Source organism: Kryptolebias marmoratus, linkage group LG21 (genome assembly GCF_001649575.2).
Source record: "Kryptolebias marmoratus isolate JLee-2015 linkage group LG21, ASM164957v2, whole genome shotgun sequence".
Classification (NCBI taxonomy): Eukaryota; Metazoa; Chordata; class Actinopteri; order Cyprinodontiformes; family Rivulidae; genus Kryptolebias; species Kryptolebias marmoratus.
Window position 1 is genome coordinate 12,588,919 of NC_051450.1, and position 140,197 is coordinate 12,729,115.

The following is a 140,197-nucleotide window of genomic DNA, read 5'->3' on the forward strand; positions in this document are numbered from 1 at the left end:
GCCAGTGAAAGCAGACTTTCTCAAATACAAACTGTTGAGCTCATCATTCTGCATTCATTTACAACTTGCATTTGAATGGGTTTCCTTCCGGCTTGTGTTTTGCTGTTGAGGACAGGACAAAGGTGCAATACCGTACACAAGCTAGTTTTTTTCAATTTTTTTAATGATTGTTTTACACATGAAAGTCAAAAATACAAATATGTGATGAAACAAATGTAAAAAAAAAAAAAAGCACAAACACTTATAAAACAGTATTTACATCTTTATACAGTTTATACAGTGATACCAGGGGAATCGATATGCCTGTGACTGTTAGGATGTGGATGAAAATAGTCTTAAGTCCAGAAAGATTTGTGCTTGCAGAGATGTAAATGGTATTGTAGCAATTAATGAGGAGGAAAATGTAAAGCAGGATTACTAGTCTCGGGTCACAGCTGTAGTATTGATGGAAAATGAGCATCTATATGGAGAGGGCAGGGGTTGTGTCAGTATCTGACATGACTGAGGGACGTTTGGGAACTGACAGAACTTTACTGAATCCTCCTTTGCTCAGACCACCAGTGCAAATCTTAACCATCTTCAGGAGGTCCTGTCTGAACCGCACCCCAATAAAAACATACAGGAATGGGTTAAGGCAGGCGTGGGTAAAGGCCAGGCTCTTGGCAACTTGTCCGGCTATGTCAAAGCGAATTGCAGTGGCGCAGTCGGTGATAGTGGTATTTGCTGCCTCTATGGCCTCCACGATCAGCAGGGCGTTGTGAGGCAGTTGGGAGAGGACGAACACAAACACTACAACAAAGATGACCCTCAGGGCCTTGTGCTTTTCAAAGTTCTTGGCCTGCAGTAGAGTGCGGATGATGACTGAGTAACAGAAGAACATGATCAACAGAGGGAGGCAGAAGCCCATAGTAATCTGCAGGGACAGCACCAGGATCTTTGTCCGATTGAACGCGTTATACCAGTAGACCAGAGTGCAGAAGGATTGTTGCGCGCCTTCCTCCACCTTGATCTGGGCGAAGATAAACTCGGGGAGGGCCAGTAAAGTGGAGACACACCAGACGCCAATGCAAACCAGCTTGCTGTAGAACAGCGTCTTTTTCTTTAGGTTCTGAGCCTTCGTGACCTGTACGATGGCAATGTAGCGGTCCACGCTAATGCAGGTGAGAAGGAGCATGCTGCTGAAGAAGTTGATCTTGTAAACTGCAGACACAATTTTGCACACGCTGAGCCCAAAGTCCCAGCCCTTGGTGGCATCCGCAGCCCAGAAGGGCAGCGTGCACAGGAAGAGGAGGTCAGCCACAGCCAGGTTCAGCAGGTACACGTCGGTCATTGTTTTGAGGCGGTTGCGCACTGCGGTGTAAATCCAAACCACCAGCAGGTTACCCACAGAACCGAGGACGAAGATGATCCAGAAGAGAGGCTGTTCGTACTCGCCACGAAACTGCCGGACCCAGCTTTTGTCACACATGCCTGATTCTTCAGTCGAACTATAATCCACATAGTCCTGCAATCAGAACACATCATTGGATTATTTAAAAAGCATAAAGATGACGTGTACAACTGGCTTTTCGACAAAAGCTTTAATTTTATTGATTGATTTATTTTGCTTTTTTCCTGAACCGACTCATCAACTGCAGAACCTTTCGCAGTCGAACCCACTTGTGGTGGGAACGGAGTGAAATGACATCAAACACTGTCTGTGACGTACAAGCTAACCAGAGTTCGCTGTCAGGTGCAGCTGTTGTGTCTGTACAGAAGAAACCACACAACTGCACGGTTTCCTGCTGCTATCCAAGCCCGAAGGGGGTGAGTGATCCTGAGGGGCTCCAGAAAGGGGGCCCGCTGCAGAACTCAGTACCCCGGCAGCAGAAAGTTTTAGATGTAGGGCAGAGATAAGCGGCGGGTCTTGTTTTTTTTGAAAACAATGGAAAATTTGATGCCGACGCAGCTGTTACTCTGACTGCAGCATTTAAGTATCCAACAAACATCTGCTGTCAAATGCATGTCATGTTTGAAAAGAAACATGTATTTTCTGCGCATATATAGATCGTATCCTGAGAATAACTGTTTTTATTTATACAATAAAATTAGTTCACAAATACAGAAAATTTTACTTTCCCCTTTAGGTGAGCATGTGTTGTCAGAATTAACTTATACCACCTTTTCTCTTGTGTTTTTTTTTTGTATACCAACAACAAAAAAATGCTGTTTTCCCCCTCATTATTATTGCCATCATAAACAAATATTAAAGTAATACTTACAGTTGATGTAGAATAGATCTCTTCATCAAACATATAGGTAGTTGTCTCGTCCATTTTATCTACAAAGAGCCAGAGAATACCAAAATAAGACAACAAATAAATGATAAACATGGTAAAAACAAAGCCCTGAGCGTAGCTTGGAGCTATTTTGGAAGAAACGCAGAATATCATTTACCTGTTTTTGTGCAGGAATGTGAGAATGGGGAACTTCACAGTGGGAGTATTACTTCTTTGTCTGAGTGGAACAGCTGTCAACTTTGCTCATCTTCACTGGCTTATATAGCTTCCTTTTAACCACGAAAGATCACGTGCCGACTTTTATCACGTCGTATGTGTCTCAGCCTGCGGAGAGCAACAACACATGGCCACTGGACACCGCTGAAGTCATTTTTCAAGTTTAAAACGACAGCGCAGCGTGTACCAACTGGACCTCTTTTATCATTTTGAAAACCGCCAGACAAGGTCTAAGCATTAAGAGACTTTTAGACGTCACCCAATGATTCATGGCCATGAGGCTGAAAGTAAAGCAGGTTTTATCAAGCCTCCTCAGATCTGGCACATTTTGCACACACAGGTGAACCACTTAATACCACGTACTGACTTTTGAAACTGAAAATGTGATTAAAGACTTGAAACAGAAGCGAAAGCGTTGTGAGCCCACTTTGCTTCTCATCATTTATAGTACTATATAACGTTTAAGTGGCGTGAGCTAGCAACCTCTGACTAAAACTAAGCATTTGTCAAATTTATTTGTAGTTTCCCTTTTGCCATGTCGAAAAATGCATTTGACACATTTTGGAAAAACATCCCTTCATCTTAAAACAAAATGTCACTTCATAAATGAATGTTTTAATTTTAAGATGAATAGAAAACAAACATTAGCCAATTCTAGGCTGAGTATTCCTTGAAGGACTGCATATCACCCGCTGCCTTTCATGCATAGTGTTAAACTGAGACCATCTTATGATAAAAATGGATGGTTATAGCCATTATAGCCATTTAGGTCAAACCTTGTAAATGAACGATCTCATGCAATATTGCAAGATCTCTTGAGATCTGTTAGAGCTCAAAGTATGTGTTGTGAATGATTTTCAGCTACTGCCACACACAAATTCAGCTAAATATCTATAAAACTGACTCAGTTATAGCCAGTTTTGTGTTTGCTCATATTGATTGGCTGCAGCAACTATGTTGAATTGGGTTGGCTCCAAAAGTTAATCAGTCGTAGATGTAAAACCACTGAGTACTTTCTGAGCGTATCATTAAAAACGATTCAGTGGTTCATGAGATATTTTATTAACAGACAAACAGGGTTGAGACCAACTGTTAATACCAAAGTTTTAGGCAAAAATGTTGTCCAAAAGTATAGTGCTTAGAGTATGTGTCATGAATTAGACTCAGCTGCTGCCACACCAATTTTTAGCTTAATATCTGTACATTTGACTAAGTTTCAGCCATTTCTGTTTTTTCTTTTAAGATCAGTTGGCTTGAACTGGGTTGATTCCAAAATCTAATTGGTTGTAGATGTACATCCAGTGATTACTTCCTGAAAGTCATTGAAGTTTGTTCAGTGGTTCATGGGATAGTTTGCTAACAGGCAAGATTGACTCCAACGGTCAATGGCAAAGATTTAAGTACAAGTACCCAAAGTACAAGTTGGGGATCAGTCTCAGCTACTACCAAGATTTGACTAAGACTTCTACTGAGAATATGATGTGGTAGTAGCTAACAGTCATCCCTAACACATACTTCAAGAGCTAACAGAACATACACCATCTTGGTTTAAGACTTTGACATGCAAAGCGTTGGGAAATATGCGTTCCTTAAAGGAATGCTACTTTCTTATATACATAGTTTTAATTTTGAAGTTAACTGATGGCTCTTTTTAACTATGATAAAACTAGTTTGCACACCTATTATTGATCTGTTCGGAGCAATGATTTATTCAGTACATAAATAAAAAATCGTTATCTACTCAAAGCAAATTATTCAGAACTGGTGGGAGGATGTTCACTAGAGTACCAGTGAGTTTAAGAAGGCCAAACACTGATGTAACTCATGGGAAGACAATGATAAGGCACGTTTCCTCTGAATTTGTTCAGTTACACCTATTGTCTTCATGATTCAAGCTGATTCATCACTGTCAAATATCACAGACTGACATTTTCCTGTGTCATTTGAGGCCAAGAGGAAAAAAAATCCCATCAGCACAAGTCTGTTTGAGCAAAGGGAAGTTGACGATTACTTGGTGATATCAAGACTGAAGGGAAACAATTACCAGGAATACATCATGGCTGACGACAGCAAAATGAAAGCAAGGCAAAAAAGAAAGTCCCTGTGGTGAAATATGTCCTCATCATCGGGAAAGCAGTAGGGTTTGAGATTTTTCACATGAAAATCTTCTGAAATCAGTTATTTGGTTATGTTAAACTCCGAGCTGTTTGGGCTCTTGTTGAGGACCTAAGTAAGGTTGAGTGGGTTTGTTTTCTCGCAGTTTCACTTCCCACCTTCAACTTTTTCAGCCTCATAGTGTGTCACAAGCACTCTGCTCAAGAGGATGAGCGAGTGGTAACCTTACCTCTTCAGATTTCTACCAAATTTTGGTTGCGTTTCTCGGTTTTGATCACAGGCCCAGGGAAACGGCTGTGTCATGATCAGATCGCTGTTTACCTTCTGGGAAAAAAACGTGAACACTGACAGGTTTCACTCAACCTGTCTACCAACTGCCAAAGTGCAGTCACACGAGCGCGTTCTTCTGATCTGTGGCAACAAACACAGACACCGTGAAAAGGAGAGTAACGCGCTTGAGTTGATGTGAGAGTTTCACATGTAGAAAAATAATTCAGCGTCACATCCGATCCAGTCTTAAAATGTACTGAACAGTTGATTTATAAACAGATTGCGGAAAACGCTACAGCAAATCAACTGTAAGAAACACAAAAAAATGACTATACCTCAGCCAGTTTTACACAGACTGAGCTCAAATTTGATGTAGCTGAGCAGCATCCGAACACATACGCCGAGCACTACACTTTGCGAAGTATTTTTGCTTTAAACTTTGACATTTACTACTAGAATCAGCTGATTGTAGGTGGGTTGCTCTCTGAAAGTTTCATTCAAATTTGCCCAGTGGTTCATGAGATATTTTGCTAAAACAACAGACAAAACCCACAGAGACACAGACAAAATCATTATCACCCTTTTGCCTTTGGCAGTGGGCAATGAATATCCTCCAATGGAACATCTGCAAAGAGCTTCTCTTTTTATATATATAAATAAGGGAATTACCCAAGTATCATAATGAAAAGCAAAAGCAACAAAAGCAGAAAGTACCAAAAAAGTTCACAAACACAAATAGCAGAGTCAGACGCTGTCTGAGCATCATAGCATAGAGTAGATTTCATCAAACATTTGTGATAATACAGACGCTGACAGCCTGCTGCTGACGAGACCCAGGGACACACCGCTGAGAGCTGTGACCTTTTAGGAAGACCTCTGTAAGACAGAGTGGGCTGAAAAGCGTTCACACTTTCACCGTTTGCCCCAAACCTTTTCTACTTTAGCGTTTGGTAACGTGACGCAGTCAGGTGGGCACACACGGGTCTTCTGCTCTCCAGATTCCTGACTGTGTTTTTCAGCTGTTACCACAGTGAGGCTTAGGGAAATGCCTGCGTCGTGATCAGATCGCCGTTGATAGTTCATGTGAATTTTGTAGTTCTCTGTTTCCAGAAAAGTTTGAGCAGCAAATTCACAAATCGTCCAGACATAAAAGATTATCTCAAACCTTATTTATCACCAAAGGCATAAGGAAAATAATGTTTTTGCCCCGGTTTGTGTCTGCTCAAACACACACAAACTGTTAGCAAAATATCTCTTAAAGCACTGGATGGATTTCATAGAAACTCGCAGACAGTAATGATACCACGTGCAGCTGAGTAACTTCCGGAGCGACCCAAAACCTAAGCAAACTTAGCGGACACAAAAAAAGGTTGTAGTTATGAAACAGCGGGGTTTTTGGAATGCAGTCTGTGAACGTTACAAACAAAATGGCGCTTCAAAAGTGGCTTTGAGAGCGTAGAAATTCGCCGAATGACAACTCCTCTCTCTGAAAGCTGCAGTTGCAAAAACTTCGATACCGGGGAAACTCTTAGAAATAACAAAACGCCAAGAGGCCATAGATTAGTCACCAGCATGAGGTTTGACCAAACAGCATGTTCTGTGCCACAACAAAAGATCTAATCACATTTGGAGCTTTGGTTTCTTGCAGTGAAGTGATAATAGTTTCATTTATGTCTCATGCCTACTCTTAGCTTTATCAGAGATGGTCACGATATCCCAGGATGTCCCTAACTTAGGAGATGGAGGCTCTAGCCCCTTTATAAGCTCGTACTTTTATGTTTTTGGATCAAATTGTAGTCATGTACCACAAAGAAAGGCCTCATAAGATTAACCATCACATCACTTGGGGCAGCTGTGGATCAGTGGTTAGAGTGGTCATCCTCCAATGAGATAGTTGGGGGTTTGATTCCACCAATATGCCACATGTCGAAGTCTTCCATGGCAAGACACCGAACCCCTGATTGGCTCCGATGTGCCCCATAAGTGTATGAATGCAATCTAAAGCACTGATTAGACTCTATAGAATGATTTATTCAGATTAGCTTTGTCGAGATGTAGCAGAGTGCTGTGTGGATGTGTGTGGATGGGTAAGTGAGGCCACAGATTGTGTTGGAAAGGGCTTTGAATGGCCTGATTGGCTAGAAAGGTGAGATATAAGAACAGCCCACTTACCATTTTACCATCACCTTACAGCCTGGTCGCTCTGCTTATTCAGAGAAAACTACTTCAAGATAAAATGAACAGGAAAACCAGCACAATAAGGGTTAATTCTGAGTCATACTGTCAGCGCTGTGGCAGCTGTAAAACAAAGAGTTTGAGATAAATTTCTACAAATGCTCTTAATGGATTTCAGTGACGTTTATAGTACTGGTGCTTTCAGGATGAGTTATGGTTAATCTGATTACAGCTTGAAGCGTTAGGGCTGATCTTTTGAAGTAGGTTTTTGTATGAAAAGGTTACGAACAGTTATTATCTTACCTGTTGCAGATAGCTCTTTGGAGAGTCTCAGTTTGGAGAAGTGGAGCAGGATTCTGACCGGACTGAGAAACCGATCGCTCATCTGAGCGGCAAAACGCCAAAGTGGATTGCTGCCATCCACTTTGGTTTGTGCGAACGTGCCAATGCTTTCTTATAAACCTTTGGGTTTCTGTCAGTTAGTCGCTTGTTTACAGGTGCAAAAAGAGGCCGAAGCAGCTAGCTGTAGCCCTTCTGGTGCAGGCTGGGACACTTTCAGCAAGAAAATCATAACATTTCTACTGAATAACGACCTATTTTGAAAATGATGACGATGTAGAGGTTTGTGTTATGGCATTTGCATGAACTGCTATGAAGTCTTTGAGACTGGAGTGGCTTTAAAGGGATAGTCTGGCCATTTTTGCCAATCTGACAATCTGTATCCATTGCTAGTACCTTATCAGTTGTGACATCAGCCATAGAGCACATAAAGAAATGTGCCTGATCACAGCTGGTAAAGCATTAACCATTGATAACTATTTGACAGAATATTACTTCAAAAATGACCAGACTATCCCTTGAAGACAGCAGTAATCCATTTAGGTCTTGGCCTCAATCCTGGTACCTTGCCTGGTACTTTTTCTTATTCCACTAAAATTAGTTTTCATTGTTTAGAGGAGGGAGAAACATCACATCGGACGATAGCTTTCATTGCGAAACGCTGCTGAAACTCACACCTTCCAACATCTGCTTTGTGATTCTGAAGAAAAAAAAGCCAAACAACAGAGAAGCTCTTTGTCTTGCGAGTGAAACTGAGAAAACCCCTTTGATGCCAACTCGGCGAGCAGAAAGCGGCTCTGGATTGAGTGCGCTGCACACTCACATGTATTAACTGTTGCCCCATGTAGTGGGAAAGTACTGTTACTGTCGCAGCCTTCAGCAGAGCGAGAGATCTGGTACTGAGAGAAGGTTGTCACCACTTCCTGTACCTGCTCGCTGTGATTTATTTCATGCACTGTGAGATAAACTGCGAAGGTGCTGCATCCTATCTGAAATTCTCATCAGTTTCTCCCCCACTTTCAGCTGCATACGTGCATGCAGATACTAATTTAGATGCACAAAAACACAAAATGTTTACGTCCTAATCTTTATTTTAGTGCAGGGATGAACCTGCAAGGAACTAAGCCAGCGTAATTATCCGTGTCAAGCAGTGTGACTGTTTTTTTTTTGGGTATTTTTGCTGATTTACACCCTTTTGGTTCTCAAGTAAATCATGCGTGCAAACTCCTCCTTGATGCAAAACTATCACACGTTTATGTCAGGACATTGTGGCTTTATGAGTTTCACTGAAAACAACACGGGGTTGACAGTTGACGGCCTAGTGACCACTTTGCGTCTTATCCTGTCTCAGTCTCAGTCCACGTGACACGTTAGCAAAGATGTTTTCTCGAGGAGCAGGCGAAGTGTTAAAACTGCACGGCGTGGAGGATTTTTTTAGGCCATTGTAGGGTTTTGTAACTCAGAGCTTACCTCATCTGGTTTCCTGATCATTCATCAGTTCAGGAGCAGGGGGGAGGCTTGTCTGCTGTGTTTTTTGCCATTTGATTTCAGATTCAGCATTAGATTACGTAGCAACGACGGATATGGCAACGCCTCTGCTTCAAATAGGAAAGCAAAAGTTTGATATCTTATAGGAAGAGCGAAGCACAAAATTATTTTGGGCTAAAAGTGCTTTTTATAAAGCACCACAGCAGCAAACAGTTAACTCACCTGCCATCTTTCATGGCAGCATTTAACACGAAGCTCATCTTGTGTTGAGAAATGACAGAATTCTAACTATTTTGGTCAAAGTTGTGCACACGCTCATGCAATAACTCACATGATCTGTTACCTCTTGCAGTATGTGCTGCGAATGACTGTCAGCTACTGCCACACAAGATTTTAGCTCAATATCTGCTAAACTGGCTGAGTTATAGCCATTTTTGTGTTTCCTAAGGTGAATTGGCTCTGGCAGCCATCTTGCATTGGGTTGACTCTTAAAGGTAATCAGTTGCAGAGGTACTTTCAGGGATTACTTTCTGAGAGTTTCCTTCAAATCTGTCCACTGGTTCATGAGATATTTCGCTAACAGACAGGCACAGTTGACTCTAACAGTTTGTGGCAAAGTTTTGAAAACTGATCTCATGCTATCAGTCCGTGCTTGAAGTATGTGTTGGGGATAACTCTCAGCTACTGCTACACAAAGTTCAAGCTTAATATTTGTAAACCTGTCTGAGCTAAAGGGATTTTAATCTTTGCAAAGGTGGCTTAGCTGTGGCGGCTATCTTACATAGAGTTGAGTCGAAAACTTAATCAGTTGTAGATGTTAATCCAGTCGTTAAATTCTGAAAGTTTCATTGAATTCCATCCAGTGGTTCATGAGCTAGTTTGCTAACAAATGCACACAGATGAAGGCAAAAACATTATCACCCTTTCGCCTTCGACAGGAAGCGTTAAAAATCCAAACAGCCTTTAGAGGAATTATTCAGATAGATTTCACGTTTCATAGTTTAAACATTTAAATAGTTGTGATGCATTCAATTGATTTATTTATCATCTGTATATTATAGCAGTATGGCGCCCCCTTGTTGAATCCAGTCCAGTTCTTTAAAATCCTACAATCAATATAGTTCAGCTTTACTGTTTTAACATTAGGCTGATTTCCCTCTAAACCAAATGTCTAAAAATAAAAGGCTTTTGTTGTCTATTAGAAATACGCTAATTCTTTTGTAAAAATGTCAAATACTCATAACAAAAACCAGCAGCACATAAACTTAGTCAACTTTTATTAGGCCGTATTTTGCACACTTGAGACAAACGCACATCTAGCGTCACAGCAGATGTGTCACACTCTACAAGAGCCACTTCGTCATGAAAGTCATGTAAATACAGCGATACAAAAAATACACAAAGTTTCCACACAAAAAAATACTCTATGCCCTTTAAATCTAGACGCAGGCGCGAAAAGAAGGAAAAAAAAAAAAAATTTGCTTTAAGTTCCGACTTCCACGCAGTATTATATTATTGGGAATAATCAGGAGTGAAATGCTATTTTAAATGGCAAAACAGACCGAAGGGCGACCTGAAGCATCAAGAAGCGTCGCTTTTCACTAAACGAACTAAAAGATTCGCTCGGGACTCGGCCCTCGCCTATTAAAAATGGATTTCAAGGTGCTGCTGAAATTAAGACAAGGAAATATCAGTAATTTATTAACCGGACTGTTAGGTGTTTCCCCATTCGACAAAGATGAGAGCAAAGCTTCCGACAGAGCTTCTTTCTGTCCATTTCAGCAAAAAGGACAAGGCCCCTTCGAGCAGGAAATTGCATAGAGCACTGAGGGGAGAGTTGTAGCTACTGTAAGTTCAGACAGGAAGAAAACAAAAAAAGGGGGGGAATTCAGTCGTGTGTGCAGCCAACCTACCAGCCCCTGCTCTTTCCTAAAGCCAATACGTACAGAAAATGGCAGATAAAGTAAAAATAATTCCTTGTAGAAAGACCGTTTATCGCCTTTCTTGTCTGAAAACACTGGAACTGACGGTTTCTTGTCCACACCGCGGTCGCAAATTTTGGTCCTGTCTTCCCGGCTGAAGTGTGTAGAACTCATTCGTCAGGCTCATACCTGAAACAGGAAAACAGGACAATTATTTTATTTTTTTTACTTTACTCCTCTGATCCGGCTTGTAACCGAGCTTTTCAAGCTGCGCTCTGGCAGTTTGCTTCGAGCGAACGGCGAATACTCGCTTTTGCAGTCGTTTCCTAATTTCTTTGATCTGCTCGTTCTTCTTGGTTAGGATCTCCTTCATGTTGCGGTACGCGGCCGTTTGCTGAAACTTCTTGTCCAGCTCCTGTGCACAAACCAATGAGGAGTCAGCTGAGCGGTCGACCCTAGTAATATATTGTTTGAGACTAGGCAGAGATGACGTAAATACGGTGATGCTTGACAAGCGACGGACAAAAAAAAAAAAACTGAAACAGCGGTTCAGGGGCAGTTTGTTTTGAGGGAAAGAAGAGCCTTTTTTTTTGACACGGACTTTGGACTTTCTAGGGCATTTTGCAAACACAAAACCACCAAAGGTAAAAGGGGGAAACCCATGAATACTGTGTGACCTCTTGAAAAATAGTCAGCTGCGTGATCTTATGACACGAGGGACAGTTTCTGCCAGCTTCCTCCATATCGCTGGCAGAAAGAGGAAGGCTGTTGTTAGAATAAACACCACTGCAGTGGCACGCTCCCCGCTGCGTCACACCAACTGTACCTGAGCTTCTTCACTTGACAAATTGGCGCTTGTTAGTGTAAAATACCAAAAAAAAAAACACTTGCATACCTTCTCTGCTAAGGCCAGCTGCTCCTGCACTCTTAGAAGCTCGTGTTTGGCGGAGATGAGGTTCTCCTGCAGGTCCTTCTGCGACGCGGCGTTGGCGCTGAGAGACCTCTCGTAGTCCTCCTTCAGGGCTGCTACCGTGTTCTCCAGACTGCTGATCTCCTGGGTTGGAGCAGCGAGCTTGAAGGCAGAAGGAGGAACCCAGTTAAGGTTCGGGAGGCCTGAAAGGCTGATCGTTGCTAAAACGAGCTGAAGGCACAGACTCTACGAGCTGTGTTTCCAACAGCAACAGACAAAAGTAAATCAGGTGGATACATACCATTTAGCTCAAAGTTAGCAGATTAAAGCAAATGGCAGCAAGAGTTTAGATGAAAATGAAACAAAAAAAAAAAAAGGAATATAAATAAAACGAAAAACATTTGTGAACTGTAACAAACGGATTGTTTTTGTTGCCAACAAGACTTGGAGCAGTACCTGCTGTTCGCCTTGCAACTTCTGGAGGTCTTTCAGGGCTCTCTCTACCTTCGTTTTCCCTTCTAAAGCACTCATGGCCTGTGGACATTCATAAAAAAATTTTTTTTTAAAACTACCGTTGTTACCAGTTTCAAGAAAATAAATAAATGTGGCTTCTTTAAAATTTCACTTCTATACCTGGGATTCTAAAGTCCGAAGTCTGGCTTTGAGTTTGTCGTTTTCCTCCTGTAGTCTTGCTATTTCCTAAAATAAATTAAAATGACAATAACTGTGTTTAAAAGGTTTTAATAATGGCAGGAGAACTGCGATTACCGCATGTAGCGTTACCTTATTGAGAAGTTCCGACACCCCGCCTTCATTCAGCGGCGCCAACTTGGGTTTGCTTGGTTCTTGGTTTATCTGGAAATGAAACGAACGAAAGACTCAAACGCACGGGAATACGGCACGTTTCTGTTGTCCATGTGCGTGTAAATAACCTAACTAACGGGAGCAGCGTAGAAGGTAGGGACTGCAGGCCCTACGTGTGGGGAAGAGCACGTTTATGCGCACCTTATTGGTGGTTTTAAAGTCAGTCTTCTCAAATTCAGCCACTTGCTCTAAAAGCTCCCTATAAATGTGCAAGAAGAAAACAAATATTAGAGGAAATCATTTCAAAAGCTCATCAAAGGCAGAGAAAAATGCTTAAAACAAGGTCTTGTGTGTAAAATGATCACGATGCGTATTTTGTGACACCATAGCAGGTAAATCTGTTGTGTAACCTCAGTGCTCATATTTATCGTTGCCAGCATTACAATCTACTATTTAGCGGTTGCAAATGTTTGGCAAAGAACAGTGAACACCCTGTTTTCCGTGATGGCAGTTTAGCTCTTTTGCTATAAGACACATGGTTGTGGTGAGCTGTAGTGTTCTCTACAAAGCTCATATGTGGTTTTTTAAAAAGCAGCTGAAGACACGTAGATCGTGACAAGGGGCGTATTCCTGGCTTTAGAAAGCTATTCAGTCACGTACAGCTGTAGCCTGTAGGGGAGAAAAAAAAGGGTTTATAGGTTGTTTATCCACCCACCATGTGCATAATAAAAGCAAAGTATCATCTTCAGAATGCGGGGTTTTCAAGGTGAGAGGTTGCAGAGGTCAGAAGTTAGACAGAGTTCAGAACTGAGGGCAGAGAGTGCATTCAGATTTGTGCGCTGGAGAGGTTTACGCCGATCAAACAAGCCAACAGCCTGAAATCATGTTCTGAACAAAAGGGTGTGTGACCTTTTGCTCGTGTCATGTGTGGAAATAAAGCAAAGGCAAAGTATTCCTCACACCTCTGACAGGTTAAAGTGTAAGTCTAACATTTTGTACTCCTTTTTTTCCCATTTAGCCCCTTTTTTAGCTCTAAGGTATCAATACATTAAAGCCAGAAACTCTCATCTTTGCAGAAATGTCAAAAGTGCAACATTTTCAATGGTTCAGATGTGATTTATCTTTGTTGATGGTATCACACGGACACATCCACATTGCTCAAGAATTTGCTTAGAAATCTGAAAGAAAGAAAAGATTATAGCTTCTCAGGTACTCTCTGAATACTTGTTAATGAAAATCAAAAATGTCTTACTTGTTGTAAGTCTATAAATGCTTAGTGAATTTTAGAATGTTGAATTGTTTAATTAGAACATTGCATGTAAGAACATCTTAAAGCGACACAAGAATAAAAGCTGAGAAATGTCACATATATTTTTTCCCACCAGTCTTTGATTGTCAGTGAAACTCGGGCATGTTTGAAAAGCGTGATCAGTCTAAATGTTTTGCTGTGTGTCACTCAGATAAGGAGTGCAGTGGAAATGTGGGGTAACAGACAAGTATGTAATAAAGGATGGAAATTCTTTTTTTCACTAGGCCTCAAAAAATAAAATTAGAAAGCTTGTCGGGTTCCCTTTTCTTTGTTGGTTGTTTTGTGTTTTAAATGACTGAACCATAAAAGGTGGCATTTGTGGTCTTCAGACTAACTGAATGTCAGTTTTAAAACACAGACTAACGGAAATATGTAACGGAATAAACATGTGTAATGGAAAGCAGATAAAGTAAATGTAGATCAGTGACCTTTTTACCTGGCAGATGACATGTTGTAAATCTGAATCTAAACCATGCTAAGAGGAAGTGAGATACAGAAAGGTACAAAGTGAAGATTTTCCCCCTCATGAACATGTTTACATTTCGAGGACTTTATGTTTCATGCAGTGGCATGAACCAGCCATCACCTTTTTCTAAATAAAATGCACAACTAGAACAAGGAAGGTTAAAAAAAAAAAGATTTCACTATTAATTTTTTAATAGATAAATGATGATAATAAAAATAAAGGTAGCAGTATTAATAGTAAAACAACTTATATTTTTTGATTTATAGGATTTCACATTAAGCCCTGTTTTTATTGCCTTTCCTTGGATAAGAATATGACTCTGTCTGTTAAACTGCTTCAAGATGTTTGTGGATTTTTCACTCGGCAATCCTCGGGACACCTTGATCCCCTTCCCCTTTTTCTGAAGCCCACCTGTTCTCCAGCTCCGAGATGTCACTCTGGAGCCGAAGGTAAAACTTCTCCGCCTGGGAGAAAAGCTGCCTGAGCAGCAGCACGTTGGTGTGGGCCGTGTTGATGAGCTCCATCTCCACCTCCCCACGCACCACCATCTGCAGCCCATCCAGCATCTCCTTCACTTCGTCCACAGTGAATGTGTCCTCCACCAGCCTTCAGAGAGGAAGACACCAACAAGCACAGATGTTATTACATGAAAACCACTGCACTGCTTTGTTCATTAAAACTCCTTTTAATAGATGATGAGGTTAAAATCAAAGTAAGGTGCACAACAACAGAATTTACCTGCTATCTTTGAGCTCCTCAAAGCATGAGTCAATAGTCTTGAGCCTTAGGACCCTCTTTGAACGGGCAAATCGCATGTAATTGATAATTTCATTCTGATGATGTTCATTAAACCCAAAGTCAGCCTGCATGGAGACAAAAAGAAAGAACCTCGATGCGAAATGTGTGCCAGAAGAGACAGAGTTGATGTAACAGCAGCCACATTTAGCTTATTAGCTAACTTGAAGAGGATTTTCTCTTGTGTTGCGAGGCCTCTTCACGTGAGCTAGCACAGCTAAAGACTCTTGCTAACATTAGCTCTCCTCCCAGCTGAAGCACCACGTTTCAAAAACAGCCTTTCAAACTTCGAAAACCAAACAGGTGTCAAACACCGCAATCCACAGCAGCTGCTTACCATGATGGCTGAGTATCTTGTAGTCCGAGTTGATCCAAAAGGATGACTCTGACTCTAATTCAGGTAACGCAGGGAGCAAACTAAAAACTAGAACCAATGTGCTGGACTCGAAATCCAGTAAACTTCCTTATGTGTGCATTTAACTCGATAAAGAGGCTAAATTCGCGTTATACCATAGCCGCGAGATTATCTTAAGGAACTGCTAGCCTAGCTATCCAGCTAGTGTTTGCCTCGAGAATGCCTAGGCAACAGAATATAGCGTCATCACCTTGGTTACGGGAGGTGCGTTCAATGGCGCTATGTACAAAATGGAGCAAGATGTAATATGAACGATATATTGCTTGAGTGGAAAAGAAGTTGTATATGAAAGATGCTACGCTTTTATCATAACTAAATTTTTAATACCTAAGTACTGAAATTTTGTCTTTCCTCTATACTTTCGGATATTTTTTTGTCATCGGCTAGACTACGTCAAGCTAAACATATAAAAACATACATTTGTCCGTTTGTCTTTAAATGTGTCGTGACTGCCTCTATATCCTCCTGACTACCAGGAAAAGAAATATTGTCCAATTACCATTTTTTTTTAAATTCCACAACCTTTGTAAGGTAATTAGAATACTGAAAACATTTTTTTTGAAAAAAAAGTTTTTGTTTTTGAAATATAATGTGTCCTCTACAGTGGACATTGGAACGCCATACATTTGAAACTAAACCTCGATGCCAACCAGTTTGTCCCAAAGAAAATATCCAAACATCAACATCAGAATGAATTTCACATTGACAAAACTGTCCATCATCGCAGTTCTTTTGCTTTCCTGTGCTTAATTGCTATGATACTTCCAAAAGCAATTCCCCTTCTTGGAAACACAAAGGAACACTTTGCACTTTGTGCACATCACATGTTTTGCCCGTGCAGCCAGATCTGCAACACCTTGATGCATGTGTTTTGTCCACCATCTCTGGAAGATGGATGTCACTGTAGTGTCTCAGAGCTGCATTTGGCTGTGGTTTCCACTTTTGACATGGAGGAGTGTAGTCATCTTCGCTGTCACTTCCAAATCCTGATTGGGCCCAAGTAATCAACTCCTCAACAAGGAGCAGTTTGAAGTTAAGCAACTTCAGTGGTTTCTTCCCCAGAAACTGGCAGTCACTCGTATACTGAAGCCACGAGTTGGTGATTGCCAGGTCAAAAAAGTGGAAAACTGCACCACTGTCCATTTCCGAGTGCGAGAAGCCATCCTGTAGAAATTTAACATTCAGTCAACCAAGTCCACGCCACCCATGTTGGTGTTGTACTCAGCAATTGCCAGTGGCCTTGACAACTGGACAAACCTTTTGTCTTTCTTGGACCATCTTCTGCATGTGTACTGAGGTTCAATGCCATAGGCAGAGGATGCCATAACAACTGGCTTGTTGTCCAACCACTTTATGACAGCAACTTCAGGATGGTTGTCAGACCTTCGTCTGACAACCATCTCTGATTCACCTCTGCCTTTCTTTTTGAAGGTCTTATCCCCTATGATCACTCCTTTGGAACCCTGTTACTCATGAGCGTTCCAGTTCCTGTCAACCCTTTTGTCATCAGGGTGTCAAGGAGGTTGATTGTTGTAAAGAACCTGTCAAAGAACAGGTGGGTTCCTTGAGGAACAGACTCTGCCAAATGAAGAACAGATTGTTCTCCAATGCCATTTCCTCCTGTAACTTGGAAGGTAGTCTTGCCTTGGTAGACTACAAAGTCTAAGACCAGACCAGTTGGTGCAGCCAAGACAAACACCTTCAATCCAGTTGGGCTGAGATGTGGACTGTCTTGCTTCATCTGACTCTGCATCTGCTTGCCCTGCCTGAATTTCATCCTCAGAGCTCTATGAATCAACGTCCTCTGCTTGTGCCTGAAACATTGCATCTTCACCTTCTTCATCAGACACATAAATATCTGAGTCTCTATCAATAATTCGCAGTAAAATTCTCTCTGCTTCTGAGAACGACTTTCCTTCTTGTGATTTAAAAAACTCAACAGAAAAAATGGAACAAAACTGAGGAAATAACTACAAATGTCCACTACAGAAGACAATTTTTTAACAATTAAATACTATGATAAAATACAGTTCAAATACTTCATAGAAGGTTTTAATATGTTGCTAAGAGACTTATATAGAATATGCCAACAACATTTTAAACCAAAATTTGCACAACAAAAAGTATTATGCACTTACTTTTTCTCTTCCCATAAAATGTGCTTGTACTGATGAACGCCATTTTTCTGAATGAGGAAAAGGAAGGTACAAAAGCCCCATCCCTTCGCATTTGGTATCATTGAAAAGCCCTAAATGTCCTCTGTAGATACCAAAAGGAGTTAATTCAGTAGTATGCAGTGGGTGGGAGATATTCAAGTTTACAAATGTCCTCTACAGAGGACAAATTTGAACTACTGGTAGTCAGGAGGATATTTATATATTTTTTACTTATTACATAGTAATATTGTAATATTTGAGCTTGTCTATTATTACTGACAGTTGTTTTAAGATATATTTTTGAATCCAAGAAATGTTTTTCACAACATTGTGTGTTGGCTTAAAGATGATTGATTGTGCAGTAATGGTTTTTTGACTCTTTTTCTTGTGTGTACACAAAATTCTCTTTTTTTTAAAACTCTCTACACATATTATCTACCATAATTATGAAATTATCTTTATATTTTATTCTTTATTCCGTTATGATCCTATACAGCATTGTTGCATTGAATAATTTACCCAAATGCCCATTAATGCTTCCTGATCATATTTTTTTTCTTTTTCATTTCCCCCTCTCTCACTCTTTTTAGCACTGCACTTAGTTTCCTCTTTTTAATTCACATTTTTCACAGTATCCTTACTGGGCCTGCTGCAATGAGAAGTACAGACCACTAGATGGCGGTACAATACTTGGCAAAAATGAGAAAGTAAGCAGCACAATAGGCCTTGACAATGACAAATTTGTCACATTTGAGTACCTCTGTTACATACAGTTTGCATGTTTTAAAGCTTTCTTATTTTTAACTATTATGTATTTTGTAACGACATGCAATTCCAAAGGCAGCCTGTTTGTATAGGAATATATGCTTTTATTTAGAAATCAGCAACACAAACAACCAAAAGCTTTGTGTTTACTAAAAGTATGATTTGATTTAATGCCTGCTAAAACGCATTTGACATCATGTGAGTCAAATGAAATTTTGATAAAGATTCTGTGAGACAGTCTTCTCATCCTGACTGAAAGCTGAAGCCCTTCCCTCTCCATCTTGTTAAAGGAGCTTCTAATAAGGAAAAAAGAAGGAAACATTTCTTTTCCTCATGTCTCTTTCTCTCTCTTGCTGTAATCGAATTAGACTAACAGGCAGCGCATGGTCTGCCACCCAATCAGATGCCTCATAACGTGACCAATCTGAGCCGTTTCACTTAGGTTTGGTGTACAACATCAGTCAGTAACAGAGGTCAAGATGTTTCACCTTTACCTTCAGTCACGGTGAGTCACTTATAATTTGAAAAAAAAAGAACTGAACACCAGTCATTTAAAGCCATATCTGAAGAGCTGCGATTCAGATTTACTGTTGTTATTTTTTGATTCATGCTGGTGTGTCAGTACTCCTCAGCAGGTCGTGTCTGATTGTTACCTTTATGTCGCAGCAACAGTTGAATGAAGAACATTTTTGTGAAACTCTAAAAAAAATTATAAAAGAAAGTTAGTCAGTGCAAGATTTTTGTAGAAAACCTAGTTTTAACACGGTAAATTTAGCATACGATGAAGGCTATAACCTCAAAGGCAAGTAAAACAATAAACTCTTGTTTAAAAGTAGACAAGCTATAAAGAAGAACTAGCTTGATGTGTGTTGATTTGAAATAATTACGTTATTTAAAAGTTACTGTAGAATGGTCTCCAAAATCAACAATATGTAACAGTCAGCTGTGAACCTTGAGCAGCAGTGTTTAAATGGAGGATTTTCTGTCTTATTTATTGATGACTTTGTATAACTTTCCTTCAACTTGTCACTCCACGTTTTTATAGTTTAAAGCAAAGTTATATATTCTTTGTGAACCTAATGTGCTGCACTAATAGGAGAGTGTCCATAGATGGCAGAAAAGTTGTAATTCATGCAGCTTTATTTTATTCCCTGACCTAAACTTATAAAAATGGCTATATCAGCATTCGTTGTAAAAACTCATTTTCTAAAGAGAAATTGCAGATACATAACGGATTACAAAACTAAAGGGAAAATGCAAAGTTTATTAATACTTAAGTTTCGATTTTGTGGCATCAACAAGCATAATTTTAATGACGTGACTGCCATGATTAGGTTATTGTGAGTGATGTTTTGTGTATTTTCAGCTCTTTGATAAGTAGTGAACGCACTTGTTGGTGATTTTATATGGTAGCTATTTATTTTTTTTCCATTTATTTATGACAGCTTTACAGAATCATAAATAAATGTCCGTTGCGACCGAGCTGAATCAATGTACCGGCTCTTTTAATTGCATTCAGTTCTTTTTCTACTTCTTTGCTTTTTTGATTCAGTGTTAGCATTAACAGCACCTAGCTTAGCCACGGCTAAGTGTGTGTGTCACGTTAAAAACGAGATTTTTAATAAATATGAGGTAAATTTGTTATGTTTTTGAAAAACATGAACTTTTTTTATGATTACTCTGGACAGTACTAGTATCACACATACGCATGTATTCTCAAATACTAATTAAATACCAATACTTGACCTAATTATAAACGCTAAAAGTAGCAGCTGCTGAGTGAGGGGCAGTTAGGGAGCCGGAAGAGCTGCCTGTTGTTGGTGAACTGAGCCGAAAGAGCCGGATCCCGGAAAAAGAATAGGAATTTCCACCACCGCTACCGAACTGTTCTGAGGTCGGCTTTCATAGCAACCATCCATTCAAACGCGGGAAGGAACCTTACAGACTACTGATCCCGGGTCAGGCCTCTAGATAATTCCGCTTCCATTCAAACCAATCAGCTGATAGCCGCATGACAGGCAGGCCTCGCAGTTGCTCAGTAGAGCGCCTTTTGGTAACAGGAACATGGCAGCGTCCTGAGTCTTGTTGGTGGGGGGGATACGGCGGAACTGAAGCACTGGCTGAACTCAGTGAACGCTGGGGGGGCTGAGGGACGGCTACAATTAACACCTACAAGCGAATTAACAGGTAAATGCATCGGTAGCGCGTGCCACTTTTCTTCTTGTTCTTCGCGTTTTTGCCCAATTTAACCCCGGCGCTGAGACCTATTTGATGTGCTAGTTAGCCGCTAATTTGTGGCTAACCCAATATTGGCCTGTCACAACCCCTTTAAAAACGCATCTAACAAACAAACACTGATAACAGAGGCATTTGGAGTATTGTTCTTAGTCTAGTTAGGTGGCGCATTTGTGTCGACACCGCGAAAGAGAGCAGCTGTGTTTGTTTTTAGCCTGACAGTGAACCGCGGAGGCCTGCAGCAATGAAACAGAACTGGGCTAGCTTCTTTATTGCCAGGTAACGTTAATGCTGTTTGGCGTGGATTTACTTGACAGCCTGATGGGGCCGGTGCACGGACACAAACGGGCTTAAGAATCACAACCAGGCCCTTGAACGCGTCTTTTTTGTCGCTTCGCAATTTGCTTTTTTTTTTTTTTTTTTTTTTTTTTTTGTGAATGGCGCTTTGCTAGCATGAAATCTTGACTGATGAAGTGGGCTAAGTTCCTGGTCTTCAAGTTAACGTGTTAGAGGGCTGATTGCTTCATATAACTGTCAAACACAAGGGAGAGGTTCCTGTATGTTTTTGGATTATAAATAATGAATATATGCATTCATGTTTTACTTTGTCTTGCCTCTTTGAATTGAGAAATACCAATATTTGTTTGATTCTGACAGTCCAAATCCACTCATCCAGGTGTGTTGTTTTTTGTGGACCAGTGGTTTTGGTTAGTTTAAGTTGGGAGTTCAGTTATCATAGGTTTAAATGGGATTTTACTGGACAGATTAAAAAAAAAAGTCAGGGCCATATAATGTTGAAGTAGCACATGACAGTTTGACCATTGCCCTCACACTGATGCTGAGGTAGTTTTCCAATTATCCTTTGGTGATCCAACCATTTTCTACACAGCTGGGAGAATACAAACCTGAGAAGGGTTTCAGACAAAATTCAGTTCAGGAAGTTTGACGCTTTAATCCCCGTTTTAGGTGTTTCATACAGTCCAGTTTGCAGGACATGCATCAGAACTATGTGATCTGAGTCGCTGCTTTTGTCTGTTGTTCAGGAATTGTTGTTTTTTCTTTTCTTTTTATAGAAAACCGTCAAGGAAAGCTCAAGTGATTTGCAGTTTACTTTGTATCCAGGGAAGGAAAAACTGGGAAGGGCAATCACATGACCCAGTCTTGGCATCTGTTTTGACCTTTTTGTTACACTCATCGCGGTAATGTCATTAAAACAAAAAAAAGAAAAGAAAGTGCTCAACTGCTGTCACATTGAGCAAACTGTGGGGTGTTGATTATTGTGCACGCTGTGACCCCTCTGCTTTACACCTAAGCATGCATGCAGTTCCGTGAATCAATATTCAAACAAGATTCTGGATAATTGCTCCTATCAGAAGCTCTTGAAATGCCTGACACTTGTCTCTTTAGGGAATGAAAAAGTGTGGAGGGGGAAATATGGGCATATCGCTGTTTGCTGCCTCATTTGCACACTAGAACTGGACAGGAAGGAAAACTGGAGTTGGATTTTTCCAGGATCCTGGCTGAGTGCTGACACAGGTTCCCCTTGTCACAGTTCAGCTGCCAGGACACAAATTACTGCATGTAGAAGAGGATAGGCAGTTTTGTTTTTCTCCTTTTGCTTTACTAACATCGGATTTCCTTAAAGGCTTAATTTTTGGCCACAATTTTCACAATTTAACCGCTAAATTGTAATCTTGCGTTGTGTTGCGTCTCACTTAAAGTTGACACCTAGACTAACATCTTCTTACCAAACGCTGATCATACTGCTGGCTCTCTTATCACTGACTTCTTAGCTTTATCTAGTTCACTGTTGTGCTGTTTTGTATTTGATTGTCTTCAGTAAATTGTATCACAGTAGTGCACCGGTACGACTCGTCGAAGAAGCATCTGCAAGCATCCACTCCAGAAGGAAAAAGCGAGGTCAGAAAAAAGGCACAGCAGTGACAAACTGCAAGTCGTTCTGCTGTCTGAACTGATGCTACAGCTTGTGTCTGTGGAATCGGCGAGCTGTGGAGTGATGTCCTCCTCTCTGCTGCTGGATAATAGCTGTTTACGGTGTCACGTAGCTGGGGGATCGGTGGGAAACACTTTCTCTGGGCTGGAACGTTTTGAATGACTGTTTCTCCACCGTATGTTGGAACATATATGGTCAAATAAAAAGATCTGCTCGTAAAAATCTGGTTGACTTCTTTTGGTGTAACAAATAAAAATAAAATAAAAAAGACCCACCCTTAATGAAGTCTTTACCTAAAATCTGTAATGTTCTGTTCTCTATGTTAAACTCCTTTTTAATTATAAGTCTGACTCTGTGTTTTAGGTCTTGGGAAAAGATGAGTCTAATCAAAGACAACAAAGACGTGGCCTGTTTCTACACCACCAAGCACTCCTGGAGGGGAAAGTAAGACCCCAACTTTTTATTATTTTTATTATTATTATTATCATTGAACTCCACAAGTGAACTGTCAAAGTTTGTAGAGTTTATACTTTTGTTTGTTTGTTTTACACCTTCTAAATCTCATTTTGCTCTATAAAAATGAACCACGACTCCTTACTTACTTATCTGGCTGAGGAGATTTGGGGAAAATCCTGAAAGCACTGACTCAGTGCTTCCATTGTGTTCCCGTCTTTATCGCAGCTGAGGATAAGAGGTCCTCAAACTGCTGTCTGCGGTTATGTGTCGCTGCACTTTTTAGTGAAATGAGACTCAAAGGACAGAGGGCAGAACCTGCTCCTTTGAAAAGGGACATCTATGTATTGATCGCCGTTTGTTGCCCAGAAAATAAGTAATACATGTTCGCTTTACAGATATAGCTCCTATTTATTGCTTGTTGAATTCTAGTAAAATTACTCATTGTTTACATTAGTGTTAGTCAATGAAAAATAAATTGTATATACTATATTTCTTCTTAATTAAGATAACTGACTGTGTTCTGCTTTCACAAGCTGCCCAGTGTGATACAACACCATGTTATGCTGTCTGAATTACATCAATGGACAGAATATAAACCAAACTATGTGCTGTGGATACTTTGAAGGCCCTTGATGCTAATTGGACAAACAGGCTTCAGTTTGATCAGCGAGCCAGTCGGGTCAGATTACCAATACCTGCTTTCTAAATGTCTTTGCCCCATTAAAGTCTCCCGTTGACTGGAGTAACTTAAGCAGGGCTGCAGCGCATTAGCGATCATCACTGATTCATCCCGCTAATGCTTCCTGCCATGTTGGGCGGCGTTGACGTCTGAAGTATGTCCGAGCAGCGCAGTTTAAGGCCCTCGTGGTGGTTGGTTTGAATCGGATGACACGACCATATGACCGTCCACCAGATGGATGGAGGCAACGAAGCACGCGGCTTGGTTGAACTGGTGTTTCTGCTGACAGTCGAAGAGGTTTCAGTGATGGAGGTTAAATGAAAAGATACGAAGTTGAGAGGAAGCGCAGAAGAAGACGAGTACGTGGGCAAGCACGGACAAGCCAGAGAGAAATGAAAATGAAACTTTGGTGCTTGTGGAGTGTAGTTTTCATGTTCAGCAGAGATGTGCAGCTACAGTCACTGCCATTAGTGTGTAAATGCTGGCAGCGCTGACAGAGGTTGGGTGGAGCAGACGTACAGTGGATGAATAGGTCAAACACAATGCAGTGGATCTGTCAATAGAAAAATAAATAATTGAGATATTTCCTTTTCATCTCACTTCATTACACCCTTACGTTTTTCAGGCTGCACCTGTGTGTCAGAGTCTAAAACAGACCGTAAATATTGAAATAAGATTTTAGCCATTTTACTGCAAACACTGTAGTTGCTAAAAAAGCTTCAACTTCTGGTTTTAGGATTTACAGAAATGGTGTGTATTTAAGCTGATTTTGAGACAAGAATTATGTTCCTTCGTAGTTTTTCTTTTTTGTTTTTTTTTTAGTTTGTAAATGCCTGAAATAAATGTTAGAGTTGTTTTGGTGTCATAATCACATTTGTGCACATTTCTAGATATTTGAAAGATCCTATTACAACCTCTGTGGTCATGATCAGGGTTTTTTCTTTTAGGTCTTATGGGTGTTATAGAGAATATTCGGCCTTTCCCATCGACTTTAGCACTCCTTTGAAAGTCTTCATACCTCTGTGTTACTGACACGACAAATTGAATCAATAAATTATCAGGAAAATATAGAAGATATGCTTTATCTGTTGCTGCCACCTGGGGTAAAATGGTCTTTGTGCAGTTTTAGTCTTTTCTTTGGTTCTCTGTTTTATCTCTTATTACGCTGTTATGATGTTTAGCTTGTCTAACCTAATCTTGTGTTGCACTCATGCAGCTCAGAGTGAGAAATGGGGAATAAATTTCTGAAAAAAGGAGATGGTTAGGAGGATTCCAGTATAGGAAGTTGCCCAATATGATACATTATGAAATCTTTGAAGGGAAGACAAGCTTTAAAGACATGCTGCATAGTTTAACCCTACATATATATCATTGCTACTTATATATCTGTAAAAATTGGTCCATTCTGTACATTAGTTTGACTTTAAATTTATGTAAGTAGTGTATTTTAATATGATACCTCACGCAGTTTCCTTTAATACTGATGCACCTTTGTTGTTTTTTGGTACCTTGTGTGTAAAGAAGCACACAGATTAAATAGGATGGTCTAAGTTGATGCGTCACTCAGAATCCTCAGAGCTGAAACGGAGGTTGTTACAGGGATGAATTGGTTTTGGAGCAAAGCAGAGCCAGAAACATGGATTTGCCGCTATAATCTATGAAGGCTATTTCCACTCAGTCGACTCTGTCACACATCTGTCTCGCTGTGGGAAAGAGAACAATACTATCTATGTTTTTTGTGCCAATCTGGTGCGACGATTGTGTTCAAAAGGACTACAGGTGGCTCAGGTTTCTGCGGGCTGATTTTCATATCTTGGACAGAATGTAAATGGGATTTGCTGCAGCGGTGTCACTTCAGGATTCAAGACAGTCTTGTGAAAAATCTGCAAGTTAACTTCTCAAACTTTAGGCAAACTGAAAGATGTAGAGGGACACTTGGTGTTTTGTTTTTTTTAATCCAAATTGTGGTTATTTTATTCCAATTTTTATTATTTGTTCATTTTTTATCTCCATCTGATAGTTGCATGAAATTCAGGCTCACATTTCGAGACGCAGCCTTTCAAACTCACTGGTTGTGGACATTTTGATTGTATCTTTGTACTAAAATAGAATGAATCTAATTCGGCCCACGGTGAATGAATAATTAACTAGCTTGGTGCTGACAGTGAGTTCGACTCAGACTTTTGTAACCAAGGTCAAGACATAAAGGAAGAGGCATGGTCCCAAAATATCTGAATGGTGTGGAATCAGAGTTGGGAAGCTGCATTTGAAAATGCCAATGTATTGATGTGGTAAATATGTATGTGTTTTAGTTTTTTTTTTTATAAGTAACTGTTTAAAGCTGCTTTTTCTTCTGGTTGCAATACCATGCTGGACTGTTGCTTTGGTGTTTAAACACTGAACTGGAATACACAAACTATGACGTCGCTTTTGGTTAAATATAAAAAGCGTGTGTCTGAAACTCTGAAGTTTCTGCAACTAAAATAGCTGAAACTTCGGCTTGCACATGAGGGCTGTGATTTTATTCTGATAGCTGTTAAAACATCCTATAAGTGCAGCTTAATAGGCCACTCCATCATATTAGTCAACCTGTACTTTCTGCCACCATTTTAACGGTGACGGTGTCTGGAAAAAAAGAAATGACGTTTGCTGTATTCACAGAAAACAATGGATGCTGACTGAGCTTGAACTTATTGTTCCACTTTAACCTTGCCTTAGGCCACTGCCTGTCCTGGCCGCTTGTGTTGTCATGCACTTCACACACAACTACAAGTGCATTATGCAGAAGCAACCTCCCAATTTTATTTTCTCCCACTCTGCCTCTTAGTAGCATAACAGCTGCTGAAGTGGTAACTTTACCAGGCCTCTCGTTGTCCACGCTTAATGAGAGGATGTACAAAAAGGAAAGTAGCCAAGTCGGCATGTTTTGTGTGCAGGCTAACAGCACAGATGCACACATATTACCTTACTCTTCTTAGAGTTATACTTATTACAATCTAAAAACAAGACCAAATATAGTTTCTGGTGTAAAATCTGTTATACGCTGGACAAAAATTGCTGACCAAAGCTGTTGCCAAACTACACGAACATGCCTGTTTGCTCATACAGTTACACAGATATTCACACAGTCAACCATACAGACACACACAGTTTTCACACTTCCTTCCTATCGTGTGTGAAAGCTCCACTTTCGTAACTTTTTTATTGAATTTCTGTTTGCTGCTTTAGTTGTCTGAGTGACTCATTTCAGAACTGCTAAGGCAGCCGACATCAACAGCAACCAAAAAAAAAAAAGATTCAGGGAGTAGCAGATATAAACAAGAAGTGGCAAAAGCAAACATTAAAGCTTTGTGCTGTTCAGTTTGCTCCGGTGTGTGTGATCGATAAGTGTTGACAGAGGCTGTTAGTGAGACCTTGTCGTCATTTTGTGCTTTATCTCGATCTCTGACTCACAAAAATCTGTGGAAACTGACAACTCAATTCTGAACATAGTGACTAAATCCTGGTCAGCTCACTTGTCTTTGATTAAAAGCTTTTTTTTTTTTTTTTTTTTTAACAAGTATATTTTAGTAACCTAAAGGACATGTTAAAGCAATAAAACATCTGTCACTGTGTTCTGTATTCACTGCTAATGTTGTGTGACTGCCTGGGCTGTTTGGAGGTGGTGTTTCTGACTCATCCTGTCTTTCGTGTTGCAGATACAAGCGAGTCTTCTCGGTGGGGACGAATGGCATTACCACTTACAACCCTACCACACTAGAAGTAACAAATCAGGTTGGTACATATACAGCGTTCCTTAAATGAGCAGGAGATTCTTTTTTGTCTGAGCAAAACGAACAATGGCACCATGTTTATTTCTGTGAAATGACTGCATGATGTGCTTAAAAGCACATCTATACACTAAGAGCTTGTTTCGCAGACAAGGCCTAAGGCTAGTTCAATACTACAATGCCGTTTAAGCTGGTTTAAATGGTAACTTAACTCTAAGTTCTTTGCACAGCCTTATCTTAAAGTAGTCATAGATGTAGTCTGTTCTGTATTAAACAAAGCCAAATCCCAAAAAGGTGGATCAGAGCTACTCTGCAAGTAAATTGAAGCATAAAATAATCCTTCAAAGAGGCAGAAATATCTTCTGCTTAGTATTGTTTGTGAAAGAGCACAGCCAGTTTTGGAGTATTTAGAATATCTAAATGAAGACCAATGTACACTACGGAGGTCAGCCAGAAGAGCACTTGTGGGTAGGAGTAATCCATTGAACCTTTTGGGTGAAATAACACTCCAAGACCACTTTCGTATATACAAAGAAAATGCACTGGAAAAAAATGACTTTGCTTGAGCCTAGACTTTCCTCTCTGAATCAAAAAGGAAGGCCCATTCCCAGTCCTCTCGAGATCTGATCGCTTTGAAAATCTGGAATCTGGGATCTTTCATCGTGACGCTGGTGATCTGTGTGCGGCCAGTGAAGCAACCGTGTGGAAAAGTCCACAGAGTCTGCAGTGCCATTTGAGACCTGAGAAGCCTGTACATCAGATTCCCTGACGCTGCTGAGCAAGCCAACTACAAAGTGCGGTTTTCTGAATATGGGCGCTTCCCAGGAGTGATTGGCTGTATAGATGGATGTCACGTTGACATCAAGTGTCCATCGACTCCTGATGCTGAGGACTACAGGAACCATAAGAACTGGTTTTCCATCAACGTTCAGGGTGTATGCACACTCAACTTGGAGTTTTCAAACATTGTTGCCTGTTGGAAAGGTTCAACTCATGATTCAAGGATCTTCTTTAATTCCTCATTGTGTCCTCAGTTTGACAGAGGACAGCATTGTGGACTACTTCTTGGTGACATTGGATGTGGTCAAAGTACGTATTTATTCACGCCATACCTACATCCCACAACAACTGAGCAACAAAGATGCGACAGAGCTTGTATTTGCACAAGAAGGAAGGATGAGCGTATGTTTGGAGTATGGCGTTTCGAGCCAAGAAGATGCTGCAAAGTGTTAATTGCTACAGTTGTGCTGCACAACTACCTGAAGCAGCATGATTACCTGGATCCTCCGATGGACGATCAGGATGATGCAGATGTCCCCGAGGCGGTGGCAGGAAATAACCAACGAGGACTTGGCACACAGAGCTGCTTTCACATCGCAGCACTTCAGTGAGATAAAGATGTGTTTACCCATGCAGTATATTAATTAGAGCTTATTTTTGCTTTAATATTGTTTGTTGTGTAGAAAATGTAAATGTTTGCAGCAAAATTAAACCAGTAACTCATTTAAGGCTGATCTAAAATATAGATGGTGGTGGCAATACTCACACTCTTCCCAAATAAGATAACATTTTTATTTTCACAATTGATTTAATCACATTGTTCAGCATAGTTGTCTCATGCATCTTACTCTGAGCGGTGCTCTATTACAATTTTATATCCAGTTCGACCTATTAAATTCACATTTTTAATGTCATGCTCTTCTTTCAGATATTTCATTTTCTGCTGATGAAATCGTAGCGCTTGTTTTTCATGCATAGACATCCTTTTTGGTCTCTGCTGGGAGGTAGTGGCAGCGTCTTCTCTCTGGCATGCCGCACCAGATGCGGAGGGTGCACGGGCACTGCGCGCTCGCTCTTCCATCAGGAGAAGTGTAGTTTCCTCTGGGTAAAGCAAACTCATGTAGTCTTTAGACTGAAATAAAAATAAAGACTGACACGAACAGCAGAATATTTGTACCCAACACGCCTGTGTTGTCTTTTCTTTGGTGGTGATTCACCTCCAAAATTAGACCGACAGGCTGAGGCTACTGAGGCTTGACTCAGGTGTTCTCACTGGACTTCCTCCAGGACTAAATAGCCTCAGACTAACTAAAATAAATTTAAGCCAGATTCATACAAGCCACTTAAAGTTTAGGCCTACTCCTGGCTTAATCTAAGTCTTGTCTGCAAAACTGGCCCTATATAATTTATTATATTTGATAAGGCATCATAACCACCTTTTATAAAGATGTACTGGTTGTTCACGACTCAATAAATATGCATTTAGTGATTTTTAAAGTGCAAATATAAAGGACTTAAAGCGCTGCCAAAACATTTTCTTCACCTATATGTTCATATGCTTTGTTTGCTGTGATTTTTCCAGTGGCCTTATGGAGACATCTGTGGTATCGGTCCTGTAGGAAAAGGTCAAGGTACAGAATTCAGCCTCACATTCCGCAAAGGCAGCGGCAAGAAGTCGGAAACGCTCAAGTTCTCCACAGAGCACCGGACAGAGCTGCTCACAGAAGCACTGGTCAGTTACCTTCAACATTCACCGTTACTAAATAATCCTAATTCACATTATTCTTAAATAATTTCAAAGCTTACTCATCTTACTGATTGTAGCAATGTGACAAAAAATAAAGTTTGAGCAAACTGGATAAAATTGGCACCATTGGATAGAGCTTGAAAATACCTTTATTTTAAAACCAAGATCCTCCTGATAGGACAAAAACTACAGGAGGTAAAACCTTTATGGAGCTCTTAGGATTCAGCTCGCCATAGAAAACCATCTGCTCACCTATAAAATCACTTGAAAGTTTCATTAAATGTAAAAAAAAAAAACAACTTACTGAGTGAATAAAGGAACTTTTTACTTCCCTTATGTAAATTTGTCTGTGGTTTTTAGTGGAATTTATCGCTGATCTGACTCTTTCATAGCAGGTTAATTCTCCTGTACGCGCTGACTGTGTAACAGTATGTCTTCAGAGTTTGTTGTAGTGTTTAAAAAAAAAAAAAAAAAAATGTCCCTGTGTAGAAATGCAGTGATTGTAACTTCAATATCCTTTGGTTTACTGTAGGTGTGAAACACAAATATGAGTAAGCAGATAATTTTCTGTTCTGAGGAAAATAGTAGAGTTTGTTTTTTTTTTTAAAAAAACCCATAAGAATGGAGATTTCTTCATAGAATTACTTGTAGTTTTATCTTGATTTGTTTATGGCTGTTATTCCAAGAGCTGACAGGTCTGTTGTGTTTGCATTTTTGTGTTTACAGAGATTCAGAACAGAGTTTTCAGAGGGGAAGATAACTGGCAGGGTAAGTTTTTATATTTATAAGAGAAGAAGCATCCAAATGAAGGCTACCTTTTTGAGTAAACAGCCTTTGTAGGACTTGCGTATGTCTTGAACGTCTAAAAGCGTGTGTTGTTACACATTTCACAGCGTTACAACTGCTACAAGCATCACTGGAGTGACACACGGAAACCTGTGAGTTTAGAGGTGACGCCCGGTGGCATCGACCAGATCGACCCCCACACAAACCGAGTGGTGTGCTCCTACGACTATCGAAATATCGAGGGCTTTGTCGAGGTTTCCGATTACCAGGGAGGGTTTTGCATCGTTTACGGTGGCTTCAGCAGGCTAGTACGTATTCAAAACATTCTCAGTTACATGTTCATCAGATCCATTCTATGTGTTGGCTTTGCAAAATGAAAGTCTTTTATTCTGCCCATTCTTTGTAGCATCTGTTTGCCTCCGAGCATCGAGAGGAAATCATCCGCAGCGCCATAGAACATGCTGGAAACTTCATCGGCATCATGCTACGTTTGAGGAAGGAGGCTCTGAGCTTTGAGGGTTTCGTGACGGACAGGTTGGGGAAATACAGCTCAGACGAGAGCATCACTTCTCTGGCCGAGTTCGTGGTGCAGAAGATCACGAGTCGACACCCGGTCAGAACATGCTCTGTTTATTTGTTGTTGTTTTTTTGGTGCTCTATGGTCACCAAAGTAGGGTCTGAATATAAATCTGCATGCCTTACCAGTTTGGTTTTCGCTTGGAAAATGTGCAACAATTTTTAGTGTGCTTAGTTTATTTTGTTGCAGTCAAAAGACAAGAACAGGTTTTATTTTATTGATCTAAATGGTTAACATTTAAATCATATGCCTGTGATTGACAGGAACAAAGGGGAAACTCTGCAAAGATTAATGCAAAATTGTTTCTGTGCACTTGGCTGGGACTTCCCATGTTGTTTCATTTATAAAAATCTGTTAAACTAAACTTTTGATCTGTTTGTCAGTACTGACACCCCGTTTGGTAGTTTAATTTTTGCACATTAATACAGTCTCTGATAAATTATTTTTTAAAGGGATTTTAGGCTCACATTATGTCCACTTTTACATAATTTAAATGTGTGTACTCCAGGAGAAAGAAAAGCTTTTTCTTCTATGATGTTGCACAGTGCTGTTTATTATAAGTAAATTGTTTAAGATACTTGTCAATATCTCATGCCTGTGTAAGGTTTACATTTATGACTGAATTGTGCTTATGCATTTTCAGCATGACAGATTAAATTTAGCCATATACATACTTCATGTTCAGTAGTTTTTGTGATATATTATGTTATTATGATCTTGGTGCGATCTGATCTCTTCCAGGAACCGGTGAAGCGTATCCTTGCCCTCACAGAAACGTGTCTGGTGGAGAGAGACCCAGCTTCATACAACATAGTCACAATCAAACCCTTTGGCGAGGTGAGCCATAACTCAAACATCTTAAAGTCACGATAAAGTTAGTCACTCTTGTTTGGTCTAATTGTAAATTAAGAAAGAGATAAAGGTTAATTGAACTCATTGTGTAAACTGTGTCACTGCAGGTTAGCATGATCGTGTAAGACGTGTAAATTGATACATCCTACTATGTGTTTTTGTTGCTACTGTCCTCTGTCTCATGTTTCCTCAGGTATTTGCACTTATCTGTGATGTAGACAACCCTCAGGTGTTTACAGTGGAATTCATCAGAGGCCAGATCAGGAAGTACTCCTCTACTGAAAGGTACACAAGTATAAATCTTTTTTTTTTGTTTGCTTAAGGTCTACACCCCTGATGGTTTTTTTTGGTATTTTGGCCACAACTTAATTGCCCTTTTTGTTTACAATTTCCCACATTTACAGAATGACTTTGCTAACATAGATGTGCTTTTGCTTAATCTTTAAATCTGTTGTTGACACATCCGTAACACAAATCGCCAGCAGTCATCCAACTCATTTTCTCTCTGTTTCTGTCTGCAGAGACTCCCTGTTAGCCAGCCTCCTCGATGGAGTCCGTGCATCAGGCAACAGGGATGTATGCGTCAAGATGGCCCCTACGCGGAGAGGGCAGAGATGGGGTTTGCTGAGCATGCCTGTTGATGAGGAGGTGGAGAGCTGGCATCTCAGGTTTCTGGCTGCACCTCCTAGTGAGTCAAAACCCTTCAGTTTCAGATTTGCAACTGGATTTTATCTCCATTTGGACGTGAACTATTAGACTGGTTGCCATTGTTTATGGGCATGCACTTCTTCTATGCAAAAGTCCTGAGCGAGCGTTCATTTCTTTGTACTTTAAATGGAAAATAGGAAATAGATTCAGCCGTTTGTTAAGAATATTTTGTGACATAATCAGAAATAAGTTTTCTAAGGTTTCTTGAAGGACAATCTAAAGCTCTTCTTTGGATGATTCCTGCCTTTTATCATCTGTCAAACTAATTGCTCTAATAAAGTAACAAGGTTTGGTCTCTGTAGAAGTAAATTATGGTGTTCCATTAGGTATGCTTTTCTTGTACTAAAACTGAGGTTTTAATATACATTGAAGCCCACTCATCTGAGGAGAGACGGTCAGAAAATCTGCACAATTATTTATGTTTCAAATCATTAACAAGTGGCCAGATTTTACCTTGTAAAGCCCCTTTCTTGTCTTGTTAACCTCAGGAAATTTCTCATTTGAATCGTTCTTTCCCCTCTTCTTTGTTCAGGTGGAAACTTTGCAGATGCGGTGTTCCGGTTCAACGCCAACATATCCTACAGTGGGGTGTTACATGCTGTAACACAAGACGTGAGTGTGCTCAGGATTTTATTTGCCCAGTTTGACCTACAGTAAATTGTAAATGTGTAAACTTCTAAATTCTCATGACCATCTTGTCTTTTTTTTTTTTTTTTTTAAATCCAGGGTCTTTTCTCAGAGAACAAAGAGAAGCTCATCAACAATGCCATCCTGTCTCTTTTATCCCAAGAGTCTGAGCTGCCGGCTTCTAACGCTGAGCTGGAAAGCCATTTTCAGGCCATTCGTCGCCTGGTGGCCTCCAAGGCTGGTTTCCAGGCCTTCACTCAACTGCCGAAGTAAGACTGCTGTGCCCACCTTCTTTTAAATCTTAATAAAATCGACTTCTTGGGAGCTGCTGGTAACGGGCATGCCCTGTCATTCCAAGGTCTGGTCATGGGTCTGGACTCACAGATGCAGCGTAAATATGAATCCATACATCCCAGTCTGCCCTTTGCCTGTCTGTGTTTTAAATCCTTCTTGATCTTCTTCAGTTTTTTTTTTTTTTTTTTTTAAGCTTTAAGCCTTCACCTCTTTTATCTTTGTGCTGCTTTCATCTCAGGCACATCTGAAGTGAGCTTACATTGCTTCACTTGATTCACTTCAACCGTCTGCCTCAGTTTTGTTTTGTCCTTCTATCGGCACTTCATCTCCTTGTTTTGTCCTTTCATTGCGCTTCTCACTAATTGCTTTGAGCATTTCTGTATTTGTTCAAGCACACCCAGTCTTTCAGGGTCACTGAGATGTATGAGAGGAACTATCATTTGCTCTTAATGCCTTGTAATTTGTGAAGTACTGTAATGAGACAAAATTGGTTTTCCTGAAAGATTCATTGTTAGTGTAGCTTGCTGTTTCTCTCACAGAATCCCAGTGCATTGATCAGTTTAAACAGACACTTTAAAAATGGCTGATAAGCAAAAGAAACAACAAGTCACTTTTGAAGCAATGAATTATTTGTGTATCCAATCCCAGACCTCCCTTTTATGTTGGTCATTTTAATTTTTTTTAACGGTGTTGACTTTGCCAAAGCAAAGTATTGTTTTTGTTTGGATTTTTTTTTCTCCAATTGTGTTTGTGTATTCTAGGTTTAGGGAAAAACTGGGAGTAAAAACGGTCAAAGCTTTAAAAAGGAACAACAACAGCGTGACTCATGCTGCTATCGACATGTTGTGTGCACTTATGTGTGTAAGTATAAACTAAATCATTAGATATAAACGTACTGTAGATAATAATGCATTCATCTCCTTTTTACTGGTTTTTGTCCTGCTCTTTGGGTAAAAATCTTTTCTTTCTGTCTCTCTTTCTCTCCAGCCAATGCATGATGATTATGACCTGAGGCAAGAGCAGCTGAACAAGGCATCTCTTCTGTCTTCCAAGAAGTTTCTGGAAAACCTTCTTGAAAAATTCATCACTAATGTGGTAAATACACTACAATCGATAGAAAGACTAAAGAAACCAGCTGTGAAAAATATTGAATGCAGGGAAAAACCCTATCAGATGTTTTACCGTGAATAAGTTTATTAAACAAAACTTGTCCACTGCAGATGAAAATCAGCCCAAATTTGGCAAATCTGATGAACCAAAGCATATCTGTTGATTCATGTGCATTGTCTTTATAAATCAATAAACCTTAAATGTCAAAAAGCATACTGAAATCAGGCCTGTTGGTAAATGTAGCAATATTTGGTCTGTTTGTACATTCTGATAAATCAGCTTGGGTACTTTTCTTTAAGGTTTCCTAATCTCTTATTTCTCTTGTTGTTTTCCCAGGATCATGGTACGGGAGCTTTGGTCATCAGCTCCTTGTTAGACTTCTTAACCTTTGCCCTCTGCGCCCCCTACAGTGAAACCACCGATGGGCAGCTGTTCGACATGCTGCTTGAAATGGTTGCCTCCAATGGACGGACATTATTCAAACTCTTCCAGGTTGGAAAAGCTAACATTTGAGGAATGTTGGAGTAATTAAAACTATTGCTGCAGTGTTTTGACTCTCCCTGGTCTTATCTGTAGCATCCCTCCATGGCAATAGTGAAAGGAGCAGGCCTGGTGATGAAAGCCATTATTGAGGTCAGTGTTTCTGTAGACAAAGAGCTGTGCTGTACTATGAATCAGGTGTTTTGCTGTCGCTTTATCATCTCGTGGAGCTCTTGATCTGTGATGCTGCTGCCCTGAACTTTGATGAAATTTAGGAAGGAGATAAGGAAATAGCCACGAAGATGCAAGAGCTGGCTTTGAGTGAAGGGGCTCTGCCAAGACATCTGCACACATCTTTGTTCACCATCAGCGCAGACCAGCGGATGCTTACCAACAGGTTCAGCCTCACTAAATACACACACTTTAATATAGTTATTTAGCTCCCCCTTTGTTACCTGTTTCTCCTTCACTAAAGCTGTTTTCTTATCACTTAATTTACCATCAAAACACAACAGCTGGTAAAATAAATTCAACACCTTTATGTCTGTTTTTGCATCAGACAACTGAGTCGTCACCTGGTGGGGCTGTGGACAGCGGAGAACCCTGTGGCCATGAACCTCCTTAAAAGGATCCTTGTAAGCTTCCTTATCAGCTGAGTTCAGACGATGAGGCACATATTTGATGCGTCTCCAACACGCATGCCAAAAGCTTAGTATAATGTAGATGCAAGATGATACTTTGTTCGGGTCTATTTATATCTTAATGGGTTTTGTTCTCTTCGATACTTGCAGCCAACAGGTTTGTTAGCTTATTTGGACAGTACGGACTCAGTCCCAGAGAAAGACGTGGACAGGATGCACATTCGTGACAACTTAAAAATCGCCACGGTATCTGAACAAACACATCTGTATATTTTTTCTGTAAAGTGGAGTAGAATCATGAAAAAGTAATTTGGAGAATTTATTTTATTGTTGCTTTCTGTAGGATCAGCTAAATCGCAACAAGGTGCCTGAGTGGCAGCGGATTGCAGGTAAAGCAGCCAAAGAGGTGGAGAAGTTCGCCAAGGAGAAGACTGATCTGGTGCTGATGCACTGGAGAGATAAGATGGGCATTGCTCAGAAGGAGGTGAGAATGTATCTTTTTATACGAGCACTAATTTACCTGTTGTTAAATTCCTGCTGCTGCGGCTGACTTTGTCCGCTTGGATAACTGCTGCTCCTTCTGCCGATGCTGAACTCTACTGCAAGAACGCAGAGCAAAATGTTTACGGTTTCCTGGAGTTATTTTGCATGGAAAGCAGCGTCTGCTCTGGTCCTGCTGGTGTATTCAGAATACATGCGATTTTGCCTTAAAATGTGCGGCTGCTTGATTTTCTTTTTGGTATGACAAAAGGTTTCTATCACAGGCAGTGAATTGTGTTCATGTGCAAAATGTGATCGTAGTGTTTGAATTTAAGTCCCTTTTTTGTCCAGGGAAAAACCTCAATTTAAACGCCTTTTGAGTTTGGTTTGAATATGAATATGGAAGACTGGTGCCAAAGCTACTTACTTTATCAAACTCTTGGGTTGCTGGTGCCTGTTCTTTGCTGTTTGCTGTCACTTGGATGTTCTGTTTTTTCCTTCTACACTTTCAGTGACTTAAAACTCTGATTATTGTTTTGCTTGTTTTCCTAAATGTTTCTCAATCATCTCCATCTATTTGTTGAAATCATGAGTTGTTCATTAGCAAATGATTTTGGAAGTGAAATATAATCTAGTCACCTGTTAAATATGAGAGATTAAAAAATAGTTTAGCATATCAGTCTGTGTGTGTGTGTATTCACAATTTAGTGACTTGTGACCCTTATTGTGATTCATCCGTTTGATCTGAGGAACAATAATCTCTCTGTATCTCTGCCCCATTCTCCCCTTCTGGTTTGCTCTGCTGTCAAAAAATGCAGCAGGACAGAAACAACTTGGTAAGTAGGACTAACTGATGAGCTTTATATATTTTTTTTTTAAATAAATGTATTTTTTATAGATACTTTCTCCTGAGCAAACCATTTTTCCAGCTTCATGTCACATCTTGGGTGTCTGTTTTTTATTTTTCTTCTTTCTCTGCCAATTACCAATTTAACATCCACACAAAAATGGTCCAAAAAGAGGATATCGTCATAAGACATCTTGCCTAAATCAGAAGTTGATTCCAGGGGCCGGCACAGACTGAATTTAATATTTGTAGCTTTCCGATGCTTCTTTTGTTTATAAATAAATAATGAACCATGTTCAGTCTGAGACCCCTGCCATGAGCAGCTTGTGCCATCTTCTGCATTTCTGTTATTTGTTTGTTACCACTGTTTTGGATGATGCAAGAAGTTTGTTTTAATCTTTGATGCCGAGATAAAAATGTGCAACAAGCAGAAATAGCTGAACTGCAGCTACTTATATTTAGAAAGAAGAATCATCAAACTTTTGATAGTTATGGTTCTTATTTTGTGATGCATAAATAAAAGCATTTATAAGAAATGATCAAGCCAAAGACAAAATTACAAGACGTATTGGCTCCTTCGTTTAGTTTTTGTCCTATTGTCGTGTTGTTTTGTGGGTGTTTTCTATAATAACTGACTTTCCACATCCCAAAAAGTTTTTTTTTTTCTCCTTTCAGTGTTTCTTTGCTCATCTTGTTACCATTCTAACGTCACATCTCTCTTCATGCCATAAACTGAAAAAGGATGAAAATGTCCTGCTGGGAACAAAGGCTGATCGTTACAGACTTCTAACGAGTGTGCTTTCTTCTTTGATTTCAGAATCCAAACCAAAAGCCTGTCATCCTGAGGAAGAGGAGGCAGAGAATTAAGATTGAAGCAAACTGGGAGCTTTTTTATTACAGGTAGATCATTTTAGTTACGTGAACTGATACTTGAGGCTTGCTTCTCTGAGCTGGTTTAGTTGATATTTTTGCAGATCCTGCAAGAACAAAACATTCAACTAGTTATTTAAACAGTTGTTTCAATCGGTGTGCTTTTCTGCTCCAATGTTAAAGGTTTCAGCTCGACCATGCACGCTCCAACCTCATCTGGAACCTTAAAACAAGGGAGGAGCTGCGGGACGCTCTGGAGGGCGAAATGCGTGCTTTTAATGTGGACCGCGAGCTCGGCAACGCCACCGTCATTTCCTGGAACCACCAGGAATTTGAGGTTTGTGCTCCCATAGGGCTTGTGTCACTCTGTGGCCTCTTGGTTCTTATTTATATTTGTTCAGAAGTCTGTGTAAGCAGCCAAATGATATGTAAAGAGAAATCCACAGAAGCATACAGATCCAATTCTAACAGTTTCATCGTTTGACTCGTTTTTTTGGTGCAGGTGAAATATGAGTGCCTTTCTGATGAAATAAAGATCGGGGATTATTATCTGCGTCTGCTGCTGGAGGAGGATGAAAATGACGAATCAAGTGCCATCAAGAGATCGTAAGATAACAATGCAGCCAAACAAATACCTACCTTTTTTTTTGTTTTTCAACACTAGATGTAAAACATGATTTAAATTCCTCCTCCTCTGTGCTGGTAGATATGAGTTCTTCAACGAACTCTACCATCGTTTTCTGCTCACGCCCAAAGTAACGATGAAGTGCCTGTGCCTGCAGGCGCTTGCAATAGTGTACGGCAAGTGCTTCGAGGAGATCGGTCCCTTCACAGACACAAAATACATTGTGGGCATGCTGGACCGGGTACGTGCAGACAAACAGTCAATGTTTTTTATTTCTGTCAGTAAATCCTGACATCTGCAATCTTTTTGTTTTAGTGCACAGACAAGCTGGAAAGGGACAGAATCATCCTTTTCCTCAACAAGCTCATTCTTCATAAGGTAAACAGTAAAAAGAGATGGGGGGGGGGGGGGGGGAATAAAGCACTGATGCAGTTTTGCATGCCGGTGTTATCTAACCCACATCTTCTGTGCAGAAAAATGTGAAGGACGTGATGGATTCAAACGGTGTCCGGATCTTGGTGGACCTGCTCACCTTGGCCCATCTGCACACCAGCAGAGCTACTGTGCCGCTCCAGGTAAAAGCTACAGCCTTTTCAGGAACTGTATGAATTAATCAGACATCACTGAATGGTTTATTTAGCCACGCTCCATGGATCCAGTTTTGCTCAGCAATAACCTGAATGTAAAGGTCCTTTAAATGCTTTTGCACTTGTGCATGCAAAAACATATATATTTATATCAGTAAAATTCTGCTTTTTCTGTAGATATTCTTTACAAAACATCACTTTGAGCTTGTCCAGATGTGAGGATTGTGTGTTAGAATTAGCTTGAAGGTGAATCAGCTTATCACTGTAGTTAAAGTATTTCAGTTCCTTAAGGATGGAGATATAGATTCCTCTAGTTTTTATGCTACAACAAAGCAATTTGACCTAAATTCCTCCAGTTTTATGTTATAGTGCAACAGATGAATGTGCAGTTCTTTTGGACATCTTAAACTGCAGCACAAACCGTTGTTAACTCTGTGTTTTAAAATCTTCTGCCAGTCTTTAAAACATACAATCACTTGTTTGATTCACTTTATCTAACATATATTTGATAATCAAATAAATGTGTCATTAATTTGCATTAATGTGTATCTGATTTTGACCTCATATTTTCTCATATTTTTGGTCCCTTAAGGGACTGAGGATCCTGGTTTGGGACAGTTGAATTAAATAATGTGTCCTGCAGCATCAAAACAAATCTCTTTTTCCCACAGAGCAACGTGCTGGAGGCATCACCAGACATGAAGAGGGAGGGTGAGAAAGAGTGGTACTTTGGTAATGCAGACAAAGAAAGAAGAGGACCTTTCAGTTTTGAGGAGGTATAGTCTTTGGATTTCTGCCATTTTTTGTCAAATCAGTTTAGCAACATTTTGCAAGAACATTTGTCTGTGTTTTTTAATCACAATATATTAGGCTATCAGTTGTAACAACTTGGTAAGCTAATAACATGCATTCCTGAGTTTTACCTGCTATCTTTTATTTTTCGTTTTGTTTTGTTTGGTTTTTGTTTCCTGCTCTCCAGATGCAGGAGTTTTGGAGCAGTGGTGTCCTGACAGCAAAGACGCGCTGCTGGGCTCAGGGGATGGACGGTTGGCGCCCTCTGCAGGCCATTCCTCAACTGAAGTGGTGCCTGCTGGCGACTGGGCAGCCCGTGATGAACGAGTCCGACTTGGCCACGCTGATCCTCAACATGCTGATCACCATGTGCTCCTACTACCCCAGCAGGTATGGAGTTGAGTTTACTTTTTCTAGCCCTTTGTTGTGTATTTTCATATATGCAAAATTTAATCAGTGAATATCTTAGTTTTTATGACGGATAAATTAGTAGCTCTTTATTTACTTTATTCTCAGGGACCAAGATAATGCCATCATTAGGCCTTTACCTAAAATCAAAAGGATGATTGGTGACAATGCCTGTCTCCCACATATTGTCCAGGTAAGTGTAGCGTTTCACTTTCTTCACGTTCTTACAGATGCGTCATACTCCAGTTGACAGCTGGGTAGAATCGAATGAGATTTGGTGTTTTATTCTTTGTTTTTTTTTTTTCCAGCTGCTTTTGACGTTTGACCCCATTCTGGTGGAAAAGGTTGCCAATCTTTTGTACCTGGTGATGCAGGACAACCCCAATTTGCAGCGCCTCTATTTGACGGGGGTCTTCTTCTTCATTATGATGTACACAGGCTCCAATGTGCTTCCTGTAGCGAGGTAAACACGCAGCACAAGCACTAAAGTAGGTGCTGTGTGTTGACATCAGTAAGTTATGATCTTGTGTGAAATTTGTAAGAGATGGCAGGGGATGGTTGGTTGGCGTCCCCTGCAGGCCATGTAGTGCGAGAGCTTAAGAGAGAGCATAAGTTTAATTTTCAATCACCATGCCTATTTAAGACATAAATGTAGTACATAAATAGAACATTTAATACATGTTTATTAGACCAATATTGTCTTTTAGGGAAAAAAAAAAGTTTAGTTTTGAAAATTGCAAATTCATCAGACATATTTTCACAAATAACCATTTGTGGCATTTCTGTTTTTTGTAGGTTCCTGAAGTACACTCATTTGAAACAAGCCTTCAAGTCAGAGGAGGTGAAGATCATTTTAAATCTTTGCTTTCTATGAAACTAAATTGTGTGAATACAGTGTTGTAATTTCAAATGGATAACGTTCTGCTGTGCTGTCTTTCCAGTCGAAGGGTCAGGACATCGTGCAGCGAAGCGTTCTGGGTCCAGTGTTGCCTGAGGCCATGGTGTGTTATCTGGAGAACTATGAGGCTGAACGCTTCTCTGAGATATTCCTTGGGGAGTTTGACACACCTGAGGCCATTTGGAGCAGTGAGATGAGGTGGGAAGTTTTTTCTTTTTTTTTTTTTTTTGTAAAATTAGGTTTTACATATTAATGTTGCTGCAAAACCAACACTTAAGGAAATTTTATTTAACTCTTTCTTCAGGCGGATGATGATCGAGAAGATTGCAGCTCATATAGCTGACTTCAGCCCCAGGCTGCAGAGCAACACGCGGGCACTTTACCAGTACTGCCCCATCCCTGTGATCAGCTTCCCTCAGCTGGATAATGAGCTCTTCTGCAACATTTACTACCTCAGGCATCTGTGTGACACTACACGTTTCCCCAACTGGCCCATCCGAGATGCTGTATGATTTTTATTTTTATATCTTCTTTAGGAGTTGTGTCTTAATTATCAAACAAAAGTTTCTAATGGTTGTTTCCTGCTGCAGGTGAAGCTGCTGAAAGATACTCTTGAAGCCTGGAAGAAGGAGGTGGAGAAGAAGCCGCCATCGATGTCTGTGGACGACGCCTATGAAGTGCTGAACCTCCCCAAAGGACAGGGCCAGTGAGTGGAAGAAATTCAGTGTTTCTCGATGTTGTAAAACTGTTGAATTTAATTATTTATGTATAAATATAATCTCCGCTGAGCATAAATGTGTTACCAGTGTTACATTTGTCTTCAGGCACGAAGAAAGTAAAATCAGGAAAGCTTACTTCAGACTGGCACAGAAGTACCATCCTGACAAAAACCCAGAAGGAAGGGTGAGTGTAGCACCCTCTACTACAGTATGTTACTTTAGCGTTAGAATAATTTATGTATTTCCTCTCAAAAACTTCTCGTCTTCTTTCAGGACATGTTTGAGAAAGTTAACAAAGCATACGAGTTCCTTTGCACTAAATCTGCCAGAATCGTGGACGGTCCTGACCCAGAAAACATCATTCTCATCCTTAAAACCCAAAGCATTCTTTTTAATCGACATAAACAAGGTGTGAAAATGAAACAATGCTTTGTTTTTCTTCGTATTTTACCTAAAAAAGAATCTAATCCTGGTAGATGTTTAGTTGTTTTGAAGAAATGAATGAAAATGAGTTACTTCTTGCTTTCATATTCACAGAACTGGAACCTTACAAATATGCCGGTTATCCAATGCTCATTAAAACAATCAAGATGGAGACTGATGACGAGCAGCTTTTCTCTAAAACGTCCCCTCTCCTCCCGGCTGCTGCTGAGCTGGCCTTCCACACAGTGAACTGTTCGGCTCTTAACGCGGAGGAGCTGCGTCGTGAGAACGGCATCGAGGTGCGCACGTTTTAAATGTCAGCATTTCGAAAAAATAAATTACGCCTTGAGGGCAGATGAGGTGAATAAACAATCAATTCTGTTTAGATTTTACTGGAGGCTCTCTCTCGATGCGTCGCTGTGTTAACTGCATCCAGCAAGCCTGATGACATGGCTGTACAGGTAAAAAAAAAAAAAAAAAAGGATCATTTGACAGGCTGTTCCTCGAAGTTGTGTTTCTCAGTGAAGAAGACACTTCTGCTGGCTGCAACCATTTCTTGAACACTTTTTCTAAAATCTTTCTCCTAGGTGTGCGGGCACATCTGCAGGTGCTACAGCGTAGCAGCCCAGTTTGAGGAGTGCAGGGAAAAGATCATCGAACTCCCCAGCATCATCCGGGACATCTGTCACATCTTGTACTACGGAAAGGTGGGCTTTTTACACAAACTGTGTTCATTTTATACATTTTGGTCAAATATAAAGGGTAAAAAAAATATTCTTAAAAGGTTCTCTCATTTGTTTTTATTACGTTATTGTCACGTTGTCTTACTAATAATGCCTTAATTCATTAGGACAAATGATATTGGAATTGGAGACTATTATACCAGCAGCATGTTTTCATTTTGTTTGTTTAAAGTCTTGTTTTTTTTTATGTTAAGTTTGAAAGTAGGTCACAAAAGGTCATACAGATTATTACTATGAACTGCTAACTATGTTCCATTTTATTTATTCACTCTTTTTTTGTTTGCAATAAGTGATATTAGGGTTTTTAATTGTCTATAATTCTGACAAACTCCCTGCTGATAAATGCTTCTTGTTTTGGATTTAAGACAAAATTTACAGAGAGCTAACTGAGATTCAGTCATTGAAATGTTAGACGTTGTGCTTCTTTAGATCAACACTCAGTGGCCATAAGACAAAAAACAGAACAGAAAAAAAGTGGTGTTGTCTAACTTTATAAATAATTTCAGTTTATAGTTTCTGCCCAGGAATTATTCATTTTCTCTCCCTCGTTGCCTCTCAGGGTCTTCCAAAGACAGCAACTCTGGCGGTTCAGTGCGTCAGCTCCTTCGCAGTAGATTTCTTCCTACAGACCCATCTGTACCACGCCGGTGTGCTTTGGCATCTGCTGGTCCACCTGTTCAACTACGACTACACGCTGGAGGAGAGTGGCGTGCAGGCTAGCCAAGAAACAAACCAGCAGGAGGTCGCTAACAGCTTAGCCAAACTCAGCCTGGTGGCGCTCAGCCGTCTGGGAGGCTACACTCAAACACCAAACACCCCAGATGGCAACAACCCCGTTTCGGAGACGAATGGTGTGGATGGTGCCCCTCCAGAAAACCCCAACATCCGCAAGAGTTTAGCTGCCATGCTAACACCGTACATCTCGAGGAAGCTGGGGGCAGGAACTCCTTCAGAGGTCAGTTGAACATGTTGTCAGTGCTTACGTGTCACACGGCACTGAAACCTTAACTGAATTTGACATTTCCTGTGTTGTTTTCAGGTCTTGAAGCTGCTGAACAGCAACTCAGAGACTCCCTACCTGATCTGGAACAACGGGACACGAGCTGAGCTGCTGGAGTTCCTGGAGGGTCAGCAGGAGGGAAACATCAAGAGAGTAAGGAGGAGGACTTAAAACAGCTTTTAGGACGTGAATAAAATCCTTTCAGGTGCAGCTATTCATTCAGCTGTTCTGTGGTTCCTTCGCAGGGGGAAAACGATAAACATTTTGGTGCAGATTTTGTATTCGGTGATCACGGCAAAGAACTCATAGTTGGGGAGATTTTTGTCCGAGTTTACAACGAGCAACCTTCTTTCCCACTGGAGGTGAGTACTACAACCCTGTTTATTTTAATGTCAGTATAAAATATGGTGGACTTTTAAAAACTGATGATAAATTGCACTTTACCATCTTGGTTTAGTACCCCAAAGCATTTGCTGCCAGTCTGCTGGACTACGTTGGCTCCCAGGCTCAGTACCTCCACACTCTGCTGGCCATGAGTCAGAGTAACAAGGTGGAGTCGCAGCAGCACGCCGAGAGGCTCCGCTTCGCTGAGATGGCTTTAGAAGCTCTCCGCAACGTCATCAAGAACAACCCCGGTGAGATGCGACGCCGATGAATGCCGTGTTTGATTTCGGCGTCTTGATTTTCTTTGCTAAGCAGTTTTTTTTTCATTTATTTACAGGCTCGGAGTCGGAGTGTATCGGCCATTTCAAACTACTCTTCTCTTTGCTGCGGGTTCACGGAGCTGGCAGAGTGCAGCAGCTGGTTTTAGAGGTAGAGACGAACGAACCTTAATTGCACCGTTGTGGGTTCTCTCTGTTCTGCGTGACGATCATATTATTTTTTCTTCAGGTCGTGAATACGGTAACATCAAACCAAGAATGTGTGAGCAACATTGCCGATTCCCTGGTGTTGCCCAACCTTTTGTTGTTGCTGCATTCACTTCCCTCCAGTAAGAAGAAAGTTAATCACAATGTTTTTTTCTTCATGATACCTAAAGCTGTTCTGTATTTTTAGACTAACATACTTTGTCTCTTACTTTAGGCAGGCAAATGGTGCTGGAAACCCTTCATGCTCTAACGTCAAACACAAAGATAGTCAAAGAGGCTATGGCCAAAGGTCAGTAGTTTCGATTTTTCTGGAAAATTGTTCATACCTATCTGAATTTTTGTGTTGGTGAGTTTTATTTTTTACACTCTGTATCTTGCAGGTGCTCTGATCTATTTGCTGGACCTGTTTTGTAACTGCACGCACCCCCAGGTCCGCACTCAGACTGCAGAGCTTTTCTCCAAGATGACCTCAGACAAGCTGGTTGGGCCAAAGGTCAGACTGGACACGTGTTAACAAAGCCTCCAAAAGTGCCTCCTATTGCCACACCTTCAGCTCAGTTACCCGTCTTTACGTTTTGCTCTCTGTTAGGTGCGTCTGACACTAATGCGCTTCCTTCCGGGTGTGTTTATGGACGCCATGCGAGACAACGCCGAAGCAGCGGTGCAGATCTTCGAGGGAACGCACGAGAACCCGGAGCTCATCTGGAACGACACCTCGAGGGAGAAAGTGTCCACCACAGTTCGGGAGATGATGCTTGAGTAAGAGTCACATGAGTTCAGTCTGATCTGCAGGTAAAACTGTCCAAACGACGAAGGGTTTGACATTCTGCATTAAATCTGTTTTTAGGCACTTTAAACAGCAGAAGGATAATCCTGATGTGAACTGGAAAGTAAGAAAGAACTCGCTGTAAATTATTTTATTTGAATTTTCTGTAATTAAGCATTAAAACGAACTTTTTCTTTGCGTGCGCTCAGTTGCCAGACGACTTCACGGTGGCGTACGGAGCAGGACAGGGCGAGCTTGAAGTTGGTGGAGTTTTCTTGCGCATCTTCATTGCTCAGCCTGGATGGGTGCTGCGTAAACCTCGAGAGTTCCTGGTGTCCCTTCTGGAAACGCTGAGCGAGCTGCTGGAGAAAAACAACCCCAATGTGAGCTTCTTTACCGAACGTAAAGTTTAAAAGTAGGTTTTGGTTTCCTTGCTGGTCTTAACTAACGCATGTTGTCTGCTGCAGGGTGATGCTCTGGAGACGATAACCACAGCAGCAGTTTGCCTCTTCAGCACCCAGAGCCATCTGGCTGACCAGGTTCCTCCTCTGGGTCACCTGCCTCGCGTCCTGGCAGCACTCAACCACAAGAACAACGCTGTGCCTAAGAGCTCCATCCGCCTCATCCACGTACTGTCGGACAACGAGGTGAGAAATTAAAATGCAGAAATTACGCAACGTGTAGCTTTTGAATACGATCTGAACTAACCGGTAATCTCCTTGTAACAGCTGTGCGTGCGATCCATGGCCTCTTTGGAAACGATTGGCCCCCTGATGGCAGGGATGAAAGCTCGGGCCGACATGGCCGGACTGGCCTGTGAAGCTCTCAACCGCATGTTCCAGAAAGAACAGACGGAGCTGGTGGCTCAGGTGATCTGTCGGTCGTGTCAGATTTTCTCCCGCCATGTTTAATTTGGGCCTAATAACGCTTCTTGTAACGACCTAATAGGCTTTGAAAGTTGAGCTGGTTCCATACCTGCTGAAGTTGCTGGAAGGAATCGGCCTGGAGACGATAGAAAACCCCTCAGCCACAAAGGCCCAGATAGTGAAGGCTCTCAAGTCCATGACTCGCAGTCTGCAGTATGGAGAGCAGGTATGAATATATTATCACGTGTATTTACTAACCAATCCATCAACTAGTATCACTGACGTATTTGTTTTTTACCCATTTGCAAACCTTTTCTTATTTCTTCTTTGTAGGTGAATGAAATTCTTGCCAAGTCCTCAGTCTGGAGTGCCTTCAAAGACCAGAAACATGATCTTTTCATCTCAGAGTCTCAGACTGCAGGCTACCTTACAGGTAAAGTGTTGCTTTAATCAAATTACTAACTGATTAACATTTAAACAAGCAAATCTTTGTGCATATCACTAAGCACTTATAAGGTAAGTCTTCATTGCTTTTCTCTGAGCTGTTGATGAATCTTAATGCTTTGCTTCACCCTAAAAAAGAAAAATCACTTGGCTGATTCCTAACTTGTGCTAAAACCCAGCGACCCTTCTTCTCCACGTCCTTTAACTTCCTGGCTCTGCGCTGCCCTTCCTCTTTGTCCTCTACGTTTCCTCCTCAGGGGTTTCCACTCCTTCTCTCCTGGCCGCCAGCAGCCCTCTGCGAGGCGGGCTCTAGACCGCAGAGCTGGGCCCTCACAGCCCTCCTCTCGCTTGCTCTGATGCAGGTAGACTCCGGTCTGACTCCTCCTCCCATTCCTTTCCTCTTTACCTCCATCACTGTTCCATTTCTCCATTCCCACGTCTTCATCTCACACTGCTAATAAGGTCATGCCATCTCTAACATTCATTTATCAAGCCTTTTACTTTGGTACTGCTTTTAAAAATTTAAATTTAATTAAACTGTTGGATGTTTTTAACTTGTGTTTGGAATAAATTGCAAAATTATATTTTTTAAATTTTCATTTTAGTTGCGTTTTTCATGTAAGAAACTAAACTGAAAGCCAGAAGTGAAAACCAGATAAAATAATACAACATAAGTTCAGCATAGCCAAACTTTTTGTGTATTTGTTTGCTCAACAAACTTGAAATCCAGTTTAGATATAAAGGGTATAATGACCATGGTTATTGATGTAATTTTGTTTACTTGAGCCCTGTCTATGCTTGCAGAAAATGAGGCATTTGGTGAATCATTTAACGCTTGTATGTCACAAACATCAGTCAAAAAACAGCAGATAACCTGCTAATGAGGAGGTTAGGGACTTAACTTAAATTAACCCAATAATTTGGTTAGATTAAAAAGAAGCAAAAGCATAACATACCTGCTAAAATTTATACTGCTTTTCCTTCTTCTGTAATAGAAATAATGCTCAAGGCAGCAATATTTCAGATTGCAATTTTAAGCTAAATATTAATGACAACAATTAGTGCTTTTATACTCCTACAGCTCAACAGCCAGAAGTATTTCCTCACTCGTAACCTTTTTTTTTTTTTAAACAAGGTAATGGCTTCCGCCTGTATGACCATTTATAAACAATCATGTAAATCTGAAAAGTTTACAGGTTTTACCAGTGTTCAAACAGCCACACAAAAAGGCAGCAGGCTCAGAAATAAAAAGCTTTTCTTCAAGATGTTTGTAACCAAGGTGTACTAACGCAGTCATACAGCACTAATATGGACGACCAGCTTGATATCATTGTAGCTCACCATTAGCACTTCCGTCTCTTGTAAGTCCCCTCTGGGTTCTGTCTTACCTGTCGTCTTCTGACCTGTAGGTCCAGGAGTTGCAGGTTACCTCACGGCAGGAACCGGCACCACAGTATTGTCCAGCGTCCCACCCCCTGTGGACAATGACATCGGAGACCGAGGCTGAGGGACCCACACGCATTCACGCTAAGGCACCCAGACTGCCCAGCAGTTTCACCGCCACAGCTCAGAGAGGGTCTGTTCAGCTGCCCCCGGCAGAGTGGAGGGGGTGGAGAGAGAAGACCAGAGAGACCGGACCATCACAGTCTGTCACCAAATTGTCAGCGACACTTCTGCAGCGTCACTCTCCTTTTCTCTGCTTTCAAATGACACTGAAGTCTTCAAAAATACTTTGTTTTAACAAATGACCATAATTTTTTTTTTGTCTTGTTTCTTTTTTTCTTTAAATGACAGGAAAAAAAGTTTACTTTTTTGTATGAATATATTTTTTACTCTAGATTTTTGTTTGTTTGTTTCCATGAGAACAATTTGGGAAGAACAAGGCTTGTTATTGAGGAAATAGTTTCCTCTCCACTCAGACTGTTCCTGATTATCATCATGATTCACCTGAAAACTTCACCTCGTCTGAGGACATTGGCCCAGTGTGTGCACTTGACTTGTTTACCTTTTCTATAAACATGTCCTTTCCATGTCTATGTAATGAATTCTAACTTGGGGAAAACGACATAGGAGATGAGAATATGGATATACAGCTACACTATCCCATTTTGTCACAGGAAAAGTGTTACTTTAACTCTCAGATGGATGCTGATTATTCTGGTTTTGTCAAATTGACACAGATCTGTCCTCCTAATGTCCAGCCTTTTATTCCTCAAATCTTCATTATTCTTCTCTCTGTTTACCCTCTCTGAAAGATAGTCTTATCCGCTGCCTAATAAGTTTTAAGTAATTCTCTCCCCAGAATGCAAAAAGCACTAGAATATTTATAAATAAGAAAAAAAAGAAATAACCACAGGAAATGAGCTTCTTCTGACACGACGAATGACTTTGATTATAAATCTATGTGAAAGACTAGTGCAATTTGTGAAATGTTCAATGTAATATTACGTATATAAACTTTCTATATTGAATGTACATTTAAAAAGAAAATCTGTCACAGTTGTACATAAATTTTAAAAATAAAAGGGAATCCAAACTGGTGTTTCTTTGTGTTTGATTGGTTTAAGAGTGTTTAGTGTTATTTAGTAAATAACCAAAGTAAATGCTTAGAAAATAAAGTGAAACATTCATACGGAACATTTTGCAAATATGTAAAAAAAAGTATTGTTTTAAAATGGAGTTATTTCCTGCATGTATTTTTCCAACACCCCTCTTATGCTCAATATAAAATTTGCTGAATTATTCCCAAAGCCATATTTTTATTGACATACTCAATCTTATTTTGAAGCAGGAAACCCATTATGTTAAATGCTATGGATTTTAATACTTGTTTTCTTCATTTTATTTTTAAATTTAGGCCAAATCTAGTGATTGACTTGTTAGGGTATTATTTAATTTAAAGTTTTTTTAAAGAACATCAATGAACATAATTACACCCAGTCAGATTTAGCCATACGGGCTAATTTTCATCTGTAGTCTAACACTTAAACCAAACTACAACAATGCACTAATAACACACGGCTACAACAACAGTATACAAAGTAAAATACATGCTTTTAAGTAATGACACTTCAAATGATGGCATCAGTTGCAGTAAATGATGTGGGAGTAGTTCAAGAAAATCTTATAAAAGGAACAAAAATATTTACAATTAATAGTATTCTAGAAAAACACCATTAGCTTTCTTAAAATGTTATTTAATTTTATGTGAATGATCAAATAAAAACACAATAGATGTGAGAGGGGAAAAAAATGTAGACACTTCGTAGCAGCACTAATTTAAAATGATTTTGATTTACCAATATTATTTTAACCCTTTAACAACCCCACCAAGAAATAACCAGTGAAAAAAATTTTTCTTTGCATTTGTTTTACCCTTAGGTGAGTCATAAGCAAAATCAATATTTTTTTTTTCTACATACCCTGTGGTTTTAAAAATATTGATCTCTACCAAACGGTCGAGATGTCACTTGATGGTTTAAGTACAAAACTTCATACAAATACCAGGGACAGAAAATTAATTAACATAAAGTGCTAATTTATAAAGAAATAAGAAACAAAAAATGTTTGGGGCATTGAATACTATTTATTCATTTGAGTATGCCACAAATTATCTCTCGTTTTAATCACAAACAAGGAAAATTTTGCTTCGAACAAGGAAATATGGAATTTCTAATTTTCTCATCTGTATAAAGTGCAACAGCACAGAAATAACATCCAATATACTTCTGACTATATTCAAAAAGGTAAACAATTTCATGCAAAACAATAGTAAAATTGCATTTATCATTTCAATATCTCAACACTCCTCACACGAGACACGTCTGGTCAACTGTCTGAAATAGTAGCTAGTTTCCATTAAAACTGTGATAAAACATTACAAACACAGAAAAACTCTGCCAAACATATCAAAACATCACATCTGTGTGGTTGTGCAACAGTGCCAATGCTTTTTGTACATTAGATCCAGTTTACCTTTGGTGATATGCTGCAAAGCATTCCTGGTTTGCATTGAAACACAAGAAAACACTGCATTTGCTAAACTTCCACCGAGACACTCCTTTTGGACAAAGGTTGTATCACCCCCGCTTTTCACTGTGAAGAGGCCAGTGTCCCAAGTTGTTGTAGCACACATCTGGTTGTGGTTTTGGTCCTGAGGGTCTACGGCTGTAGCCGGTCTTCTCTTGTGGTGGAGAGCTGCATGATGGTCGGCCCACTTTGGTTATTGGCTTCTTGAACTGGATTGCTAAGAAATGCCCTATCTCTTTGGGGCTAGTCTTGATTGGATCCCCCAACTCTTGAGAAGAGTAAAAATTGGTATGATGTGCATTGTGTTCAATCATGTCATCAGTGAAGAGCATTTTGAAGTACTGGAAGGGTGAGTGTACAGCTTCAGGTGGTTCAAATCTTGAATTTGGAACCTGGAACTCCTCAATGTCTTCATGCTTCCAGATTCTTCTTGTGCTTGTGTTTGGTGCTGGGGTGTCACTTGGGTCAGGGTTGTCACCTGGCCCCTCCAAGGGAACAGTTTTTAGATTTTGTTTTCCTTCTCTGCTCTTTTTACGTGGTGGCTGTTTAGAAATTCGGCTTGTTGAGAGAGCCTCCTCTTCATCCAGGGATTCAAAAGAGCTGTCTCCAGCACCATCTGCTTGTGTGGGGTGAAAATCAGGATCTTCTACAGGATCATCATAATCACTCAGACCTCCATCATATTCCTGGGGATTTTCTGGTACAAGCACCAGAAGAACGCACGGCCTTGCACCATAGTAGGTTTTAGCGTCCATCTAGTAGTTCTTTAACAAATTAAAATGAAATCATGTTTAAAAACATCTGACATTGGTAGTAATATTAGTATACCAGCCTGTGTCATTTAGTTGAAAGGGAATTATTTGTCAAAATTATATTTCCCCACATAAATTCTAGAGTTTTACCATATTCACTCATGTAAACTCAGAAAGTAACAAAAATTAACGTGTAAAGTAATTATCTCAGCTTATCCGTGATGTATAATGATGTAATAACACTTTATATTTCATTATTACAGCAATAAATAAAAAATATGTTATGACTTTATTGCAAAAAGGTCAATTTTATTTAATTTAATTTGCTACATTTACCATCAAGTGACAAATCAACCGTTTGGTTGACCATGTTTTTAAAAAATTATTAGACATTTAATTTATCTTTTTAGATTATATCAAGTAACATAATTCTGTTTAGTAAGGACTCTAACACACATATATATCAGAAAACAATCCCTACCTTTCAAATTTTCAATGAAAACAGTCAACATGTGTAAGATGATTTTTGTGTTTTGGACATCCTGGTTGGAGCGGGAGTGAAGAAGAATACTATTCAAAGAAACAGTGCCCTCTAGTGGATATCTTTAGGATAGCGAATCACAGCCAAATGGTAGAGATGGCTTAAACAGGTCGAACCAAGTTAGGTACTCCTCTCACTGAGATATAGTGACCCAAAATTACCTCAACCATATGGTTGAGCGGGTAGTTAAAGGGTTAAACTAAGATTTATACATAATATTTTATTCGCGTATGAGAATTATCAGTAATGTTGAAAGCGGTCAGTTTCTAAAACTGCTTGATTCCAGTCGGACAGATTAGCAGGTAGCACCGGAAGTTGCGCCAAAGGCGCGAACTGCGTAAACAATAACCTAATAATTTCAGTTTAGCAAAGCTATTATGAACTGCTTGACATGGGATATTTATCAGTTTATTTAACATTATTGACGGTAATGGCCGTTGGACTTTGATAAAATGAGTTGTTTTTGAAACAATTTAAACTTCTAACCGGTTGTTGTTGCTCTTTAGTTAGCGGTGGTTGTCTAAAACTCTGAACTCTATGGTAGTTTGTAATGAAAAGTTAGTTTTTATACTGAATTCTGTCAGTGTACAGGATGTTTTTATCTGTACTACAAGTCTGCGTCGACCCATAAGAGGTAAGTCAACATCGTTTTGCTAATTTTTATATTTGATATTAGATATATGAGTCTTTAAGGCTATTGCAGGTGTACGCCAACTTATGCCAACACAAGTCTGATTGGTGGTGACAGCTTCAATTAGGGCCTCCTCTCACTCAAAGTTCTATCTGTAAATAAAATATTCTTGTAAAATGTAGCTACTACTACTGCCAGTTAGAGAGATTCATTCATTGTAATACACTTGTCTTTTCTCTGGTCATTCTTCTAGTTCAACATGTGTAAAGAAGACAAGGAAGCCTTTCTTGTGAAATTTGTGGAAAGTGGAGGATCACGAACACACTATGCTGTCAAAGCATATGAGGTCAAGTTCACTGTCTGGCTTAATCTTTATTCCTGTTTAAGTGTCTATTTCTTTGTTTACAGTTAGGAGTTACATTTGTCTCGTGCTTATGCAGGCCATTTTGGAGCTGCAGTCTGAAAAGTATATAAAAAACATCAAGGATGAAGATGTGTTACGGATGGAGCAGAAGGACAAGTCTCTGTTTGTGTTCAGCAGCTTCACCTCTTCAGCTTTCTTGCACTGCAAGAAGGTCTGCGTCAGTTTTGTCACGCTAAAACTCTGAAATTACAAGTCTTGTTGATTGACATTGTTTGAGATTAACACTTCTTATTGCTTTTACTTGTCTCTCAGCTTGGCTGCAGAGTAGTGAGTCCACTGGTGGTGTTGTACTGCCTCCAGCATCAGCGTTGTGTCCCCAAAGCAGAGAAACCAGTCTATAATATGGCAATGGCTGATATAACTATTTCCTGCACTAGTCTGGACAAACCAACACGGGTTAGTCCTGATGATCTGATTCTTACTCATCATAGATTTAATAAACGTCACAAGGATGAGGCACAAGGCTATGCTGTAAGCAGAAATGTTTCCATGTCTGTTTTTCAGGCAGAGGTGATGGATCTAGTGCAGCTCATGGGTGGACGAGTATATCTGGATCTGAATGTGTCTGTCACACACCTGATTGCAGGAGAAGTAGGAAGCAAAAAATACCTGGTGGCTGCCAACCTGGGTAAACCCATCTTACTGCCCACATGGGTCAAAGCCTGCTGGGAAAAATCACAAGACAGGTATGCAGTTCATTGAATCTCCTTGTAGGAGTCTTTGTGTCACTGCTGAAAAGGACGCACAGTTTTGCTTTTTGTTAGCTCATGAAAAATGATTCTAAAGGCTAAACATTAAATACATATACATACTAATCTTTACCTTGTAATTTACTTCAAACTTCATATGTTTTACCATTCTAAACCCAAGATATTACAGTAAATGAAAATAGTTAGCCTTAAGTGCATTTTGGTATATTTTCAAAAAGTCTGTTTTTCAGTCTTTTCAGGTATACAGACTTGCCAGTGGAGGACTATCTGTGCCCCGTGTTGCTTGGCTGTACTGTTTGTGTGACGGGCCTCTCCAGCACAGAACGCAAAGAGGTGCAGAGACTCTGTGAGCAGCATGGAGCCAAATACACCGGCCAGCTCAAAATGAACGAGTGCACGCATCTCATTGTCAGTGAACCAATGGGTAAGTCTTTACCAGTGTTAAGAAACTGTTGAATTTAATGTTTCCAAAAAAAAAAAGTTTCAGTCGATGATGGAACGAACTCTTCATTCTAGTTGTGTTCTTAAATATCTTGGTCCTGTTGGTGCTGCTGTTGTTCTGAGAGGATTTATTGTGTTGCAGGTCAGAAGTACGAGTGTGCCAAGAAGTGGAATGTGTATTGTGTGTCTCTACACTGGCTTTTTGACAGCATAGAGAAGGGCTTTTGTCAGGATGAGAGCAGGTACAATGTGGCGCGCAATGCGTCAAAAACCACTCGGCCGCACACTTCCACCCCTACCGGCACCAGCAAGAGGGCAGGTAAGCTGCACACTTAATGTAAATCTTTTTCCTCTTTTAAAGTTCTTTTCCACAGTGTTACAGACATTTACTTCCATGCTGAGCACATTTTGTAAGGTGTTAGTATTTCAAATATGACTAATTTTATATTTTGACTCTAGATGGGCCTTCTCTGTTGGGCCTGAGCAACATTTCTGTCAGTACTAGCATGGGGATAAATGACACCGCCCTCACCAATGCCACCATAAGCCGTGTGGAGACGCCAGACCCCATCGACAATCTGGATCTCACTGTTTGTCCAGCAGATGATGTTTTAGATGGCTGTAAGGTAAATGGATAAATTAAGGTTATAAAAGTTGTTTTTTTTATACTGTCTGTAGTTTTGTAAAAAAAAATAATGCTGTTCCTGTCATTTTGAGGGGGGTTTATTTTTTCCTTATGTTTATTGTCGCACAGCTGTATTTATGTGGTCTCTCGGAGAAGAAGCTGGAGAAGCTCCGGCGACTTGTAAACGCTGCAGGAGGTCTGCGCTTCAACCAGCCCAGTGAGGAACTTACTCATGTGGTGATGGGACGGTTGGACCAGGAACTTCAACATTTTCTCTCCAAAGCGACTCATAGGTAAGTATTAAAGAGAATATCTCTCTTAAGAAAAATATGTCCTCTAGACTTACGTTTGGTTGAAGATGTGCCATATTTTGACCTTTTGAATCATCTCACTTTTTAAATGACTGCATTACAAGTTCTCACCACATCAGTTTATGTCAAGTTAAAATAATTGTTGTGTTGCACTGGGAAGAACAAAGGACCAAATTATTCATATTGTGAACAGAAGACAGATGGTTTGAGAGGGGGGTGAAGGGAGCCATTTACGTCAAATGAGAACAACTTTAATTTATGGAGGATGTCTCAGATTTCAGCTTTCTAAAACTTACAATACAGCATTAAGCATGATACCCAGTCATTTTCCCTCTAATTCACACCTTCATGCATGTGACCAAAGCATCTTACTGTGAGCCAGACAAACAAAGACCCTAATGACTCTCCAGTGTGAGAGGAGTGAGATTAATCAGCACATGAATCTAGCTTACATACCAGAGCATTGGAACTCCACACTCTTCAGTTTTGAATTAAGAAAGCTCTCCAGGTGGGAAGCGAAATATCTTCACCCACGGAATAGATGTCCAGTTGTTTTGTTTTTTAGTTTTTTGTTGTTTGTTTTGCCATGTCCTGGATAACTGGAAATCTACACCAGCATATGATATGTGTGCACGTTACTTCCCAGGCCCCATGTAGTGACGGTGCAGTGGCTGCTGGACAGTTTCTCCAAAGGCAGCCTGCTCCCAGAAGAAGGATACCTCCACCCTGACTGTCTTCCTCCTGCTGCAGCTGCTGTATCTGTGTCAACTCTTCGCACACCGAAGTCCCGGCTCACAGCTGGTCCACCTGTTATCAGCCCAAACACTCCCAGGGAAAAGATAGCAGAGGACGATCTACTCTCACAGTACATGGATGATGATCCTACAGTGGGTAAGAGCCTGTTGCTCCAGGATCTGTTTAATATCCAGAATGATAAATGATTCAGATTCATTGGAGTTTCTGAAAATTTCTTGTATTTTATTCTTTAAGTTGATATGCCGCCACCAGCAGCAGCAGGAAACAACAGGAAGTCTAGCAGTATAGCTGCAGAGCCCCAGTCTGAGTCCTGGACACCAAACCACACCATAAGACCAGAACAAGATTCAACTCTGCAGGAAGGCCTGTTTTCTGGCAAGACTTTCCTTCTTGTGGGTTTTGGCACTGAAGCTGAGGCGCAGCTCTCGATGCTGGTGACAGAACAAGGAGGGAAGGTGCTGATGGGCCACACTCGGGTCGTGGCCGACTACGCTGTGGTTCCTCTGTTGGGCTGTTCAGTGGAGGCCACAGTAGATGAAGTCGTCACCGATACCTGGCTGGTAGGACCGCAAACTTTCTTTTTTTTTTTTTTCTACTGATATGTTTAAAAAGGTTTGTGTAACATTGAGGCAACGTACCTTGAAGTTTGTGTTTCTGTTGTTGATTTCAGGCCATGTGTGCGGAGAAAGAATGTCTTTTGGAGCTGTCCTCTAACCCGCTGTTTACCCCTGTTCCTGTGAGGGAGGAACATTTTCCTCTCAAAGATTGCGTTCTCTCGGTCAGCCAGTTCACCGGAGCAGAGAGGGAGTCTTTGGTGGATCTGGCCAAGCATCTTGGAGCCAAGTATACCTCCTATATGCCTACAAAAGAGGCATTATTTGCTTGTTTTAACCAAAACATACTGCAGATGTGTTTTAATGTTTGGGCATCTTATGAGATTCAGTAACTTATATTTAACGATTAATATTATATGGATATCTTGATTTTTTTTTTTCCCCCTCACATGTCCTGCTGCGTGTTCTGAACTACCTTCGCTTAATCGTTGTCTGCTTCCTGTTGCAGTGTCCAGGATTACTTTGTGCGCCTGGCCAACAAGAAGAAAGGCATGCTGGCCAGCACTCATTTGGTGTTGCAGACTCCTGAAGGCACAAAGTACGAGGCTGCTAAGAAGTGGGGGTTTCCTGCTGTCACCATGCACTGGATACTAGAGTCTGCTCGAACAGGCAGGAGGGCAGCGGAGGAGAAATATCTGGTTGACCTCCCAGCTTCACCAGGTTAGCATCTCTGGTAGATCTTTGGGGAAATGTTTTATTGTAGATCCAGTGTTGTCAAGTCTCTCAATTGTCTCCTGTCTTTGGAATACCAACATATCTCATTTTCATATTTCTTTAGAGAGGGATGAAGAGAGCTTTGTCGGCGGCTCTCAGAAACCGATTCTACCTCCGCCAGCTCCTCTTTCTCCTGAAGTCCCTTTGCTGGGTCCACAGAGCGGCAAGGCTGTCACCCCGCTGGATTTAGGTCGCTTTCAGAGCAAAATGTTTTGCTCCGCGTTGGACAAGATGAAGCCCAAAGAAGACCTCAGCACCCCCAAACTAAACCAAGAGGACGGCAGAAGGAAGCCGCTTCTGAAGGAGCCTTCTCTGCAGCTGGACACTCCTTCTCGTTTTCTGAGCAGAGATCAGCTCTTCAGACCCTCTTTTAACGTCAAGGTCAACAGAGCAACAGAAAAAAAGACATTTTTACCAACGGCGTCACATTTCCAATAATATTTGATAGATAATTATACGTATTTCTTGTTGAAGGATGCACTTGGAGCTTTGGAAACTCCAGGTGGGAGATCGAAGCCAGGAGAAAAGGTGGAGACCCCACTTACTGATGTCATTAACAGGAACCTGAAAGTGGCTCTGGCCAACAGCTCGCGCAGTAACGTCTCAGAAACAGAAGCAGCCTCAGCAAGCCCCCAGCTCAAGAAGACAACTGAGAAGGAGGTAAACTGTGATCTGCGTCTGTCAAATACGTGTTTTTAAAAAGCTACACCATATTCAGAAGTTTATTAATGTTTTGCTCTATGTGAGGCCTTGGCTCATACAGAGTGTGTCTGCTGTTTCTTAATCAATCAGAGTAATCATCATTTTTATCCTCAAGGTTCCAGAAAAGGAAGTCGGCCCTCTGAGTGGCGTTGTGATCTGTGTGGGGAAGAAACTGAGTAAAATGCAAAGTGAACTAAATGCTGTCGCTGCCTCTCTTGGAGCTGACTTCAGGTACTCGGCGCTCTCTTTTACAAACTTTTCTTCAAAGAAGTGATAACTGTTTATTCAGAAAGGGCCAATAATCAGCATTTGCTATTGAATGTGTGGTGCTAAAACATTATCCTCTGTCATTTACTTGGAACTCTTGGTGTTATGTGACTATTTTTAGAGCAACCAAAGAGAGCTAGTATGCCACATAGCCATAACATTATGACCACTGTCAGGTAAAAAGAGTAACACAGCTCATCTTTGTATAATGTTTTTTTTATGGGAAAATGTACTCACTTATAATTAGATTAGCTCATAGTCCATGATTGTGTAAAAACAGTCCTGAAAAATGTGAGTCTATCCTTTTAATCTCATGTTATATTGATAAATATACACGGAAATCTGTTTTTCTTGTAGGTGGGCTTGTGATGACAGAGTGACACACTACATCTACCAGGGTCGAGTGGGGGACAGCTCCCGCGAGTACAAAGGAGTGAAGGAGAGGGGGCTGCACGTAGTGTCGCAGTACTGGCTGCAAGCTGTACGTTTCTCATATAATAAAACTTTAACTCAAGCATGGAGCAGGGTTTTAACAATCTGAGCTGCTTTTTTTTCTCACATTCAACATCAAAGTGTATTAACTCTGATCGTTTTCCCTGATTAATGCAACTAATACAAGAAAATAAGTAAATTAAAACAGATTTTTCATCTAATGTCTTTAAAGGATTGCTTCAAAAATAAAGAAAATCCTGGAACAATTGTAGGAGTTCCTGACTTTCACAGTCATTCACAGTTTAGTTTCTAGTTCCTTTGTGCGTGCTCATTTTAAATATTAATTTTTTAAATATATTCATATTACTGGGTCACCATGACCTCCACATGGTTTGCTTAAAGCTTTTTATTTTGTAAATATAATTAGAATAATTTTCTTTAATGTGTGTATTTTAGCAAGTGACATTTAGAGAAAATTACTATGATTTCATCAGAAAGAGCACAATAACGAATAGTAAAAAAAAAAAAAAATGCTGCTTTAATATAGTAATTTTCTGTAGCTGATTATTTAAAGTATGTGTCATTTTGGTGCCCAGATTTGTGTTTTATCCAGTAACGAAACATTTGTCCTTCTGTGCAGTGTGCTGAGGAGCAGAGACTCGTCCCAGAGTCCCTGTATCCGTTCACCTACAACCCCAAGATGAGTCTGAACCTGAGCCAGGTGCCCAGCAGCTCCCAGAGGCCTCCACCTCTAACACAAACACAACTCAAAGACTCCACTGAAACAAAGCACAACAAAGTAATGTAGCTCTGATCTTACAATTAACCATCCTTTACATCTTGTATCTTAAAGTTTCTGATTAGGAAATAAGTTGGATGATGGTCTTTGTTAGTGTTTTTATGACTAATAAAATGTTATCTGATTAAAACAGTTTTTATGTTTTGTTGCTGTGCATTGAATCTTTATTTTTCTGTCAGTCTGAGCTCAGCGCTGCAGAGGAAACTGCAGCTGTCAGTAACGGAGGCGTCGATCCAGAAGAGACCAATGAAGCTACAGAGAAAAGAGGTTTGTTTTTTGTTTCGTTTTTTCCCCCTGCTGTTTATTTCCACCGAACACGTGAACATGCTTTACAGCATCTCTTCCAAGAGCACAGTGGTTGACGTGCGTTAGGTGTTTCAGACACTCTGGAAATGAGAGAGAACCTGCAAAAACAGCTTCAGGAGATCATGTCAGCCACCAAAATGACGACAGGCAGGCGCACGTCTGTCAGACTCGCAAGGATGGGATCAGGGGGCGCCAACTCGGGCCCGAACACACCTGAGATGAGCCGAGCTGGACGCGGTGGGAGCAGACGAACTCTAGAAGCTCTGAGGTAGGAAAAAATACTACTTTGTGTCAAACTTTAATTCCCTTAAAATCAAAATGTAACAGTAGCAGGGTCGTTTTTGTAAATCGTATTTAAATGCAACGTGAAATGAAGACCTTTTTGCATGAAGTAGCACCCAAACAAAGCGTAATAAAGAATTAATTTTGGCGCCCCCCTTGTGTTGCGTTTCCAGGGTGTCCAGAGAAGCAGCTCTGGACGTAAACACAGAACCGTCTCAGAGTGAACAGATAGTCTGGGATGACCCAACAGCCAGGGAGGAGAGGGCCAAGCTCGCTGATAACTTACAGTGGCCCGGCAGTCCGTCGCAGCACTCAGAACCTCTCGCACCTGCTCCTCCTCCCACTGCAGAAACCGGCTCACAGTTTAAGGACTCCATGACGGATTCAGAGCTAGTGGAGATGGGTAAGAGACGTGTTTATTAAAAGTAAGTTCCTGGTATTTCCTTTTGGACCGTCCTAATAGCGTGTCTGGTGTGAGCCACTGATTAGTCGTCATACGTGACTGCAGCAGCGTGTACTCCTGCACACACTTCATGTTGTTCAGAAAAGAAATTGGTCGTTGATAGTCTGCGTGCAGGGTTTTTTCACTCTGCAGGCAAAGAATGCAAATTAGCTCGCAGATAATGCAAACCAGAGATCTCAAATCAGTGCAGCAGGTTTGAAATATTTGTTTGCATAAATTACAACTCTAAGATTTAGAAACTGAGTATGAATTTACACCTGACTCTTTCTGGGTCAATTCCATTTCAAATATTAGAAATATGGCACTTTCTTAAAAAAATTTAAAACAATGTTTTTTTAGCAGGTTCTGTCTTAATGTTATATTCAGCTCATTTGGATTCTAGTTATATATTTTTACTGAATTGAGATTTACATAAAACTAAAACATAAACGGCACCACAAAACTAGTTCAAAAACAAAACCATTCACAACCATTAGCTTGGTAATAGTTAGGTTGGTTTGTTTTTTGTTTGTTTTTTTAATAAAAAACTGTTCAATAATTTCAACAAATGGAAAAGGTTTATTTAGTCCCAGAAAAGCAATGCAGTTAATCTAAAATACTACAGTGTGAGACTGATATTTAACTAAATGCCAACGTAACATAAGTCAGAATACAATTAGAATGTATAATAGTCAAATTTTAAACTATTAGCTATTAAACACTTATTTTTTTAGGTGCTCATAACTAAAGCTAGTGTAATTTAAAAAGCCTGATCAGGATTGTATCAAACTGTTCATACGAGAACAGTTTGAAGTATTCTTGTGTTTTAAGTATTTTTACAGTTTACAAAACATCAATAACTTACTGTTTATATTATTAAATGTTTAATAACTAGCTATCTATTTAAATGTTACTCAAGTTTTTAGATATTTGAGACAAGCCATACTGTTAGTGAGTAAATGGCTTCTTTAAAAACTTCCAAATAACGACGAAGAGTCAGTGGAATTAATGACTTTACACACAGTAAAAACAGCAACGGAAAATATAATGCAACTTAGAGATGGCTTTGTTTTATCGCAGCGGCTTACGAGGTTATTAACCAGCAGATGGGTCAGAAGGTCGTGACGCCTCCACGGGAGGAGCCAGAAGATGACATCCTCACTCCTAAAGCTCCCAGCATCGCCTTTCCTCTCGCCAAACCTCCAGTAGCACCCGAGCCGCAGGTGAAGGTTCATATTTAACAAAACCGTGGCGTTGATACAAATCTGGCTGTTTTTTCCGTGTCAGCAGTCCAGGGTTTGATCCTTCTGCTGCGTGTCCCTGGTCTTTGTTTTAAAAGAAGCTGCCGCTGCTAATAAAGAGTTGCTTCATTTCTGTCAGGAGGAGAAAAAAGAAGAAAAACAGCCGCCCAGATTTCAGCTGTCCTCTCTCAGCCCCCAGGAGCGCATCGATTACTGTCACCTCATAGAGGAGCTCGGTGAGTCCCCCACCTAACGGGATCTGAGATCCAATCTGACTGTTTCATTGTGCATCTGCAAACAGGAGCTCGAAGCAGGATGATGTTTGACCATTAATTAAACATGATGTTGTGTCTTATCCAGTCTGTTTCCCTGTTCCGTATCGAACTGTAGGTGGTGTCGTCCTGGACAAGCAGTCCTTCGACCCCAGCTGCTCACACATCATCGTAGGGAGCCCGCTGCGTAACGAGAAGTACCTGGCAGCGATGGCGGCCGGTAAATGGATCCTGCACCGCTCGTACCTGGAGGCCTGTCGCTCAGTGGGCCACTTCATCCAGGTCAGCCACTCAAGACGGTTCCTCCTCTGTGTTTCTGTTGCTCCACGAGTCGACGAACGTGTAAAATTTGTCTTGAAAAGGATTTTTTGTTGGTGTAGTCACCTTATGTTGCACAAAGTGGTGCTTTTTGGCAGTCAGTCTGGCAGTACTCTGCAGCAGCTTGACAAAAATATTAATTATGAAATACTAAATCTAGAAAAGCAGCACCTAATTTAATTTAATTTCTTATAAAGCCATGTTTAGAGGTTGTGTTGCCGTTACGATTAAGGCATTGCGTAATTACCAGTGAAGATTCTTATTTTTTGAGCTGAATGCAGTTTTCTCTTTGCTTTGATGTGTTTCTGTGATTCAGGAGGATGAGTATGAATGGGGCAGCAGCTCCATCCTGGATGCTTTACCCTCCATCACCTCTCAACAAAGGAAATTGGCATTAGCTGCCATGCGCTGGAGAAAAGCTCTGCAGGGAAGCTCTGAACAGACGGTACATACAGGCTCAAACAGCACAGGTGGTTCAGAGATCATTATCTTTCAGGATGTATAAGAAACTCACTTTCCCTAACTAACAGGGGATTTGGGGATCCTTCAAATATCTTAAAATGTGTTTGAAAAACCTTTAAAATGCTTTAAGAAAGAAACTCAAGAAGCAGGATTTGTTATTCCTATAATGAACAGAACAAACTTCACTTTTTCTGTTTTCTGCTTAGTTCTTAGTTAGATCAGAAAGTGCTAAAAACCTGAAGTTTGGGCTGTGGTTGAAATCACTGCAGTCTTTTTAAGAGCTGCTTCATCTGGAAACAAGGAGATTTATAACCATTCCAATAAATGGCACCATTAAAATAAGTATAACCAGAACTCTTTATGTATTTAGCAAAGGTTAAGCATGGAGCAAGTCTGGGTATTGATTGAATGTGTGCAACAGATTTATAATTATGAAAATGTATTCTTTATATGTTTCTTGTTACGCTGTATATTCAGATGTTTTATTATTGACTCAAAAGATACAAATATGGAAGGTTGGGCTTCTTTAAACTGTATTTTTATCTTTATTCGTATTTATTTCAGATTATTTCTTCACTCTACGTATGTTTTTTTGACAATTTGTCCAGTGTTGTGTTTAGTTTTAGCTGTGCTTTTGAATAGTACAGTCAGAAAAGGGCAACAATGTTGAAACCCTGATTGTGTATGGGTGTTTTTCAGGGAGCTTTCAGTGGGTGGATTGTGATGCTGAACATCGACCAGAGCAGAGAATCGGGCTTCAGGCGGTTACTGCAGTCTGCTGGAGCTAAGGTTTGTCCGTGTTTTTACTTAACGAGCGACAACCAGCCAGGGTAGTTGAAAAATAATACTCTAATCAGTTATTAAAAGTTTATAATATAACATCAATAGCAGGAGTCTAGCTCACCCACAGCTTGACTAAGTCTGTTACTATAACCAGCATCAAATTCAACTTTATCTTTGTTGTTCTTATTTTTATTTGGTTCTCAGACTGGAAAACTCACAGTTCACAACCATTTATTCTTTAATTTAGCATCATAATTTTCTCTTATAAACACCAAACCAGAGTCGGGATGTTTGCTTGATTAAAAAACAGTTCAAACTGTCTGTGTCTGTTCAGTAAGTAGCTCTCACTTAGTCTATTTAACTATGAAGTTTTGTTTTTTTTTCTTTGCTAAATAAAGAAGCGTTCAGACCATTTAGTATCACAAAAGCCTGGAGTTTTATTTGAAGGTGAACTGAACAGTTAGTCTCAGTTTTAAAGAGGAAATATCTGCTCCTTCTGGCATGAAACGGTTTATGTTGAAGCCGCTGCGAAGAAAAAAAAATGCTCTGAGTTTCCTTTGCTGCAAGGCATACTTTACTTTAAATAAGAAGCACCGAAGAACACAGACTGTGTGGGGACAGCTGCAACAATGAACTGAATTGTATTTAAGCATTAAAGTTTATTTTTGTGGTGTTTTACCAGGTGAACTGTGTTCAGCTCTCTTCCTGAAGTTGGGTTCATGTCAGTACTGTAGGAGTCCCTAAAATAAAACCATAACGGCGGCAGTTTTCAGCCTGTAGTGTCTCTACAGGTGCTGCCCAGTCCCTCTCCATCGTTCTACAAAGAGGCCACACATCTGTTTGCAGACTTCAGCCGGCTAAAACCCGGAGACTTCAGAGTGGACGTCACCGAGGCGAGCGCACAAGGAGTGACGTGCTTAAAGCCAGAGTACATTGCAGATTACCTCATGCAGGTAAAAGCACAACCCTTCAGCTTGTTTCATGAGTATTATTTATACAGTTAGTGTTGAAAAGGTGAGGAAAGTTGTATTCTTTTTTAATCAGTATATATTTATTGTCATTAACGAGAAAAGGTGTATTCACTGCATTCATTAGGTGGTGAATTTGACGCCGGTTTATTTGATCTCCCCTCTCTTAGGAGCCGACCCCACCTATCGAGCTGTACCGTCTGACTGCAGCTCCGTCCGAGGAAGATCCGGGCACGCCGTCACGTAAACGTAAAGCATCAGCAGACACCTCCAGGCTGAAAAAGAGCCGCGTGAACTGAAACTCCCGACACATCGCCCGTATAATTCTGATTCATTGAATCTGATTGTAAAAAAAAATGTTTTTGTTTTTTTTCCCAGTGTCTTGTATGAAAATAAAATAAATAAAAGTAGGATCTGTTTTGTAACTCTGCTGTCCGTTCAAAGCACTGCAGCTGCTGTGAGGCTGCAGTGATGAACGACTCGATGATAGTCGGTGGAAAATGTTGAGTCATGGTTTGGGATTGGCTGCTTTGAGACGCCGTTTCCTGTAGTGGGCAGTGCAGCCTCAAAGAAACACACATATACTAAGAAACAAGATGTAAACGTGAGTCTATTGCCTGTAAGTGCTATTCTAAACTTCTCTTAATGTTTATATTTGACTATATTTCCAACTACCCACAGAAATGCTTCAATAGCTAAACAGAATTGCTCACTTTTTCTTTGATATTTTAAAAAATTGAATATAAAAATGCAAATATTAAGACATCTGTCCTTTCCGGGAATGATTGGATAAAGTTCAGCTACACTCTGACTTAATTTAAAGCAGGAATGTTGCTCCTGCTTCACTGATTCTAACCCACTTATGTTGTCTGTCGATCTGTCCATGCAGTAAACACCAGATGCCGTTCGCCCTGCCGGTGTAGCTCTGTGGTTTAACAAAGTGCCGTTTCATGTCAGGGTGCCAGCTGAGGTTAGACGTTCCCCCCCCCTGCTCCCTCCCATATGGACGGATAAGTGGTTTAACCTCCTAATAGATGGACCAGCCGACAGCTGCCCTGCAGACTCAGGGTTCGTCTGCTCGGGAGGTGATTACAGCAAGAAGAGCGGCCGTGGCAGGAGTAGATGGAGACGTGACTTTACGTCCCAGGTAGGGCCTCAGACAGATATCGGAGTGGGTTAAAAATCATTGACACAAAACAACACAAGCACAGGTTTATTATTTTGTAATGGAACTGTGACCAACTGTTTCAGATTGTTTTGCTGTATTAAAATTGGGTTTTAAAATAAACACATGCAGTATTTTACAATAAAAATGCATTATACTCTAAATTAGGACTGCATCTACATTAAAGGTTGACAAACATAAGCAAAACAATTGTTTTACTTTTAACATAAATCTTAAGGAACCATAATGAAACAAAACGGCACCCTAATAGAAGCTACGAGGAGCATATCTGTTTATTAATATATCAGTACATCTGTTCAGTATTAGAATCATTTTTTATAGATTTGAGCATAAATTATTTCTAACATTTATCTTGTTTATGTGCATGTATATAAACAAAACAAAGTATTAAAATGCAACACAGCTGTAAAAATTTAGGGTGATTCCTTACAAATTGCTCAAGTTTCTGGCTCCCCCACATTTCAACCAGTCGATCAATTTATATATAATTGTGTATAAAGCACACCTGTTCACAAAAATCAGCGTCTTGCATTCCAGCCTCTCCCCCACCATGAACCAAAGAGCTGCTAATGGACGTTATGGACAGGATACGTAGATCTCCACAAGCCTGGAATGGGCTGCAAGACATTTCAAGATGTCAACTGTTAGTGCTTTTATTTGTAAATGGAAGAAATATAAAAATGACTGTTGATTACAATTAATCTAGGTGCCCAGATCTTGCCTCATGGGATGAGGGATCAGCCCACAACTACATGAGAGGAGCTTCTTGAACTGAAGGCGGTTGGGACCACTGTCCCCAAAAAGCACTATCAGTAACACACCGCTCTGATGGACTAAAAGCTTGTAATATCTGCATCCCCCCCCCCCATGTTCAAGCAGGTCTGTCTCCTAGATGTGGGCTAGATGGGACCTTCCAGGAGCTGCAACATTTCAGTCCTTCACTGTGTTTGGATTGTAATCACCTTTCTTATGAGCATCCTTGCTTTATGAAGCGAGATGCTGCAAGGGCGACCCGTAGTTCTTCCATTTCTGTCACCTTCTCACTGAGTTTGTTTCGGGTGGTCTTGAAGCCAGCTGCAGCCCGGTGCAGGACTGGGTTTTGACATCTCTTTGGTGTCATCCATGGTGGTGGAGAGGTTGAAATGAAAGGAACTGACTCTGTGAACAGGTGTGCTTTGTACACAATGAGCTGGGTTATCAGGAGGGCCTGAAATTTGACTGATTAATCGGTTTATAGGCATCTTTGTGCCATACGGGCACATTACCAATCTGGCAGTGATGCAGGGGATCAGATACTCATTTTCCCTCTGTATTTGTGAAAGAACAGGTTATCTAATTATCAACAGGTGTCCCATGGAGGTGGCTAGGACACCTCCTCCCTGTGGTGCCTGGCAGGAGTCCAGGACTTGAGTTTTATTGACTGATCATCGTTGCATCACCGCATCCCCCCCCCNAATGTTTCTGGCAAGGAAAGTAGCACTGCTCCTTAGTGTCTTCTCTCTAGTCTATCCACCCCCCCCCCCCCCCACACACACACACACACACACCCTCCTCCTCCTCTCCACCGCCGGTGTGGAGAAAAGCCTCAGAGCCCGAGTCTCACCGCGGTCCCTCCTCCGACCATCATCAGCCGGGAAGCAACTCTGCAGCAGCCCTCATTAAAATTCCGTCCACTCGCCACGAGAACCCCCCTTCCTCCTCCTCCTCCTCCTCCTGCTCCTCCTGTAGGTGGGTGGCACCGAGCGGCGCGCCGCGCGTAACGGAGCCGTCCGGCGCTTGGTCAGCTGCGGGTCGCCCGGAGAGGAGGAGAGCTGCGTCAGCGGCGAGAAGCAGGAAAGGTGGGCTCACATTCACGAGAGGAAGGGGAGGCGCCCGGCTGCGCATTTAGTCGTCCGGCGGCCGCAGCTCCGGAGCTCGGTTTTTGACGTTTCTCTGCTGGGTGGGAGGGGGAGAGAGAGAGACACGGGCACCATGTGCGCCCGGATGGTGTGAAGAGGCTCTCCGCAGCTTGTCGCTCGCGTTTGCCTCGGTTACACCGAGTTCCTCGACGTCACAGAGGACCTTGTGTCATAGGTAAGTACCTCCAGCTTACCTTACCTTTTCTCTCCGCACGGATTGCTCCTGAAACATTTCTGATTGCTGATTGTATGTGTTCAACCTATGGGGGGGGAATGAGGAGCAGTGACAGACATGAGCATCAGATCATAGTCAGTGCTGCAGAAAATCTCACTGCAACACAAACCCAATCAGCTGAGAGCATCAGTGTCCAACCATCTGAATAATGAAGGAGGAAAGTAGGAGCAATTCCCACAATCAGGAGTTTACATGCTGCCCTGTTACAAGACAGTGACTGGACCTTATGCTTTATACAGGGCGTGAACATGATCTGTTTTAAACTCTTAAACATTTCTTTACTAGTCACTAGTTTAGAAAGGATCAGACTGTGGAGAGAAGTGCTTGCCGAGGTTGACTTCCCTTGTTTAGTTCCAATCCACACAAAGTTTTTGAAGTCGTGCAGTCTGTGGACGTCTTCCTGGAGTATTTTCGGAATGGTTTATTGCTTGGGCAACAAAGCAGACAAAAGGAGAAACTCCTGAAAACTGCATCAAACACTGCCATTGTGCAGCCTGGCCTCTCAAAGACTTTTAAAGTGTGGACTAATTGAACCTGCTGACCAGCCTCCCATATTCTATCAGGAATGTTTGGCCAGCCTGCTCGCCACATAAACCCCCCAGTCCTTTGTTCNGGGGCAGTCCTCCAGAGCCGTGGGGGGAGGGCGTGGGGTCAGCCAGGAGGACGAGGAGCGGGGCAGGGGTGGGGGATTGACATCTGTAGTTGACAGCTTCCTCGGGGTGAGCTGACACGCTGTGATCCCATGAATGGGTATTAGGGAACATCTGAGCGAAGCACTTCCCGCTAATGAGGACATTTATGCTCTGTGTACGATGCTCGGTGACCAGTTGGGTGAATCCAGAGGGATATCGTGTGAAAACTGCTGCTCATTTAAAGTGCAGGATCAAGAGATTCGACCGTCCTGAGCAGATCTAGTTTTCCGTGAAGCCAGGCTTCTTGTCACCTTTCAAAGTGGTCTTCATCCAGAGTCCTCCAGGCTTTCTGTAAAACCTTCAGCTGCTTTTTTTGTTTTGCCCATTTTCTGTCCAGACCTTGAACCTGATCATGGGAAAAATAAATAAATAGATAAAAAGCGGGGAAAAACATGAACCAAATCTGACACAGGACCTAAAAGATGCATCATCCTTCAGCTGATCGTCCGTGTATCGAGCTTGTAGCTCTTTCGGGAATCACCTTGTTGACGCTAAAACGCTATTTCATGTTTGTCGAATTGTGTTATCTTAATATTTTTCATACATTCAGCCAAAGAAATGACAACAAAGTGTTTTTTTTTCTGACATGCTCGCAGAGTACTTGTAAAGACCCCATGAATAATTGCTCGTTGCTAATGGAAAAGGGTCAGATATTGGACTGAGGAGTGAAAAAGCAGCCAAAGAAAAACGTTGAAAGACCGTCAGAAAAGCCTGAAGAACTATTGATCAAAACCACTTTTAAAAAAATAACAAGAAAGTCTGTCTTCTTGGAAGCAAAATATAAAGAAACGAGGGACGGCCCAGGATGTGTGTCAGGTTATTTAATGTTTTTTAAGTCCATCGTATGTTGGCGTTAAATCTAACCACCTTTTGTCGTAACTAAAAATTCCAATTCTGTACTCATTTTGTTTTGTTTCACTGCGTATATTTAGGATTTTGAGACAGTTTATTGGACAAAAAGGCTGCCTATTATATGTCACATCAACTCCTGTGATTATTCTTTTCCATTTAATTACGTCAACACCTTTATTCACCTTTGTTATGAGTGATTTGAGGACAGCACTTTAAGCTATCTCCCCCCAATAACAAAAGGCCAAAATTTCAACACTCTGTTTGGATGATTGTCTTATTCTTTTCCAGAGGGCAGCAGGTGAACCATCTCCCCAGCTGCTCTCTTATCGCTGCTATCAGGAAAGGTCTACATGAACAATAGAAAAACACCCGGAAAGTATCAGCTATCCCATCCAGAGCGGTGAGCCTCGGCTGAACGGGCTTATCGGGGAGTTTACAGGAAAAAGGAAACTCTGGTTTGTGACTCCTGCTGCTGAAAGCCCGAGCTGATGGGAAAGTGTCGGGAGGGGGATGAGGTCAGGATGGGATGAGCGGGTTTTAAAACGTGTAAGTAGGCGTCCCCCATGACTGGTAGAGAGTGGTACACCGTGAGGTGGAATGCTGCCCCTGCGGGCCTCTCACGCTCAACGCGGCGTGGGTATCAGGATGGACTTAGCGCCTTCTTTCCTTGAGCCTGACAAAACAGCAAGCGGTCAAAACAGGATTTTTTAAATTTTTTTTACCCATTAGCCACCAGAGGAGAGGCGGCCCGCGTGCTTGTTTTGTTTCCTGTGTTTTCTGAATGCCGCGCAGTCTCAACGGCTGCTTTCGAAATGATTTTTAGTTAAGACAAAAGAGCGCTCAAACACAGGAACTACAGGAGGAATTCCAGGCTGGAAAACAATCAAAAGCTCTTTTTAAAGGGATAGTTGGTATCTCTTGAAGTAGGGGTTCTGTGGAAAGGTTATGAACAAATTATATCCAACTTCAAATTCTGAATTTTCACTTTAATTCAACCAAGACAAAAAGATGAGCCACATACATTTTTATCACCTGACACCAAATGGTGACCAGTAAAAAAATCCTGTCCATGTTTATCTGTTAGGAAAATATCTCATGAACAACAGAAAACAAAGAAACAGCTATTACTGAGCTGAAATGTGGTGTAGTAGTAGCTGAGCATCGTCTAAAAACATACTCTGAACACTACACATTGTGTGATATTTGCTTAAAACTTTTCTATGGTTTGAGTTAACCATGTTTGTCTGTTAGCAAAATATCTCATTAACCTCTGTAAGTTTAATTAAACTTTCAGTCTACAGCTGATAAACTTTTGGAGTTAATCTCATTCAAGATGGCTGCCACGGCTAACCAACCTTAGCCAGCATAAAAGTGGCTGTAACTCAGCCAGTTTTACAGAGATTGAGGTAAAAATAATGTGATTGTGTTATCGTTTTGGGCATTTTTGGTGGTTTTGATTGGCTTTCCTGATTTAGATTCATGTTTTCATTGATCGTGCTTTTGGTTTTTTTGCCAATGATTCTGTTTCTTAGTCATTTGTGTTGTTGCTGCTTGTCCTGCCTGGCAGTTTCAGGTTTTGTCCTCCATGTTTTTAGCCAATGATCCTTGTTTTCAGCTCTGCAATATGTAAACAGCACCCCTGTCCTCATACAGCAATCGCCTTCCCAGTTTTATACTCTTAGTTTTTTCATGTTCACTGTCAGATCGTCACATGATACTCCTCTGTTTAGTCCTGGTTATTGTCTCCTTTTTTTTTCTTTTTAATAATAATATTAAACATTTTTAGGTTAAACCTGCCTGCTGCTCTGCACTCTTGGTTGTACAACCAACGAACAACATCAACCGTTAGCTGAAAATAATCATAAATATAATTATCCCAAACACTTACTGATATCACTTTGAAGCCAGTACATTGTATACAGCAGCATCAGAGGCTGGGTTTGATTGTTCTGGTGACTAATAGACCATGTGGTGCCTCAGGTGAACAAAAGTTCAGATAATCAGCTGTAAGCCCACCTGCCCACACCAAGAAGTGATCGCAGGAAGTGCAGTTAGATGAAAATGGGGAGTTGGTAATGAGTCATCCTCCTGATTAAAGCAGGCGATGGACAAGGAGATAAGAGCCTGGGGACCATCGGAGCATGAGGTGTTTACAAGAGGAATTCCCGACATTCCTCAGCTGCGGCCATGCCACTCTAATCTGCACCTCCACCCCACCGACTGTCGCCTTCAATGCCAAGAGGGACCAAAAAACAGAAAAAACAGTCCACCAGCATGTCAGATTTAATGCGTTATGTAAGGTGAAGTCTTACCAAGCATTTCTGTGAAAACTGGCTAAAGGATTGGTTCTGCTGTTTGGAGAGTTTAAACACACACAAATGTATTTTTGAAGCTCCGGGACGTCAAACGGTACATTTAGCACATCTTCTTTAAATTTTTGTGGTTTTGTAAAGTATTTGTCCAAATTTAAAAAAAAAAAATTGTATCTTGAATCACAGCAAAACTGTCCTATCTAACAGTCTCAGTTCATTAATTTGAAGTCACTGCAGACATTTATGATTCCCAGATATTTCTTAATGATTTAGGAAGTTGTTAGTTAGTAATCCAGCATCAGCAGCTGGTGGAAGTCTTTTCTTGACATCTGCTGCTTGAATCGAGACACACTTTTGTACACATGGCTCCAGCATGATGAATCTTACTGCTTGTAAAGGGGTCTTTTGTTACAAAATACAATATCATTAGGATTGTTGATAAAAGCAGGTAAAATGCAGAGAAAGTATGGAAAATAGCTCTCCAATGCAATAATCTTAGCAGTTATAACAGCAATGATGAATAAGAAAACCAAAATCTAACAATCTTCAACAGCATTTAAAATCATTACAGAAAAAACAACTTTACAAGTTAAAGACCTACCATTCTTTAAAGGAATAAAATAAATAATTGATTAAAAATAAAGCAAAGTTCAGGACAAATACTGTCATATATATATATATATATATATATGTGTGTGTGAAATGCATTAAGTTTTTAAAAAGTGTTTGCATTTTGTTATACCATGTCCAACATTTTTACTTTTGTGACCCGCAGACCTTCCCTGTTTCAATGGCATCACAAGTTTTTTTTGTTTTCTCTTTTGATTGAAACATCTCGACAGCTTGTGGATGAATTACTGTGACATTTTCTGCAGACATTCACGTTCCTTTTCGGACGAATTGACCTTCTGCACAGCAGACATTTAGACTTGTCATGGCAGGAAACACACCGGAGTCATTCATCCCTCTGAAACCGCGGCGCTCCGAGTTGAAGGACCCCCGAAAAGCGCTGCTCGCTGCCGTGGCTTACCGAGGCACCAAATGAAACAGTTTTTCATGACAAAACTGCCTCTGCTGAAGTTTTTATCCACTGACGAGTGAAATATCTGCTGTGACTAGGATCTTTTGTGACTTAAGGCCAATAATTTAGTACTTCTTTTTGATACATGTGCCCAATTTTGAAAAATACAACTGCATCCTAATCATAGCGTTAGACTTACAGGCAGAGCAGGTTTATTCAGAGAAAAACAGTTTGTATTCCAGCTGCTTAACAAAAAATGACCTTTGTTATTGTATACAAAACGTTGTGTGCAAAGGTTGAAACAAATCTCTTGTAGATGGAAGTCATAAGGTTTGGCTTATAGCTGGATTTAGTCCCTTTAAGGTCTCGATGGTTAGTAGTTGCTCAACAGTTTTCTTCTTTAGGCATTTTGTTTAAAAAGTTTGTTTTCATCGTTAACGTCCCTTTAATCCCGCTTTTATTACTGAGAGAAATATTTCCGACAGATCCAGGAAAACAAAAAAAAAGTTGTAGTAGAGATGAAGATTAAAACATAAAGAGAAATAGATGAAGTATCCTGGAAAGATTTTTGTTGTTATTTTTTTGGTTGTTTTGTTTCACACAGTGTCAGGGACTAAGAGGATTAGGAGAAGGCCTGGTGGGAGGAGAAGTAGTAGTCTCGGGGGGTCACCCAGGCAAACCGGAGGGGGTCGGGGGTCCATGTGATGGAGGGGGTCTGCTGGATGATTACTGGATCTGGGGCAGGGCTCACCTCCCAGGATTACTAAGAGCTTCTAATGGATGTCAGGCCCTGACCCCCGGCTAACGAGAAAACAAATCACCGCTCGCACCCCCAGGAAAGCCCAGAGAAGCTCCGGTTTGTGGTTCCCATGGCAACTTCCTCCATTGGAATAATCGTGTAACAATCCTTTCGTTTGTAGTCGTTTTTTGTTCCCGTCAGTCCTTCTGGAAAGATTTGTAGGTGCTAACCGTTTGTTTTTAAGCTCGTTGACAGTAAAGCCAAACCTCGTCTGAAGTCCGAACTCATCTGGTTGAGGCTGTAGATTGAAGTGGCACCATATGCTGAGGAAGAAGGAGTCACCCACCCCCACCACCCATGCCAGAGCTGCTTATTGGGCTCTTATGTCACTGCCAGCAGCTAATTAATGTGGTGAACTGAAGTGACGAGAGAGGACAGCTCACCTATGTGGTAGTAAATGCTTGGTCATCTTCACTTCCCCCCTCCTGAATTATTTCTCTCTCCCAACATGCCCCACCTTTGCTTGTGAACACCTGCCGAAACCAGGATCCGAATGATGAGACTCGTGAAAGGAGATGACAAACTTCTGAGCTGATGAACCCACGCTTTTCTCTCTCCTTTGATCCTCGTGTCACATGTGGCTCGTTTCGTGGTTGCTGGAGAGTCAGATTGTTGCGTTAAGGAGTGGCGCAGCCGAGGTTTGCTTTTATGTAAAGTGTTTTAGGCAAAGGTGAAAGCAAAGCCGTCGGTCGGATGACATGACGTGAAGGGAAAACCAGGGGCTTTTATTACCGGAGAGCACATCCTCTAGTCAAAACGCTCCTCGTGCAGTCCAAATTTCACAGTAAAATGTTTGCGGCTGATGTGGTTCTGTTGGCGTCTTCAGGCCATGGCTTTCAGCGCGCTCTGGGACGGTTTGCAGCTGAGTTAGAAGCGGCTGGGATGAGAGTCAGCTCCTTTAAATCTGAGGCCATAATTCTCAACTGTAAACGGCTGTAATGAGTCTCTGCCTCACGCAGAGGACTTCAAGTATCTGGGAGTCTTCTTCACAAGTGATGGAAGGATGGAGCCTTTTGAAACCAAGCGCAGCTCTCAGTGATTGCGATGAACCGGAAAGGAAACTTGGCTCCTTTAGTTCGAAGATCGCAAACCCAAAAGTAGATAAAGGACTTAATCAATGAAGCAGAGAAAATGTGGTTTTCCAAGGAACTGTTTATCTGTCATGCCAGATAGAGTGAGAACCAGAAAGGAAGATGTATTTCTGATGTCTTCTTTGCCAAATGTGTCTCGACAGCTGACATTTCAGCGTTGCGTTAACCACCTTTGGGAGAATCCCTCAAATATGAAGCCATCAGCACTATTCACTACCAATTAGAGAGCAACATTTTCTCCCATTCTCCTCTTCTGTCTTGCAGATTTGTGCCCCCAGCAGGGCTAGAAAGCTGTTTGGTAATCTGAGACAGCAGCGCTCATGAATTAATTTCGATGCACAATGCTGCGTTAAAAAAAACTGTAATAATAAAGTGGGATTTTGGTCTCGCTTTTGTGTGTTTTGTAAACGTGTTTTCGCGGTGCTGGTTGTGGTGACGGAGCTGGCGATTTGGCAGCTTCATCGCCATGGAGACGGTGCCATTGTCGTGCAGGGAGGACGTTGGTTTTGTAGTGACACGCTTGGCGACAAAAGGGAGCAACAATGCCAGGAGAAACTCTGACTGGGCTGTCTTCTGCGTCTGAAGACGAGCTCACACATTTGACCAGATTGTCCCCACATTTTTATGGCCTTGGACCACTTGTCCTCGGGAGTCCTGTTCACACTGACATGATCTCATTAGTTGTGAAAATGGATCTGCTGAGGCTTTATTTGACAAGAGGCTTTTCCGTGAACAATATGTAAAACATGTAGAAGCCACAATGATTTCTCTTTTTATTTCATTATTTTGCTTTCTGTCTATGTAACGTAATACAGATAGTTCTGTGATAACATCGTCCTTGCTTCATTTGCACACATTGGTGCTCATTTAGCTTGTATTCCTAGAGAGTTTTGGTTGATTTTTTATGACTCAACAACAAATTGAATGCAATAACAAACTAAGCTGTTAATAAAGCACATAAATCAGCATATTGTGGAGATCTGTTCGAAATGATTTCCATTTGACACAAAGAGCTACAAACGTTAAATCAATTTATTGTGCATCCAACTTAAACTGGAGGCTGATATATTTGCATTTTAACAAAAAATATTTCATCAAGTATTTAGAAGTAGAGGATGTGTAAAAGACGTGTTTACTTGGCAGCTACAACCCGATAAAGGGTCTTTAGTTAAAACCGTACTGTGTGGAAGTACTTATGTGTTTCGCTGCATGATCAAATCTTTTATTCATTTTTTTTTCTCGTCAGTGGATCTGCACAGGCCCAAATCATGATGCTTTGCAGCTGTAATTAGGTTCTAAAGCTGGAATTAAATCTTTTCACCATAAATAGTCCTTCTCATTTAAACAAATAATTAAAAAAGCTCTACTTTGGTCTTTTTTTGTTCTCAGAATAATTTTCTGATAGCTCTTTGTATTGTCTTTAGCAGTCTGCAGATCTGTTCTGTCTGATCTGTCTTTATTCTGTAGTCTAGAAGTGTATAAATATTTGATTTAAAAGCAGCCCCTTGTGTGGACTTTCTACCAGGGCAAATTACTAATTTTCATTACATAGAGAGAACTGTGGAGAAAAATCATTCTTCAGATTCTTAACGAGTACAAAATTTTGGTAAACAACAACCGGAGTGGTCTTTTTAAATTTCAACCAATTGATGCACAGCTTTTTCATTTGTGGCGAGAACCTCCTCTCTGGCAGAAACTCTCCCCAGAGCTGCTTCCTCAGCTTTCCCCTGGGCGCTCACTCCATCCCGCGCCGTTCTGCCGAGGATAGATCCCGCGGCTCATTCGAACGTGTTGTCTCATGTCCAGCATCAGAGAGAGACGCTGCAGGAGTGATGGGGGGGGAGAAACACCTGCAGATTCTCCCCCAGCTGGATCCAATCTCCCCTCTGAGCCGAGCAGTTGACATTTAACAGCTAGAGCTGTAAGCAGGCCACTGGAACGTCATTGACATTCATTTTGTGTGGCACGGGACTGGGCTCCGTTTCACTGACAATCTACCAAATATGGACTTCAATGTGATCCTGGAGCCACATTTGTTATTGCAAAACAGATTTTGTATCACAGTTACTTAGACTTTCCTGATGATGTTAGGTATATTGTGTTGCGCACCAGTCCCTCCAGCAGTAAAACACCCCCGCAACATGATGCTGCTTCCCCCGTACTTCACAGCTGGGATGTCAACTAACCTTCCAAAGCCACGACACCATAATCTGGGCTTTCCCAAATTCATTAAAGGCAAAGTAATCTGAGTGAGTTAACTTGTGATGATATTATTCGGGCATTTAGCAAGCAGAAGCAATTTTGCAAATCCTAACGGACATTTTAGTGTATGCAGACATCTGGTTTCATCTGTAGATACAACAATCAGCCATGAAAACATACCTTAGGCTGATATAGTGGCTATCATTTTTGCACTACACTGTTATTTATATAGAACTTTGTGTTATTAACAACCAAAAATGGCAAAAACAGCATGAAAATATTCCAGAGTTTTAAGAAAGACGAGACACCTTATTAACAGTGACAACAGGAAGAAAGAATAAAATCTAATTCCTTCATTTATTCTCAAACCTACTATTTAAAAGCAGCTGTTATGTCCTCTGACTTTTTAAATGAGTCTTATTCATTCATTCCACCCTGAAAGCTTGAATATCACACCTCACTTCTGTTTAGGTATAAAATGTTTTTATTTTTTTTTTAAGAGTCTTGTCTAGCTTTTCAGTTTCAGGGAAAATCTAGAGCGGTGTTAGTGTTTGTTTTTTAAATGTTCACCCATTATTCATTTATCCCCAGCAGGGTGGTTGATGATAATCTTGTGTACTTCTGTGATGAAACAGAGCAATCATCGTCTTCTTTGTGTGTTTGCGCTCTTTCACCTGTTTGATGTCAGACTGGGTGGGTGCGGATCATCTGCGCTTTATCGCTTAATCACCGTGTCTGACACCAAACAGCTCGCTGAGCTTCTCCAGCCTACTGTAGCACCGAACAACCACTTTGCCCATAACACTAAACACTGATTGCCGAATCCGTGTGTGCGTGTGGTGTCACAGATCTCATCTGAACCATGCTGAGTCTGCCTTGTTCTTCTGCAGTTCGTTCGTTTATTAATTCAACCGTGAGTGTTGAACCAAAGCTCCTCGTCTTCTGGTAATTAAACGTCTTTTTTTTTTTTTCCTTGGAAAAATTTACAACACACAGCCCCTCTGTGAGAGGCTGCCAGTGGGCGTTGAAAATTAGTAAGCTGAGTGGCTGCGCTGATTGCTTCATTATGTCTACACCAGGCATCTATGAGAGATATTAATGGATGTTTGAGAGTAAGCCGTGCAAACGTTTTGCACGCTGTTTGTGCGTTGTTACCCAACACCTGCAGGAACGAGGCGGTTCACTGAGGTTCCTGTTGCACCATAAAGCTTAATTCACTTGCTTCACCCTTAATGCAAAGCCAAACATCAACGTGGCCAACGCAACACGAGTCCTGTTTCGTTGCACTCAGAGTCGGGGAAACAAAGATCCATCAGCGGGGCTCGAATACTTTTCAGCTCCCTAACCTGAGTCAGAATAATTGGCCTGGATTGTTCGCAGCGGTTCAGCCGGATGCTGCAAGCGGGGCAGCAATTATCCACCCGGTTTCATTTCCAAATGATTAGTTTTGTACTGGAAGATGTTAGCGGCTGCGCTGCAGAGGGTTGAGTCACTGACAACATGTTCAATTAGTCTCTTTGAAACTGAGAAGCTGGAAGATGTTTTCGAGGGCTGTCGCTTTTTTTATTTTATTTATTTATTTTTTTTAAAGAAGTGGTGCTAAAATTAAAACTAATCAGTCCTGAAAGTGCCTTCTGCACGTCCACGTGCATGAGAACGACATCAAGAGGACTCAGTGGATTTTGTTTATTCTAGTTTGAGTTGTTGTGAGGCTCCATTTTATGAACTCAGTAAAAAGATGACTGGTAATTTTTGCCTTCTATAAAAAACATTCTGTTTATTTGCCCTGTGTTGTTGGTACATTTTAGTTTCTGAGAAATTGGATGCCTGATTATACGGGTGGCTGAGAAAACATGTTTGTAAAAAGTGCAATAGTCTTGCCAAGCCTAAAAAGAGTCCAAAGTTAATGAGACAATCCTACCTTTCAATGGTTGCGAGAGCGTCAGCCATTGTTGCACTGTAGTTTCTAAATTTTGAAAGGACTTATACACATCTCACTGTGCAAGCATGCCACTATATACATGGAGTGTTGATAAATTGTCTCACTGCATAATGTAATAATCAGTAAATGTCAGACTGTATGACTTCTTGCCACAACAGAATCGCAAAATAACGAACAGTCAGTGTTCCAATAACGAATGTAAAGCAATCAATGGAGTTAACGCTGCCATTGGATTTGGTTTCCGAAAAAGAGACAGCTGTGGATTCACTCATGTTGGTCGCAGTCATGCTGCAAAACCACGGACTCCCAGATTCGAGCTCATCACCAAAGGTTTTCTTTCATCTTGAAGGAATCGAATGGTTTTGTCTATGGCAAATGAAAATCACTCCGTGTAAAACCAGTTTAACATAAGTGACAAGAAGGCAGACAGTCTCAAGGCAGCATGTCTTCATCGTCTCATGTTGAACTGCTGGCAGATCGGCTGTTCTGAAACCTTGACTCTGGCATTTGACACACTAAATTATTTTTTATTTTCTTTAAGAAAAGTGAACATGTTTAGAAAAGAAGGTGACTCCGGGCAGTGATGCTGACAGAACTAACTGGGAAAAGCTATTATCTTTGAGAACAAATAACTACTGAATTATAGAAATTATATGAGAAATACCACTCACCCATCGGAGAACATAGATTCACAAGAGAGTCAGTTTTTGTAGTTGTTTTTATTAAAGTCAATTAAAATCAAAGATGTCCTATAACTAAGGAACTTGTGCATTGCTGGAGAGTGCTATAAAAAAGGTACAAGCCTGATCTGGTTGGTATGCTGACCCCGCTGCCTTTTTGATAACATTTCTTCATGTGGTTGGCAAAGGATTTGTTGAAAATATTTCTTTTTGTAGCACAAACGGACACAAACATTCAGATCCTACCACTTTATTTGTGTCGTTTCTCTCAGAGGGTTCAGTCAGCTGCCGGATATTATTCCAAATAATGCGTCTGAGCTCAGCTCCTCGTTCACCTCCTTTCACTTTGACTGGTTTCCCACGGGGCCGGCCTCGGTTGGATCTCCCTTTTTTTAAAATGTCAGCCCTGTCAGGTCCCCCACACCGTCATATCTTTTGTCATCAGGTAAACATCAGTCCCAGGGCCGCAGAGGGGCTCAAGTCATTACGGCTGCAGCTGCCAACACTCCCTTTCCATCAAACTTTACACGTCTAGCTCCAAACCAAACATCGCCTCTTTAATCACCGCTCTCTCCTGTGGCGGCTGAGGAAAAGAGGTCACCCCTGTCTGGATAAAAGACTCCAGTTTCCAACTCAGGCCTGCTGCAACACAAACTGTTTATTCTTGTTGTAATTGCCTTATTAAGCCTTCTGTCTGTTTGGGGACTGCTCATCCATAAGTAAACCCTCCAGTTTCAGGCTCGTCGTCCATGTCGTGTTTTCGCTGGAGTGCATCTGCGCTCCGATGTTAGCCTGATTAAAATGGAGAAGGCCTAACTCGGTGTGTGATCGCGTCGGCATACAGCAAGCCACATCCTCTCAGCGCTCGCCGCTCTTGGCATTAATCCGTCTCGCTAGTGGTGGGGGATGGAGTCGGAGGAGAACAATGCAATATTTTTCCCTGTCTGTTGTTGCTCTGTAGACTCAGGCCACGTGCTAATCGCCTGGCGGGACATCGTGGACGTTCGGTGCGGATGTCGCTCCTCTCGTTCGCTCATCCCACCTGGCTGCGCTGCTCAAGGAAGCGAGGTACAATACTCCCTCCGTGCCTCCAAAAAACATCCTTCACTGCCTTTTGTTCCTGCCATTGTCACCAAACAAGAGGTTGCGTCTCGGGGTTAAGTGAAGGATATGAGTGTGGCGTGAAATACGTCATTGAGTTTCTGAGGGGTTTCTGGAGTTTGCAGGAAGAGACACTGTGGAAACACGTTTCTCCTCCTTTGTGTTTCTGTGGTACAGTACAAGCTTGCTGTGTCTACGCCATGGACATTTCAGAATGGGACAAAGGGCCTTACTTCCTGCCTAACTCCAAGCAAATGGTAGTTCTTGCGTGTTTCATAGATTACAAGTTACAGAGTACGTGTACAGGAAAGTGTCAGATATTTGACTGCTTGCATATTTAAAATTCCAAATGGTATTGTTCCGAAGCAAGGCAGATATTTCCTTTTTATGATGACTTCAGTGTCTTTATTTGCACTTAGACTCGATAGTAAAAGATGCTCAAGATATTAGATTTTATTCTGTTTCAATATGAGACTGAATGAAAGCCTCTATTTTCCTCTTAGTTTTTCTTTTTAGTGATATACATATAATTTTTTTTTTTAGTTACTCGTGGTTTTTTTTCAGGCTTGAACTTGTCTGGCTGTGAAATTCACAATAAAGGCTAGAAAAGTTGAGCCACTTAAAACAGAAAATGTGCACAGATTAAAAAAAAAAAAAAAGATTGATCCTGATGAGACTTTATTGGGGTCTGGATCTGGACCTTTGTCCTCCATTTGAGGGGCGTTTTATGCTCATTGAGCTACGCCTGTTGGCAACTAGTTGGACTCAAAATTGCGACAAAATTCGTCAATTTTCACTTGGAATTCAGCCGAATTGGTACTTAGGAAAGAACTGCGACATTTGTATGACATTCCTGCAAATTGCTTTTGTCCCAGTCGAGTCACAGTCTTAATTATGTCTCATTTTGACAATTTATTCTCTTTTTCGTCTCCGATCAGTCACGTTTTGATGTCATAAACAGCCAAACCTATGAAACCAACCAAAGTTGTCTCATGTTTCTCACACTTTGTCTTAAAAACTAAATCGAGAAAAGATTCCAGATGGGGTCCAGACGCCGTTCACAAACTCGTCTCCGACCCTCACGTCCCACTGAGCCTAATCTAGGGGTGAGGACTCAGTCAGTGAATAAAACTTACAAACAACCGGTTGAAGTCCTGGGCATTTGATTACTTCACAGGTAAAATATTTCCTCGTGCTTCATAAAAGAAAATGAAAATAAAAATGTTCATAAGTTGAGTCCTTGCAGTCATTCACAATCAGCTACACTACCTCTTGATTGCAGGCTATTTTGCCGTTTCACAATCTGTGTAATTAACACAAAACTCAGCACAATTGTTTTAATGAACCTTGCGGTGAAATTTAGCAGTATTTTACTGTCGAGTCACTTTGGCCAGCGGCAGGGTTGCCAGTCATTTTGAGTGCCATGAGTCCTCAAACAGCCATTACACACTCCTTTGAAATACTCTTTTGTTTTTCTCCACCTAGTATGTTGAAATAATGTTCCGCCCTGTTAGGTTGATTTAAAGGGATTAAGAAGGGTTTTTTTTTCTTTCTCTCTCTCAATGACTAAAGCGTTTGGATTTAGTGAAACCTAGAACGGGACTGGTCCAATCCCAGGCGGTGGAAAATGCTGGTTTATGATTTCGCAGCAGCCTTTAAAGCGCATCAGATTGCTTTCATGTTCATGCGTGACACCTTCGATGATGTCTATCAGTCAGACACCCAGCTGCAGGCTTGAAAACTGTCATTTCTTCATATGCTTCAACTTCCTTTTCATTCGCTGGAGCTCGTCTGGATGAGAGGGCACCTGAGTTCAGTCTGTTTCCTCCGGTGGGAAGCACTTTGACAAACGGTCCCCCTTCAGTTTAATGTTGCAGCAGTGTGCTGCAGTGCACTAATAGAGCTTCAGCCAAAAAGTTTATACCAAGGCCCGCGCCGGTGTTATTGCTCGCTGTGATTTAGTGACTTTCTTTAGCAATTTACCTGCCTGGTGTAAGAGGGTCGCAGGGATTTCTGCTGGGAAGCAGGAGGATAGGTATTGTCTGACGGCTCCCTTGGCGTTCCAGCGCCGCTGCTGTGTCGTGTTATTTTACCTCGATGTTTGCTTGTCTGCCTCAGTTTAACGTCTCAGGAGGAGCGTTTGCTTTTATTAAATATCCAGAGCTCAAAATACCCTCTGCTCTGGCAATCGGAGTGGAAAACAGTAATGCGATTGGAGCGGAGGTTGCCAACTACGGGCTTGAAAAATAAGAGCGTCATTAAAGGCCTAGCATTCCTTGAAGAAATTCATATCGTTCACAGCCTCTCATGCCAGAGATTTAAACTAAAATCCTCCTTTGTTGAGAAGGGACAAAATTATAGCCGTTTGGGTCAAACTTTAAAAATGACATCATAAAAAGTCACATTCAGTATATTATGAGATTTTGCCATATTTGTTGGCACTCAGAGTATGCGTTGAGGATGACTCTCTGCTACTACCTCAGCAGCTCAGTATCTGTAAAACTAAGTTAGAGCCGTTTTTGTGTTTGTTAAAGTTGATTAGCTGTGGCGGCCATCTTGAATTTGAAGGACTACAAATGGTAACAGTTGTGGATAAAGGTCCAGTGATTACTTTCTGAGAGAGTTCGCCCAGTGGTTCATTAGATATTTTGCTAACACAACAGAACGCACACACAGACAAGAGCAAAAACATCATCGTTCTCGCCTTCGGAGGTGGGCAAGAAATCTATGTTGCTCCTCGGAAATTCACAATTTTTTTCTGTTCTTTTTCTGGTCTTAATTCAAAGCTAATTTAACCTGTTTTTGATGATTATACTTTTATTCTTGTGTATTCCCTTGTTTTCCTGTGGTCTGAATCCAGAAGCTGGGAAAAAGGGCAACATATTTAGGGTAAAGGTTTGTGGGCGCATATCCAAACAGCGTTTTACGCCGGTGCAGCTTGCATAATTTAATACTAAAATTAATATTAATGTTTTATACAAATGCTCATCTAAAATTCAACTAATTTTGTGTTCAGCCTCTGGAGCAAAAAAAGCTGTACGAAAATCTGCTCTCAGCCCTGTTGAACACTGTGATTAGGCGCTCGGTCTCCTGCTCTTTCTGCTCGTTTGTCCCCAAAACGAATCCGGTTTGTCATCACCAGCACTGACACACAGCGGGGTGTTATAAGTGTTCGACCTGCTGCAGATGGGCTGTCAGGCCGAGGACAACCTTTTTACTGCTGTAACAACAACAAAAAAAAATCTGATGTAGGGCTAACCTCCGCCCACAGACACATCCAACCCTGCGAATTTGCAATGCCAATCAGAAAGTTGTTCTGCTCTCTGACTGCTAAAATAACAGAGTTCAAAAATGCTGGTAGAGTTCCACGTAAGAAGGGGGGACAAGGAGCTAAAAATCTGCTTTAAAGAAATAATAAATCTGTCCGTTTACTGTCAGAGCAGCTTCAGAGGTCAGAAGATTCAAACCGAGGAATATTAGATGCTTCCTTATATCACTCTGCTTTTAAGTCAGGCTTTTGATTTTAAAGCAATAGATGATGAATGGGCCTTTTAGCTTGACATGTTTTTATGTTTTGACACGTAGCTACACTTTTTCTCCAGTTATATTCACAGTTTGGCTGTTTGTGAGCTGAAGTTGGCAGGATGACTCACTCCGAAACGCAGTGTAGTCGGGACGTTTTCCTTCTTGCAGACTTTTCCTGCTCAAGCAAGAAAACATGTTGATAACTTACAATACAATGACTTTCATATCATCAGACCTTTTTGTCATAAAATATGCATTCTTCTTCTATTAGTGATCTTAAAGAAACATCTAAAATGTCCCTGGAGTCCACTTCTGACTAATGAGTCATTGAAATAATTAGAAAAAAAAACAAAACAAACCTGTCAGTGTAAGCTCTTGTGTTTGTCTGTTTGTTGGAAATAAGCTTACATGACAAAAACATCCACCTGGAAACACAGGGGTGACAGAATTTTTTAATGTGGTGACAGATTTAGTGTTTTAGGGTACATGTGAACATGCAACAACTACCAAAGCGTCATTCTGTTAACAAAGAAAACCAGAGAGTGCAAACAAAAGTTTAAAAAAAGGGGGCCTTTTTTCCCCTGTCATCACTGCTGATGGTCTCGGCAAAAAATGACAGTGTTGAGCAGATCAAAGGGAACTCCTTCATTCTAAATAATCTGGGAGGACTGGGGAGAACAGGACCACACACAGGTCCCAGATTGGGTCAACGAGGTCATTGGCGCTTGATTGTTGATATTTTTCGCTGCGAGCAGCACGGTGGGGCGGTGGTTAGAGCTTTCGCCTCCTAGCGAGAAGGTTGTCTGAGTGCGTGTTAGGTTAATTGGTAACTCTGAATTGTCCCTGGGTGTGAGTGAGAGCATGAATTGTTGTCTGTCTCTATGTGGTACACCCTGGACAGTCACCAGCTCCGTACGACCCGGAAAGTAGAAGCAGGTAAAGTAGATGGATGGATGTTCCAACTTCACATAATTCTATCCACTTAAAACAATCTATCAGCTACCTGCAGATTTAAATACTAATGTACATTTCTTGGCTTTTACTTCACTTACCTGAAGCTTTCACATTATGGTAACATACCCTTAGCTCCGAGTGATTTAATGCATGGAGGCAGCAGAGGCAGATGGGACGTGGAGTTCTGCAGCTCAGGGCTGTTTCCCAGGGTGGAATTTTACAGAGCATCGAGAACTGCTTATCTGACACTTTTCAACTTGAGGGAATCAAAGAAAGCTGTGAAATATCTACAAAGTTGATCCGTCATCCTCAGCTCGGAGAACGCCGATTCATCATCTGGCTGACACTCGGCAAACTCTGAGCCTGCAGGAATCAAATCAGGAGCTGCAGTGAAACAAAACGAGTTGAGTCTGCGTCAGCTCGGAAAAAGAAAACATCTCCTTTAGTCACGCTTCACAAGTGCAATAATAGTAAAGGAGTGTGCGGAGAATTTTACCCGCCGCCAAAGGGCGAAAAGATAGGCGATCTAACTTGGTCTACTTTACAGATACTGAGCTAAAGTTTGATGTGGTAGCAGCTGAGAATCATCCCAAACTTGTACTTTTCCAGTTTAAAAGTAACATGAAAGGTAATGGGTGATATATATTTAAATAAACCTTTGATTTATTAGGTCACATACTTCATCGAAGCTCGTTCGGCCTTATTTTTTCCTGGTCTAAGTGGCGATCTCTGCCTGGTGTTACATGGAGGATTACGTGCTTGTTATCCGTTTCTGTGGCCTTATTGAGCGGCGCTGGTCAGATAATCAATGTGGCAAAGTGGAATAGAGGTACTTTACATATCAACCTCACTCTTGGCAAGTTCAGCTGTATGAAGCAGCTTTGAGAGGTTCGGTCTCTGTGATTACAAGTAAAGATTAATCTCAGATCAGATGTTTATTTTCTTGATGTGTTTTTAGATTTGAAATAAAAAAGTGCAGTGGAAAAGGCTACGATTATTTAGTTCTTCTCATTCTTCTGTTGACCCATTATCTCGCTTTCTTTTTGTAGGTAGAAATCAGCACTTTTTCTTCACATGATCCCAGTTAAGCCAGAATTTCGAAGAAAAAATGATATATCATGCAACTCTTATAAAGTATCAAAGGCTAAACCATCCAAAGAAAAGAGATTTTTAATTTATTCAGATGCCTTTTCTTATTATCTTTTTTATGATTAAAAAATATATTTATATTCAGGACCTGTTAGGATGGAAAATGCTTTCCTATTATTATATTTTTAGCCATTTTCTTGTGAGTGATCAGAAAATAAAATGCACAAAACCCTTCTTCACTAAATGAATCTACTTTGGAGCAATGCTATTTTTAGATTGGGTTTCTGGTTGGGACGAGGTTTATTGTGAGACGTGCCACATTGTAGTTTCACGTCGCTCTTCATCACCAGTGAGCTGCTCTCTGCTGCAGCAGCCGTTCACTCAGTCAGAGGGTCGCATCCGGAGGAAGAGAAGGGAAGAGATGGAGGGAGTGGAAGATGGGGAAGGAGGGAGGGATATTTACGAGTCAGACAGCGAGCGAGGGCGCGCTGCATCCCAATGTCGCCTCCGTCTCTGTCATAAACTCTCAGGAGAAAAGAAAGAAAGGCTGCGCAGAGATTTGCAGGTGAGAGTCACCAGGTACGTGACTCTCTGGGCGCCGTCTAAAAACTAATCCAGTCAGGAGGGCCTGCATGGCGCACGATAGTCCCGATGTGCAAGAAACGGAATAACACCTAAAAACATAACATTTCTAGAACACGCTATTTAGTTCTTAAGAAAATACTGTTATAAATTAGAAAATAGTGACGAAGTCTAACAACAAAACGTTTAAAAAGGCACTACAAATCAGAAATTATGGCATAAAATGCGATAAAAAAAAAATTAAAGCACGAATAAGATAGAGAAAAAAAAAGTTTTTGTTTTTGTGGCGTGTCCCCCAATCGCCCTCATGAATGAACCACCCATGATTAAGTTACTGCTCAGTTTTTTGTTACTTATATGCATCTAACCTTTATAAAACCCGCTTTAAATGCACCAAACGAGGCTTCTGTTCGTCAGAGATATGTATCTAAGGTCATTTGTGAGTGGAAACACGGCGACATCTCCAGAAACATGTCTTTTAACGTGCCGCTGTCTGTCAGCTCTGACATCAACACCGGTCGCAGCATCTCTCTCAATCATTCCCAGCGCTTCGTTTTTATTCTCTGTCCTCGTTCTGGTGACAAAACAAGTCCCAGGTTATTCCCAGGAGCCCTGTTTCCTGTCAGTGTGCCAGACCTGAGGTGTGTGTGCGTGTTACACAACCTACCTGAATCTTTCAGTCTGGCCTTCGGCTGGCTCTTATGCTCTGATGCAGCGATGCAGAACACCCTTAGTCTGACTCCCATTGTGTAAAAACCATATATGTTTGCACTCGACAAAACTCAGCTTGTATAAACGTGAACAAAATGACGGCGCATGATCTTAAATGATTTGAGGGAGATTAGACATTTTGAAAACCTCAGATGTGAAACTTCACAAAGCACCAAAGAACAGAACTTCTTAAATAAATGGCTTGAGACTTGTCTTGGCAATTAGAAGGTAATTACTTGGACTGATGTGGAGATTTCTTTGGGAGTCAAAACGTGCAAAACCCAAACACAGACGTGATGTGAGTGAGAACCACAGCACCAGACATGAGGCTTTGCCACAGTGGAAAAAACCTTTTTAGTCGACATTCAGTCCAGTAATAGGAAGTATTTATTGACTTTTGGCTGTTAATAACATTAGTTTAACATCAGGGAGATTATTCACTTTTTAAACAGCTATGCTGCAGTCAGGACTACCAAAGTAACTTGGTGAATCCAGCTTTTTATAAACAATTAACAACACTCTAACCCCCTTTAGGTTTCAAGTGTTCACTTGACCCTTAATTTGAAATCCTAAACAGTAAAATATTCCCCTTCAGAAGTCCTATACGTCATCAGTTGCCGCCTATTACTCTAAAACGGGACACTGACAATGTCTGTCATGGCCACCAACTCATCACGAAGACAAGATGGATCGATGTTAAAAGTCTCTCTTCATGACTAACAGCTGTGTAAGACTCCCTCCGTTCAGACAAAAACAAACTGTTTTTCTCACAAAATTATTCTAATCAAAGGCTGTGCTTCAAACAGCTCGTGGGGGTGTTAAACACCATCTTTTCCTGTTCCTTTCTGTTTCCATGTGGTAGCATTTTAAAAACCCTGCATAAACCTGTGATTTTTAAAAACAATTTTTGCCGAAAAAGGGGAGCTTTTTGAGACAAAGTAAGGACTCCAGAATCCACTTTTTTGATTAAATTTGATTCGATTTGATTACTGTGGGTAAAGTTTCCATTTTAGGCTGTCAAAATTTCAGAGTTGACGTACGAGTCTTAGTCTAAATTACAATTTTTCTCTTTTGCTAAAACTCTAGTCTTGAACTTGAGTTCGGCCCATTTTGCAAAAAAAGAGGAAATTTAACGTCTTCTCCACTGATGTGAGCCTTGATTTCCTTTCCACTTGACTGCCTGTAGACTTTAAACATCTTGACTTGCTTTTGCTCTTGACCTGTACGGATCCTGAAGGACCCGAGTGCTGACGTTGGATTTGTCCTGACGGAGCTGATATTTGGCATAATTCTGTTACAGGAGATTTAACACAGTCCTGATGTGCACGGGAAGCTTATGATGGTAAATGTTCTGCGTGGAAATGGACTCGAGCAGCTGCACGAACGGGCAGACAATCCAGCTGAATGTGATCCGTCTCCATGTCTGTTTCTGTCATGTGCTCGTACAGCTGTGGTCATTGGTTTTGTTTCTGAGTTAATAAAGAGGTCAGTACTGCTGCTTTTTTCTTACTTAGCTGACCCGATCTCAGGGGCTTGAGTTGTTTTTTTTAACTGAACAAGTTTCGAACTCTCTTCCTTCCTTCATATATCTGCTACGAAGTCACGTTGTCAAGAAAGGGTTACAGTGATATTCTGTGTCCTTTTGCATCTAGATGAGGCGTTAAAGTAAAATAAAGACGCAAACTATAAAAGACTTCCTTTAACATCTAAGAAAACATGCAGCTACAGATATGTTGTGCCGCCTTTTTCTGTCAATAACTATTGACGAATGCGTCGTGTTTAACGCTGCACTGCCCTGAGTTTTCAGTACTGACATTTACAATATGTTAACCTGTGGGGAATAAAGCTAAGATGTGGATCTAAGCTGACAGTTTGCTCACGGAGCACAGAAATCAATCTGAATGCTCCTGGAATCTGAGATATTTGACCATAACTCTGCAGGCGTTCCTCAAGTCCGAGTTATTTATTTCTCCCGTTTACATAAGCAGGTTGAAGTGGGTGACAGTTATCTGAAATCTCTTTTGTAATTGATGACCCAGCTTTCCTTGAAGGAATGCATATCGCCCGCTGCCTTTCAATTAAACCAAGATGTTGAGAAATGATAGGGTTATAGCTCTTTTAGTCAAACCTTGAAGTAGTTAACGCCAAAGTTTTAAGCAAAGATGTTCAATTTGTAGCGCTCGGAAGAGGTGTTTTTCTTACAGCATTCTTACAGCAGTGTTGATTAGATACTGACTGATTGGAAACTTTAAAGTCTGGGTGGATTCATGTTTTAAAAAGCTTCAGTTCTGAGAATGAATAAACAAACAGTGTTTCCCAAAGCTGGGGTCAGGATGTCTTGAGATAACCTTGAAAAGTCCAAATAAATTCTTTAAATGATCATGAATCGCCAAGTTTCAGTGTAATTTATTCAATGGGTTATAAACAGTAATTGTCAACAGATACAAATAGTTTTAAATGTATTGAAGCTGTTTGCAAGTTGAGTATATTTCTACCTGCAGTTATTATTTCTGTAATTATCTTTAGATCACAAGTTGTATTGTTGAGATAACCAGGCTAGTTTTATCGTGTCATCTGGAGAAATTAGTCTTTTGTTTCTTGAAATAACGACATGTTCTCTTAAGATACAGTAAAATGAGTGGTTCTTGCTTTGTTTTCTAGAGATAATGAAAGAAATAACTTGAGATAATTTACTAAAATTGTCCTCTCTCTGTGAGAATGTTATGTTGTTTAATTGGCTCGGCCGTCAAACAAGGGTTATTTCTGTTTCATCCAGCAATAGTCATGACTGCAGGTTCCTGTTGCTGTTTTTTTTTGTGGGTTTGAATCTTAAAGGTTTGGAAACCAGTGCTCTGAATAGTGTGATTTTGTAAGATAAAGCTTTAATTTGAAAGTCGTGATGCGACCGTGTTTTGTTATTTAGCCTTGTGACGGAGAGAGGGAGGTTAAACCGGGAGCCTAATGTTCTTTTAATGGCCGGTGTGTCGGTGTGTTGCGAGGAGGACCTGAATGGGAGGTGAGTGTGCTGATTGATAACCCGCACAGCCTCTGCCAGCCTCCGTGACACAGCAGTCGCCTCTCTTTCTGTCAGGTTTACCATCCTGAGCCTCGGCTGACTCAGATATGCGGTGCCGCGCAGTGACTTGGTTATAATGCTTCCTTTGGGGATAGAAAGTTTAGAAAGATAACCTGGAAACACGCTTCTAGCCCTGGCTGCTTGCTTTAGTTTGAGCCTGTTGTTGCATCTGATCAATACTTGCAATCATTCAGTTGTTGTGTGTTTCCTGGCTGAATAATTAAGTTATCTAAGCCGCTCGGGTCAGCAGCAGACTCTGCGCTTGAATAATTATTCTTGTTCACAGCAGGGCTCAGTCTCATGCAGTGGGCCCTGAGCAGTTTTGCAAATTCACCAACATTCTTAGGTGCAAACTTTCACTTCAGAGTCACAGTCTGCACCGGGCCGGGGCGTCGTTGTGACTCTAGCTCAGGAAGTGCACAGACTGAAAGAGACCGCAGGCCCTGCACTATCAGGAAGCGTGGGCCGATTTCCATCAAAGGATAAAACGACATCAAAGGAGACGTGGACACCCTCTGAGAGTGCACGTCCCCTGTGTCGATGGGGAAGGGCAGGGCTGAGAAATGGAGCTAAACTGTCTTAGATCACACCAAGCGGGGTGTTTATCGTAATAAATGCTGCACCGGCTTTGTAGCTGCACAGAAAAGAACATTTTTACCCCCTGCCGTTAAAGGGCAGAAGGCAGCCAATAATGGTTTTGCCTGTGTATGTTAGCCTGAATGTTAGCATGAACCAGATGGACAGATTTGAATAAAACTCTCCTAAAGTAATCCCTGAATGTACATCTACAACTGATTTACTTTTGGAGTTACTCCAATTCAAGATGGCTGCCACAGCTAATCTTCCTTAGCCAGCACAAAAATGGCTATAACTCAGTCAATTTTGCAGATATTGAGCTAAACTTTGGTGTGGTTATGCTGATTGTGCAAGGTCATGCAAAACATTAATTTTGAGATTTAACAAAAGCAGATATAGCCTCGTATTTTCTTAATCTCAGTTTAAAACTCTGGCATGAAAAGTGGAGGTATTTAATTAAAAGAAATACATGCAGATTCATTTGCCTGTTTTTAGGTCTTTTATTTCATTTCTGTAGTTTTGCAGCTTGTTTCTGTCCAATTACCTCCAAGGGGCAGCGTTCACACCTGTCCTTATTTTGCTCCTCGGGCAGAAGCAGCCTGAAGGCTCCCTACAGTTTGTAACACAAAGACAAACCAAAGCATGGGAGTGGAGCATCCGAACCGGAGGAGGGGAAGGAGAAGCATCACTTCGAGGAGTTGTTATCGGAGCTCCAGTTATCAGTTGACTGTGAGAGCACAACACTGTGGTTCACACCGTCATCATCAACTCCCACACTCCCCCCTAGCCCTCCTCCTCCTCCTCCTCCTCCTCCTCCTCATCTCCAGTTATGGAAAGGCTCTCCGGCTGCAGCCACTATGGGCAAACAGCCAGCCTGTTACCACGACCCCCCACCCCACCCCCCACCCCGCTCTCTGATACATGACAGCAGAATCGAGGGAAGTCCAAAATTAAAAGCATTGTTGTCCCTGTAGCTGGTGGCCCCGCAGAGCAAATCGAGTGACAGGCTTATTTCTTTCTGTCGTCTCGAGTGACCTTGGCAGTGGCCTCCAGTCTGCACCCCCCCCCCTGCAGACACACTACTCAGAACAGCGGCCCATGAGCTACAAGGACCGGGACCTGTCAGCAGAACCACAAACACAAAACGTCTGAATTCACCTGACAGGCAGATTGTGACTGGATTTCTAATTCAGTCTCCTCCCATTNCCCCCTATTTCGGTTTGAGCCCCAAAACGTCCTTGTGAATGAATCTGAATTTACTGTAATGTACCATTAGGGTTGCCATGGCGATTGCTGTCGTCTGTGCATGCCAGTTGCCATGCAACTTTTTTTTTTCCCCTCTCTAGTTGAAGAATAAGGCAACATTTTGGAAAGTGCATCTTGGACTGTTTTCATTTTTGGTTATTGAAAGGTTGAAATGAATAATTGTTCCCTGTATTTTTGCCTAATTTCATACAGTTTTAGTTACATTCACATTGCAGTGCTTGGTCTGCATTTGGCCACAGACACACACACTAGTCCTTCCTTTTCACTTTTTGCATGAAGCTTTTGCGGCATTTAAAAGTGTTCATGCAGTCCCTTACCTTTAATCGTTAAATATATATGTGAACACTATTTTATAATCCTTTGCACCTCTGTTAGTTTTGCATCACGGTGTTGCTTACATAAAATATTGTGGTTATTTGCTAACACAAATAGCAGCAGCAGCAGCTAGCTTTAGCACTCAGGGACACCAGAATATAATGTTTCTGCTGGAATATCTGTGTAAAGTGAAACTGAAAGAGGTGTAAAAAAATTTATAGCATAATGTTTCCATGGACTACAGTAAAAAAATTACGATCTGAGTTGTTTTGGGATGAAACAAACCCACTTTAGATTTGATTTAGTCCTAACTTTGATATTAAATATTGCAGTTAAATCAATTATTTTTAAAGGGAAGCACAAGTGAAGAAATTAAATATAAACTTGGAAATGTGCTCTTTATGAATCACATAATTATTACTCAAAACAACAAAACGTTGCTGAAATTAGAGAAATTAGTCGTTTTCTTTTTCTATCTTTGTTCCCTTTTTCAGTGGTCTTCACAGCGAGTCATCCTCCTCCATCCCTCAGAAGACAGAGGTAGCTCTGTCTTCTGCGTCCTCTGTCCTCACTCCAACTACCTCCATGCCCCCCCCCCCATTACACAGAGGGCTGTTATCACGGTTCAGAGCCATTTGAGTTGCATATTTGTAGTATAGTTATCTCTTGATATTCTTTAATTACCTAACAAATATAATTTAAGAGAAATAAAGGTGCACACAATGATTACTGACTTCACAGATCTAAGTGTCAGAGCACTGAAGACTTTCACTACAGCCAAAGTGTTCTGACAGCTGTCAGCTATTTTACACAGCTTTACTGAATTTAATATCAGCTCTGTGTTTGATAAGGTGAATATAATGTGACTTAACGTTGCTCAGACTGAAATTGACAGACCATTATAGCTTACGATGACTACAGCGGGTCCAATCAGCTCTAAAAACAATCAGAACAAACTAAAGAGAAACGCGCCACACTGCGTTCTAGTAATCCACTTTGATTATGAAAATACGAGTGGATTAAAACCTGACATTTTTGTTTCAAAGACTTTTGGTAGACCTTTAATTAAAAGGTTATTATTTTTTTACCCCTAGCAGAAGAGACAAACTAGGAGAGTTTATTGAAGGATGCAGAGCAAAGGTTTGCAACACTGTGTGTCCAGAATAGAAAAAATGCTGGTCCGGCTGAGATAAAGTGATGAATGGAGGTTTAGGGTTGCGTGAGGCAATCTGAATCAGATGTCTAGGGCTTGACATAAAAATCCTGCTGCTTGTGTGGGTCATGTCAGTTCAGCAGTAGGTCCCACAGCCTGGCTTCGAACAGATTATGTTCAGACTACCAAACGTATGCAGATTTAATGGGTCCAGAACACGTTCGAACATGGAGGGAAGACATCTTCGATGCATTTCGAGGATGTTCACACCTCTATTTAAATGTATCCTAATGTAATCCGATTGCTCAAGATGGAATTAGATTACAAGTGTGAACAGCCAACTTAACAAAAGATGCTGATTGTTACATCGCTAGTCTTTGTGTTGGCAACGTAAGAGTTTGTGATGCTTTATGGTCTTAACTGGTTTATATAATAGCTGCCTTATCATGGTTCTGTGACTCATATTGACTTTTAAAAGTCACCATCTATTGTCTTTTATAATTATGCTTTATATTGTAGTTTAAACTATTAGAAAAATTTTGTTTCTCAGTTGCTTTCAAATGATGTAGGGATTTATAATTGTTTAACCCATAATTCATTTTTATGTTTGCTAAACTGTAATTCCAATGCAGCAACCTTAATGTGAAGAGTTAAAAATTGAACCAAAACACAATATAAATCAGAAAACATACCTCAGTAACAGATTTCGGCGTTCGTGATTTATTGCTTTATGTTCTGATTTGGAAAATGTAATTTTGTTTTGTTTGTGTTCTCTTGCGTTGTCAAATGCAGTTGTGGTTTTTATTTTGTTTTGGCTGTTCTTCCTTACTGAATATTAGTTTCAGCTGTTAGCAAATAACCTGTGCTTGCCGTCGCATTAATTTCTAGACATATTTGAAGCCATTAAAAGGTTGCCACATTGTCGGTTTCTAAACAGGGTGACTCAGTGGCGTGTTGCGTCTTTGTTGCATTTACGAGACGAAGTGCCTTCTGAAAAGATCAGTACATGGAGCTTTTGTTGTTCACCCTCACACGTCTCCCACTGAAAAGACAAGCCTGTCTGCAACTGAAGTTCTTGTCCTAGAGAGAGAGACATTCACAGCAGATTATTCACACACGTAGAATAAGAGACGCTCAGGTCAGAGCGTGTATCATCATATATATTTGTTATAAGTGCTTGTTTGCAGCCATCGGTGCTTCCTGATAAAAATGCAGTGGTTGGCTCGGAGCGTTCGCCGCCCAACCTTTGACGGTTCTGATTTGAGGCCATTTGACTCCACAGTTCTCCTTTTTTAAATGAAACTTTTCACAAGTCGTCTTATCTGATGTGAGACTTGTTTTTTCTGTGTCTGTTCTGCTAAAACCTGTCCAGATATGATCACAGGGCGTCATATTTGACTTTGATGTCCGAGCGCAAAGTTTCATCTTTTATGTCTTTTTTTTTTTTTTTTCGGTTAGAGAACCATGAGCACTGTGGAGGAGGAGCCGGATCACATGATACCATGAAGACAAGACTCCAGGTCCTGCGCTGCCAGCTGCTGAGTGAGTAAAGGCCAGGGGTTGGGGGACTGGTTGGGGGTGGGGTCCAACACTGACCAGGCTTCTTAGGCAATTATAAAGATGGCCAGGTAGTATACTCGTTCATATAAGAGGGAAAACACTGTTAGTTTAGACTTTAGCATGAGGTCTACCTATCATCCATTCAGTTTTTAAATACTCTGTTTCTACAGCAGTACATATATTCAATTAAACATTGTTTAAGTAGTTTAAATGTGCTACGAGTCAAATTTGTGAGTAAAGCAATGATTGACTTTAGGAACTAGTTTTCTCATAGTTGTGATTCTCTCCATATGGGATTTCATTAAGCCTAAGGTAATTTCATATATTCAAGCCTGGCTTCTTACTGCTGAAATACTTAACTAAAAAAAGAGTGCTGCAGGCAGGATGCCTGCAAAGACTGGTACAAAGACACAAAATCCAAAGGAAATAATGAATATAATAGTGGTGGTAACAAAAGGCTGGAATGACAAGAATCTGAGAGGGGGGGGGGGAAAACTAAAAGACAGGAAGCAAAACAAGCAGGATGAACAAAGGAAAACAGTTTCAGAATTAGGAGAAAATACGCTCATTAGGGTGTCGGATGACAGAACGCTCCAAACAGAAATAAACCCCCTGACGAATGGCATTTATAAAGATTTCTTGACAGTAATATAGAAAGCAAAAAATTCCTCCTTTGCCATTTACCAGGATTGCATGTCCAGCGCCGGCGATGACACCGCTGCCCTTTGTGAAAAGGTCACAAACTTGTGAATTTAAAGAGAAGCAGTTTTAGTTCTCCAGTTTAGGTTTTTATTTTTCAGAATGCATTCGGGCCACTGAAACCTTTTATTCCTTAAGTCTCTTAACCTTCCTCAATTGTGACAAAAAAGTAAGGCATGTTGACGAAATGATGGTCACAATAAAACCTGGTTCTCGTGGTTAACGCTTTTGCGTCACTTCATGCTGTTGCCTTTTAAGAGCGACCTGACGCGCCGATGTGATTTATTGCAAAGAGCCATCTGGGAAATCCTTCCCTTTGGAAAAGGAAGTGTAATTTTAAAAGTACTCAGCAGGTGATTGGATGAATGTTCTGCTGCAAGTAAACCAGACAGATGAAATACTCCAAGTGGAACCAAAGCATAACTTACGCACCGCAAACACTGCCATAGAGGACGCTAAAATGTCTGAACGCTTCTTGTTTTAGTCAAAATGGCTTTTCTTGTGATTGTGATGTCAAGAATCAAGCTGCCTTTATTGTAGTTTATTGATTGAGGTCAGAAATACTTTTGACATTTAGACATCTATGAGCAAAATAAAGTTCTCTTGAATTTCTATATATATACTTTGGGAACTTTATCGTCTGCCACTGAAGGCAAAGGCAGAAAGATAATTACCTGTGTCTGTGTTTGTGCACGCATGTGTTTGAGTGTTAGCCCTTTAGTTAATAATAAAAAAAGTCATAATAGTCAGGCTTCATGTGAACACTTTTTGTGTTTCTGGTGACTCATAAAAAGCACCTCCAGGGCCCTGCGGTTTGTAGACTTTGTATACGATGCGTTCACTCCTACATCCTCTCACTGCTTGTCAGGTCTGTGCCGCTTTTAAAATTCACGAGCGTCGAGGACGAGGCGCGCGAAACCTCTGGCAGGCTACCAGCGAAGAATGTCACATGAATATGGAACATGGAGGTCAGACCGAGAGCCGCCACGCTCCAGGACGGTGAGCTGGACGGGCTGACGGTATCTGGTATTCACCGCCGAACAAGTCCTCGGGGCAGAAGAGCCGCGGGCTGTCTCTGACAAATCTGCCTCAATCCCTCCGAGACAATAAACCCGGACAGCTGTGAGCTGAGAGCTTTAAGCTGCTGCAGAGGTGAAGCGAAGTCACGCTGCAGAAGTTCCATCTGAAAACAGAAAGTCTGAGTTAAAACTGTGGATTAGCTTTATATGAAGTTAATATTACAGCCATATTGGTTTTCCAACTAAATCTTCACTTTGAAACCATAATTCTCGTTTTCTTCCAGCTGAAAGTCCATCTTTGGCCCAGGTTTCTCAGGCACATCACCATTCATTAGGTTTTTCTTTTTAGATTACCTGGAGCTGAAAGGCCCACCTGAGACCTCTGTTTCTGTGCAGAGTAGAGACATTTTTCTCCCACTGGTGGCTCACCTGTAGGGGGACTATGTGACTGCACATCCTCAGGCTGCAGATGGGACTGCAACATGATTGTGTATCATGTCTTGTGTCAGTGGGGTACATTTCTGCAATTTGTCCACCTGTCTTTTGCATTACGTCTCTTCTAACTGAGTTTAACCGTGTCGGTACATCTGGAAAAATCAAAGAAACCTTCACGTGTGACAAACACGCAGTTGCTTTCAAACGTCTCCCGTTCACAGGGGTTTTATTTCAGCTCTTTAAATATTAAAAATAACTTGAATTGTTTCAGTAAAGATGGAAGGCTTAAGAAATCCTGAGAGAGTTTTTGGTCTCTTTAATGTTTCCATTACCAAATTCTTCATAAGCAGGGAGTCCTATCCAAGTGTAACTGCAGCCCAGATTCCAGACAACTTCCTGTTTAATGTTTGTCCTTCCTGCCAGAGCCATTGCTGCTGTGACGGCAGCGAAATCGCTCCCCGAGTAAACACCGCCAGGACTCTTTGTTGATCTTGTTTTTGCATTCTGATTCCCAGATAAACACGTTCAAAGCTGCTGTAACCTGACAAACAGTTCCTAAAGCATTCTAACAGGAAGCCAATTATCCTGTTCCAGAAATGTTGCCTCTTATCTCCGGGCTTACATCTGTAGAGCGTCCCCCTCCCGCTCCGCCTTTCTGTCACCACGCCCATCCCAGCCCACTTCAGCGGTCCCAGATGTCCACAGGATGTGCCCCAAGCTTTCCGTGTCCACCCACGGGACAGACAATCTACCCAGAGTGGGACACACCCAGGAGGTGTTTGTGCCTCTGTCAAGATGACAATGTGCAGTCTTTCCACCAAGATGAACTCAAGAAGCTTCTATTTCTGTACTTGAACTTGACTGAAATACAGCTGACCTTATTGCAATCAAACCTAATTATTAAAAAAAAAAAAAGTATTTTAGATGTAAGTTAAAAGGCTCTGTCACCTGAAGTTATAATTCAGATCTTTTGAGAGTTCTGTAGAAAGGTTATGAATAGTTAATATCTTACCTGTTGTGGATATATGTTTAAATGACCTTAACTAACAACTCGTCCAGTGGTGTCTAATCCTGGTCCTGGAGGGCCACTGTCTTTTCTGTTTTAGCAGCAAAGCAGAGAAACAACTAAAACATGCAGGATGGAGGCCCTCCAGGACCAGGATTGGACACCACTGGTCTAGTCCAAGCTGGGCAAAGACCAAATTGCTGCCACCTTAAAATAATTTCAGTCTCAGAAATGTGACTTGTGGCGGCAGCAGTTGTCTTAAGTGTTGTCTTAAGATGACAGCAACCCACTTTGGGTTTTTGTCCCACTAAGACCAGCCATTAGCTCATCATTTAAGTCAGTATTAATAGCTATTTCTCCAAACTAAGGTCATTTAGAGAGCTCTCCTCAATAGGTAATAGGTTTTTCTTTTCCAACCAGGCTTCAAAAGAGCTGAACTATCACTTAAGGACTGACTGGAGAATACTATATTACTGAGTCATTAGGTAATGATTAGTTTATGAATATCTGTAAATTATTCCAACAGGCCGATTAATCATACTCGGCCTGTGACTGGGCCCTGATCATTCTGAACCAGCTGATGAAAAGCACAAAACTTGAAACGCCTCATTCATCACTTCAGCAATAATTACCAAAGGAATTATACATAACATCATGTTATTGCCAAGTTCTGTCTCTTCACTTCACCGGTTATTATTACTGAGTGTCACTTCAAATGAAGGGTGCCTCATAGTGAATCATCACTGAGTACTTAATCAGTACTTCATCATTACTTGTTCAATAGACTCCTAATTGCATAAAGAAACAAACGGGTGGGAGACAGGCTGAAGAAGCTGGCAAATGATTATCAAGACTAACAACAAGGCATAAAGGTGGGCACATGGAAAGAAGAGGAGCAAACGTAGCAGGAATAGGAGGTGAAACATGACTCATTAGGATGCTTTCAATGCTATTGTAGCAGCTTAGTGTTTAAAAAACGTGATTCAGATTGTAAAGGGTCATTTGAAGTGAGCCGAGGCCACCAGCCTGCTGTTCAGATCTAATAATCCAATCTTTAGAGCACTTTGCCGACATGTCTCCAGTCAGCCTACTGATAAAAGGTTTTGTCTGCTTCAAGCTGACGGATCTGATCTGTTTCTGCTTGTCAGAGCTTTAACTTAAAGGCTCCGACTACCTTCGACAAAGCTCTGCATTTAACGTCCATGACTACTTTGGTTTAGGCCTGTCAGCCGTCCGTTCCTCAAAAGTGTGGTAGGGATTTATTTTTTTGTATCAAAGCGGCACACACAGGTGCTGGTACGATGTGATATTGACTCGTTGATATTCTGATGAGCTCTGTAGATAAAGTCGTCTCCTCTGGTCCCAGAGGATTTGTAGGGTCTCCCACAGAGGTTTTTTTTTTTTTGAAATTGAGGAGTGGTTATGATCTGCATAAATGAGGCTAAATGCGGTCCGGGGAGAGTTGGCTGAGCGCTGACAAGGACATCTTTAATTACCGCCTGTAGTTCAGTGCCCCGCGCCTCTAAACCAGCAGGTCTGCATGTATTTTCCATGAGATTATGAAACATTACTGACGTTCAGTAATTTAGTTGTTTCGCATTTACATCTAATCCTGTAGTTATTAACATTATTCAGAGGAAACAGCAGCTGAAGTACTGATATGGGGTTTATATCTTCCTCAAGGGGAAATAGACTAAAATGATAATGCATTTTGGTGTAATTTAAGGTTTCTGTAACATACAAAAAATATGTTTTTTCAGCGTCTTAAAAGTAGGAGTGTTACTGGTTATGTTTTTAGAGGAAGAATTTATAGTAATCATTTTCTTGTTTGTGTTTTTATAGAATTATGCTAACAAAGGCGCAATTATCATCAAAAGTATTTCTTCCCTGGATATTATCGTCGCTGTAAGAGCTCATTTAACAGTAAATACATCAGTGTTTAGAAACTAGAAAGTCTTTCCTTTGGTTATGAACCTAAGAGAAATAAGTAATAAATAAACAAGTATGCAGCTGTTCAAGTTCAGTGTGATCCTGTGCTATTTTATATCCAAATAAAGCTACCTGTAAATGCACAAAATAACATTCATAGTTATGTGTCTTGTGCTGTATTTTAAAATGATACGAGTACAGTAAAAGAAATGTGCATTTCTACTTCATTTAATTCTGTTTACTGTAACACTTTTTTTTCTCAGGCTAATGTCTGACTGTGGACTAAAACCTAAACAATATCTTCACTTCAATCTTGTATTCTATTTATTTATTGTACCAAATAGTGAAATATGCTGGTGTAGATTCTCAGTCATCCAGGCCATGGTAAATTCAAAAAAAGTTAAAAAACAAAAACAACTGGACTTCCATTCTGTAGCTGAAGACGTTTCGCTTCTCATCCGAGGAGCTTTCTCAATTCAGAAATAGAGTGAGTCAGACAAACAAGGATTCTAACGAGCCTCCATTGTTAGGAGAGTGAGAACAATTTGCAAGCAATCCAGCTTACATCACATCTCAGCTTTAAAAGCTCAACTCCACACTCTCTATTTCTGAATTGAGAAAGCTTCTCGGATGAGAAGCGAAACGTCTTCAGCTACAGAATAGAAGTCCAGTTGTTTTTGTTTTTTAACTTTTTTTGAATTTACCAAATAGTGAATATCAGTTTAGGGTTTTTCCTCTCTGACGTGCCACCTTGGCCACATTCTCTCTCTGGATCTATATTTTGCTTCCTCCACCTACAGTAATGTTTTATTCTGCCATGCTGCTGAGTGGGGATGACAGAGCAGTAGCAGTGCAGAATCAAAGATGAACCGTCACCACCGCATTGATGGATGAGTTTCCAGCTCCTATTTTTGGCTTCGTGAAGAGCCTTCGGTTTGAACTGAGCCACTGCTGGTTGCTCACTGATGATGCGGCACAACCAGCTCCAAAAACTCGCTTTATAGACAGATTTTTTGGAATGCACGGTAGAGCTGCATACAGCATGGGGTGACCCTTGGAAAAAGAGATGAATATGCCAGCCTCCTCGGCGAGTTGCCGCCCCTCAGGATTGAACGTGCTGCCGGGAAAGTGCATAAGCACTGATAGCCTGCATACTCCACACAAAGAGCCTAAGCATGATTGATGAAGCTGGAAGGTTCATGATTCACTGCACCTGAACAATACTGTTGCTCAGAAAATTTTACCATAGCTTGAAAGTGGAAACCAAACGTAAGACAGAAATTCGTCATTAAGAGTAAATATGTTTGCTACCATTCCAGCAGTGTCAGTTTGGATGGAGTGACCACCCGTCTGGCCCATGACATTGAGTCTAATGGTGAGTGATTGGTGGGACAAAGCCTTTTCCTTGGATCAGTGCACAGGATCCTGCTTTACACCATGATTTATTGATGTCCCACAGAGCATCAATGGAGGACTCCGATGAATGTCAACGGCTTCCCGTGCATTCAAAATAATCTAATTCAGCAGGTTTCTTGCATAAATTGCCCCCCGTGCTCCATTCATCTTCCGAGTGCACAATGCAAAACAAGTTGAAGCCATTAGTCACATAAATGAGGGCGTAATCTCACAGTAATTTCACTTGGACATTGTTTATTTCTTTGATGTTAGTGTATGCTATTCTTAGATGTGGCCCGGGGATGGACTTGCGACCTGTCCAAGGTGTACCCCGCCGCTCATACAATGAATGCTGGAGATAGACACCAGCTGCCCTGCGACCTGGAAGGGAAGAGCGGCTAAAGAAAATGGATGGATATTCCTAGATGATCAGCTGTGTAATAGAGATAGCAGGGGGACAGGTTGGTCGGTGTATGATAACGGCTGCCTTCCCATAAAGCATGTTTAGGAAGGACAAAGAGGGAGCCTCGGCTCAATGTCACCATTGAAATTTGCTTGTTTGTCCATGTGCAAAGATTCATGCTCTTTGCTCGCTTGTTTGCTCCACCACTGAAGATGGTCCATGTCAAACTAAAAGCAGCCAACATACATGCTCGGGAAGGTAATTCTGCTTTAAAAGATCAGTTCAGATGACAAGAGTAAATGTTTTAAAGTATGCTTTAACACCTTTTTCTCCTCGAATGTCCCTTTTGTGTTCCTCTGCCTGAGCCAACCTGTTTCTGCTTTTGTCCAAGCTTGATGAAACACCTACACCACTCTCACTGTTACCACACCTCTGGCCTCCCTTTGGCACATTTCCCACCCCATCCGACCTCACCGTTTTCCCCCTTTTCTTATCCATTTTTCTCATATTTTTCACAGTCCTTCAGTTCAATAATGGATGTTCATGAAGCTCGGGTTACTTCTTGGGTCTTTTCAGTCATCTCTCTTGTTAATCCTGTCCTTGTGTTGCATCATTTTGGACACCATACAACAAACTAGAGCATGGCCGTTTAAGTAATCATTAGTTTCTAGGCAAAGATTTGTACTTCAAAACAGTTGGATGGAAACACTATCTGTTGTCTGCGACAGGATCTACTAACGCATGTAACAAACTAAAACACTCAAAAATGTGTCTAAAATGCAAACTCTGTAGAGCTAAATGTATGTGAGTTGCAGTTCTTTTGTATTAACTGCAAGTTATAGAGTACAAGAGGCCATGACGTTGGTCCAAAATAAGGTTCTGATAGTAATGGAAAGTTGTTTGATTTGCATTGAGTCTCACTTGCGTCAGATTATTGTGCAGCAGTGTTTACCTGCTCAGGCTGTGATCAGCACTGACAGGAACACAACGCCCGAATCGTTTGCTTACATGAGCTGTATGGAAGCAAAATAACGATTTAAATATCCATTTTAAAATACAGTACATTCATCCTTAGTAGTCGGCTTTGTGTTTGCACAACACTGGTTCACAGCTTTTTAGCTATGTGTCATTTTGTGCTTTATTTTTGTGAAAACTTTAAAAACCTTAAAACGATCAGGTAGGACTAAACTGAAAATGTTTTGAAAAGCAGCTCATACCTTACTAACATTTTGATGTCCAGGGAAGAGTATCGCTTAAGACCTCTTTACAAAAATGACAAGAAATGGAAGAAAACTTAAAGAAATGAAGGCTGGCTCAGTCTTTTGAAGCATACGGCAGTAGGTGCTTCTGTAAAGAACTATTTACCTCTGTTTATTTTAGTCTAGTTTTAGTTCTCACTAGACTAACATGTGCTTTTGATTAATTCTGCACAGTATTTTGTTCTTGATGTTTTCAGTGGTTTAAGGCAGTGGTTCCCTAAAGCTGGGGTCAGGACTCCTCTGTGGGTCATAAAACATCAAATGATGATCTCTGGAAATCAAATTGAATGTAAACGAATTGCTAATGGAATATTTCCACCATAATTATTACAAAGAATAAACACAAGAATTTAAGAAACGTATTATAGCTGTTTGTATTGTCATTATGCTCTTGTTTAATTGGGTTATTTGCTAAATTTGTGAATTAAAATTGCAACGTTTAGGGGTCACCAGCTTCTGCAGCTGTTATTTTGTTAAAAGTTTGGGAACCACTGGTTTAAGGAGCTAAAACAATAACTTGTTAACATCTTTATGAGCTTACAGTCATTTATCTTCTACATTTTTAATGTGAGTGAATAATAATCTTATAATCTTGTAATCTTTCTTTTATTAAAGTGGTTGCATCCTTCTGAAGTAAAACCTTCTAATCAAAACTAACACAGCCTCCTGTACAATACTAATAGGCTCGATTTCTCACTTTGCATTCAGGTCTTGTGGATATTTTGAGCGGTCAATTGTCAGCACCGGCTAGCTTTAAAATCAGCTTCTCCCCTTTAACATTTTAGATACGATCTTTAATAAAATATGATTCCACTAAATGAATATTATTCTGCATTCAGGCTGAAGATCAGAGTTAAAACTCATGATTTATGCAGAGCTTTTGATCACCAAGGACAAATCAGAATATTGAAAGCATTTTCGGCTGATCAGATCTAACGTAACTTTGTATGTGGAAGGAGCTGGTTTAGGTTTTCTTTCTGTCTTTACTGTCCCGTTTGTGAGAGCCAGGGTTTGGAAGTGATTATGACTCAAACTTGGCTACATTTTACAAACCTCCTTTAACGTCCGATTTATGTAAGCATCACTTTGTCGTACTTGTTCATGTTAAGGCAGCATACGTTATCTGTGGTATCTTAGATCTTCATATATCTCTCACTTAGCTTCTCTTTTTATAATTTTCTCTTTTTTGCATATTGTTCATAATAGTTCATTGTGAAATCCTACAAATCCTTTGTTTGTCCTAAAGTGATTAACGTTGTCTAGGATCAATGTGAGCCTCAAACACCTAAGTTTGGTTTTACAGTTCTGTTCCCCTGCCCAAAGGATCCTGTCAGGAGCGAATGAGGAATCATAAATCAGCAGTGGTTGTGTGGTTTGCCCCTGCAGGAATAGCTTTGTCACTGGCTCTGTCAATTAGATGTGTGAAAGACCTGGTAAATGGAAGACAGTGGCCTGACCCTCCATCCGCAAGTCTGTGTGGTTTGAGGAATATGATAAATGATTCAAAAGCAGAGTTTGTTGCGAGTTTCTGCTGTGGGAGTTTATAAACCTCCTTGTGAACACACAGGAAGGATGAAGGTTCCTGTGGCGTAGAAATTAGATCCCCCTATTTCCGACTGTTGCTTTTGCTGCTTTTGGTTATATATTCTGTCCCCCTTCTGGTTCCACATATCAAACAGATTAATCCTCTCACCTCTTCTCTCTTCTTCCCTGCTCCTTTTGAAAATGGAAACTTGGTTTCCATAGTTACTGATAGAGCGCTATGGTGAAATGATGGTCAGAACATTCAGGTCAGTGGCTCGTGTTTTTATATTTTTATTTTACTCCTATTTGTGTCTATTTCAGAGCCATTTTGATTAAAAAAAACTAATAAATATGGCTTTTAATTAGTCCAAGCAGCACGTTCATCCATGTTGTGTTTGTGTCTGCAGTTGGTGTTGTAGTTTCTAAAACTGTTTCTGCTATAATCACCTACTTTGTCCTTATTGGGACCAAAACCTGGTCCTGATGGAGGTTCGGGCTGGTGTTAAAATGATCAAATCAGCTATGCATTCCATTTTAAACCTCTTTACAAGTGGACAAGTTTTTAAATTGAGAATCCATTTAAAAAGCTGTAGATAGAAGGAATATTGAATTTGTTTGGAAGTATTCCTGTTATAGCAGCGGGATGTTGATATGTTGCAGTGATGGTTTGTATTATCAGCCATAATAAAGACCCATGCCTTCCAGTAACTGCACTGTGGCTCACCGATGCATTTCTGTTATTTTTCAGACAACAACAGAGCATTAAGGCAGAACAGAGTATGCTTTTTCAGGCTTCAGTGAGATCAGCTCATTGTTGTTTATGATGTTTTGACAGAAAAAAAAAAGTAGAACCATTCCAGCCTGATCTTTTTAAATAACACCTAAAGAGTTATTTTACAAACTTGTCTAGATTCAAAATGATTTATGTAAGATAGTCATGCTGGATTAGAAAAATAAAGTTATTTTAAAATATACCTACAAGTAAGCCAGGAGTGGCCTCTGACACAATAAATTAAACTCGTAAACCAAACTAGGCAATCATATTTTTATTATTTTAAACCCTGTATGAAGGAAAAATGTCAAGTCATCCTAATAAAAACTAATGCTAGTTTGTGCGGGTCAGCAATGAACAGGAAACGAGGCATTGAATGGTCAGATTCTTCAGGCTTACAGGCAGCAGTGCAATAATAACAGACATAATGCTTTGGTGAAAATCATTGAGGTATTAGGTATAAATTATGGACTTAAATGATTTGCAAATTACAAAATTCTGTTTTTACAGTTTATAAATTGTGTTAGAAACAAGGTTATACGCAAATCAGCCGTAACATTACGACCACCCACTAAGTATTAATTAATTCCTCTTTGGACACCAAAAGAGCTCTGACCAGTCAAGATACAAACAAATCAGTTTGTGGGCCAGGTCCACATCTCAGACTCTTTCTGATGTTCTTAAGTCATTTTTGTGGGTGCTGCTGCCACGTGGCGGTGTTGAATGAGGTGAATTCAAATCAACCCTCACAGTGGGAGGCGTGCGACTGTGTCTCATGAGCTCTGTTCGACAGTGCCAATAAACGATCAGAGCAGACGAAAAATTAATAAGATCTTCCACGCTCCTCCCTCCTACGGCTTTCATGCTGTCCGGATAACACGGGAGAACCGATAATCCCCATAGGCAGCTGCTAATAGCTTGTCACTACGCAGCCTCTTTATAGGATTGATCCTGAGAAAGCGAATCTGTCGGATGGTTTTAGCATGTTAAGTAGGCCACGTTGACACAAAGATTGGTGTAAGAAGTATGAGTCAGTCTTTAAAAGGTAATTTTACCAAGTCGGATAGCAATTCGTGTTAGGTTTTAGAGCAAGAAGAGGCTATTGGTAAGACTCAAATGAGCGTAGGTGTTGCACTCATACACGTTGAAGGATTTTTAAAATATGGCAAATTGTTTCTTTTTTCCAGTGCTTGGAGCATATAAATCAAAAGCCCTGTGTCGTGTTTGAGGAGCTCTACGTGCTTTCTGAGGCTTTTCCGCGCAGTTCAAAGAAAACGTTGCTGCTTTGTTTGCTTTCTGCATCCAAACAGGCTCTCGATTCCCGCTGTCACCTCACACATGCACAGGTTCACACAATGAAGCTCGTCTCATGAATAATGTTGTTCATAACTGAATTTAATTAAACCAGGTGAGCGACTCCGCAGTTCAGCTGATTAAATGCTGAGAGTCCTAATGAATTCAAGACGACGCTTTATGAGTCTTTCAGACACCTCGGGGGCCAGCGTTAGCTGATGCACTGCAACTCTTGTGCAAAACTCCATGCTTGAGATAAATTTACATTTTGTCTGGACCTGATGAAAATCTGCGTTTCCAAGAAAGGATCCACGATTTATTGAACCTTGGGAGTCATATTGAATAAATTATTTATAAAGCACTGCAACTCTTTAATACGGAGTTGATATGTTTATCAAATTTCAGATTACAGTTAAAAATGACCCCTGTTTCTTGCATGGGCCTGAAGATCACATAATGTGGTTAAGTCTACTGAAGTGTTTAAAGGGCCATCAGGTGTTTGAAGCATTTCACCTCTTCAGTACAGTTTAAGATTGTATGATAGATAAGTAGTTTTCAGGTTTCAAGAGCATAGAGATTTGTGTGTCATCTGCATAACGGTGAAATGAAGTGTTGTATTCCCAATGGAAACCTATACAATGTGAACAAAATTGGGCCCAAGACAAACACTCGAGGTATTCCACAGCTGACAAGGGCTGTTTAGGACGTCCCATTTCTACAGCGAAGATCTGTTTGTTAAATTGAAAATGAACCACTGAAGGACCCTGCATCTGGTCTCAAAGGCGATTCAGAAGAAAATACCACGATCAGTTGTATCAAAAGCTGTGCTGAGGTCCAAAAGAGTCAAAAAAGGCAAATTTTCCGCTGTCTAAGGACAAGAACAAAGCAGATTCTTTCAGACTTACCAGAGCGGATTTTTAATGTTTATGTTTTTTAATATCATATCCCAGTAATTATCATGTCTTTATTTTTTTTTCTTTAGGTGTTCTGGCAGTTTTAGCACTTCCAGTAGGATTGGTGATGTCAGCACAGAAGCTGTACCTCAGCCAGACATCCCAGGACTCTGTCTCCATGGCAGCCACCCACAGCAGCCTCCTCTCTTCACCCGAGGTGCATCAGGAAGGGTCCAGCAGTGGGGAATGGTCATCCAAAAGCCCACATCCATCAAACATCATCCTTCCTAATGCTGGTCTCCTACCTTACACAAGTCCCATTACTGTCACCCCAAACACTGTGAGCACTGATAGCCATGTGACTCAACCCCAGGGGCCCGGATCTGGTATTGTAAATCAAGGCCCCATTCACAAATTTGTCAGGGTACCTCAAGATCAAAATCCAGTTGCTGGCACTAACCAGACCAGCAGCAGACCTAGGTTTTCCAGCACAGTTTTGCCAAATGTCAATGCAGAGTCTGCTGCTAGAGGGGCTCCAAACCCCCTGGCTGGGATGTCCAACCCTGAATCAGGCGGAAAGGATGCAGTCGCTGCAGACCACAGAAAGCCTCAGAAGCTGAGTATGGGGGAACCCAACGACCCCAGGCAGCAGTATCTTCCACAGCTGCAGCCCTCTTCTCTGGCTGCCCGCTCCTCCTCTTCAGGCGATTCTGCACGAGGCCTGAAACTCAGGGACCAGGCTGTAGGATCCCCAGAGCTGCCTGCGCACCACACCATCACTTTGCGGGAGGCGCACGCTGGAAACGAAACCCCCACCGCTCAGTTGCTAATAGAGCCAAGGAATGGGCCTGTCACGCCAGTTTCAAGCCCAATCCAAAATGCAACTTCCACTGTGCCCAACACAGCCTGGTCCACTGAGCCAGGCCCCAAAACCGAGAATTCAACAATCAACCACACAGCTGCCACCACCGACGAGGATCTGGTTGCTTTAGGTAACAACACAACCAACCCACCAGAGGAGAACGTGACGACTCCTACAGAGCTGCTCCCCAACAGCAGCTCAGCCGAGGAGACGTCAGCTCAGGGGAACAGCTCAGAGACCCACTCCACAGCCAGCGGGAACTTGCCCAACGTGCAGGTCCCCGCCACAACCAACGACCCCCAGCCAGCCGGGAACAACTCGTGCTCCACCGTCAACTGCTTGCCACCCCAAGGAGACATCTGCTTGACCAAGATGGACATCGTGTGGATCGTGCTGGCTATCAGTGTGCCTGTGTCCTGCATTTGTAAGTAAAGTCTAAGAAGTGAAAACCCCAAAATTCGGTCAAAACTTTATTTTTTATAGAAGTAGTTCTGGATTTGAAGATTTTGTTTTATTCCATAAAGTTTGGACGTCCTTTAGGAAGAAATGCAGGATCTGTTGCCTTTTCTTGTTCATCCGTTTGTATTTTTTTATTATGTTTTAATTAATTTCCATTAAGTTAAGGTTTTGTTTTTTCTATTGAAAGAATAAATCATGTAGATTATTTCTAATCTCTTCTAATTCCAGTTCCTTTGTTCTTGATAAATTCTCCTTTATTGATTCCTGTTTATAACAGTTTGGGTCAGAAGTACATCCTGGATCAATCTGACTATATTCCAGAGTGGATTCTTCTTGTGTTTTAATTAAAAACATGCCAGCTTCTACCTGATCAGCTTCAAATTTGAGCACTAAGCCATGTTTTCGCTCTCCTCCTGTAGCTGTGCTGTTGACCGTGCTCTGCATGAGGAGGAAGAAGAAGTCGACGAGTCAGGAGAACAACCTCAGCTACTGGAACAACGCCATCACGATGGACTACTTCAGCAGACACGCTGTGGAGCTTCCCCGAGAGATTCACACTCTGGAGAGCGAGGTACAAACTACTGACACACCACGACTCTATCAGCGCTCAGCACTACGCAGTCTGAAGTGGCAGGACGTTTACTTGTTTCAGTGTCAGTCAGCAGAATGCTGTTAATGAGTATGCAAACAACAAAGAGGATCCAGGTCCATCCTCCTCCGTCAGCAAGCCTCGAGGCCCGCTGCGGCGAACACGAGCATGAATGGCACTGCAATTATAGCCTCGTTTTTTTTTGAGAAACAAGGAAAAAAAAAATCCTGCAGGAAGCAATGATTCTTAAACAGGTTTAAATACTGAATATTTTCTTCAATTAAAATTCAGACAAGTTTTATATTAATCTGGTAAAACCGTATTATTTGTGTTATTAATATATATTATGTTGCTTTATCACTTTCTTGTCAGTGTTTATTTTATGGGTTGCAAACGTATTTGCCTCCTCTTTGTAATTTTTTTCTGTTTTGTTGATTTACAACCTCAAACTTAATTGGATTTGTATTTTGATTTTTAATAATTCTAGAAAAAAATATTTGAGATTAATAATTGGGGAAAATCTAGCTTTAAATCATTACAAAAAATATAAAACTAAAAAGTGGTGTGCGCATAAGTATTCAGCTGAAATAAAAAACCAGCAGAACAGAAGACAATAAGCTGCAGTTTAATCTGAATCACGACAAATTGTACTCTGAGACAGATGAGCTCGTAGGAACTGGAAATAAACTAATATGGAGATAAAAATTCTCTAAAATGATACCAGCGGGCATGTTTCTAAATTACCTTTTGGAATAACACTAACAGGAGAGATAAATGTTTGATTCATAAAAGTCATTTAGGTGGAACAACAGAAAATAATATTTATGTTACTGAATATTACAGCCAGATGTTACAATTTGTAGACGGTCCCTAAATCCTTGTTTCACTCACGATGTTGTTTACTTCTGTTTCCTCGTCCACATCCACAAACAAAACTAAACAACACGAAACTTTGCACCGTAGAATCGCATCGCTCTGAAGAGATCTGCGACTGTTCAATAGTCTTCTGAAAACAGAACCAGGTCATTTAGGTTGGAGGTCACACAAACAGCCCCCCACCAAAGACTCAGACAAATAAACTGAAGTTTTACTCCCAAAAGTAGTGTACCATGTCAGATACTGGTGGTAGTTATGCGGTTTCTGTCATTCTTCTTCACATAAATGATACCTGATTTAAGAAAAAAGCTGATTCACATCACACAAATATTTATTTTTCCTCACACTTTTATTCATGCTGCATAATCTGTTTTACAAAAACTGTATCAGTCCTTTTTTTCCCCTATAGTTTGTTTTTGGTAAATATACAGAATCATGCTTATCAATGTTATGTTCTTCTCTGAATTAATAAAACTGTTCAACCTAATAGTGATGTTTTGCCTTTATGAAGAGTATTCAGAGTTTATGTCACTTTTAAAAATCTAATTCTGTTTTATTGTTTGTGTTTCGGATCATTGAGCTACATGATATAAAATCACTCTGTTTATTATTTTATTAATGCTTGTGCAACATGAAACGTGTAAATACTTAATGGAATTGTTGCAAATTGGATATAGATGTTTGCACATTTCCTTTTGTCTGTATAATGTTTTTTAGGGGATTTTAATTCTTTGGCTGCTGAGAATTTATCTTGAATAACTGAGCTTCTTGTTAGAATAAGCTTTATCATTTTTTACCTTTTTTCATTATAAAATAACAACTATATGATGATTTTTTTCATATTTTGGTTTTATTTTGAGGAATACATGAATCATATCTCTTAGGCTGAAGATTCCCACTCTCACCTTGAGCTAAGGCTTAGTTTTTGGTGCATTACAGCGCCATCTGGTGGAATAAGAGAGTATAACATCAGTATAAAGTTTTCAATCGACAATCCTTTTTTCTGTTTGTTCTGTTTGCATGTTTTTGTTTTTTCTTTAATTGTCTTTTTTTCTACTTCTTGCTTCATTTCATGTTTGTAAATATATTTAAATTTGCCCGTTCTGCGTCCCTTTGCTGCCTGAGGAGGTTTCAGGAGAGAGAAGATGAGGTTGGATCATGTATAGGATGCCCTTGGTGACTCTCAGGTGTTTTTCTCCCACCCGTCTCTGTAGAGCAGAACCATAATGTAGCTTCCCCCGGTGTTGTAGGGAAATGACGGCGCTCTGTGGGAGGCCTGTTCGTAAATCCAAACGAGGGCGTTGGTTAGAATAGACCTCGCTGATGAAACAGCCTCATTCCTGCTGTAAAACAAATCATTTTGGTTTTTTTTTTTAATTTCACACCTCCCTCCTCGCAGCACCACTTCATTATCGCTGACTCACCATCAGTCCCCTCTCTCCCTCCCTCACCTCTGCTGCTGCTTTCTTCTGAGTCATCTCTCTTTTTTTTACCCCACTTGGAAAGCTTTTACATTTTTCCCTTCATCTTTCTTTTGTTTTTCTGCTCATCCACTTTTGTTAGATTTTACCCCCTCCCCCCCATCTAATTAAAAACGCTCTCTTCCTGTCTTCTCTTAGCTTGTAGAGTAGATAAACGACTGCAGCTTATCCTAACGTTGAGCTCCAAAGTGTAATTCAGACACGTGCACTGATTTTCCTTTTCTCTCTTTTTTTTACCCCTGTGTGTGTGTGTGTGTGTGTGTGTGTGTGTGTGTATCTGCAGGAGCTTGAAACCTGTCTACCCCCCAACGGAGACTACAGCGGCAGCAGCGTAGTCCTGGTTAATCCGTTCTGCCAGGAGACCCTCTTCATCAACAGAGACAAAGCCTCTGTCATATGAGACAGATCGTCCTCCTCCACCCCCACCTCCTGTGGTCTTACAGACGCGTGGTAAATATTCAGAGACTTTGACTTTATACTGTATATTCCAAACACAACCCGAACCAAGAGCGGCGTCAAAACAGACATTATTTACAACGAGGATGCACCTGCATATTTTTCTGATGTACATTTTCTACAAAAGGCTTAATTGTGATAAAGGTTTCTATTGTCTTTATATAAAACAGAGTATATGTGGGTTTTGTTGCATTACAGTGGCTTAATAGTAATTGCACTGTGGACGTTGCCACATGAAATCTGCTTTAGAGAGAGAGAAAAAAAGAGTGCTATAAAACCCTTAAACCCTTTGTATTATTTGTTTTTCTTTTCAAATCAATCCCAAAATACAAAAAGCCTGTTGAACTTGAATATAGCACCTACATGTTTATGGTGGGGGGAAACAGAGATGCGTGCAAATTTTTTATTTTATTTTATTTTATTTTTTTGTGAAATCGGGGCCTGTGTTTGTCAGACTTACAGGAAATATTGATTAAAAGTGTCCCAAAAATATGCCAAGTTTGAACTGTTGCCTAAAAATAAAGTTAGATAAAGAGTTAATCTTTAAAAGAGATCGTTCAAATCTATCGAGGGGGGATCTGTGGAAAAAAATAGCATCTTACCTGCTGTAGATAACTCTTTGAACAACCTCAGTTTGGAGAAATAGTTTAATTCTGACCAGATTAACGAGCAAACAGCTAATCCAAGCAGGGCCACCTATCTACAGCAGGTAAGATATTGATTGTTCATATCATTTTTACAGAATCGCACAGTAAAAGATCAGAACTATTCCTTTACAATTGACTCTTAGATGATTCTTTCACCTGTATGCTGGGAGCAGAAACAATCAGACGTAGATTTATCTTAAATTTGCCCCACTGTTTTATGAACGATTTATATAATTTTCCATTGGTTATAAATATTATTCTGTAAAAATGTGGGTTTTTAGCTTTTAAACGGACAAATTTCTTTCAGTAAACTGGGATGTTTCATATTATAAAGGATAAAAACGAAATGATGTGTAATACTTTATTTTGTAATATTAGATTTATATTTTCTAAACTGGGTCATGCACAAAAATCTATATATAAAATAAATGTGTGAAATAAAATGTCAAATAAAACATACAGTGCTGTTCTGGAATTATTAGGCATTTACAAAAACATAAGGATTTAATGAATGATGGTAAGAAATGCAAATAAATAATGAGGTTGTTCCTTTTTATTTTTTGAGATTTGAAAAAAAAAAGAAAGAAAAGCTGACATATATTCCAATGCTTTGAGTGCTTTTCTTTTTTGATAAAACTATATTACGTAGATAAAAAAGAAGTAATAAGTAAAACTGATAAGGTAGTTTGATCAATACAGGCCCAGATTATATTGACTGATTTTTACAGAATATTTGGACATCGTGGAGACTTTAAAAGTCACTGATTTCAAATGATTTCCCCCCTGATTGTGTCACCAGCTTCTCTGAGGAGGGACCACATAGATGTCTTAATTCTTTATGTTGGCCCTTTATATATGTGCGCGTGTGTGTGTGTGTGTGTGATAGAGAGAGAAAAAGAGACGGAACAGTGAGTGCCTGATTAGTGCGTTCGTCCCCTTAACCAAATCTTAAACAGGACGTTGTGTCCCTCTCAGCTCAGTTTGGTCTGTTTGTCGTTTTACGTGTGTTCTCGTGTGTGCCTCTGATTGTGCGTCTGTCATTTGTCCCGGTCGTGGAGCGGCTTCTGGTTGTGTCCCGGCGCGAGAGAGTTTCTCACCGCTGCAGGAGACAAATGGACCAACCTCACTACTGTAATTGTCTCACTCCATAAATGTGTTTGCGGACGTGTTGAATGATTGTGAACTAGTCGCTGTGTTAGACTGTAATGACCAATAAAACACTGAGGCTAATAATGTGTGTTGAATATTTACTGTGAGCACATGCAGAGGTGGTTTGATTTAAGAAAATAAATAATTAAAAAGAAGTAAAAAGTGATTGAATATTTTGTTTCATTACTGAACCTGTGGTCCTACTATTATGTTTCACTTTACATTGCTGCAATTTAATTCAATAATCAATGCTGCCTGTCTCTGTTGTTGCTAAAGATTTTCCTGCGAAGCGTCGTTCTGTTGTTGAATGACACGGCTAAACATAATAATAACTCTTGCATTGGATGCTCACTGCTGGGCTTGTTATTTTGCACGCTCAAAACATGAATATTTGACAAAATGTTCAGTGAAGCAGTGTTTAACATGATGTTATTTTTTTGTACCGTAGTATACACTGTACTTTTTACTGCTGAGCAATAAAACAAAGAAAAAAAAAAACCTTCACTGACCGTGTTTGCCGAATTTATTCTCCTAATAAGTGGATTTAATTTGCAGATTTTTTTCCTCAAATTACAGATGAATTTTGACATGAAGTTCTAATGGAGCACTTTGCACGCAGATAAAGTTGGACCTCATATTTGTAGGTTTACTGTAGGTAACAAAGCAGCTCTAACAGTCTTGCCGACTGCAGCACATCCATTGATGCAGAGCTGGAATTTTCTCTTTGTGCACGACTGCTGCGTTTGCTCAAGTCAGCCCCGTCTCCTGGAATCTGATGGCAGGTAAATAATCTGTTTACAGCTTTACTGCTGAGGAGAGGATTGAGTTTGGCGTTTATGTTACTTCACGATTTGTGGGCCTGCTTCAGACTGATAAAAGCCAACTTCTCTTCTTGATGTCTGTATTTCTAAATTTATTTCTTCACAAAATTATAAATGTTGCTCCTTTTGGAAGAAAAATATTTGTTTTCAGTCAAATTTTAAAAGTTGGATTCAAGTTTAAACCTGTTAACAAGAGTGTCCTGTTTAATTTTTGAGCAGACCATTGTGTGTTTTGGTTCTACGTCATTAATCATTATCAATAAACCAAATAGTATCTAGGAGTTATTGATCTTCGAATAGCAAAGCAAAACGGATTTTACCTTGGGAATATAGTATTAATTCAAAATTAAATCCCTGAATATGCTTTTAAGATCAATTTTATTTATTTGTAAGTTTATTTAACAGTGCAGTACATAAGGCAGTGTCCTATGGACTAGTTTGAAGTCTGGTTATACTTTTAATAAAAGTTGAGAAATTAGATCTTATTAGAAGAAAGCAATTAGTTTTGGACACCTGATGAGCCTTAAATTTAGGTTGTCAATCCATAATAGGCATCCAAATGTTTGAGCTTTTTTAATTTTGAAATTTTACACTGATTAATGACAATAAAATCAGTTTTAGTGTCAAAGAAATCTGAAACCACTCTGTGATTCCTATCATTTCCCTGTTCCTGAAATAAAACTTCGTAGAACTCCTATTTTGTCAATTTGAATGGTTTGAATGGTCAATTCAAAAAATAATTCTGAATCGTCTTTTTTAAAAGTAAATACTTTTATTCTGAAAGGAGGAAAGTGGTAAGGACTCGTAACTACTAACAATTCCGGTTCCGAGTCGAAGTGCTTCCGGGTGACGGTACAGGTTTGTCAAATATCCCCTGCATGGCATGGTTGACAGGGTAGCCAGCGATTCAGACGGGAAACTAGGGCGTACGCTTTAATATTAGGCTCCAACAAAAGTTAAACTGTCAGAGGAAGAGGTAATTTAATTTCTTCCGGTCGCTTCAGCAGCTGTCCTCACTTTTCGTCAGCGGATTTTCGCATTTGTCATTGCTCGAGTTAGCTGACTAACCCTCGTTAACGTCGCTCGTTGAAAATGGCGGAACCAGCAGAGAAGAGTCTGGACGATTTCTTTGCCAAGAGGGATAAAAAGAAGAAGAAAGAGAAAGTTAAGGGGAAGGAGCCCGTCGCCGGCTCCACCACGTCGGCTGTGGTGAAAAAGGTAAAGAAAGAAAAGGAAAAATCCACGAAAAACGAAAACCAGGACGCTCAAGTTGAAAAGGTAACCAATTCTACTTTGGTAACTTTTTTTGCTTCGTAGCGGCGTCGTGTTAGATTTCGTTTATAGGTTTAAATCTATGCGTGTTAATAGCTCTAAGTTTGTGGCTTTATAAGAAATAAACGCCATGAAAGTAGTATATTTGGACATGAGATAAAATGCCGGTTCCAAGCTAACATATGGTTACCAGTAGCACATTTGAGTCAGGGCACGAAAATTAGCACGACACCCATTTTATGCTCTGATTCAGGTTCTGAATCAGATTTTAGACACACTGCTCTATTTGTATTGTGGTTATCCATTTAAATGATAACTGCAAATCTGTTCTTTTATCATTTTATCACAACTTGATTATAAGAGGACTAAGCTCTCTTTTGGGATTAAATGTAAGTTGTCACATGAAAATGTTGAGATATGTGCAACTATTTTTGCCAAGATTCTCTTGGATGCAAATGTATTTCCTTCCTTGTTGCACAGTCAAATTTCAGCCGGCTGTTGTGATGTGTTACTGTAATGTGCGTGGGGTTAAAAATCTCACTTTCTAGGAGGACGAGGAGTGGAAGGAGTTCGAACACAAAGAAGTGGACTACAGTGGGCTTCGACTCCAGGCGCTGCAGATAAGGTAGGACTGCAGCTAGTTTCCATAAGGAAATTAGTTTTCTGTAGCATCTATTAAACTTATCATAATGGTTTGGTTTAGTTTTAGCAGATGAAATAGGGAATGTAATGAGGTGCAGGTGGTAGTGATGGGCATTTTAATCAGAAACACTCTTAAAATGTCTCTGCTTGCTGGTAATTCTCCCAGCTGGGGATTTTTACATTTCTTTATGTTCAGTGGATATAGAGAAGGGGGGTGCATACACAGTATTCTGACAGTAAAACTGAGCTCACCCTTGATCATAGTTTTCACTTTATAACCCTTTCAAAATAAACTACATTAATTAGGAAATACTATTCAAAGAACTCATAAAATATCTACAAGATTCAACATCTCTCCATATAATGTCAAGAGAAATAAACGATTAAGATGCAGATTTAGGGGTAAAGCATCAGTATTAAATGTCCTGAATGTTTGTGAATGATAAAAACTTTTTCCATGAATGCAAACAGGAAATAATCTGGAAAGACAAATTGCACAAATGGAGGCCACCTGGAAATGAACTGACATCAAAATAAAGTGAAAACATCTGTAGGAATTGGTTATTTTCTTGTTTTATAACGAGTGTAGAGACAAAAAAAAAACCAAAGAAGAACGGCATGATATTGTTAAGAAATTAAACTTTCATGGTTACAGAAGAAAACTACCACAGTACTGAAAATTTATTTATTTATGTTTATTTTTTCTACCCAGCCAACCTGTACCTGTTCCTCTCATTGTTTTCCCTCTACCTGCAGCCTGGCTACATCACGGTTGTAGCAGTTCTGAGTCTCTTCGAGCTCCTTCAACTTAGACTCCAGCTGAAACCTGTAGTTTTTGTAGTTTTGGTTTTTGCTTTTCTTAAAATGTCCACTCTGGGACTGAGGAGCCCCAGCCTGACGTTTGTAGAGTTTTGAGGTCATGTGGGAATCCATCTAAATTTCAGAACAGGAGCGAGAGCGTTAACAAAAAGCATCTGTTAGATGGTTATTGTTACCAGCTGAAACCCAACGCAGTGGTCGAGCATGCCCAGATATAAAAAAAAAAGCAGCTGATTGCATTGTTATTGATTTGTCGCAGAGTGCACGGCAGTTATGATATTTGCACTGGATCTCTTTATTTATGCTATTACTTAAAACAAAAATCAATTTTAAACTTGTCGTTTGCAGTGATGAAAAGGAGGAAGAGGAATATGAGAAGGAGGAGGTAGGGGAGGATGGAGAGATCATTGTGGTTGGTGGAGACAAAATATCTGGTCCCTGGAACAAGTCTGGTGGTGGTGGAGGTGGTGCCGCTGCTGCTCCTCCTCCTGCTGCACCTGTAGGTGAGTAACCTGTATTCTGTACTCGGTTGAAATAACATCATCTTTTTGGGTTTGCTTTGCCCTTTTAAAGAAAGGAAAAAAAAAATTAGTTGATTATAAGAATTATTAGGAAAATAACTACATGCAGGTTTTTTGGTTTTGGACAAATTCATCATAACATCTTTTTGTCTAATTGGTGCACAGAGGAAGTTGAGGTGCCGGAGGTGAAGCCTGCTGGTGTGTATCGACCTCCTGGAGCTCGACTTACCCCCAGTAGACGAGGCCCCAGCCAGGGTCCCCCTGAGATCTATAGTGACTCACAGTTCCCCTCCTTACTGTCCACCGCCAAGCATGTCGAGACGCGCAAGTAAGCCGAAGTCCTGTGAATGTAGTTTGCTTGACACACTGGTGAGATCTACCTTGTTGCAGTCTGACTGACGCAGCTCCTGTTTGGGTTTCAGAGACCGAGAAATGGAGAAAACCTTTGAGGTAGTGAAACACAAGAATCGCGGGCGAGAGGAAACCAGCGGCGCCTCCATGCAGCACTTGCAACTCGACAACCAGTACGCCATTCTGGGGGACAAGTAGAGCGGCTTCCCTCCGTCCCCTGGCCCCTCCAGCACGGTCCTGCTCAGCCCATTTAAGGAAGCTGAACTCCAGCTGTGTGGACTGCAGTCTAACAGAGCTCCTCCTGCCACCATCATCTCTCACACACACACACACACACACACCCACGCACTCAATCATCCACAAGACCCCCTGCAGTGACACTCCCTTTAAATATCACAACGCATTTAGTCAGCGAAACGAAAGGACTGCATCTGAAGGGGCTGACAAAATAAGCAAAAGAAAACCCAAACATACGATGCTGCAGCAGCAACAAAGGGAGGCGTAGTTGTCCTTTGTGGACTGTACTCAGAGCAGCAGTTGTGGCACAACTTCTCTCTGGACTTCAACTTGCTTCGACAAAGCCACAGAGGATCAAAGACGACTTTAGGCGAGACGATTTTACAAACTTCTGTGAAAATATCTTTTTTTTTTTTTTTTTTGCAAGATTGCTACAACCCAATCACACGTGGTTATTGGAGGTGTGTGGTTGATGCTTCAGGTGGGGGGAGGGGGGGTTCTACCATAGCAGCATAGCTGGTGGTGACAACGTGGACTGAGCTTTTCTTGTTTTGCTGCGGTGGTAAAAGGGGACTACAGCCAACCTCTCCACATACAAGTTGGCCTTCAGGCTCTTTAATTTAGGAACTTGAAGCGTTGGTTTTCATTCATATGCTGATGATGACACTCTGCAAAAATCTACGAACAGGAAGCGATAGGTTGTGTTTGTCATTTAGAATTTACTACATAAAGTGGCCTTACTCATGGAGATACTGTCATCTAAAGTGTTGTCTGATAGGCCGGTGCCTGCATCTGGATCTCGCCACTTTGTGAAAAAGAGAGAAACATCTTTCAGAAGAAAAGAAAAGATTTTTAAGCAGGAATGTAGTTTTGTTGTAGTTTGCTTGATGATTACAGCTACTAACTTTTTCATATCCGCTGTTTGGTTGAATTTTTTTTTTTTTTTTTTTTTCAAACATTGAACAGTAATAATCAAAGCTTCTTTCTAATCTGGTACCATTTTCTTTTGCTAAACAAAAGCTTTACATGGATTCGACATCAAATAGTCATAAATATTGAAGTGATGTGTGTGGGGGGACCACTTAAACGCATTTGTTGTGGTTATTTTCCCAATTTGAGTTCAGAACTTTTACAGTTTGCTGAGAAGTGGTCATTAGAACCCCTTGTTTTAAGACTTTTCATTGTCGAGTTTTTTTCCTCCGAAGCAATCCCACTCTCAGCCTTTATCGAAGTTCTATTGAACGGGAAACGTGTAACTGGCTCTGCAGTAAGTTTCTGGTTTATGCATACAGCCACCAAACTGAGTGCTAAATACAATGAGTGTTTACTGTAAGAAAAAATCTGTTTGGAAAAGTGAAGAGCTGGATTTCTGTACTTTGTATGTTCTTCCCATGGCATTGTCAGAGATCCCCTTTGAAACACATTTGGTGGAAGTAGATCATATCTGTGCTTTTAAAAAGAAGAGAGGACTCTAACCTGAGGCAATTGTGAATTTAGTTGAGATGGAAACTGGGTTTTCTACAGTGTCCTTTTCCAGAAAAGTTTTTGTCCGTATGTGAACTCGAACCTTGTATCTGTTCCTCTCACAAAAAAAAAAGAAAAACATCTCTAATTCCTCTGTGGTCTCATTTTATCAGAGTGGGTATTCCTTTCTTTTCCTCTTGTCTCTTTGCACAAATGATGAATAAATTAAAGTTCCGTCTCTTTTGAGGAAAAAAAGAATCAAATGATCTTATACCTAGCATATTAACAAATAAAATAAAATTTTCTCACTGTGATGACTTATTTCTTAAAATTTGTCAAAAGTCAAGATTGATAACAGGTCTCTATGAAATATGCTTCTTTAGTTTTCTGCCTTTTCCTGAGAAGAATCCAAATAAAATCCTGTATTTGATTAATTCCTACACACTCTCTTACCCTTAGTCTCTCAAAAACATGGATGATTAATTTGATTTTAGATCAACTAATATTCTGGCTGTAGGGTATAAAGCTTTCTTTATTTTAATGAAGGCCACATTTTCAACAGTTTGGATTACTGATCCATCAGCCTTTTTCTGATGTAAGTTACAGGCCTTTAAACACAAATCCATCAATCTTTAATTAAAAAATGGTCTTAAAACCTAAATCTTTATAAAGTACAAACATTTTTAAACAAATTTTATAAGAGCAACAATCATCTTTGACATCAGTCTGTTTCTTTAACTGATTTACATTCAACTGTAAATCAGTTTTGCCTGAGTTGGTGCAAAAAGTGAGGCTTAATTGTTAATTTGTACTCTGTGTCAATGAGTGTTCAAAATAAAGTTTGGAGAGAAAAAAAAGCGAACATATGCTGCGTTCCGTTTACCTCGGAAATCAGATGCTCCATATGAAAACGACGTTTAAACAACTAAAACATTTGTTGGATTTGTCATTTTTAGATTCATATTAACTGCAGTAGCAATATAAGCGATTGTAGCCACATGCTCGTAGGCAGAGCTCATAAAGAACTATGTCTGTGACTGATTTGTTACAATAAAACCTGACATAAGTGTAAATATATTTTTTTCCAACTTGAAAGTCAGAATTACCGACTTCCGAATTCAAATGAAACGCACCATTAAATTCCGGTTGGTAAACGATTTAAAACTTGAAAAGTACTTTTCAGATACATTTTTCTTCCGAGTAATTCTGTCGGTTCTGTTTTTAACTAGCTTTTGGTTCTCTGTATGTTCAGATGTTATTTTTACCGATAAACCACTTAAATATTGTTTTATGTTGATACAAAGCGGGGAAGCACGATTAATTAGCGGCTGTTCGTGAACCAACGTATCGTCAAAATGGCGCTAGTTTTAAACAACCGAATATTAGCTTACATTTTCCCTAATAGTATTTGTCTGTTTCATTTGTCTGTTTCAAACCAAACATTTTCTTTTTCGGCAGTAAGATTTAAAGACCGGAGAGATTGTAGTAATTCTTTCGGTAAGTTAATTAAGTGAGTAATGCTTTTAACTAGCTAATAGCAATAGCATTATTTAGTTAGCTAGCAAGCTAAGGCGACCAGGCTACGTCACCAAAGGGGACAAAAAGGTGTAAAAGGGTAAAACACTTTTCATTTTTCAATTTGTTATGACCTCATACTTAATATTTGTCATATTTTAGCATGGGAGGAATCGTATTAGGATTTCAGACAACCCTGAAGTCGAACATAGCTCATTGTAAACTTGCCATGTCTGGTATATTAGAAGTGTAAATGCTCTAATTAATGCTCCTAATAAATAAAAACACTTGCTAACAGATTATATCATAGCAGTAAATTCAGATTAGGTTAATAAATTTAAAGGAAAACAGAAAATTGCATTAGCTTATATCTTTTGGCGTTGGGTAGTTTGGTTTTAAACAATGGTTTCTGAACAATGAGCCCATAGTTTACTGACTTGTATACTAAAGCACATGTATGCAATGTAGTTTGCCATTTTTATTTTAAAAAATCCTGAAGTAATGTGGTTTTTGTAACTTCTGTTTTATGTGCTGTCTTAGGTAACAACCCAGCAGCAAGCAAACCTGGGAAGACCACCGCCACAGTAAGTTGTCATGAAGAACGTCACATAAACCGCATCAGTTTGGCATTTAAGTTCGTTACTTTAGGTCTTGGCGTGATGTGCCCTCCATTTACCTTTTCCACAAGGTTTCTGAAAATCTGCCGTGTTTGTTTTAGCATCTTCATAATTTTGCTGCCAAACCAACAAAGGGCAACCAAAGAATAATAAGACTGAACCTGGCAACCACAAGATGGTGGTGGTGTTCTTTACAGAGCATTAAGTACGAGCTCCCTCTATTTGTAAAAAATATATAATAAGAGCTGAAATAACAAGCTACTTATTAAATAGTATCATTTAAATAACAATAAAGAGGACTTAAATTAGAAAAATAAAGGTAAAAATTGCATAATGGGAAGTGGTTCTGCTCTGAATTTCATTTAAATGCTAGAAGTTTGCCTAGTGTTCACAATTGTAGTCTAGATCAGAAGTCCTATTTTGTGTTTTACATGTGTTCGTAGAACAACTATAATAAATACACAACTTACTATAAAAAAAAATGAAGGTCTGATGGCTGACAAGGTATAGAAATGTTGGAAAAAATCTGATAAACTGAGAAGAATATACTTTTTTTTTATGAAATGAGATGGATTTCAAATAGTTTGTCTGACAACTAAACAATACGTTATAGATAAAAGTAAAAAAAAAGTAATATTCATTCATTATAAGAAATAATCTGTTATTTTATTAGTATGGCTGATAGTGGAAGTTGAGAAACCCTAGGCTTGAAAAGTAAACCTAAAAAGTTTTTTAAACCGTTGGGGAAAGTGTGTGGCACACAAACTTACTGTGATTTTACATTTCAAGGACACAACTGAACTAAGAATATAGGTCCTGTTTTCAGTCTAAACCTTTATAAAAGAGCAGGTCTATGTCTCTTTGAAACTGATAGAAATGTAAATTCACAAAAAAGACAAAATGTTTGACTTTATTCAGGATTTATCTAAACGAATCAAGCTGTCTTCTGTGCTCCTGGTGACATAAACAGCAGGAATATTACACATTTTTTATAAAGGTTACCCTTTGAGCAAAGCTCACATTAAAAAGTGACGTTACATAAAGTCCATCCTGATCGCTCACCTTTGATAAAACGTTTAACGTTTGGGCAGGAAGGGCATTGACTCTCCAAACTCAGCTGCTACCAAATTAATAAGTTACCATGGCATGATTTAGTAGATTCTAGTCCAACATGTATGCTAAATCTTCATTATCAAGTATATTTATTGTTTGTTGCTTTATGCAGTTAATATGGTGAAAGCCAGAAGTCTGTAAGGTGAGGATCATTTTTATTTTCAATTTATTGTAGGAACCTGAAATACTGTAAGATCATTTTCTGTTACACATTAAACACCAGGTAAGATGTGAATGAACTGAGTATTCAAGTCAGTATATTTATCTAGTGCCAAATTCCAACAAGTCAGTTCAGGACAATTTACAAAAATATGAATCCATTAAATACAGTCGACTCCATTTAACCAGTTTATTCTTATTCAGTTATGATTGTTGTTTATACCTTTTGACTCACTTTTAGTTACTTTGAGCTTATCTTTTTTTCTTACAAATTTCATTTTTGTTCCTTGATAGTCTCTCTTTTTTTCTGAGTTTAGTTTATTTATTTTCTGGGTAAATAAAATGAACATAATCTAAGACTTTTGACTCCGGTAATATTCCAATATATGGTATAAAAAGAAACTGAGACTAACACGACAACAATGTGAGGAAATCAATCTTGAAGCTGTCAAAAGGCAGGCCACCCAGATGTTTTAATGTGAATTAATGGTCTCTATCCACAACAGCTGCTCTCAAAGACCTTTGCTTGTTTTTTGTTCTTGTTTTCTAAACTGCAGCTTGTCTTTGTCACTTTTATTGGGCTTTTGTGAGTCATTTAGCAGCACTGAGTTTTTTTATACTGTGCAAGAAGTCAAGTACAGTCAGCAGCCAGACAGACTGTAGTGTTTGTTTCTTACTTTAATGAATTTGCTGTTAGCTGTAGGACCAATAATAGCTCTAATCTGCAGCATGTGGCTGTATGCTATGCTTTTGGTATATGAGGAAGTAATTAGCATATTCATGATGTCACTGAGTAGCATTTGCATTTGGTTTTTCTGCCAACTTTTTGATACCTTTTTATATCTTTCACATAAAAGTTACTAACATGTGAAGTATTAATCTTATTTAAGTACAATGTTTTGACAAAACTCATACATTATTTAAAGACATCTGAACTGTTATGTAATGTTTATAATGATCTAAAAGCAAGCTAGAAATGGCAAAATGTCTGATATCTTTCATCTTTTCTGCCACCTGTATGTTGAGATCTAGACTTGCACTGTGGGTAAAGTTTGCTTCTCCAGGGTGAATGTAGAGCCTGGTCTGCAGGCACAACTTGGCTTAAGCTTTAAATTTTAATGCAAGAGTTTAAAAATGGGTTTAAAATGAGGGGTAAATGTATGTATTTGATTAATAGCAGGATCCCTCAATAACAGTAGTACACAGGTGACTACTGTCACACAGGTTCACCAGCCTGATCTCAGGAAGCACATCCTACTCTTTAGCGGAAATATTGGTGATTTTCTTCTAAATGAAGAACTAAATTTGACCTGTTTTGTTTATTTTCTACATCTCCTGAACCTGCGGCTGTTTGCAGTAGTGTAAAAGAGGACGAGTTTGATACAAAGAAGTCCTGGGAGGCTGAATCTGTTCAAAGTCTGATGCTGCCCACCCCCCCGGCGCCTGCAGGTGAGTAAACTGATTTCAACACTTGTTTGTTTTGTCAAGTAATTTCAGAGAGAGAAAAAAAGGATACAGGGCAGGTTTGAGGTGAAGCTTCTTTAAAAATTCTTTGTAATTTAAATTAAATGCAATTTTGTAGCTTTTGAGAAAGACAAATAAAATAAAAATATCAACTCATGAAATATTTTACTGACAGACAGAACTGGCTCTAAGACACCAGATGGCTCTTAGCTGTGGCAGCCATCTTGTGTCAGTTTCACTCTAAAAGTTATTTAGTTGTAAATATATGTCCAGCACTACTTTGAGTTTCATCAAAATTCATCCAGTGGTTCATGAAAGACACAAACATGCACACACAGAGATAATAAAGATAATAAACTCTTCTCACACAAAGGGCTTTAATGAATGATTGCCACTAAATGATTTATTTAAAGATGGTCATAACACATGCAGGAAGATCATTTGGTTCAGTTGTGTACTGCATCTGCAAATATCTTCATAGTTCCCCTGGTTTTTATTTCTTCTTTTTCTGTTTAAAAAGAGCATAAATACATTGCTCATGCCTTTCCTCTTTTATAAGACTTGTGCAGTTTTCAACATTTGGTTAATTTCTGTTTTGACATATAAAAGAGGCTTGTGCAAACAGTTTCTTACCTGCTCCACATTTGGCTCTGGTGGTGCTGTTGGAAATTCTGAAGCGCCACTACTAAAAGGGTGCCAGACATGAGTTCTCTGTTGAATTGTGAATAATGTTAGTTACAGACCTTGACTCTCAACTCAGTCTCTCTATAAAGTATAAAACACGAGTACATGTACACAGTATACATAGCTATATGCTGTACTTGTATATAGTATTAATCAGAAATTTCCATGGTTATCAATTTTTGTTTTTGTTTTTTGACCAAAACAGAAAACTACAAAAAGACACTAAGTTTTTCACAAAGATCAATATGCAATCTAGAATTATCATTTAGGTAAGCCTTTGTTGTGCTTGTGTCTAAAAATTTAATGCAAACGATAATATTGTTATATTTAAATTTTGGTAACTGTGGCTGTTTTTTCTTATTGTTTTGGCACCTACCCTCTTTTTTTGTTCCCCATTACGTTTAGATTGCGATCCACTTGCTTTTTCAGGCTGAACCTGCAACAGATAATCACTTGAACAAGAAACAACTTTAAACTAAGTTGTAACATCAGGCGTCTGTAGGAGAGCTGCAGTAACAGCAGGTTTTTATTGATGGAAAGTCACTGACATTAGATTTCAGACAAAGTTGAACAACAATCAGTGTCCAAACAGAGAACACAACTCTTTAACAGATACTACTTTTGATTCCTGCATGTAATGACTCAAACATATTGAATTAAAAAAAAAACTATCAAATCATTAGGTTGTTGACACAATCATTGGCTAATCTTCACTTCTTTCTTCTGACACAGTCACATTTTACAGCTATAAAAAGTGCAGAGCAGCATGAAACATTCAGTTCATTCAGCTGTTAGAGTTGTTTTCCCCTCAGTTTTTGTTCGGCCTCATCAGCATCAAAGTAGGAGTCCCACATTTTGTTGTCCTCTGGTTTGTAGCTGTTGTTCTTACCTTTGTTTCCTTCGTGTCGGCAGGTTTTGGGTCGATCTCAGGTCTGGTTTCAGTTGCATTGGAGGTACCGTTCAGCTGACAGGTAAATAAAACATCATCACTTAACCCTGATCAAAGACTGATGAGAAACAAATACTTCCACTCTTCTCCACAAATGTCAACATGATGAAGCTTGTCACTTGATAAAAATCAGGTCTACCTACATTTACAGAGGTCCCATTCACTTTCTCCTAAAAGAGAACAAAATAGGACTTTCAAAATAAAACTTAATGTACATTTCTTCTTATTCAGATTTTAGAGTAGTGTGTTTACAACCATTAAAACTACAATTTAGTAGCAAGTACAGCACAATTTGTGACAAGAATTACATCTGTGATTGTTTGCTTTGCAGGGAAAACTCAGATTTATTTGGTTTGCAAAGTAAAATCAAATATAAGTAAATGTGTTGTAAAAACAGTGGGGAACACTGATCTTTTTCATTAAAGGACACAACTGAACATATTTTTTTAATACGAACAGCTCAGGTTGTTTACTGCCATTAAAATGATTCAACATTCAAATAAAATAAATATTTTCTCAAAGTTGACCCACCTGTGAGATGCTGGTGTTCGAAGTTGTCGCAGTATAACATGACCAGTGTGCCTGAAAATTGTATTTAAAAAAAAAACAAAAAAAAACTTCATTATATTTGGATTTAAAATACAAGTCCATTAAATTGAAACTAATTACGATGACTTTAGTTTCTTTTCTTTACCGTATTCAAATCAGTACAAGGGTTGCTGTTGCTGTTTCCCAAAACATATCCAAAGAAGCAGAGCAATAAAAGTCCTCTCATCTTGAAAACTGTCTGTCGTCCCGTCTGCTCGTTCATCTGCTCTGTAGAGTCAGTGTAGGTGGTGAACGTTGACTTTCTGCTTCACTTTTTGCATAATTTCAAAGTCCAACCTACCCACCTTTTTTTTTTTTTAAACATTTCTGTTGATTTAGTTGTTTTCAGAAAGTCCTGAATAAGGGCAGTAAGTTTGACCTGAGCTGACCACTCCCACCTAGTTCCTGCTAGTGTTTAATGGTCTGATGTCAAAACTAATTTCACGTAAAGATGGGTACACTCTATTCTGCCCCCCTGCATAGATCTGTGGGGTTTTAATATGAGGAGCACTCGGGGTCTGGGCTCGATTTGGGTCAGGATGTCTCCTAGACCTTCCTACCAAAGTCTCATCTTCCTGATCTTCTGAAGCCAGTGGGCAACCATTAGCCAATCATTAGTCTGTTCCCAACCAAATTTTAACCATTTCACCTTATCACCCCCACATTTCTTTTTTAAGTCTTTAACCGACTTTGTGCATGATTCAAACCCTAATTTTCAATCAAAACCAAATTTCTCCCTTCCTCAGAGAGATGTTGGAATTCTGGCTCACCAAGTTGTTGGATAAATTATTTATCAAAACAATCCAGTCATTTTTAAACCTATTTTATTGTATTTGTTGGTGTTGACTTGAAAGTCAAGCATGGCGACGAGTGATAAAAGATTAAAACTTAAGTGCTTAGATGAATAAATGCTGTGAACTGATAAAAGCAGAGCACCTGGTCGGAAACTTGAACAGTATTGAGACTTGCAGTAAAACTCACAGACTTTGTTAGTATTTAGATAAAAATACTAGCGTTATATTATTTGTAGTCATGTGCCTTGGCTTTAAGTACAACTGTGAGGAATCTTGGGGTTCCAACATTTTTCTTTTGATCAACATTTTAAAAGTAGTCAGTCACAATTACTTAATTAGATAAGATAGAAAAAAAGTTTTTTTTTTAAGTACTTGGTGTACTGTAGACATAGACCAAGTATATGAACAAATCAAACTCTTCTCACACTCTGTATTTTACAGTTTATTTAAAGCTGACTGTAACACCTACAGGAGAATCATTTGTTTTAGTTCAGGTTTCTGGACATTTCTCCACAGCCTCCCAAGTTTTTGTCTTCATTTATTTTTGCTTTTCCTGCAAAAATGAAACAAACAAAAAAATTATAATAACAAAAACATTGCTCACTCTTTTCCCCTTTATTTGTGCAGTTTTTAGCATTACATTAGATTATATTCTATTTTGATGTTTAAATGAAAGTGTGTGAAAAGATTTTTACCAGGTCCACATTTCCCTCTGGTGACAGAGTTGGAAAACCCAAATCTGATGAAATGTTGTGCCAAGCAGCAGAAGGTTTCTGTTGATTTAGGAATATTATAGATTGTTATTTACAGAGCTTTACACTCATTTTTTCCCAGTCTATATAAAATAAATTAGATAAAAAATTTGATACATAACATCCATTTTTTTAAAATTGATGTTGAATATTTACTGTTTTTTTATTTATTCATTTATTTGTAACCCTAAGAAGACATTGATTGAAATTTTCAAAAATTATAAAGCTTGAACTGTGATTGTGAAAAAACTATGAAAGAGATTTTATAAGTGTCTTGCATATTATACTGTTCAATTGCAATAATGAAAGGATTATCACTCCAGTATTTGAGGGTGTTCTGCTTTATTGTCACCCACCACCAAACGTCAAAGGCGGACAATAATGTTTTTCCAAACATGGGGTCTCAAAAAGCTCTTGAAAAGCGCTATGTGCTAAATCTACACAGAGACACCAAAAATACAACTGTTAAAAATCTTTATGTTGGAAAGATTTTATTTTTATTTGCTTCAGGATGAAATATTCAATATCAGTAGAAAATCTCTTTTTAAAAATATCTGGAAAAGTGTAGATGAGGCCTAAATTGTCATACTCCTATAACTAGTGTATGAACAAAGAAAAACCTCTTCCCACACACCAGACTTTTATCATTTATTTATTTAAAGATGACCATAACATTCTGTACACAGCCTCCTAAGTTTTTGTCTTCATTTATTGTTGCCCTTCATGCAAAACAGGAAACTAAACCTCCATTAACTCCATCATATTTTATATAAATCACAGCTGCACAAACAGGTTTTTACCTGGTCCGCGGTTTCCTCTGGTGAGGCAGGTGGAAATTCTGAACCAGTACTACTCAAATGGTGCCAGGAACCATAAGGTTTCTGAGTCAAGAACATAATGGTTAATGTTAATTTCAGGCTTGTACTCTCAACTCTATATATATACCTATATATTTAAAGACCTATAGAAGTATTAATCTGACATGTTTATGGTCACCAATCGGTTTAAGTTAAGATGGAAAACCAAAAAGGAGTTTTCCATCAGTACCAATATGCAATTGTAAGAATCTCTTTTCCTGCTGCTGTTTTGTTCACATACCTTTTTCCTCGGCCTTTTACGTGGCCTTACGCTTCCTTTCTGGGGCTGAACCGGCAATAGATAAACATTTAAACAACAGATAACATTAGACATCTGTATGACGGCTGCAGTAACAGCAGTTTTTTTCTTTTTTTTTTCTTTTTTTTGCTAAAAAGTGGCAGATATTATATTTCAAACAAAGTTACGCAACAATCAGAATCGTAACAAAACCATCTAGCATTTAACAGATCTTAAAAAGGAGGGAAAAAAAATGAGAAAATATTTTTTAAAAACTAAGCAAATGCCTTTGAACTATAACAGCTTTTTATTGTTGTCAGGTTAATTATAGATTTATTTCTGATTTTCAATCTAGTTCCTTTACCAGACCATTTCAGAAGAAGAGTGTTTTATCTCCACTAATACGTAACTTAATTGGTATCTTTGGGCAATTTGTCATTATCAGCCTGCTGCAAAGACGAAACTGCAGTAATTCCCTTTCCTTTAGTTGGATCTATCCACAAAGCCACAACACTGCCAGAGTGTGACATGCATAAAATGTTTTTGCAACAAGGTCTTTTTCAAAGTAACATCACGGAAATGAGTAAAAATAGCCAACTTACCAAGATAAAATGTTACAAAATAAACTTTAATAAGTTTGTAGAATAATTTCTCATGAAGACCAATTAAAATGGTTCCAAGTAAATGATAGTGTACCTGTCTTTAAATTAAATTATTAGGCACTTTTGCTTTCTGTCATGAAGTTAAACATCACTTTGTCCTGTCATTTTTTCATCTACCTTTGTTACTTTGGTAGGTTCAGATGGTGCTCCACTTCCTTTATGGAGCTCAACCTGCAACAGATAGACATTTCAACATGTGACTAAACTATCCTGGTGTCTGCATGAGAGCTGCCGTCACAGCAGCTGTTTTTCCTGCTGCTGGAAGGTCGCTGACGTTAGAGTTTAAAGTTACACATCGATCAGCAGCCAAACAGGGACGGCAACAATACAACAGATCCCATTATTGATTCTTACAACAAAGTACATTTAAAAATTGTGCTAACGTATTTGATGTTTGTTTTTAGTTTTTATATTTAGTGTTTTTAAGTGTTCTTTCTGGTTTCAACAACACTGAGCCAATAGATAATTGTTACATCCTTTCTAAGACACACTGCCACATACAGATCCAGGACCAGGTTGGACTCCGTCTGCCTTCAGAACTGCCTTAATTCTTTGTGGCAAAGATTCAACAACATGTTGGAAAGATTCCTCTGACATTCTGGTACATATTGACATGTTGGCATCACAGCTGCTGCAGATTTGTCAGATTTGTCACGTACATGATGTGAATCTTTTATTCCACCACATCGATTGGCTCGAGATCTGGTGGCTGTGGAGACCAGTGAATCCAGAACCATCAGACCAGGCAATATTTTTCCTGTTTCTTATTGTCCAATTTTGGTGAACCTGTGAGAATTGTAGCCTCAGTTTCTTGCTCTTAGCTGACACAGTGATATAGTCCAGAGAAACAAAGTTGTTATCACTCACTGCTGAAAGGCAAACAATGGGAGATGTTTTTGACTTTGTCTGTTATGTTAGGAACCAATGAATGGATTTTAATAAAACTCTTAGAAAGTTGGATTCACGTCTACAAATGATTATCTTTTGGAGTCAACCCAAATCAAGATGGCCACCACAGCCATTTAATTCTTATTTTTTAATCTTTCGAGGGTCTGTTTTTGTTTGGTCTTGTCGACATCAAATTAGGAGTCTCACATTTTGTTATCCTTAAGTTTCTAACAGTTTCTTACCTTTGTCTGGGTAGGTTTGGGATCGATGACAGGACCATTTGTGGTACCGTTCCCCTGATAGGTAAATAAAACAGCATCACTTTTAGACACCAAAGCAGCAAAATAATCAAAAACTAACCAAACATTTCTTTGTATATGCAAAAAATATATATTTTTTTTTACATCTTACTAACATAACCAGAAATTCACATTGTTTTTAAACTAAAATCGGTTTCTTTTGGTAATCATGCAATTTTGGGGTTCTTAAAAATGTTGCAAACTAATCGGTCTTCAAATTGAAGTAGTAAACATTATTTATGTTGGTTTAAAAAGAGTACAGACCGCACAAACATAGTGATTTTTGTCATATGAGAACACAGGTGAACAAATTGTAACTTATATAAGATGTAGCAGAGATCCTGTAGATGAAACAAGAGAAATAAAAAATCTTTTTTGTTCAGAAAAGTCAGATCTTTGGTTTGAACTCCAAATCTTAACACCTTAAACAGTCTATTGTCATTAAAATGATTTAACATACAAAGAGTGAGATGACTTTCTCTCAGTTTACCCACCGTTGACATGTTGGTTGTCGAATTGGACAAATCCAGGAGGTGTTGACCGAGAGCCGAACATGAAGATGACAGCTGAATTTTTCATTTAAAAAGAATTTAATTTAGTTCAAGGTAATATTTGATTTTAAAATAAATCAAAAACGTGTTTTCTCAAAGCAGCTTCCATATTTGGTTTCCAGATTCAGGTAATCTGTGCCACTTTGTTATAACTCCATGTTTAAGAAAAGGGGTCAATTTAAACTAAGCTTCATAACGTAATGCTACAGAGAAATTCTTTCTGCTATAATATGCAAAAACACCGATTATAACAGATGTTTCCATTACCTTAAAGAAATTCTTTTTTTTTATATATTTGAAATAAGCAAAATTACATACATGGAACTTTGCATGTCTGACTAAATTTAAAAATTGTCCATAAGTTACTAAAAAGTATTTGAATATTTTGATCTTGAAATGACTTAATTACAACAACTTCATCCCAGTTTAATAATAGAAAAAAAGCATTAATAAAATTACATTCTAGCACCATCTCAACAATGTTACCACAAGTGGTAAAATGGTGATTAAACCTGTTTTTGTTCTTGTTTACCGTATTCAAGTCCAAACCCTTCTCTTGTGTTGCCACGACACATCCTAAAACACAGAGCAGTAAAAGTCCTCTCATTGTGGAAACTGTCCGTCCTCCGTCTGCTCAGTGGAGTCAGTGTAGGTGGTTAACTTTGATTTTCTGCTTCACTTTTTGCTTCATTTCAAAGTCCAGCTGACTAATTTTTTAACCTCTGTATTGATTTTGTTGGTGTTCACCTGAAAGTCAAGCATGTATTCATTGTTGAATCAGTTCAGCTGAGACCTCACGGAGGTGAGTGAAGCTCATATAAACAGATAGACTTCATCTAGTATAAGAGTTTCAATAGAAACTCAAGTGCTCTGATGAATAAATACTGTGAACTGATAAAAGCAGAGCACCTGCTCGAGAACTTGAACAGTAATGAGACTTGAAGTAGAACTCACAGACTTTATTAGTGTTAAAATAAAGATACTATCATTATTTTATTTGCGTTCATGTGCCTTGGCTTTAAGTACGACTGTGTTCTCTTTGACCAACATTTGTCTTTTGATTCACATATTAAAAAACTCTTTTGGACCGCTGTCCTCTAAATGACTGAACTCTACAACCATTGGAAAATATTATAGGATTGCCCCTCTTACAGGATGTTCTTTCAGTTGTGTATTATTGTAAATATGTATCATTTTTCAAAATCCCAACCTTCTGGTATTTTAAACAATAAAAAAAGAAATATAATTGTTGTATTTTCTTAATCAAGTAGAGAAAAAAGAAAGTACCTGCAGCACTGTAGACATACCAAACATATAAACAAATAAAACTCTTCTCACACTCTGTATTTTACAGTTTATTTAAAGCTGACTGTAACACCTACAGGAGAATCATTTGTTTTAGTTCAGGTTTCTGGACATTTCTCCACAGCCTCCTGAGGTTTTCTTCTTTTATTTTTGATTTTCCTGCAAATATAAAAAAAAAATATATATATATAATGAAAAAAAAACATTGCTCACTCTTTTTTCCTTTATTTGTGCAGTTTTTAGCTTTACATTAGATTATATTCTATTTTGATGTTTAAATGAAAGTGTTTTTTACCTAATCTACATTTCCCTCTGGTGACTGAGTTGGGAAACCTGAACTTGTTGAAAGACCGTGCCAATCATCACGATGAGCCTGACGAGTTATCTGTTGATTTAGGAATATTATAGATTATGTTACTTACAGAGTTTTACACTCATTTCTCCCCAGTCTCTATATAAAACAAATTAGGTAAATACATGATACATAGCATTCCAACTCTCAACTTAAAAACTATGATTGTGTAAAAACTAATAAAAATGCCAGCTCAATTACACAGAAAGCTTTAAATTGAATTAGAATAAGGTGAGGTATTACATTTCTCCCCAGGTAGTGAAGCATCTCAAAAATGACTTTTTCTTGCTCTTTAGTTCACCTACCCTTTTTTTCTTTTCCTCCTGAGCAGTAGATAGCAGTGCACCTGCTTTTTCAGGCTGAACCTGCAACAGATAAACACTTAAACAACAAACGGCTTTAAACTAATTAAATAAATAGAAGTACATCTAGAACTCATTCTTTCAGTGTTGGTTTTGGACACTGGCATCTTTTCAAGTTATTAATTATCCTGTTTTTCTCTGTAGCTGTGTAGGATTTTCCAATTCATGTGGAATTACTCTTGTAAATGGGAATGTACAAGAATAATCTAAGTTGTAACATCAGGCGTCTGTAGGAGAGCTGCAGTAACAGCAGGTTTTTATTGATGGAAAGTCACTGACATTAGATTTCAGACAAAGTTGAACAACAATCAGTGTCCAAACAGAGAACACAACTCTTTAACAGATACTACTTTTGATTCCTGCATGTAATGACTCAAACATATTGAATTAAAAAAAAAACTATCAAATCATTAGGTTGTTGACACAATCATTGGCTAATCTTCACTTCTTTCTTCTGACACAGTCACATTTTACAGCTATAAAAAGTGCAGAGCAGCATGAAACATTCAGTTCATTCAGCTGTTAGAGTTGTTTTCCCCTCAGTTTTTGTTCGGCCTCATCAGCATCAAAGTAGGAGTCCCACATTTTGTTGTCCTCTGGTTTGTAGCTGTTGTTCTTACCTTTGTTTCCTTCGTGTCGGCAGGTTTTGGGTCGATCTCAGGTCTGGTTTCAGTTGCATTGGAGGTACCGTTCAGCTGACAGTTAAATAAAACATCATCACTTAACCCTGATCAAAGACTGATGAGAAACAAATACTTCCACTCTTCTCCACAAATGCCAACATGATGAAGTTTGTCACTTGATAAAAATCAGGTCGACCTACATTTACAGAGGTATCATTCCTTTGGTCTGGCAAAAGCTGATATAATTTAAAAAAACAGAATATAATTTTAAAAAACCCATTACATTAGATTATATTAAATTTGGATGTATAAATGCCATCTGTCTGTATGGGTTTTTACCTGGTCCACATTTCCCTCTGGTGACTGAGTTGGGAAACCCGAACTTGATGAAAGGCCGTGCCAAACACCAGTAGAAGGACGACGAGGAGGATTCTTTGTCTGCTGATTTAGGGAATATTATTGAATATGTTACTTACAGAGTTTTACACTCATTTCTCCCAAGTCTCTATATAAAACAAATTAGATAAATCTAAAATACATAACATCCAACTTTAAACCAATCACAGAACCCTGGAATATGTGGCTGAAGTGGCATTTTGGTGTCTATTGGTTTTTACACAATCACAGTTAAAGTTTCTAACTTTAAACTTTAGTTAATGAGTCCTCTGAAGCCTATTTATTTATACACACACACACACACATATATATATGTGTATGTGTATATGTATATATATATATAAATAAAACAAAAGCTTTAAAGTAAATTAGAATAACTGGAGGTCCCCTCCCCATGTACTGAAGTATCTCAAAAATCACTTTTTCTTCTTCTTTCTTCTTTGGTGACTGTATGTTAGTTTTTATAAGTTGTTTTTATGACTTTTTAAATTTGTTTTTATGATGTAAAGCACTTTAAACTGCCATGTGCTGAAATGTGCTATACAAATAAACTTGACTTCTTTTGTTCACCTACCCTTTTTTTCATTTTCTTCTTAGGTTCAGATTGCGATCCACTTGCTTTTTCAGGCTGAACCTGCAACAGATAATCACTTGAACAAGAAACAACTTTAAACTAAGTTGTAACATCAGGCGTCTGTAGGAGAGCTGCAGTAACAGCAGGTTTTTATTGATGGAAAGTCACTGACATTAGATTTCAGACAAAGTTGAACAACAATCAGTGTCCAAACAGAGAACACAACTCTTTAACAGATACTACTTTTGATTCCTGCATGTAATGACTCAAACATATTGAATTAAAAAAAAAACTATCAAATCATTAGGTTGTTGACACAATCATTGGCTAATCTTCACTTCTTTCTTCTGCCACAGTCACATTTTACAGCTATAAAAAGTGCAGAGCAGCATGAAACATTCAGTTCATTCAGCTGTTAGAGTTGTTTTCCCCTCAGTTTTTGTTCGGCCTCATCAGCATCAAAGTAGGAGTCCCACATTTTGTTGTCCTCTGGTTTGTAGCTGTTGTTCTTACCTTTGTTTCCTTCGTGTCGGCAGGTTTTGGGTCGATCTCAGGTCTGGTTTCAGTTGCATTGGAGGTACCGTTCAGCTGACAGGTAAATAAAACATCATCACTTAACCCTGATCAAAGACTGATGAGAAACAAATACTTCCACTCTTCTCCACAAATGTCAACATGATGAAGTTTGTCACTTGATAAAAATCAGGTCGACCTACATTTACAGAGGTCCCATTCCTTTGGCCTTGTACCTAAAACAGAAGAAAATATAACTTTAAAACAAAATTATATCAGTATCTCCACTAAATAAGATTTTTATTATTGTAAACTTTAAGTAAAATATTAATTGAAAAAATAACAGTGAACCTAAATATAAAATATATTTGTTTTAGTTAACAAAAATCCCCCAAATCAGATTTTTAAAAGCGAATTTCCATCCTATTTGTCCATTAAATTGATTAAATTCTTTCCTTTGTGGTTTCTAAAAACTGAATGACTTTTTAAAAGAGAAACTTTACCAGCAGTCCTACATTTAGTATTTTCAGATAACACTGATGTCCAGTCAGACACTGAACAGAAACGGATGTTTGAGAATAAAAGGTAGAATCAGTCTAACAGCTGAGAAATGAGTCACAGAAAAGACAAAAAACAAGAGTGAAACCAGCGAACATGTGATGAGAAATCAATCTGAAGTTCTAGGTCTGTAAATGAAAGGTTTCTCCTCAGAAAAGTAAAATCATTTATCTGAACTGCAGGTTTTAACTCAGCCTGTCTGCTGTCATTAAAATCGTTTGAAAGGTGAAAGTTTTTCTCAGAGTTTACTCACCGTTGTTGAATTAGACCCCCCCAAGCCTAAGATACCTGGAGATAAAGACGGGGTCTGAAATTTTAATAAAAATGGATTAAACTCAGTCCAAGAAAATAATTTATTTTAAAACGTATCAAAGTTTGTATTTCTTAAGACAATTCAATAGTTTCATTACAAAATTGGATAATTAATGACACTTTGTTCTAACCTAAGATAATGATTTTAAATAAAAATACTAAACTAATATTAAAGTTGTGTCAGAGATAAATCCTTTACACTATGGTGATATGTAAAGAAAAAATATTTACACAAGGTACAATGAATAAGTCTTTTTGGTCTGTTTGTTTGTTTTACCCTCCTCAAGTCCATGCCCTCTACTTTCTGGCTTTCTTTGGGTGCTGCATTCGAGTTCTCAGTCTTCTCTTGTGTTGCCACGACACATCCCAAAACACAGAGCAGTAAAAGTCCTCTCATCGTGGAAACTGTCTGTCCTCCGTCTGTTCTGTGGAGTCAGTGTAGGTGGTTAACTTTGATTATCTGCTTCACTTTTTGCTTCATTTCAAAGTCCAGCTGACTCAGTTTTTTAACCTTTTTGTTGATTTTGTAGCATTTTCCAGGAAGTCATTTATGTACGCATCATTTTAATTTCTCAGCCATGACTTATGGTTTTAACATCTTATATAATATGATTTCGACTGACATAATCAGGTAAAAACCACGAGTTTAGCTTCACAAATAAATGTTATGAGCGCCTCAGATGGAAGCAGAGGTGTGTGTTTCTTCTAAAATTAATGATCAGCTTCTTGGGTTTTGTAACTCCAGCATAAAGAAAAAGATAATCAGCCATCAGAGATGTCTTAAAAACAAAATGCTGTCTCTACACTACATCAGTGGTGTTGGAGATGATCTTATCTTTTCATAAACAAATAAATGGTTTAATCTGCTGATCTCGTCTGGTCAAGTCGCTGTCAGGACGACAGCTGCATGGAATTAGAGCAGTGATTTTATATAACCTTTTTGTCAAACAAAAGGATAATATTGACACAGAAAAGGATGGACGCATTTCTGGTTGTGCCAAAATGATGTGTGTTATTAAATGAAGCAAACGTCAAGCCTGCGCCTGACCGCAGTGGCTTCTTCACGTACAGCCAGTCATCGTCCTACAGGACTTTATACCCTCCCACTCCACAGGGACAAATCAGAGCAAACAAACCAGCACACCTGGTCCCACTGTGGCAAGCTGTGAAGAAATTAATAACCAACGCAGCTGAACAAGACATACTGTCGGTCGGTCTTGGTTTCAATTGGAAATTAGAAGCCCTTAATATTCCTGCACACACACACACACAAAACAGATCCTTCCACCTGAAATGTTCTTTGTGTGAACACTGAAGCAGCTGAGGTTTATTACTGGACTTGAGGGCACTCATAGGAGTGACATGTTGGGATGATGTTCAACTGGAGACCAGCAGGTGGCAGGATTTGTGTTTCCAGACAAAATGTTATTCATCCTTGCTGTTCCCCTCTGTTTACCTGACGACGCTGAAGTTGGCATTAACTTCTAGCGTCGAATACCTAAAGGGCGATTCCACCTAATTTTTCACTACCATCCGAGTCTTTAATTGATTCTAATTTAAAAACTACTGCACCTAGACACTTCAAACCTGGACTGGATTCTTCTCCTCTTCCAGATACATGATTAAAACCATGATTGGGATGTGTGAAACCTTTTTCTGATTTGTGAAAACTCATTAAAGTTACATTTTCACCTGTTTTTGG

General features: G+C 39.9%; 7 protein-coding genes across 22 annotated transcripts; 4 read left to right on the plus strand and 3 right to left on the minus strand.

Moving 5' to 3' along the window:
• Positions 1 to 196: 196 nt before the first annotated feature.
• On the minus strand, positions 197 to 2,553 carry ccr9b (chemokine (C-C motif) receptor 9b). The gene is made up of 3 exons (XM_017406438.3): positions 2,437 to 2,553; positions 2,262 to 2,320; positions 197 to 1,504 (listed from the first exon to the last, which is right to left on the minus strand). The coding sequence occupies exons 2-3, from the start codon at positions 2,313 to 2,315 to the stop codon at positions 461 to 463; spliced, it is 1,098 nt and encodes a 365-aa protein (XP_017261927.1). The 5' UTR covers positions 2,316 to 2,320; positions 2,437 to 2,553; the 3' UTR covers positions 197 to 460.
• A 7,589-nt stretch (positions 2,554 to 10,142) lies between these two features.
• lztfl1 (leucine zipper transcription factor-like 1) lies at positions 10,143 to 15,682 on the minus strand. Of its 2 annotated transcripts, none has more exons than XM_025003896.2 (10): positions 15,426 to 15,682; positions 15,032 to 15,156; positions 14,705 to 14,899; positions 12,720 to 12,777; positions 12,498 to 12,569; positions 12,348 to 12,413; positions 12,171 to 12,248; positions 11,700 to 11,858; positions 11,116 to 11,219; positions 10,143 to 10,993 (listed from the first exon to the last, which is right to left on the minus strand). In XM_025003896.2, the coding sequence occupies exons 1-10, from the start codon at positions 15,426 to 15,428 to the stop codon at positions 10,975 to 10,977; spliced, it is 879 nt and encodes a 292-aa protein (XP_024859664.2). In that variant the 5' UTR covers positions 15,429 to 15,682; the 3' UTR covers positions 10,143 to 10,974. The 2 variants fall into 2 exon arrangements, with proteins under 2 accessions (XP_024859664.2, XP_017261822.1); XM_017406333.3 differs by having other exon boundaries at positions 11,700 to 11,876; positions 15,426 to 15,680.
• A 4,746-nt stretch (positions 15,683 to 20,428) lies between these two features.
• Positions 20,429 to 49,998, plus strand: LOC108230432 (dnaJ homolog subfamily C member 13). 7 transcript variants are annotated; one of them, XM_037973188.1, is made up of 58 exons: positions 20,429 to 20,611; positions 22,977 to 23,057; positions 27,447 to 27,522; positions 29,881 to 30,030; positions 30,772 to 30,813; positions 30,939 to 31,139; positions 31,238 to 31,444; positions 32,150 to 32,245; positions 32,454 to 32,545; positions 32,782 to 32,948; positions 33,501 to 33,580; positions 33,695 to 33,864; positions 33,954 to 33,986; positions 34,651 to 34,750; positions 34,877 to 34,984; positions 35,336 to 35,491; positions 35,576 to 35,632; positions 35,755 to 35,876; positions 36,039 to 36,114; positions 36,271 to 36,366; positions 36,464 to 36,604; positions 37,419 to 37,436; positions 38,265 to 38,347; positions 38,501 to 38,654; positions 38,820 to 38,923; positions 39,024 to 39,183; positions 39,258 to 39,320; positions 39,416 to 39,517; positions 40,201 to 40,305; positions 40,509 to 40,711; positions 40,838 to 40,922; positions 41,038 to 41,192; positions 41,525 to 41,570; positions 41,671 to 41,825; positions 41,932 to 42,133; positions 42,218 to 42,333; positions 42,452 to 42,530; positions 42,620 to 42,755; positions 42,884 to 43,068; positions 43,156 to 43,230; positions 43,357 to 43,476; positions 44,072 to 44,467; positions 44,552 to 44,665; positions 44,758 to 44,874; positions 44,970 to 45,147; positions 45,234 to 45,325; positions 45,404 to 45,503; positions 45,596 to 45,670; positions 45,762 to 45,874; positions 45,971 to 46,140; positions 46,229 to 46,271; positions 46,357 to 46,530; positions 46,615 to 46,794; positions 46,876 to 47,016; positions 47,096 to 47,239; positions 47,347 to 47,446; positions 47,715 to 47,819; positions 48,867 to 49,998. In XM_037973188.1, exons 2-57 carry the CDS (start codon positions 22,990 to 22,992, stop codon positions 47,768 to 47,770), a joined length of 6,777 nt encoding a protein of 2,258 aa, XP_037829116.1. In that variant the 5' UTR covers positions 20,429 to 20,611; positions 22,977 to 22,989; the 3' UTR covers positions 47,771 to 47,819; positions 48,867 to 49,998. The 7 variants fall into 7 exon arrangements, with proteins under 7 accessions (XP_037829116.1, XP_037829115.1, XP_017262137.1 ...); XM_017406648.3 differs by lacking the exon at positions 47,715 to 47,819 and having other exon boundaries at positions 20,430 to 20,611; XM_037973185.1 differs by lacking the exon at positions 47,715 to 47,819 and having other exon boundaries at positions 20,430 to 20,611; positions 37,422 to 37,436.
• Positions 49,999 to 53,086: 3,088 nt separating this feature from the next.
• On the plus strand, positions 53,087 to 65,704 carry topbp1 (DNA topoisomerase II binding protein 1). Of its 4 annotated transcripts, none has more exons than XM_017406278.3 (28): positions 53,087 to 53,413; positions 53,664 to 53,756; positions 53,851 to 53,985; positions 54,087 to 54,230; positions 54,339 to 54,520; positions 54,775 to 54,968; positions 55,128 to 55,304; positions 55,445 to 55,611; positions 55,740 to 55,903; positions 56,568 to 56,812; positions 56,912 to 57,237; positions 57,348 to 57,520; positions 57,740 to 57,951; positions 58,070 to 58,386; positions 58,480 to 58,665; positions 58,823 to 58,938; positions 59,332 to 59,455; positions 60,047 to 60,205; positions 60,385 to 60,472; positions 60,578 to 60,779; positions 60,967 to 61,196; positions 62,316 to 62,458; positions 62,616 to 62,712; positions 62,867 to 63,030; positions 63,383 to 63,511; positions 64,228 to 64,317; positions 65,103 to 65,264; positions 65,450 to 65,704. In XM_017406278.3, exons 2-28 carry the CDS (start codon positions 53,670 to 53,672, stop codon positions 65,576 to 65,578), a joined length of 4,542 nt encoding a protein of 1,513 aa, XP_017261767.1. In that variant the 5' UTR covers positions 53,087 to 53,413; positions 53,664 to 53,669; the 3' UTR covers positions 65,579 to 65,704. The 4 variants fall into 4 exon arrangements, with proteins under 4 accessions (XP_017261767.1, XP_037829239.1, XP_017261768.1 ...); XM_037973311.1 differs by having other exon boundaries at positions 65,453 to 65,704; XM_017406279.3 differs by having other exon boundaries at positions 60,587 to 60,779.
• A 2,391-nt stretch (positions 65,705 to 68,095) lies between these two features.
• Positions 68,096 to 115,747, plus strand: tmem108 (transmembrane protein 108). Of its 2 annotated transcripts, XM_037973249.1 has the most exons (6): positions 68,096 to 68,538; positions 81,151 to 81,257; positions 95,996 to 96,079; positions 108,814 to 110,010; positions 110,465 to 110,616; positions 113,275 to 115,747. In XM_037973249.1, exons 2-6 carry the CDS (start codon positions 81,203 to 81,205, stop codon positions 113,389 to 113,391), a joined length of 1,605 nt encoding a protein of 534 aa, XP_037829177.1. In that variant the 5' UTR covers positions 68,096 to 68,538; positions 81,151 to 81,202; the 3' UTR covers positions 113,392 to 115,747. The 2 variants fall into 2 exon arrangements, with proteins under 2 accessions (XP_037829177.1, XP_017261779.1); XM_017406290.3 differs by lacking the exon at positions 81,151 to 81,257 and having other exon boundaries at positions 68,099 to 68,538.
• Positions 115,748 to 116,895: 1,148 nt separating this feature from the next.
• cdv3 (carnitine deficiency-associated gene expressed in ventricle 3) lies at positions 116,896 to 121,588 on the plus strand. Of its 2 annotated transcripts, none has more exons than XM_017406301.3 (5): positions 116,896 to 117,282; positions 117,885 to 117,961; positions 119,146 to 119,300; positions 119,484 to 119,646; positions 119,741 to 121,588. In XM_017406301.3, the coding sequence occupies exons 1-5, from the start codon at positions 117,157 to 117,159 to the stop codon at positions 119,865 to 119,867; spliced, it is 648 nt and encodes a 215-aa protein (XP_017261790.1). In that variant the 5' UTR covers positions 116,896 to 117,156; the 3' UTR covers positions 119,868 to 121,588. The 2 variants fall into 2 exon arrangements, with proteins under 2 accessions (XP_017261790.1, XP_017261789.1); XM_017406300.3 differs by having other exon boundaries at positions 116,897 to 117,342.
• Positions 121,589 to 134,842: 13,254 nt separating this feature from the next.
• Positions 134,843 to 138,956, minus strand: LOC108230249. Of its 4 annotated transcripts, none has more exons than XM_017406304.3 (11): positions 138,773 to 138,954; positions 138,437 to 138,490; positions 137,829 to 137,861; positions 137,626 to 137,700; positions 137,113 to 137,172; positions 136,482 to 136,580; positions 136,343 to 136,378; positions 136,140 to 136,214; positions 135,463 to 135,522; positions 135,101 to 135,190; positions 134,843 to 134,964 (listed from the first exon to the last, which is right to left on the minus strand). In XM_017406304.3, exons 1-10 carry the CDS (start codon positions 138,890 to 138,892, stop codon positions 135,101 to 135,103), a joined length of 702 nt encoding a protein of 233 aa, XP_017261793.1. In that variant the 5' UTR covers positions 138,893 to 138,954; the 3' UTR covers positions 134,843 to 134,964. The 4 variants fall into 4 exon arrangements, with proteins under 4 accessions (XP_017261793.1, XP_017261791.1, XP_024859642.1 ...); XM_017406302.3 differs by having other exon boundaries at positions 136,482 to 136,583; positions 138,773 to 138,952; XM_025003874.2 differs by lacking the exon at positions 136,343 to 136,378 and having other exon boundaries at positions 138,773 to 138,956.
• Between the last annotated feature and the right edge of the window lie 1,241 nt (positions 138,957 to 140,197).

Bases quoted from the DNA above. Each gene is read 5' to 3' on its own strand.
- ccr9b (XM_017406438.3), bottom strand. From the start codon at position 2,315: ATGGACGAGACAACTACCTATATGTTTGATGAAGAGATCTATTCTACA. The intron at 1,505-2,261 runs GTAAGTATTACT...TTCTGATTGCAG, and splicing joins AGATCTATTCTACATCAACT to GACTATGTGGATTATAGTTC.
- LOC108230432 (XM_017406648.3), top strand. From the start codon at position 22,990: ATGAGTCTAATCAAAGACAACAAAGACGTGGCCTGTTTCTACACCACC. The intron at 32,246-32,453 runs GTGAGCCATAAC...ATGTTTCCTCAG, and splicing joins CAATCAAACCCTTTGGCGAG to GTATTTGCACTTATCTGTGA. The intron at 35,877-36,038 runs GTTCAGCCTCAC...TTTTTGCATCAG, and splicing joins CAGCGGATGCTTACCAACAG to ACAACTGAGTCGTCACCTGG.
- cdv3 (XM_017406300.3), top strand. From the start codon at position 117,157: ATGGCGGAACCAGCAGAGAAGAGTCTGGACGATTTCTTTGCCAAGAGG. The intron at 117,962-119,145 runs GTAGGACTGCAG...TGTCGTTTGCAG, and splicing joins CTCCAGGCGCTGCAGATAAG to TGATGAAAAGGAGGAAGAGG. The intron at 119,301-119,483 runs GTGAGTAACCTG...ATTGGTGCACAG, and splicing joins TCCTCCTGCTGCACCTGTAG to AGGAAGTTGAGGTGCCGGAG.
- LOC108230249 (XM_017406302.3), bottom strand. From the start codon at position 138,892: ATGAGAGGACTTTTACTGCTCTGTGTTTTGGGATGTGTCGTGGCAACA. The intron at 136,215-136,342 runs GTAGGTCGACCT...TTTAACTGTCAG, and splicing joins GGAATGATACCTCTGTAAAT to CTGAACGGTACCTCCAATGC. The intron at 135,191-135,462 runs GTAGGTGAACTA...CTAAATCAACAG, and splicing joins AGGAGGAAAAGAAAAAAAGG to ATAACTCGTCAGGCTCATCG.
- topbp1 (XM_017406278.3), top strand. From the start codon at position 53,670: ATGTGTAAAGAAGACAAGGAAGCCTTTCTTGTGAAATTTGTGGAAAGT. The intron at 54,231-54,338 runs GTTAGTCCTGAT...TCTGTTTTTCAG, and splicing joins GTCTGGACAAACCAACACGG to GCAGAGGTGATGGATCTAGT. The intron at 58,666-58,822 runs GTAAACTGTGAT...TTTATCCTCAAG, and splicing joins AGAAGACAACTGAGAAGGAG to GTTCCAGAAAAGGAAGTCGG.
- tmem108 (XM_037973249.1), top strand. From the start codon at position 81,203: ATGTCGCTCCTCTCGTTCGCTCATCCCACCTGGCTGCGCTGCTCAAGG. The intron at 110,011-110,464 runs GTAAGTAAAGTC...CTCCTCCTGTAG, and splicing joins TGTGCCTGTGTCCTGCATTT to CTGTGCTGTTGACCGTGCTC. The intron at 110,617-113,274 runs GTACAAACTACT...GTGTATCTGCAG, and splicing joins TTCACACTCTGGAGAGCGAG to GAGCTTGAAACCTGTCTACC.
- lztfl1 (XM_017406333.3), bottom strand. The intron at 12,570-12,719 runs GTGCGCATAAAC...TTTCATTTCCAG, and splicing joins ACTTTAAAACCACCAATAAG to ATAAACCAAGAACCAAGCAA. The intron at 12,414-12,497 runs GTAACGCTACAT...AATTTATTTTAG, and splicing joins TGTCGGAACTTCTCAATAAG to GAAATAGCAAGACTACAGGA.